Here is a 111,318-nt window from a genome sequence, read left to right on the forward strand (position 1 = left end):
GTCTATGTGATACTCCAGGTTCAGGTTCAGGCCAACCAAGTCCCATCTGGTTGTTTATATAGTCTATGTGATACTCCAGGTTCAGGTTCAGGCCAACCAAGTCCCATCTGGTTGTTTATATAGTCTATGTGATACTCCAGGTTTCAGGTTCAGTTCAGGCCAACCAAGTCCCATCTGGTTGTTTATATAGTCTGTGATACTCCCAGGTTCAGGTTCAGGCCAACCAAGACCCATCTGGTTGTTATATATAGTCTGATGTGATACTCCAGGTTCAGGTTCAGGCCAACCAAGTCCCATCTGGTTGTTCAGACCAACCAAAGACCCAGATATAGTCTGTGATACTCCAGGTTCAGGTTCAGCCAACCCAAGTCCCCATCTGGTTGTTTATATAGTCTGTAATACTCCAGGTTCAGGTTCAGGCCAAACAAGTCCCCCATCTGTTGTTTATATAGTCTGATAATACTCCAGGTTCAGGTTCAGGCCAACCAAGTCCCATCTGGTTTGTTTATAAAGTCTGTGTGATACTCCAGGTTCAGGTTCAGGCCAACCAAGTCCCATCTGGTTGTTTATATAGTCTGTGTGATACTCCAGGCCCTGCCTGGGTTCAGGTTCAGGCCAAGCAAGTTCCATCTGGTTGTTTATATAGTCTGTGTGATACTCCAGGTTCAGGTTCAGGCCAACCAAGTCCATCTGGTTGTTTTTACAAAGATATCCCAGTTCCAGCCACTCAAGGAATTAAAACAAATGTTTTATTATTCAGGTGATCAAAGGGTTCAGGTTCAGGACCAACCAAGTCCCATCTGGTTGTTTATAAGTCTGTGATATCCAGGTTCCAGGTTCAGGCCAACCAAGATCTGGTTGATTAGATCCAGGTCAGTTCAGGCCAGGTCAACCATCTCCCATCTAGGGTGGTTTACAAGTTTGTGATACTACAGATCAGGTAAGTCAGTTAAACAACCAGGTTGGTTTGTTTTCAAGGTGAATTCAAAGGTCCAGGTCAGCCAACCAAGTCCCTGGTCATGGTTGTTTATTAAGTCTATTTTTGTGATCCAGGTTCCCAGGCCAAGTCCAAGTAAGATCCCATCTGGTTGTTTTATATAGCTTCATGTGATAAAGGTTCAGTCCAGATGCCCAAGATCCTGGTTGTTTATATATCCCCAGGTTCAGGTAACTCCAGGCCAACCAAGCCCCCCCCCCCCATTGGTTGTTTAGGAGTCCTGACAACCCCAGTTCAAAGTTCAGGCCAGCCAAGTCCCATCTGGATGAAGTATTCCTCCAGGTTCAGGTTCCAGCCAACCAATCCCATCTGGGATGGAAAGTTTCCATACTTACCCCATCCCCAGCCCAGTAATCCTGGATGGTTGTTCCCCCTGGAATTATCCCCAGTCCCAGATCCTGGATGGTTGTTTACAAAACTATCCCCCAATCTCCAGGTTCAGTCCTGGATCTGGTAATCAAGGTTCCCCCAATTATCCCAGGCATCAAAGTAAGTCAAGGAATTCTGGTTGATGGTTTATCCCCCAGGCCCCCCAAATCCTGGTTGGTTGTTAAGTCAATTATCCCCCCCCCCCAAGCCCCCAGGTAAAAACAATTATCTCAGGCATCCAAAGTAAAGTCAAGGAAATTTGGTTAATCAATCTTCCCGCATCAAAGTAAGTCAATGAATTAAACCAATTAATCTCCAGGCATCAAGGGCATTCAATTGAAGTCAAAGTTTAATCAAGGTCCAGGCATCAAAGTAGATTCAAGGAATTAAACTAATTATCTCATCATCAATGGTAAGTCAAGGAATTAAACAATTAATCTCCAGGCATCAAAGTAAGTCAAGGAATTAAACAATTATCTCCAGGCATCAAAGTAAGTCAAGGAATTTAAACAATTATCTCCAGGCATCAAAGTAAGTCAAGGAATTAAACAATTATCTCCAGGCATCAAAGTAAGTCAAGGAGTTAAACAATTATCTCCAGGCTCTCAATCAAAGTAAGTCAAGGAATTAAACAATTATCTCCAGGCATCAAAGTAAGTCAAGGAATTAAACAATTATCTCCAGGCATCAAAGTAAGTCAAGGAATTAAACAATTATCTCCAGGCATCAAAGTAAGTCAAGGAATTAAACAATTATCTCCAGGCATCAAAGTAAGTCAAGGAATTAAACAATTATCTCCAGGCATCAAAGTAAGTCAAGGAATTAAACAATTATCTCCAGGCATCAAAGTAAGTCAAGGAATTAAACAATTATCTCCAGGCATCAAAGTAAGTCAAGGAATTCATTTAACAATTATCTCCAGGCATCAAAGTAAGTCAAGGAATTAAACAATTATCTCCAGGCATCAAAGTAAGTCAAGGAATTAAACAATTATCTCCAGGCATCAAAGTAAGTCAAGGAATTAAACAATTATCTCCAGGCATCAAAGTAAGTCAAGATTAAACAATTATCTCCAGGCATCAAAGTAAGTCAAGGAATTAAACAATTATCTCCAGGCATCAAAGTAAGTCAAGGAATTAAACAATTATCTCCAGGCATCAAAGTAAGTCAAGGAATTAAACAATTATCTCCAGGCATCAAAGTAAGTCAAGGAATTAAACAATTATCTCCAGGCATCAAAGTAAGTCAAGGAATTAAACAATTATCTCCAGGCATCAAAGTAAGTCAAGGAATTCATTAAACAATTAAACAATTATCTCCAGGCATCAAAGTAAGTCAAGGAGTTAAACAATTATCTCCAGGCATCAAAGTAAGTCAAGGAATTAAACAATTATCTCCAGGCATCAAAGTAAGTCAAGGAATTAAACAATTATCTCCAGGCATCAAAGTAAGTCAAGGAATTCATTTAACAATTATCTCCAGGCATCAAAGTAAGTCAAGGAGTTAAACAATTATCTCCAGGCATCAAAGTAAGTCAAGGAATTAAACAATTATCTCCAGGCATCAAAGTAAGTCAAGGAATTAAACAATTATCTCCAGGCATCAAAGTAAGTCAAGGAGTTAAACAATTATCTCCAGGCATCAAAGTAAGTCAAGGAATTAAACAATTATCTCCAGGCATCAAAGTAAGTCAAGGAATTAAACAATTATCTCCAGGCATCAAAGTAAGTCAAGGAATTAAACAATTATCTCCAGGCATCAAAGTAAGTCAAGGAATTAAACAATTATCTCCAGGCATCAAAGTAAGTCAAGGAATTAAACAATTATCTCCAGGCATCAAAGTAAGTCAAGGAATTCATTAAACAATTATCTCCAGGCATCAAAGTAAGTCAAGGAATTAAACAATTATCTCCAGGCATCAAAGTAAGTCAAGGAATTCATTAATCAATTATCTCCAGGCATCAAAGTAAGTCAAGGAATTAAACAATTATCTCCAGGCATCAAAGTAAGTCAAGGAATTAAACAATTATCTCCAGGCATCAAAGTAAGTCAAGGAATTTTATAAACAATTATCTCCAGGCATCAAAGTAAGTCAAGGAATTAAACAATTATCTCCAGGCATCAAAGTAAGTCAAGGAGTTAAACAATTATCTCCAGGCATCAAAGTAAGTCAAGGAATTCATTAAACAATTATCTCCAGGCATCAAAGTAAGTCAAGGAATTAAACAATTATCTCCAGGCATCAAAGTAAGTCAAGGAGTTAAACAATTATCTCCAGGCATCAAAGTAAGTCAAGGAGTTAAACAATTATCTCCAGGCATCAAAGTAAGTCAAGGATTAAACAATTATCTCCAGGCATCAAAGTAAGTCAAGGAAGTTAAACAATTATCTCCAGGCATCAAAGTAAGTCAAGGAATTAAACAATTATCTCCAGGCATCAAAGTAAGTCAAGGAATTAAACAATTATCTCCAGGCATCAAAGTAAGTCAAGGAATTAAACAATTATCTCCAGGCATCAAAGTAAGTCAAGGAATTTGTTAAACAATTATCTCCAGGCATCAAAGTAAGTCAAGGAATTAAACAATTATCTCCAGGCATCAAAGTAAGTCAAGGAGTTAAACAATTATCTCCAGGCATCAAAGTAAGTCAAGGAATTAAACAATTATCTCCAGGCATCAAAGATAAGTCAAGGAATTAAACAATTATCTCCAGGCATCAAAGTAAGTCAAGGAATTAAACAATTATCTCCAGGCATCAAAGTAAGTCAAGGAATTAAACAATTATCTCCAGGCATCAAAGTAAGTCAAGGAATTCATTAATCAATTATCTCCAGGCATCAAAGTAAGTCAAGGAATTCATTAATCAATTATCTCCAGGCATCAAAGTAAGTCAAGGAATTCATTAATCAATTATCTCCAGGCATCAAAGTAAGTCAAGGAATTCATTAATCAATTATCTCCAGGCATCAAAGTAAGTCAAGGAATTCATTAATCAATTATCTCCAGGCATCAAAGTAAGTCAAGGAATTCATTAATCAATTATCTCCAGGCATCAAAGTAAGTCAAGGAATTAAACAATTATCTCCAGGCATCAAAGTAAGTCAAGGAATTAAACAATTATCTCCAGGCATCAAAGTAAGTCAAGGAGTTAAACAATTATCTCCAGGCATCAAAGTAAGTCAAGGAATTAAACAATTATCTCCAGGCATCAAAGTAAGTCAAGGAATTAAACAATTATCTCCAGGCATCAAAGTAAGTCAAGGAATTAAACAATTATCTCCAGGCATCAAAGTAAGTCAAGGAATTAAACAATTATCTCCAGGCATCAAAGTAAGTCAAGGAATTAAACAATTATCTCCAGGCATCAAAGTAAGTCAAGGAATTAAACAATTATCTCCAGGCATCAAAGTAAGTCAAGGCAACAATTATCTCCAGGCATCAAAGTAAGTCAAGGAATTCATTAAACAATTATCTCCAGGCATCAAAGTAAGTCAAGGAATTCATTAATCAATTATCTCCAGGCATCAAAGTAAGTCAAGGAATTCATTAATCAATTATCTCCAGGCATCAAAGTAAGTCAAGGAATTCATTAATCAATTATCTCCAGGCATCAAAGTAAGTCAAGGAATTCATTAATCAATTATCTCCAGGCATCAAAGTAAGTCAAGGAATTCATTAATCAATTATCTCCAGGCATCAAAGTAAGTCAAGGAATTAAACAATTATCTCCAGGCATCAAAGTAAGTCAAGGAATTAAACAATTATCTCCAGGCATCAAAGTAAGTCAAGGAATTCATTAATCAATTATCTCCAGGCATCAAAGTAAGTCAAGGAATTCATTAATCAATTATCAATTTATCTGTCAATTCTCTATAGAGATAAAGATAAAAGTGAGGTACACATTCTACACATTATGAATGAGTTTTTAACAAGAGTTGGACAGTCTGTCCAACGTGATTTGGGAAATGTTTAAGTTTCGGAAACATTTCTTTGAAAAGTTTCAATTTATTTTGTCTATTATGTTTTCCCACAAATTTTCCATTTTGATCTTAATCATTTAAAAAGTTGAAAAATCTTCTTCCCAACTTTCCACCTAGATAAACGTTGTCATATCTTATAACTTATCGTTCCCTCCTCGGATAGAATTTTGATTGTTTAATGCTTATACATTTCAGGGTTTCAGAAATGCGTGTTGATCTTGATGAGGTAATGAAAGCAAAGTCTCAGTTAGAAAGAGTTGCCTTTCAACTAGCTGATGACCTTCGCACCTTAAAACTTCGAGTGGATTCTCAAGCCTCAGACTTTTCTGCAGTGTCAGGAGATCTAAAGAACAAATCCAAGAAGTTGGAGGATGAAAACAGAGCACAGGTATGGATAGTAGGATGTTATACAGATAAAAAAAAACCATTTATAAACTACTCAGTAAGAGATTGTAATCCAGATAAAAAACTAACCCCATTTATAAACTACTCAGTAAGAGATGTAATATGATGTACATTGTAATCCAGGTAAAAAACTAACCCCATTTATAAACTACTCAGTAAGAGATGTAATATGATGTACATTGTAATCCAGGTAAAAAACTAACCCCATTTATAAACTACTCAGTTAGAGATGTAATATGATGTACATTGTAATCCAGGTAAAAAACTAACCCCATTTATAAACTACTCAGTAAGAGATGTAATATGATGTACTTTGTAATCCAGGTAAAAAACTAACCCCATTTATAAACTACTCAGTAAGAATGTAATCATGATGTAATGTAATCCAGGTAAAAACTAACCCCATTTATAACTACTCAGTAAGAGATGTAATATGATGTACTTTGTAATCCAGGTAAAAACTAACCCCATTTATAAACTACTCAGTAAGAGATGTAATATGATGTACATTGTAATCCAGGTAAAAAACTAACCCCATTTATAAACTACTCAGTAAGAGATGTAATATGATGTACATTGTAATCCAGGTAAAAAACTAACCCATTTATAAACTACTCAGTAAGAGATGTAATATGATGTACATTGTAATCCAGGTAAAAACTAACCCATTTATAAACTACTCAGTAAGAGATGTAATATGATGTACATTGTAATCCAGGTAAAAAACTAACCCCATTTATAAACTACTCAGTAAAAGATGTAATATGATGTACATTGTAATCCAGGTAAAAAACTAACCCCATTTATAAACTACTCAGTAAGAGATGTAATATGATGATCGTACATTGTAATCCAGGTAAAAAACTAACCCCATTTATAAACTACTCAGTAAGAGATGTAATATGATGTACATTGTAATCCAGGTAAAAAACTAACCCCATTTATAAACTACTCAGTAAGAGATGTAATATGATGTACATTGTAATCCAGGTAAAAAAACTAACCCCATTTATAAACTACTCAGTAAGAGATGTAATATGATGTACATTGTAATCCAGGTAAAAAACTAACCCCATTTATAAACTACTCAGTAAGAGATGTAATATGATGTACATTGTAATCCAGGTAAAAAACTAACCCCATTTATAAACTACTCAGTAAGAGATGTAATATGATGTACATTGTAATCCAGGTAAAAAACTAACCCCATTTATAAACTACTCAGTAAGAGATGTAATATGATGTACATTGTAATCCAGGTAAAAAACTAACCCCATTTATAAACTACTCAGTAAGAGATGTAATATGATGTACTTTGTAATCCAGGTAAAAAACTAACCCCATTTATAAACTACTCAGTAAGAGATGTAATATGATGTACATTGTAATCCAGGTAAAAAAACTAACCCCATTTATAAACTACTCAGTAAGAGATGTAATATGATGTACATTGTAATCCAGGTAAAAAACTAACCCCATTTATAAACTACTCAGTAAGAGATGTAATATGATGTACATTGTAATCCAGGTAAAAAACTAACCCCATTTATAAACTACTCAGTAAGAGATGTAATATGATGTACATTGTAATCCAGGTAAAAAACTAACCCCATTTATAAACTACTCAGTTAGAGATGTAATATGATGTACATTGTAATCCAGGTAAAAAAAACTAACCCCATTTATAAACTACTCAGTTAGAGATGTAATATGATGTACATTGTAATCCAGGTAAAACTAACCCCATTTATAAACTACTCAGTTAAGAGATGTAATATGATGTACATTGTAATCCAGGTAAAAAACTAACCCCATTTATATAAACTACTTAGTAAGAGATTAAATATGATGTACATTGTAATCCAGGTAAAAAACTAACCCCATTTATAAACTACTCAGTAAGAGATGTAATATGATGTACATTGTAATCCAGGTAAAAAACTAACCCCATTTATAAACTACTCAGTAAGAGATGTAATATGATGTACATTGTAATCCAGGTAAAAAAACTAACCCCATTTATAAACTACTCAGTTAGAGATGTAATATGATGTACTTTGTAATCCAGGTAAAAAACTAACCCCATTTATAAACTACTCAGTAAGAGATGTAATATGATGTACATTGTAATCCAGGTAAAAAACTAACCCCATTTTATAAACTACTCAGTAAGAGATGTAATATGATGTACATTGTAATCCAGGTAAAAAACTAACCCCATTTATAAACTACTCAGTAAGAGATGTAATATGATGTACATTGTAATCCAGGTAAAAAACTAACCCCATTTATAAACTACTCAGTAAGAGATGTAATATGATGTACATTGTAATCCAGGTAAAAAACTAACCCCATTTATAAACTACTCAGTAAGAGATGTAATATGATGTACATTGTAATCCAGGTAAAAAACTAACCCCATTTATAAACTACTCAGTAAGAGATGTAATATGATGTACATTGTAATCCAGGTAAAAAACTAACCCCATTTATAAACTACTCAGTAAGAGATGTAATATGATGTACATTGTAATCCAGGTAAAAAACTAACCCCATTTATAAACTACTCAGTAAGAGATGTAATATGATGTACATTGTAATCCAGGTAAAAAACTAACCCCATTTATAAACTACTCAGTAAGAGATGTAATATGATGTACATTGTAATCCAGGTAAAAAACTAACCCCATTTATAAACTACTCAGTAAGAGATGTAATATGATGTACATTGTAATCCAGGTAAAAAACTAACCCCATTTATAAACTACTCAGTAAGAGATGTAATATGATGTACATTGTAATCCAGGTAAAAAACTAACCCCATTTATAAACTACTCAGTAAGAGATGTAATATGATGTACATTGTAATCCAGGTAAAAAACTAACCCCATTTATAAACTACTCAGTAAGAGATGTAATATGATGTACTTTGTAATCCAGGTAAAAAACTAACCCCATTTATAAACTACTCAGTAAGAGATGTAATATGATGTACATTGTAATCCAGGTAAAAAACTAACCCCATTTATAAACTATAGAAGTTAGAGATGTAAATATTATGTACATTGTAATCGTTAACCAACTAACCCCATTTATAAACTACTCAGTAAGAGATGTAATATGATGTACTTTGTAATCCAGGTAAAAAACTAACCCCATTTATAAACTACTCAGTAAGAGATGTAATATGATGTACATTGTAATCCAGGTAAAAAACTAACCCCATTTATAAACTACTCAGTAAGAGATGTAATATGATGTACATTGTAATCCAGGTAAAAAACTAACCCCATTTATAAACTACTCAGTAAGAGATGTAATATGATGTACATTGTAATCCAGGTAAAAAACTAACCCCATTTATAAACTACTCAGTAAGAGATGTAATATGATGTACATTGTAATCCAGGTAAAAAACTAACCCCATTTATAAACTACTCAGTAAGAGATGTAATATGATGTACATTGTAATCCAGGTAAAAAACTAACCCCATTTATAAACTACTCAGTAAGAGATGTAATATGATGTACATTGTAATCCAGGTAAAAAACTAACCCCATTTATAAACTACTCAGTAAGAGATGTAATATGATGTACATTGTAATCCAGGTAAAAAACTAACCCCATTTATAAACTACTCAGTAAGAGATGTAATATGATGTACATTGTAATCCAGGTAAAAAACTAACCACATTTATAAACTACTCAGTTAGAGATGTAATATGATGTACATTGTAATCCAGGTAAAAAACTAACCCCATTTATAAACTACTCAGTAAGAGATGTAATATGATGTACATTGTAATCCAGGTAAAAAACTAACCCCATTTATAAACTACTCAGTAAGAGATGTAATATGATGTACATTGTAATCCAGGTAAAAAACTAACCCCATTTATAAACTACTCAGTAAGAGATGTAATATGATGTACATTGTAATCCAGGTAAAAAACAACCCATTTATAAACTACTCAGTAGAGATGTAATATGATGTACTTTGTAATCCAGGTAAAAAAACTAACCCCATTTATAAACTACTCAGTAAGAGATGTAATATGATGTACATTGTAATCCAGGTAAAAAAACTAACCCCATTTATAAACTACTCAGTAAGAGATGTAATATGATGTACATTGTAATCCAGGTAAAAAACTAACCCCATTTATAAACTACTCAGTAAGAGATGTAATATGATATACATTGTAATCCAGGTAAAAAACTAACCCCCATTTATAAACTACTCAGTTAGAGATGTAATATGATGTACATTGTAATCCAGGTAAAAAACTAACCCCATTTATAAACTACTCAGTAAGAGATGTAATATGATGTACATTGTAATCCAGGTAAAAAAACTAACCCCATTTATAAACTACTCAGTTAGAGATGTAATATGATGTACATTGTAATCCAGGTAAAAAACTAACCCCATTTATAAACTACTCAGTAAGAGATGTAATATGATGTACATTGTAATCCAGGTAAAAAACTAACCCCATTTATAAACTACTCAGTTAGAGATGTAATATGATGTACATTGTAATCCAGGTAAAAAACTAACCCCATTTATAAACTACTCAGTTAGAGATGTAATATGATGTACATTGTAATCCAGGTAAAAAACTAACCCCATTTATAAACTACTCAGTAAGAGATGTAATATGATGTACATTGTAATCCAGGTAAAAAACTAACCCCATTTATAAACTACTCAGTAAGAGATGTAATATGATGTACATTGTAATCCAGGTAAAAAACTAACCCCATTTATAAACTACTCAGTAAGAGATGTAATATGATGTACATTGTAATCCAGGTAAAAAACTAACCCCATTTATAAACTACTCAGTAAGAGATGTAATATGATGTACATTGTAATCCAGGTAAAAAACTAACCCCATTTATAAACTACTCAGTTAGAGATGTAATATTATGTACTTTGTAATCCAGGTAAAAAAAACTAACCCCATTTATAAACTACTCAGTTAGAGATGTAATATGATGTACTTTGTAATCCAGGTAAAAAAACTAACCCCATTTATAAACTACTCAGTTAGAGATGTAATATTATGTACTTTGTAATCCAGGTAAAAAAAAACCCCATTTATAAACTACTCAGTAAGAGATGTAATATGATGTACATTGTAATCCAGGTAAAACACTAACCCCATTTATAAACTACTCAGTAAGAGATGTAATATGATGTACATTGTAATCCAGGTAAAAAACTAACCCCATTTATAAACTACTCAGTAAGAGATGTAATATGATGTACATTGTAATCCAGGTAAAAAACTAACCCCATTTATAAACTACTCAGTAAGAGATGTAATATGATGTACTTTGTAATCCAGGTAAAAAACTAACCCCATTTATAAACTACTCATTAAGAGATGTTATATGATGTACATTGTAATCCAGGTATAAAACTAACCCCATTTATAAACTTTGGGTAATTGATTTTAGTGACATTAACAAATCTATTGTTGTCACTTGAACATTATACATTCAACATACATACAGTTTACAGAATTCTCCTGTTACTCACGCGATCCCAATGAATAATACCAATAATGACATATATTACATATTGGTTGATAAAATCACTCTATTTCATTTATATCTTTGTGGTTTAGACTATTATTAATCTTTCAACTTCTATTGCTTAATTTCACTCCAAGTTTAGTACCTATGTGCTTCTAAATTTAAATGAGATTTCTAGAATTGTCATTATTTACCTATAAGCTTGATATAAGATTTTTTGTATTTTTTTCTAGTTAGCCTATTCCAAATAATTGCAGTAAAAAAACGAGAATTTTGTGATTTTAAAGACCATTAAATATTTACATATGACATTGTATTACCTTTTTTTGGTAATAGAAATAATGTACTGCATTAAGATTTTATAATTGACTAAATCCTATATGCACCAATGTGCATTCCCCTACAAACTGCCCTCCTTATCTGATACACTGTCTGTTTGTCAATGCCAACAGGAGGAGCAGGTAACTGTGTGTTGTACTGGTTATATCCCCTACATAGTCCTATATACATACATGTAGTTGTTTGTATTTATACTTTATTCCTATTTCTGAAATAGTCTCCCTGAGTATGTCTATTCTAATTCTTGGTATAATTATGATTTACAGCAGACCAGACAACCATATTATATTCCATTCCTAAATGGTCCTGGTTCCTCACAGTTCCTACACACAAGATATTAAACTCTCTGACATAGTGAGATAGTTAAAATGATTGGTCCATTGTAATTCTCTTTTATTCTTCAGAACCATATAAAACCTGTCTCAGCTCTTTGTTTTTTTCTGTTTTATTCATTTATAGCTTTTTGATTTATAGTTACAAATATATCATAGATAATTCTCTGTGTTGTAAATTGTTTTTCCCTATGTATTGATTACCTCCCCTGGGCATTGATTACCTCCCCTATGTGTTGATTACCTCCTTGTGTATTGATTTTTCCCTTGTGTATTGATTGCTTACCTTGTGTATTGATTACCTCCCCTATGTATTCATAACCTCCCCTGTGTATTGATAACTTCCCTTGTGTATTGATTACCTCCCATGTGTATTGATTGCTTCCCCTGTTTATTGATCACCTTCCCTATGTATTGATTACCTCCCATGTGTATTGATTACCTCCCTTGTTTATTGATCACCTTCCCTATGTATTGATTACCTCCCCTGTATATTGATTACCTCCCCTATGTATTGATTACCTCCCTGTATATTGACTACCTCCCCTATGTATTGATTACCTCCCTTGTGTATTGATTACCTCCTATGTGTATTGATTACCTCCTCTGTGTATTGATTACCTCCCCTATGTATTGATTACCTCCCCTGTGTATTGTTTACCTCCCCTGTGTATTGATTACCTGCCCTATGTATTTATTACCTCCCCTGTGTATTGATTACTTCTCTTGTGCATTGATTACCTCCCTGTATATTGATTACCTCCCCTATGTATTGATTACCTCCCTTGTGTACTGATTACCTCCTGTGTGTATTGATTTCCTCCCCTGGGTATTGGTTGCCTCCTGTGTGTATTGATTACCTCCCCTCCCCTGTGTATTGATTACCTCCCCTGTGTATTGATTACTTCTCTTGTGCATCGATTTCCTCCCCATGTGTTGATTACCTTCCTTGTGAATTGTTATCTCACCTGACAAATGATTTGGTTATATCCCCAATGAATTCATTCTCTCCTTTGTTACTTTGATTTTACTTTTTTGTTGTTTTTAAGCAAAAAAAAAAAAAAAAAAAAAGAAATGATCAAAAAGAAAGCATTAGGTATAGTAACAATTTACCATGTTTCCTAGTAACCAAACAAAAGTTGGACCCACTCAATAAAACAAAAACAAAAAAATGGTGAAAGTACCAGGATGGAATGATGTTTCCCTAAATATCTCTGTATTGTAGCTGGATGCACTGAGGAAGCATACATCACTCCAATCCCAGTCAGAACAGCAAGCCAATCTCCTGCGGGGACAGGTAGAAACTAGGTAGGTAAGACTAGTGTAACACTTGTAAAGGTTTATGGAATGTGAATCCTAACTTACTTACTAAGTTTCTTGTTACTTTTGTTTATTCCTAAGAATGAAATCTAATGAGCTATTTCAACCTATATTAGAAAACACAAAATAAGATTCGTTCATTTTGGTATATATTTGAGTTACATTCAGTCCAGCTAAAATTGCCTTACTTGACATTTCTGCAGATTGACAGAATTACGTGATGTCTTGGTTGATGTACGAACAAAACAGGAAAATGAGGTGGTGGAGAGACGTTCATTGGAACAAAGTTTGCAACAAAAGTAAGTGGCATTCATAGACATCAGCTGGGGTACAGTGTCAGATCAATCATTCAACAGAAATGTCTGATTTTGGAGGGTGCAATTCATCCTAAATGAACGGTTGGTGCTTTGTACAATCATTTTCTGTTTTTTCTTAATGAATTACAATTGAACTCAGGGCAGTTGATTTGTTGATATTTGGTTAAGAACATTAGATAGAAAACTATAATATATAGCTTTAAAATGGGTTAAAAACTGAACATTTATTTGATGCTCTTCATTTCAGAAGTTGAACATGAATGTTTTGATTATTTTACTACAGAGTGAATGAGCTGCAGCAATCACTATCCGAGGCAAATCGTAAACGAGAAGAGACTGTTCACTCAATGGACATGGTGCTACGCGAGCGTGAACATGCCTCACAAGCTGATCGGCTGGCCTTGACAACCAAGGTCGCGGATACTGTGGAGGATCTCAATAAGAAATTGATGGAAAAAGATTTAAAGATTCGGGGGGAGGTACAGGATCGGTACCTCCAGCTGGAACGGGTTAGTGTCCTATAGAGTAAACACCTTCCAACAAAGCAAAAGTTTTCACAAAAAGACAAAGTCAATAGTGACCTATTCTAATCACCTTTTATCTGTCGTCGTCCGTTCTCCGTCATGCGACGATATATAATTTACATTTTCAACTTCTTCTCCAGAACCAGTTAACCAAACTCGTTGAAATTTGCAGAAACCTTCCATGGCCAAAGGTCAAACAAAATTGTGAATTATATGGTCCCAGTGGGGGGGTCAAGTTTACTATAGTTTATATAGGGAAACACATTTTTGAGAAATAATCAATGTTGTCAGAATAATCAGTATGACATAGCAATTGAACCCCAATTGACAAAATGTTCTTGACTGACACCCAGGGCTCTTGACGGACTCCAGTGGTCTGAGGGGTGGGACCAAAAGGGGCCAAATTAGTTTTATATTAACCGTTTAAGCTTCAAAAATCTTCTAAAATTCCAGAAATGGCATAAACATATACTCTTCACAGATTAAAAGATCTTATGATCCTTTACAAAAATTGTCAATAATATGACCCCAGGGTTCAGTGTTGCCCCCTGGGGAGGGGTTGGAGCATATGATTATAGTTTATGTAGGGAAAACATATTTTTGGTAAAATGTGTATTTCTAGTTTTGGTTTTTTTGTTTAACATTGGCAAAGCTAATTGGAATTTTAAGCATTAGGTTAGGTAACATTTTCTTCTTCTAATTTTTACCATTTCATAATACAGTACCTATCAAAAAGAAAACAAAATTCTGATATGAAGGTTCAAATTTAAAGTTTATTTTATTCATAAATGTTTACAGATTTGAACTGACTTTGCAATGCTCTTTCTGTATCAGCTGCACTCAGTTGACGGTCAACTCTCTTGGGCCTCTTGTATATCTATTCAAGCATCCTAATTTGTTAAAGGCATTTACATAAGCTTTAGTTGTTTAAATCAATGCAATAACAATTCATTGTGAGCTATTATGTTTTTGTCAGGTTTTACAACAGGACCAGACGACGAGACGAGAGTATGAGAGGGCCACGCGAGATGAGCTCGAAAAGAGGCTCGCCACGCTAAAGAAAGTCCAGGATGAGCAAGCTGTCGAAATCAAAGAACTCATGAAGGTTGGTGTCAATATTGGGAGAATTGATCATTTTTGAGGAAAAGTGAACACTTGTATCTGTTTCTAAAGACTGCATACTAGATATGCATTCCTTTTCCTGTGAATATTGCCCTAGGGGTCCAGATCTCCTCTTCCAAAGGGATGAAATATTGGTTCCAACGGTAATAGAATACTGCAGATCCTGTTTATGCAGACTTATTGCCCTGAGTATATCATTAGGCAGTTTGAATGTGTTGTATGACACAATATGTAATTCTGTTTGACACACTTTGTTTAATATTGGTAAATTCTTAATCATTATGGACAATAACTTTATTCATAGCCACTCTAAAAGGAAGAGGTCTTTTTACCAAGATATCAGCATAAACAGTATTATTTAGTATGGTTCTCCAAGTGTGACCAGAACAAGTCCTTCTTTTGCTTTCAGACTGAAAAAGGAAAGACGAAAAACACTTTAGGAAAGTTAGATGACTCCATTACCATTCTTGAGAAACAGGTGCTAGAGACGAAAAAATCTTTTGAGAAGGTGATGGCAGCGGAGATAAGTCAAAGGTAAAATATCTGTGGCACTTTATACAATGTGGATTTATACAAATTATAGATAATTAACAAGATGTCTCCTCTCAGAGAATTATGTTTCCTTTCTTAGGAACATTACATGTACAATGAGTAATCATGAGACTTTATTTTCTTTATTTTCTATGATCAGTTCATTGCTGACAAAAAGTTTGATGTTTGATTTATAATGTAGAAATGTACGCTGATATCAGAATGTTTCTTACTCTTACAGAAAAATTCATGAAAGAGATACCGCAGATAAAATAGCCAGTGTCAACGAAAAATTACAGATAGCAACCTCGACACTACAGCAGTCAATAGGGGGAATCAATCAATCGACGAATAACCAACACGAAAAAGTAAGTATATAAGGGAGATAACTAAGTATGTATATAGGGGGGGGGGGGGGGTTACTCTGGAAAACCAACACCAACAAGTATGTATACACAGGGGATAACTCTGGATAACCAACGGGATAAAGTAAATATGTAGGTGGGATAACTCTGTATAACCAACATGATAAAGTATGTATACAAGGGGGATAACTCTGAATAAACAACAAAATAAAGTATGTATACACAGGGGATAACTCTGGATAACCAACAGGGATAAAGTAAATATGTAGGTGGGATAACTCTGTATAACCAACATGATAAAGTATGTATACAAGGGGAATAACTATGGATAACCAAAGTATGTATACAAGGGGGATAACTATGGATAACCAACAGGATAAAGTAAATATGTAGGTGGGATAACTCTGTATAACCAACATGATAAAGTATGTATACAAGGGGGATAACTCTGAATAAACAACAAAATAAAGTATGTATACACAGGGGATAACTCTGGATAACCAACAGGGATAAAGTAAATATGTAAGTGGGATAACTCTGTATAACCAACATGATAAAGCATGTATACAAGGGGGATAACTCTGAATAACCAACATGATAAAGTATGTATACAAGGGGATAACTCTGTATAACCAACATGATAAAGTATGTATACAAGGGGGATAACTCTGAATAACCAACATGATAAAGTATGTATACAAGGGGGATAACTCTGTATAACCAACATGATAAAGTATGTATACAAGGGGGATAACTCTGTATAACCAACATGATAAAGTATGTATACAAGGGGATAACTCTGAATAACCAACATGATTAGGTATGTATACAGGGGAGATAACTCTGATTAACCAACACGATAAAGTAGGTATACAGGGGAGATAACTCTAAATAACACATAAGTATGTACACAAGAACTCTGATTAACCAACACCATAAAGTATGTATACAGGGGGGATAACTCCAATGGTAGTTTTATATCGAGGATGAAATGAGAAAATCAGTTATATGAATTACTTTCAGCTTCGACGGGAAATGAGGACACTTTTAGCAGAACAGAAAGAGGCATCAACCAGAAGTCTGACCGATTTGGATGCTCGAATGAACTTCACAAAAAATCGAATGAATGATTTGGAAGAAAAATTGGAATCCAAAGTGGCTGCTGTAAGTAAAAGCAATACAGAAGATAAAAAAGATGCCAATTTTCATGACTGCATTAGCTTATAATTATAATGTGACAAATTAATAGAATTTCTGTTAATAATTTTTTTCTAGGAAATCATACTATTATCTTTGCATTATAACATCATATTGCGTTATACTCATTCATGCTACTAACACATTTCAATTTTTGTTATTTAGTATATTGTTAAATACAACAATGATGAGATAATATCTGAGTTAAGGTTTCATGTAGATCCTGTTTTAGATATTTGGTAGATATCTACTGTATGACTTCAGGTAGTAGCTAAACTCTACTAAATCATCTGTTAATGACAGACAAAATGTTTTGGTGAAACACAAAATCATTGTCAGAATATCTAATGTACAAATTCAAGGTACATGTTTGTTAAAGTAAATTGACTACAAACACACTCAGTGATTAATACATTTACTTGATCACACTTTGTAATGTTTAAAAGATATTAGATCATGCACTGAATGAGAAAGCAAGAGGAATTGAGAGAAGTGGTTGTTCTTACTTTATGTCCTCTTTCATACTATGTCTCTTTCTTGTTTACACCTCTTAATTTGAAATTCTGAATTTTTAAGATTATTTCTAAACAAACATTTCTGAATTCTTCAATTATATTAAAATCTTCATGGGAAGTGGTGTAGAATATAATGTAAAATATGGTATAATAGTATCGAGGTGAAAGTCAAGATGACTTAAGTCGACCTGTGTTGTCTAGGGACAATGAAGGGTAGTAATGTTGTGTTTTCTTTCATTCTGTCCATTTTGAAAGATTATTTGATAACTTGATTCTGTTTCTGTGTGTAGTATAATTCTATTGAACATTTCTGTCTTTCCTTTACAGGACCCAGAGGTATTTTTTCTGTAGTAAATAATAAGCACAGTGCATTACATCCAATACTCCATTGTGATAGCTGATTATGTAGTGTTTTAGTTGATTACGTAGTGTTTTATCTACTTCTCTAATATACAAATAGCTTTTAGAGTCACAAATCGGTACATTTTATATTTCTTACTTATTGGGAGACGTTATAAAGAAACCACAAATAAAAACAACCAGATATTAAAAAAATAATGATAATAATAATAAGATGACAAAACTTGATTTAATGACTTATGTAAAGGGAGGTAATAAAGGGGAGACAATTCAATAATCCAATAGCTATGAAATAATTTAGAGAGATGATAAAGATGAGACAACTGAAATGTTATATAAATAGCAATTTTGTTTAATAAGTACTTTTTATATTGTTTCAATGCTAATCCAGGAGGCAGAACAGCGAGAGGTACATCTATATTGTAAATGGTTTATTGTTGTGTAGCTTTTATCTATTTTCTGTGTTATATGTATTTTAATGATAATGTTGTTCAAATGACCTAGATTTGCTTTGTCTTGTTAAAAATCAATATTGATAAAAACTATATTTGAAGGCTTTGAAGTTGTTCGCTATGTTAGCATTTTTGTTTGCTATCATGGATTTTTCTCTTCAATGTTTCCATGTTTAAGTTTTCCAATACGCAATAATAATTAAGATTTCTGTCAAAAGACATGGAACTGCTGAAATGAAATTATTGATCAATATACTATTCAAATCCATTAATGATTTTAATGACATGGTGTTCACCACAAAATCCATTCTCTTCAGGCAATGTATTGGTTGGTCCAACATCTCTTATAGGCCAATTACCAATCACATATTATCAAGGTCAGAAGAAACATCTGACAAATATATGAAAAGCATGTTTCCAATGTGATATATATGAAGCTTTCTGCCCTGAGTTCTCTCTGGTGACACCACATAGAACTCTATTTTTGGTTTGCACTTTACTGAAATATTTGCACAAGTTTATTGGGTCTGTCTGTTTTTGTGTGATCTGTTTGCCAGTTGGTGATTGTGGACCTTTTTGGCTCGCCTATTCGAAGAATAGGGGGAGCTGATGTTGTCATCCCGGCGTCGGCGTCAGTGTCCCATTTCACGTTAAAGTTTTTGAGCAAGTTTCTATTTCGTCAGTTGTTTAAGCTTAAGTCATCATAAATGTTAATTATTTTTATTTTCCTAATGTGTATGGATGCTGAACGTGATAATACAACCAATTTGGGGCCCTTTAGGGGTTTTTTGAGTCTGTTAATTTGTCATATTTTCATGTTTAAATAGTAAATACTTGAACATCAACTTCTTCTGAATAGGCGAGCTTTGCTGTTCTCCAACAGCTCTTGTTTTTTTTTTAGATTTCCTGATTGTCTCGCTACTGAATAGGTTTTTGTATGGTCTATATGTTATACCTATTCACTGCTGTGTTGTACCCAGGGTCAATATGGTTACTGTAATACTTTATTTATGTGATAGTCCAGTCATTTGGCAAGGCATTCCGGCTTTCATCCACCTCCTGAAACTGGCATGTCATTAAATGAGCCTTAAATTTGCTGAATATGTAAAACAATAAAGTCTTTGTTGCTTCCCTTCCCTCATTGTTCATCCCTTTCATTATATGTTACATCCCTTCCCTCATTCTATAACAAAAGACAAAATGAATCGATGTACTCCATAAAGATGGAAAGCGGGTCAAGGTGAAAGTTGTCTATAAAAAGCCTATCATGTTGATTGTAACTTGCTTAATGTCGTCTCTAAAATATTTTCTTTCTACCCAAATTTAGACTTTTAGAATTAGCCCTTTTTACTTAAGCTGTTAGAATTGAATGCAACAATAGAATTAATCTTTTATTTTCATTTTTGCAAAATAATTTGTAGTTTGCCTGACATGACTTATAGCCAATTAGTAAAAATTATGTAATACAAAATATTTTTCAAGCTTTGTTTTTGGTAGATATTGTATATGACCAGGTAGATTTCTTATCCTGACATATAACATTTATATAAAGTATTACAGTATAACAGTTGAACTGGCCTTTGTCTAGTCCGATCTCTATGTAATCTGGTGTAATTATATGGCCCTTGTCTAGTCCGATCTCTATGTAATCTGGTGTAATTATATGGCCCTTGTCTGGTCCGATCTCTATGTAATCTGGTGTAATTATATGGCCCTTGTCTAGTGTGATCTCTATATAATCTGGTGTAATTATATGGCCCTTGTCTAGTGCGATCTCTATATAATCTGGTGTAATTGTATGGCCCTTGTCTAGTGCGATCTCTATATAATCTGGTGTAATTGTATGGCCCTTGTCTAGTCCGTATAATCTCTGTATAATCTGGTGTAATTATATGGCCCTTATCTAGTCCGATCTCTATATAATCTGGTGTAATTGTATGGCCCTTGTCTAGTCCCCTCTATATATAATTTGGTGTAATTATATGGCCCTTGTCTAGTCTGATCTCTATATAATCTGGTGTAATTATATGGCCCTTGTCTAGTACCATCTCTATATAATCTGGTGTAATTATATGGCCCTTGTCTAGTCTGATCTCTATATAATCTGGTGTAATTATATGGCCCTTGTCTAGTCCGATCTCTATATAATCTGGTGTAATTATATGGCCCTTGTCTACTCTGATCTCTATATAACCTGGTGTAATTGTATGGCCCTTGTCTAGTTTGATCTCTATGTAATCTGGTGTAATTATATGGCCCGTGTCTAGTCTGATCTCTGTGTAATCTGGTGTAATTATATGGCCCTTGTCTAGTCTGATCTCCATGTAATCCTGTTTAATTGTATGGCCCTTATCTAGTCCGATCTCTATATAATCTGGTGTAATTGTATGGCCCTTATCTAGTCCGATCTCTATGTAATCTGGTGTTATTATATGGCCCTTGTCTAGTCTGAACTCTACGTAATCCAGTGTAATTTTATGTCATTTCAATGTCAACTTAGCAATGATAACTTGCCATAGATTAGAAAAGGTAGTTGACAGCAGGGGACGTGTGTTGCTTACAGCACTTACTGTAATCTTGATAGATATGGAAATATTTTACACATAACACCTGTTTTGTCCATTTTCTTTACAGGCCTCACAGAATCTGGCAGAGAGTCTTAGGGAGAAGGTGGATACTATTTCTGCCTGGCAGGATCAAACTCAACAGACCGTCAAGGAGCTGAGCCTTGGGGTACAGCGTCTACCGGAGGAGGTAAATTATACATATTATGAGAATAAAGTACCATACAATTTTTGTTTAAAAAATCTATGGATGCTTCATGTAATTATAGTATGTTGAAAGAACTTTAGAAAGTCAATACTTTTCTTTGTAGTGTTACAAAATAAATCTTGACTTTTTAATCTGAACATGGACACTATTATCAAAAGGATGTCATACCAAAATGTAAATAGTAACTTAAGTTTAATTGTATATCTATGGATCGTTTCAGATATATAGCATACAGGAAAAACAGACGCTGATGAAGTCCGAAATGAATTCAAGGATGACTGCTGAGGCTGACTCCAGGTAATTACTAAATAGTTCAATGTAGGCATTATCTTATCAATCAAAGTCTAAAAAGCAACCCAATATCTGCAATTTCTGAATTACATATATTTTTGAAAGATAATATAAATTTCATCATCAAGGTATTGGGGTAAAAGATTATTTTAGACATGCATGTCTGAATTTATTTATGACGGTAATTGAAGAATAACTGGTAGTGAAGAATGTCTCTTATTGGGAAAAAAAGATCTTAATATGATAATTTGATTGTTCATTACAGAATCAGAGAAATAGAAAACCTGAAACAGGAGGTACAGATGCTGAAGATGAAGAGGGAGCCTAAGGCGGCCACAATATCCGACATAGAAAATGTAAATATTACACTGGTCATATAGGTGGTTAATGTTGTAACAAGATGATGTATATAATAGTCTTTATGATGGTTATGTGGAAACTGTTTTCTTCTTCTTTATTCATGAATGTCATTTTGTGCAGTACAATCTATTTCAGCTAAAACATGCATGTGTGCATTAATTGTACAGTCTGTTCTGTTCCAAAAGGAAATTATCTAAAAATGAAAATTTTAATTCAAATCTGAATAAGTTTGTTTTGGTCTTTTAAGTGATCTAAATGAATGAACTAATCATTCAAACTAGGGATAAATACTAAAAAAGTAAAAATGATAAAAACAGATAGGAAACAAATTGAAAAGGGAAAGTATCCGAAATGAAAATATAAGGGTGAAAAAAATCTGGTTTTGAGTCGTTTAAGAAGATTTGTTTGCTATAGATCAGTAAAGATTGAATACAATTTGTTTTAAACAATGGTACATTGAGCAATCTGTCTCAAATTTATATATAGTATGTTTGAAATGGTTGAAAAGCAAGGAAAAGATCACTCTTTTCAATGTAAGACATAGATCATCCTTTGGTGGCTACCAAGATCTCTCTGGGATCTCTTGTTGTAAAGTTCCCTGAATTTCTTGTTTTGTCAATGACCATGTACAATAAACAGCTTTGAAATTTGTCTACCATTTATTCACTCTAATGTATTCAGGCTGTTTGTGATATTGTCTCTATGTCTCATCATCATAGCTATGTCCAACATATGATAACGGGTCTATCATAACGTATTAACCGTATGTGCTGTCGGATGTTGTCACCATTTTGTTTTTTATTCACTGTAAAGCCGCCAGATTCAGGAGGACCCAGTAACATTAAGGTTTGTCCAGGTGTGATAGATAGGGCAAATCAGACATGTTCCATTGATGTAGTCCCAAATTTTTAGAAGGTTGTTGGGATCCCAAAACTTCATAAAGTCATGTAGTCCCAAAACTCCACAAAGTCATGTAGTCCCAAAATTCCATCAAGTCATGTAATCCCAAAACTCCATTAAGTCATGTAGTCCCAAAACTCCATAAAGTCATGTAGTCCCAAAACTCCAAAAAGTCATGTAGTCCCAAAACTCTATAAAATCATGTAGTCCCAAAACTCCATAAAGTCATGTAGTCCCAAAACTCCATAAAGTCATGTAGTCCCAAAACTCCATAAAGACATGTAATCCCAAAACGTCACAAAGTCATGTAGTCCCAAAACTCCATAAAGTTATGTAGTCCCAAAACTCCATAAAGTCATGTAATCCCAAAACTTCATAAAGTCATGTAGTCCTAAAACTCCATAAAGTCATGTAGTCCCAAAACTCCAAAAAGTCATGTAGTCCCAAAACTCTATAAAATCATGTAGTCCCAAAACTCCTTAAAGTCATGTAGTCCCAAAACTCCATAAAGTCATGTAGTCCCAAAACTCCATAAAGACATGTAATCCCAAAACGTCACAAAGTCATGTAGTCCCAAAACTCCATAAAGTTATGTAGTCCCAAAACTCCATAAAGTCATGTAATCCCAAAACTTCATAAAGTCATGTAGTCCTAAAACTCCATAAAGTCATGTAGTCCCAAATCTCCATAAAGTCATGTTGTCCAAAACTCCATAAATTCATGTAGTCCCAAAACTCCACAAAGTCAGGTAGACCCAAAACTCCATTAAGCCATGTAATCCCAAAATTCGTTAAAGCCATAATGTCTCAAAACTTCACAAAGTCATGTAGTCCCAAAACTCCATAAAGTCATGTAGTCCTAAAACTCCTAAAACTCCTAAAACTCCATAAGTCATGTAGTCCCAAATCTCCATAAAGTCATGTTGTCCCATAACTCCATGAAGTCATGTAGTCCCAAAACTCCAAGTCATATTGTCTCAAAAATACATAAAGTCACCTAGTCCCGAACTATATTTTTTTTTAAAATAAGACAAAAGAGTCCAAAACTCATTATGTCGCAATAGTCCCAAACTCCATACCGTTATGTTGCAATAGTCTCAAACTCCATATCGTTATGTTGCAGTAGTCCAAGGCTTCGTAATGTTGGTGTGGAAATTTAGAACATTTGCTTTAGAACTGTTGTAATGTATTCCTGATTTTTTGAAACTTTAATTAAATAATAAGAATTCAATCTGATGCCCTGTTATTGTAATTGTTTTCATACATGATTTTTGTCAATGTTGAAGCCATTGTGAGCCTATTATCCCCCCAACATATAAACACAAGTGCAAAACTCTAGGCATGTAGATAGGACCTTATATTTCAGGTAGCGAAACATATCAAGAAATATTTGAAGGCAGACTGATGTGTATGTCGGAGGAACTGTAATCTACAGGATATTGACCGATTTCAATACCAAAACGGACTGATCTTTTACATTAGAGTTTAACAATCCACCCTCAATTTCCCCCAGTTTACAGTTTTGTTAGCTACCAAACATTTCTTGGTGTGACTGTGTGTGATCTGAAGTGACTCTAGATGTTTGTTATAGTACAACAGATGACATCATTACTAGTTACTATCACTGATACAATGTATGTCATTACATGTATCTTTATACTACATAAATGCAGATTCAAAGTGCACATTCGATTACTTAATCAGTGTCAGCAATATTTATCAGTATTTGAAGTAGACCACTAACCTTTATTGCAACTAATCTTTATAAACTTTACACTAATGATACAGGGATTACCTTTGTGTGCTGGGTTTGACAGGTACAGGCCAGTGTTCGTCGTCTAGCAGACTCTATACAGACAGTGAAGACGGTTTTGGGCATGAAGATACAGTCGGAACAAAAGCTGGTAAGTTGTCTCCACTCCTATTCTATTCTAATGTAAAATTGATACGTTTTTAAGTACAACTGTAATTTATTAAAAACAAAACACAAAAATCATCACTTTCTAATGAATCACTGACAAACTCCTTTCAATACCAACATGATTCACTTACTGGAAAGCATTAAAACAAATTGACAAAATGTGACTTGAGTTAATTTTTGCTGTAGAATATAAGACTTTGAACTGGTTTATAAAACACCATTTTAAGTACATGTTTTAACTCAAGGTATAGACCTTTGTATATAGATAATCCAAAAATAGAACTTTAAATGAGAGATTCCTCGTTAAATAAGCTTTGTATTATATATTTGTGCTGAAATAGGAACCATGTAGTTGTCAAACCAGTCTATTCCTTTGTATCAGTTTCGTAGTGTAAAAGTTTATATTTGTATAGCTTTGTGAGCTTTCTCAAGAACTAGGTCCTCATATATACCATATTGATAAAGTTTTATGATGATCACGTTAAATCTAATCAGAGCTGTTTGCTGATATTGGCATGCCTATTTAAATATATAGGGATAATTCTTTTAAAATCAGTAAAGTGTGTCCGGCACATTTTTATGTGAATACTGCTACAGTCACACTGTTGGATATGCTGATATAGTCTGAAACAAAGAAAACAGAAATAAGTGATGTTGGTATAAATACTACTACAGTGACACTGTTGGATACGCTTGTATAGTCTGAACAAAGTGAAACAGTGTACAGAAATAAGTGATGTTAGTATAAATACTACTACAGTGACATGTGGATACGTTGATAGCTGAAACAAAGACAGAAATAAGTGATGTTGTATATACTCTACAGTCACACTGTTGGATACGCTTGTATAGTCTGAAACAAAGAAACAGAAATAAGTGATGTTAGTATAAATACTACTACAGTCACACTGTTGGATACGCTTGTATAGTCTGAAACAAAGTGTACAGAAATAAGTGATGTTAGTATAAATACTACTACTACAGTCACACTGTTGGATACGCTTGTATAGTCTGAAACAAAGAAAACAGAAATAAGTGATGTTAGTATAAATACTACTACAGTCACACTGTTGGATACAGTCTGAAACAAAGTGTACAGAAATAAGTGATGTTGGTATAAATACTACTACAGTCACACTGTTGGATACGCTTGTATAGTCTGAAACAAAGTGTACAGAAATAAGTGATGTTAGTATAAATATACTACTACAGATACTACAGTCTGGATGTGAACAAAGTGTACACTGTTGGTATAAATACTACTACAGTACACTGTTGGATACTTGTATAGTCTGAAACAAAGTGTACAGAAATAAGTGATGTTGTATAAATACTACTACAGTGACACTGTTGGATACGCTTGTATAGTCTGAAACAAAGAAAACAGAAATAAGTGATGTTAGTATAAATACTACTACAGTCACACTGTTGGATACAGTCTGAAACAAAGTGTACAGAAATAAGTGATGTTGGTATAAATACTACTACAGTCACACTGTTGGATACGCTTGTATAGTCTGAAACAAAGTGTACAGAAATAAGTGATGTTGGTATAAATACTACTACAGTCACACTGTTGGATACGCTTGTATAGTCTGAAACAAAGTGTACAGAAATAAGTGATGTTAGTATAAATACTACTACAGTCACACTGTTGGATACGCTTGTATAGTCTGAAACAAAGTGTACAGAAATAAGTGATGTTGGTATAAATACTACTACAGTGACACTGTTGGATACGCTTGTATAGTCTGAAACAAAGAAAACAGAAATAAGTGATGTTAGTATAAATACTACTACAGTCACACTGTTGGATACAGTCTGAAACAAAGTGTACAGAAATAAGTGATGTTGGTATAAATACTACTACAGTCACACTGTTGGATACGCTTGTATAGTCTGAAACAAAGTGTACAGAAATAAGTGATGTTAGTATAAATACTACTACAGTCACACTGTTGGATACGCTTGTATAGTCTGAAACAAAGTGTACAGAAATAAGTGATGTTGGTATAAATACTACTACAGTCACACTGTTGGATACGCTTGTATAGTCTGGTATAAATACTACTACAGTCACACTGTTGGATACGCTTGTATAGTCTGAAACAAAGTGTACAGAAATAAGTGATGTTAGTATAAATACTACTACAGTCACACTGTGGAAAATGTTTTAAGCTCAACTGGCCCGAAGCGCCCATGAGCTTATGTCATGGCGCGGCGTCCGTCCGTCGTCCGTCCGTCAACATTTCCTTTAAATTGCTACTAGTCATAGAGATTTGCATGGATTGTAACCAAATTTGGCCACAAACATGCTTGGGGTAAGGGGAACAGAAGTTGTATAAATTTTGGCTCTGATCCCTCGGGGGCAAGAGGGGTGGGGCCAAATGGGGGAAATAGAGGTAAATCCTATAAATCGCTACTTGTCCTAGAATTCTGGATTGTAACCAAATTTGGCCAGAAACATCCTTAGGGGAAGGAGAACAGAAAATTTTATAAATTTTGGCTCTGACCCCCCGGGGGCAGAAGGGGCGGGGCCCAATAGGGGAAATAGAGGTAAATCCTATAAATCGCTAATAGTCCTATAGTTCTGCTTGGATTTTAACCAAATTTTGCCAAGAAACATCCTTGAGGTTAACAGAATTTGTATAAATTTTGGCTTTGACCCCCTGGAGCAGAAAGAGTGCTGCCCAAAAGAGGTAAATATTCAAATTCCTTCAGAAAAGAAACAATGAACTTGTATTCAGAACATTCCTAGGCATTACAAACCAGGTGAGCGATACAGGCCGTCTAGAAATAAGTGATGTTGGTATAAATATTACTTCAGTCACACTGTTGGATACGCTTGTATAGTCTGAAACAAAGTGTACAGAAATAAGTGATGTTGGTATAAATACTACTACAGTCACACTGTTGGATACGCTTGTATAGTCTGAAACAAAGTGTACAGAAATAAGTGATGTTGGTATAGATATTACTAAAGTCACAATGTGGATATGCTTGTATAGTCTGCACTACATCATTAACATGGCTTCAGCTTCTTGTTTATCATATGTACAGATGATTGCACGTACAGTTAATGTGTTATTCATTACAGGCACAGTTGAACTTCTAAATTGATTTACAAAGTACAAAAATATTTCTATTTCTTGATATTGAAAGATTTTAAAAGAAATGTTGTGTTATAGTATTACTTTCTTCTCTTTATGTTTATTGATTTCCATCCAATATTGAGTAAAATAGCTTTTGAAATATTAGGAAAATACTATTGAAATAACATTGTGCATTTTCTCTAATTTTACACATGATGTTCAGTTTAACATGATATTTAGTATGTTTGCATGACCCGATTACTATGCTGATGATTATGCTAAACCTTACAGAGAATCGATGGTTTGGAAGACCTCCAAACTCAAATACAGCAGATCAAAGTGAACGCAGGAATGCCCAGTTACCGTGGCCACCCTGAATATCTCCAGGGCGACATGGGATACAATTGGGACGATCGGGACAACCAGTACGGATATGGAAACCAAGGAAAAGGTGGTTACCAAGACGACCCAGGCAGTCAGTATGGTTACGCCAGCAGAGGCAAAGGAGGCTACCAACAAGAGGAAGAAACTCACAGATCAGATATGAAAACAAGAGGTGGATCCCGTGACTTTGATACAGGATATGGAACAGCGACAGATGGGGGTTACGGAACAGCGACAGGTTACGGTACAGCGACTGATCCACAGATGGGCATCATTCCAGAGGATAAGGAATCCTACAACAAAAGTCCTGTACCAAGTACAGGCAGTGCAGAACAGAAGAAGGGAGATGTCACGCCAAAACCACCACGAAGTCCTAACCCTCCGTCACAAAGAAACACGCCCACACGCAGCCGCAATAACACTCCAGGAGGAGCCAAGTCCAAAACACCTACACAAAGTCGTACCAACACACCAGGTGGGGCGAGTATCAAGGGTAAAGCTAACAGCAAGTCACGCCGGAACAGTCAGGACTCAGCGGTCACAGAACAAGGACCTGGTCTGGCGGGGGTGTAGAGGAACACAGTTGGTAGGTTAGGGAGTGGGTTATACCTGCCACTGACTTCTAACGCGATCTAACACCTAGATTCCTATACTGCCAACGCTAGGCTTGACAAGATTGCCTGCCTTACTAACCACCTATACCTATAACGCATGTGTGGGGTCTAACAAAAACTTCAACACAGAATGCATGTGTGGATCCTAACACTAACTGAAGCACAGTATGGACAATTTCACAAAGTTTACAGAAATTTAGAAACTTAATCATAAAGTTTGGTTCAAAATAGATAAGAAGAATGAAATACTGTTGTTTGTATATTTTGAGAAATCGTCCATGCTTATATGACTAACTCACTAATCTTTTTCAGCGCTAACATTTGCTAGAATACTTTAGGCTCAACTTTCCAGTTATGCATACTAATTGTTTCATTTTCAGGCTAAACATTGGAATATTTTATTTGTTCAAGACATGTTAAAACCACAAGATGTCATCTTCTAAAACGTCTTGAGGATTTCAAACATAGAAAATTAAAGACAAAAATTATCAAAATATCGAAATCAATATATATATAACATATAATAACCAAATAATGTTTTTTGTGCCAATGAAGCAAGGTCTTGAACAAATATAATTATCATTCTCTTATTTCTGCAGCAAAACTCAAGTGTCAGACATTTGGCCTTGAGCCAGGGTAAGGCCCAGTCGTGTTTTTACCCATTAACATTTGATTTTATTGCCTTTAGCGTACAGACGATGTTCAGAAGTTGCAACAGGAGATTGCAATTTTAAGGACCGCCATTGAACCGCTTGTTAAGAAGCCACTGCCGCGCTCCTTTGTGAAGGACTCGGCTGCTGGTAGTAGAGCTGACAGTACACCGGAAGTTAATAAGTGGAGCGTTCCCAACGCCTACAAGTAAGTCTAGATCACGTGAGCTTAGTCCTGTGTGAACAGTTGTAGTACTCTATACCTGAAGGTGGATTATCCCAATAATACGACTCTCCCCAATTCCAACGTTGAAAGGAAAAACAGACTTAATTTCTTGAAATGCCCAACAACATTCTTGGTTTTTTGCGGAAACCTGTTGAACTGAATCCAATAAATTGTTCGTGTTGGTAAACCTTGTGCCATAATGTCGTAACTGAAAGATGATCTCAATATCATTGCAAACTAGATGCTCTCTTCTTAGTGTGGATTGAACAAGATAACAATGAGTCTCTCGATGTATTGGCCAAAATACCAGTTACACCTTCAGACCGAAGCGACCAGGTACACCTTCAGACCGAATAACATTCTCCAACCGATCCGCACTTCATAATTTGAATGTAAATTATGTATGGAATTATCATGCAGCTGCTGTTATACTTTGTAATATGTTCTTAAATCATCTAAACTCTCAATACAACACTGGTCACGATTGGTCGGTCGCTCCACACATTTGACCTTTCATACAGATATATGTAAATAGTACGGGTAACGGGTATTGTCCTAATATTTTATGGTTTATGCATTTCTTTCTTCTTTTCCTTAAATACTCAACATGCTAGATGTAACTCCTTATTCATAACTTACCTTTATAGCGTTTATCTAGCTGACAAGAACTTTCAATCTTTCCCTATGTACATTTTGTTACCAGCCTGTAAAGGTAAAGAGTATAGTTAAAGTTATTTCGAAGGCTTAATTCATTGGAAACAATTATGACAAAATAGGCACATTTATGACCCAAACCATACGTGGTCATGGCCATGAACCCTCATCACCATCTGTCCTCGAGCTCCACTTTCTCCAAAATATCTAAACGTCCGAACTTTAGCCATATGTCAAATTACAAGCTATTTATAAAAAGACCTTAAAAAATATCGAGAAACGGAACCTATTACAACTGCAGAAATACATGAATGGGGTTATTATCAAATTCTTAAGGTTTTAAATAGGGTTTTCTTATGTAAACGTGTTTTTTTCTTATTAGGTAAAGAAGATTGGAACCATTTCATATTTTACAATTGTGTATAAATATAATTACATTCTCCTAATAAAGTTTGTTTGCAGCGGATGTCTGTTATTATAAGAGTATGTCTGATTTGTCTCCCTTTATTTCTGTTAAAGTGATAGTTAACGAGTTCATACAGGTATGGACCACTAGATGGCGTATTGTATAGTCACTGTTGTCTTATCACTGTCGTAAATTTGTGCATGACTTGTGGTCGATGTCGTAAGATACAAAATGGTGAAACAATAGCAAGAGTTTGAACTAGAGCAATAATACTAAGGCTTATACAGTAGATACATTTCTATGTAGTGAAATGGCGGTAGTCATGAGAATATGATATCACACATTACAGAATATTTTAACGTTTGTTAATCCATATACATTGTCAAGTAAGGATAGCTAATCTAGTATTCCTGACGCTCATGTATATGAAAACGAACGGTAATAGATGTCATACAATGGTAAAGTCGCCTTTTGGTAAAGATGAGTTACAACGGATGGACAGAGATTGTAAATCAAAAAGTTGAAAGAGAGATACGGGTATTGAAGTGTAATTATACAATGACATTCTAGAAAACGGTAAGCGAAGTATGTGGATAGCATAAACAAAATTTTGTAGAAATATGAAATATACACTGAGCGAATAAGCAATGGTTGGCTTGTGGCAATAAGGAAAAACAATGCGCAGCCTAAGAGTAACTTTGATGTATTTGAATCTTACAATGATACATGTTGCCATAAATGTTGTGTTGATGGGAGGGTGATTTTGTTTTTTATTGGAATGCTAGTATTAGATTTCTTCGCTCACTTACTCACTTAATACAATTAGTTTTTAATGTATAATGTAAACAACAAAAAGCAAAACTAAACAGCAATCGTCTTAGCTCTGCAGCTAAGAAGATAATAGTTGCTTGCTTTCGAGATATTTGCGAATGTAAAATAATTGAAAATGTAAACTATGACGAATTATAACCGATAGGATGGTGATAAAGTTTTTAAACAATCAATTGTCATCAGAAGTAATCACAGAATAGGTGTGTATTTCTGAAGATGCGAGTGTATTTTAAACGAAAATGTAATTTTGATGCTATGATTAATTTGATTGAGAGTCTGTCATACTGAAATTTTACTTGCTTTTCTCGTTCGTCCTTATCTGATTTTTGTACTTTCAGATTTTTAATCGTTTTTTTTAAATAGAACATTTTGTTTTGTAGAATTTTATTTTCAGTTGGCTGTACGTTGATAATAGGTTTATGTAAGAATGCTACTGATGACATATCAATGACAAGGGATAGAAACTTTTACCTAGCAAGTTAAAAGTGAAATTATCATTACAATGTATACCAAAGAAACTTTTTGTTGATAATTATAAGTATCAACTCTGAGAAAAATAAACCCTGAAGAATGTTTTCTTACAATACTCTATAAACGTTTATTTGGCAATTGTTTCGTGTAACTTTGTCATTGCTTACGTCATATATCAAGTAATATGTTTGTAAGACTCTCACCAACACGTGTCACCGCCCATTATAAGTTGCAGTAGCCATGTTGTTTTCCGGCTGACAACGGGCGATAACTCTTCTCGATACAGAGACCCTAGCTCTTCAAAAATTGTTAACTGTTGCTAAAGGTTTCGGAAATGTTCGTTTCATCCACGATGGCTTAATTAATTTCTGTATACTACATCGGCTCTATACACAGATACAGAGCTGACATTCGTGTACATGTCCGGTTTCACGTAGAATAACATGGCACTGTAATGCTATAATCATCTTCTCGTCGTGTGAATGTTGCTTCTTTGTGGTCTACAATAATGTTTGATTTCTATTATTTTCACTGAATTCACTTGTATAGTGTCACTATATATATATTTGTTTTATTTAGGCCTTGATTCCTAATGACATTTCCAAATGGAATGTTTGATTTTCATTTAATCATTATCATAGAAATCGTATAATAATTGTTAACGTTATTTAATTTAACAATGGTGTCATATAAACAAAGTCTTATTTACTAATTAGCTAATAATTGAATAAGCTTGAAACAATATTGATCAAATGATATGAAATTTGTTTTGATTTTTAATGATAAAGACTGAAACCATTTGATAAATGTAACATTAGTGCTATTTTGATACTAATTATTTTATAATGGTTTATGGTGAACGATATCGAAAACAGAAGCATTTATAAATGCATATGCTAATATAATTTTATTTATGAATATCTTACACAAAGGTACACAATATGGAAACAATTGTGTTGAAAGTAGAATGTGATATTGAATTAATATCAGACATATATTTGACGAAGGAATATATTCACATGTAATGTAGTATTGGTTCTTTTGTGTGTATTTGTAGATATTTATTTGTAGACATTTCACGTGTGCATTTTACTTGTTTTTGTTGCCAGATGGTCTGTGTGGAAAGCCAAGTGGATGTACCTCTTGTGGCATATTCGTGCTAGGAAAAAGAACTCTAGTCTCGGGGTCTACCGACCTGAGAATTCAAGACCTCCCTCCAACGCGCCAGAGGGGGAGGCAACTCCGTAAAATATCATCAACTTTTCAGAGAAAACTCAGAGAATACTTTAATGTGGAGTTAAAAAAAACAATGGCAATATAGACTGTAACTAATTGCATTAGGTGTTTCTGGTTTAAATCTGGCGAATCATCCCATGACCAGAGCTATTTTGATATAGAAGCCGTATAGAAGTGCTGGAGAAGTACTGCTGACTGTTGGAATTCATATCACTTGATTAACATATCACAATACATAACATTGACATGGAACTATCAGGGATTGATTTGTCTTCAATGGCGATACTGCCTTGTCTATCAGTTGGAAGTTATTGTTAATTATTGTACTTAAATATCCGTAATACTGCTAATTAGTGCTAAAATACTCTGATATCATGCGGCGTATTCATGTCTGTAAGTAGGTTGACCAATATTTTTAACAAACTGTTTTCTCTGAAGAGGATCTCTCTGATTTGTTCGTGTGTATCGATTATTTGTGATGTTGATATTTGTTGGGAATTAGGGGTCAGTAGCGTTATATAATTTCCTAAAGATTCATATCACTGTAGAAATATCATTCAGACACAAATCTTTTAAATCTAGTCCTTAACGGTATCCTTCCATTGTATGAGTTAATGTACAAAGCAAATATATATTTGAATTAATGGATGTATATGATTTATAGTCTGACCATAAAGTTAATTTAACACAATATTAACACATTTTTTAAAGGATATTTTTGGATGTTTGTATTTGTTTTTTGTTGTTGTTTTTTTCGTTTTAATTAAGAGCTTCATCTCTTTATATAAAAGCGATTCTAACGTTGTTATATTGAAATCTTTTAGAAGCATTTTCGCTGGTAATTGAAATATAGCGTTTAATTTGTTCGGAATCAAAAATTTGGTATCTGCCCTAAGTGGGGACGACTGGTTCGCCCGTTGTCAGTATAATGTGACCGGGTGGGGTTTGTTGCTTGGTGTCTTCGGCGGCATGCCTCAGTGATATAGCACTATAAAAAAGGCAACAGTTCCACTATACAAGAAGACACAACACGAACATACCGCAGTCTCCCAGTACACTCACCTCGCACAACATACACGCAACACACCGCATACATGGGAGGCCGTCCTTACATGACCATAGCTGTTAATAGGACGTTAATAAACCAAACAAACAAACTGCCCTAAGTGCCCTGTTTTCCTTATTTCACCTCCGTAATTGTACACATTGCTTTCACCAAAACTTGTGGTCGTGTTTTAAACATTAAATTACTCAGGCACATAATCTGGTAAATAGTATGATTTGTTAGCTGTAGTTGATTGTACTAGAAGGTTTATTTACGTAGAAATACTTTATTATATTAGAATTCACTACCAATCCGTCCGTCGTTCTTTTATTTTGTTTCCATAGGTTAGATTAGTACGAGTTTATGTATAGTTGTAATTATTTAAGCAAGTTTTGTTTCCATTTTTTTCTGATTTTCACCATATCATGATTTTGAATCAAAGCTATAATGTGATAAACCACGAACCCTGTCTGACTTCCAATGTGTACGAATCGGCGCGCAGACCAGGAGAGGCCATAGCGCGTGAGTGGGACACGTGAGGAGGTGCACGTGTGGATGTATGGTGCATGAACAAAATAAGAAGGAGTGTATGTGTGTGTGTGTGTGTGTGTGAGAAAGAAGGTGTGTATATATATGTGTGCAAGAGAAAAATATAATATACACGGAGAAACATAATCTCATCATTAGCATTCATAAATGTTTTGGCATCCAGCAGACGCAAAATGGTCCAAGCCATTTCTTGGTCATTTATTGAATAGAATTATTATAACGTGATTCAGAAACAAACATGTCTGATTTTAGATACTAACATCTTGTATATCATCAAAAATACAAATGTGGTTATTTATTTGATTGCAGTATGTTGAGAAAGCATCAATTGCCATCATCTTATATTATCATTAGTTTAAATTAATGTGTTTCGTGTAAATATTTTGTTTTTGTTAATCAATTATTTATGATATTATGAATTCCAATTAATCAAATAAATACTGATGAAGCAAATAACCTGTCTTACACAACGGCTTGTAGACGAGTCTGTCTGTCATATCCTCTTAGCTATACGAATGTATGGGAAATATTTTGTAATAACCATGAAATGAGATTTAATTGTCCACTACCTTTCCGGAACAAAAAATAAATAAAAGGTTTTTAAACAATAAGAACGTAAGAAAAGTTACATCGATAGTCTAAGAGGATGTTACGTCGGAATACAAATCAAGCAATATTCCCTGCGAATCCATGTTTAACTTAACAGTAAAGATTTATTTCGGTTTTTTTTTTTTTTGGTTTTTTTGCCGGCTGACACCGATATAGTCAACTTATTATGTAAAGCGCGGTAATAAGGTTGACGATGGTAAACAGAAGACGACCCGTGTTATCAGAATTAACATTTAATTTGGTTAAAAAATAAATTGTCCAGAAAGTGATGATAATTGTAATATTACCGGTCAGCTAATAGCTTTTGCGAATTTACAAAATTATTTCATTTTACATCCCCATTTTGAAAATTATATGCCGTTTTGAAAAAGGTAGTAGGCATTTAAATGTTTCATTGACGATATATGAATAGCATACTTCAATTCTGGTATATGTATGCTATTTTCGAAGTAAAACATTTAACAGAACTAATAAGTGGGTTAGATTTATTCAGAGAAATGCTGCATGTCCACGGTAACGATGTATGATGTGTGACAGTCTTCCAAATAAATGCTGATATTATATTATAGTGATGGCCTAGTTCTACCTGCAAATATTGGTAATAAACATGTGATGTCTTACAATATGACGAGACACACTGCAGCTTGGCTATTAAAGTTGTTCGTAAATAACCTTATATTTACACCATCAAATATTTATGGTCAAGAAACCTAGGATTGAGACAAGCTAAGAGTAGTTTTTTAATGTATTTGGATTCGAAGAACTACTGTAATAACACTGTATACGGAGAAGAAATAGAAACCAGTTTAGGTTAGAATGACTGCCTTCAAAATAAACATTCGAAGCTGTCACTGTACATTGGTTACTTTGATCGGTTGTTTGAAAAGTAGATGGTTAGCTTTATAGACCTATTCCGGTGTTGGACGTATTGTATAAGAATTTCGGCTACACCACCTGTCATTCTGGTTCATCTCTGTTATCTTATATATATATTTGTATTTAACAGTAAAGTTTACTGTTTTAATGTTCATTGACATCATTGTACCATCAGTAGGTGGCTTCTGTAGTTACACTGAGATCAATCTCCTATTGTTATTCATTAGGTTGCATTCTATTGATTTATTTCAATAAAACAGATAGATAAAATGTGTGGTCTTCTGATTTATATCCACTCATTAACATTGTCATGGTTATATTTAGTAAGAGTAGCTAAAATCCTTTGATAAGAGAACAAAAATGGGGCGAAATCAAATTACAATTTTGTAGGAAAGAATGCCTGCCTAAAAGATTGACTAAAAATCTATCTAATTATAGAGTAAGCTACCTCAGTCAGTGGAAGTTCGGTACATATTGTGATTGAAAATCCGTGTACTAGTAAGAGAAAAAATGATTTAAAATTATATATAATACTCAGATCAAAATTAAGATTGTTTTTGCTTTTAGGTTTCAGACACTGTTTAAAATAGTAACGTTTTGGTATGCATATATACAGTTCACTTCTTAGGTGTGCAGGTACATAACTACATGTAAGTTGATAAAAAGTAAGTATGCATCAGACCTAACGTTATGTATCATTGTTGAGGCGTAGATTTGCATGATATTGTCAACAAGCTATGTCCCATGCCGTCAATAACATTTTATTATATATGGCAAGTTATTATCATTGCTTAGTTATGCTATCATTCTATGAAGTTTGAACAAATTCTGTGTACTCAAGTGATTGTCCGAAAACAATTTTTTTAAACAATCTATTTTAGTAATACTGACCTTTGTAGTTGACCTTTGGATCCCAAATTCAATCCAAAATTCTATTTTCTTATATGTTACCATTGCATGAAGTTTGAACAAATTCCTTTGATGTTTCCTCAATTTATCTTCAGGAAACTAAAATTTGAGAAATAATCTATTTTTAGTAATAGTGACCTTTGTAGTTGACTTTTTGACCCCAAATTCAATTCCAAACTGTATTTAATCATATGCTACCATTATGTGAAAGACCTTTGATAAAAATCCATGGAAGTTTTCTAAGTTTATCGTCTGGAAACTAATATTTTGGGAAACAATCTATTTTTAGCAGCAGTGACCTTTGTAGTTGACCTTTTGACCCCAAATTCAATCCCAGCTGTGTCACCTCCTATACTATCATTGTATGAAGTTTGCACATATTCTGTTGATTTTTTCTCAAGTTATTGTACGGAAACCAATCTTTTAAACAATCTACTTTTAGTAATATTGACCTTTGCAGTTGACCTTTTGACTCGAAATTCAATCCCAAGCTGTATTTTCCCATATGCTACCCTTGTGTGAATTTTGATCAACATCCATCAATTCGTTCTCAGTTTATCATCTGGAAACGAAATCCGGACGAACAGACATACAGACGGACAGGCAGAGACAGACAGATAGACGGACAGGCAGAGACAGACAGATAGACAGGAACAAGCACGATAGTCCCCTCCTGTGTAACCGGCAGGGGACTGAAAATGACTCGATGTGTATGCGTTTTTTAAGACGAATCCGGTTAAGCGCTCTTTGTACAGGCTATAGCCACTTGTAAACATAGTGACATGTGATGACAGAAATATGTACCAAACCCTTACTAAATTGGTTGTACAATTGTTTAACATATAACGAGTCAACAGTAATATATTACAATAATACAAGGCCCGATGCATAGACACTTTTTATCAACTAAGTTATGTTCAACTATACGTATCAAGTGATATTTAGGCATCAAACAAGGATCTAAAACCTCAATCCCTCCCATTCCCCCTGAATCACTCACAAAACGCCTATCTTAGCCCCAATAATCAAAGCCAGTAATAACATTGTGATGCACCTAGTTCACTTAATGGAGTGGTGGAACCTAGACTATGAACATGTAAATGTTTATCAGACATAAAGGTCTGTGAAGCTAGTGTATAATAACAATCTGGCAATATATGTCCGTAGGGTTTCTACCCAGATGTGGGATTTTACATTACTCCACAAAACCAATGTATGTAATACTTACTTAAATATACATACCTCTGATTTATGTGTACTTACCTGAGATAATAGCGCGTTAATACAGCTTTCACGGTTACACAGTCCAAGGTCTTCGTTATTTCATCTCTGTAAAGTTTCCTTGCTGTAAATCCGTTTTCTCTTGAACACCTGTTTAGAAGTTGATTTGTTGTAAAGTGGTTTTCCACTGAAATGCCACCTTCATGTAATGCTTATATTTACATTGACAGACTTTGATATTTGTTTTCCTTAAACGTCCCTTTCTCTTGTTGCGACACTATTACTAAACAAGTCGATCGTGATGCACCTTTCTTTAAAAAAATGCAGTTTTATAAGAGGTTCCATTGTCATAAGCATTGTTACGATCAAAACTTAACCTTGGAATTTTCCTATATTGAAATAGTCCCGACCAGTATCAGTTTCACAGGAATATTCCTCCTTGAAGTAGTCCCGCCTTCTAGCTGTATAATTTGACGTATGACGTGACGATTTATTTCTGAACTATTCAGGTAACAGAACAGTTGTTTCATGCATATCATTCAACAGTCTAACACCTCAGGAAAATAATTTTGACTGTTAACTGATAAGGCATGAAACAACTGTATACTGTTTTCACACGAAATTGCTTGAAAATTGTTCCAAACATGTAGACCTCAGAAACTATTGACCGAGCAATATTCTTTCAACGAAAGTCTTCTTGCTAGTAGCTGTGATAAGCTTAAGATTGCAGTTTAGGTAATAAAACATTTATTTCCTGTCATATTAGTCAATAGTCAAAACTCTTTCCCCTTCGGTGTTTGGGACCAACCTTATAAACTCTGGCCTCGGGAAACAGTTCATCGAGTTGGTGCCGACACCTAGGGAAAAGAGATTTGACTATTGACTAATATGTCATGAAACGACTGATACGGGATGAAATAACTTTATTATATTGACCAAGATATCAATGCGCCTCAACTCAATTTGCTATATTGTAAAAGTACGAAAAATAATGCCTAATTGCTACCTCACTGAGTTAAACTAGAAGTATTATTCTTAATGTAGTTTGTGTTTGTCATTCGAACATTCTATTCCTTAGACGCGAAGACTCTAAAGCTATTGAGGTCACTAACAGACACCACTATTGTTACATACAATGTACCATTTCTCTACGGGGATACAGTTTACCAGTGGTTAATTAGAAACATTGGTTGACAGTTGATTTGTGTCGTTGGGTGCAGTATTCAGGAAAATTTTATTTATAAGTTTTATGTTATGTTTCGTACAAGAAACGGCTCTCTCACGGCAGATAGCAAGTTCTTTCACACATTTATATAGTAGCAAATTCAATAATTTTGCTTTTATACTTACTTTCAGTAGACGATATTCCAAGGCGAGTGATAAAGCGACTCCCCAGTCGCGTTCCGGAGGTCCCCAATAACATGTCAGTCTTGGTGGTATTGGAGCCCGTTGCCAGGGCCTATTGTTGGTCATGGAATACAACTTGTCATTTGACAACCGTGAACGACTGAAGATTGAACACTACAGATACTGTTCACGTATCTGTAGTGTTGTACGGACGACCTGTACATCCACGAGATTCATGTCTATGCCAGGCTGACGTATGTCATAATACCCACAGTTGGATCAATATATCGATGAACGCAGTCAACTTGTCGAGCGGCAAAAGTTGTTTGTCAAGAAGTATTAAGCAATAGTGTATCGGTACCAGTTTCAATCTCTCGTTTATTACTGGAATTTACGTTGAACACTATACTCAACACCTCTGACGAGTCCTAGACGGACGATGAAACGCCTGAAAAACGTATAATTTGATGGACGCTTGCTGTAATTTATAGTTTAGTGCAGTCATCTATGTTGGTGACATTATTGGCTTTACTACCCGAGAGTCTAACCACGATACTGACCTGTGGATTAGTCATGTGATAAAACATGAGCTTTCATCATCATTGTCCTACATGGATGTTGAGACGATTTTACAGCGACTTTTAGAGACGCTTGCTATAATTTGTAGTTTATTACGGTCCTCCGGTAGTATAGGAACGTAGTGGTTTAATACATGTACCTTCTACCAGTGGAACAACATCTTACTTAACAAAGCATGGACTATCATCATTATTGTTATGCTAGGTTTACACTATGTTCCCAGCGACCACGGTAGCCCCGTTTGCCCGAAACGTGGTGCGCCGTGGAATTTTGGCTATTTTTGCAACTGTATTCAAGTTGAGCTAGGTCTTGTGAAGTTTTGCCACGGTCTTTTACGGATTACGTGGTGGACCGTGGATATAGGGGAAAGTGCTGTTCCCAGAGGTTAAAGGAACACTACGGCTTTAGCATGGTCTATCAAGGAAACCACTACGTTCTCTCTAGGCCTGTTACGATCTGATGAGGTCTGCTACGTTTTACACGTTTTGATCGGACTCCAATATGCTTTTCACGGTCCGCCAAGGCTTACTAGGATGAAAGTCTGATGCCGGGCTTTTTGGAGCAACCGAAACAATATTTATTGCCGAAAATGTCATTTCAAACACGTTTTAATTACAAAATTTGTTAAAAGCATATTTGGTATAAATATATAATTATTATAGCCAAGTGTTTCTACGCAAATATTTTTTTCTGTACTCATTTAATCTGCCTTTTGCAATAATAGCTTTGGTATAATTCGAGGGTTTAAATGTGTTTGATAATGACTATTCCTATTTATTAATACAAATAATTCAATGAAGTAGCAAATATGTACCAGGCCAGGCAATGATACCCTTATCATATTTTGCTTGCAACGTAAGACCGTAATAAGACGTAACAAGCCGTATCACGTCGGACTTTCAACCGCAACAAGCCGTAAGATGCCTTGTCAGAACGCATCAAAACGGTTTTCATCCACCTTGGCTTGCCGTAAAAAACCTTGACAAACCTGGAAAAAACGGCACGAAACGTGGAACCAATCTGCATCAACCGTGATCAAACGTGGAAAAAACGCAACGGAACGTCACAAAACTTGAAATCACCGTGAGATTCTGGGGAACGTGCTTGCTGCCCGTTCACCACGGACCGTCTTGAAGTTCTATTACGGCCTCGTACGCACTGTTACGTTTTGTTACGTCAATCCCGTTTTATTACGTCCTGTGGCGTTCACCATCTGTACCGTGACTGCCGTGGCAAATTTTTTGACAGTTTAAAAATCTGGCACGGCATCCACGGTAATCACGATCGCTCACGTTTATCTATCACGTCCTTCTGCGTTGTCTCACGTTGTCTCGCGGTCACCACGTTTTGTCCATGGTGGCCTGAAACGGGGCTGCCGTGGCCGCCGGGAACATAGTGTAAACCTAGCATAATATGTTAAAATAAAATCTATCATAACTTACGATCTACACGTTATTTCATATTTGTATCGTTATTTTTTTAAACCTTTCACCTTCAAACATACTTATGAAGTCTTTCCAATAATTGGTTTAGATTCGCTGTCATAGTTTAAAGTTCACACAAGTTTCTAAAATGAGCTTCAATTGACTTGATAATCCCACATAAATCCCAGAAATAAACTCCTTCAAATACCTTGTTTATGAAGCTAATGCATTCGTCAAGAGATTTTATGTGTTGCGATTTAGGTATTCTAGGTATGAATATATCGATATAAAGTTTAATTATCCTTCTTTTGAGGTACGGTTCCTTATTAAAACGTTAATTACTCGTGACCTTGTAATAAAACAAACAGAAAAAACAAATTTCTTAATGGTTGCAGGACTGAAGAGAGCTTGACGCCATTTCTCGTTTTGTTGGTATTTCTGACGTTAAGGTGAAGCCGTGCGTACCAATAATCACACACGTGCTTTTGTTATCGCGTAGAAGAGCACACAAACATGTAAGACACGGACTCCAGGTCAATACGCACTTGTAAGTGTTTATCTATCATCCCGCGGGCATTGACGCTCCTCGTTAGCGGAAACAACCGTACAACGAGAATGAAAGTTTGGGCGAAAGGCTATCAACTCGTAAGAGTTTACACATTTTTTTTCTAACAACATTGTTTTAAATGTTCGGGTTTAATTTACTTAATGACAACTGAAAAGATAGCTGATTGGAAAGTATTTTTTCCTTGAAGTAAAGCCGAAACGTAAATAGATGAATATCGCTGCTCTCAAAGACCTGCCAGACGGTTAGGATGGTCCGCCAAAATAAACAAAACGATGGAATGTTTTAGATAAATCTGGCACGGACAAGTATGATGATGCGAGCAGTCTACACGTGTTGTCTACTAGATAATCACAACTATGTTATTAATGTTCGGAAGGACGAACTGATTGCTGCATACAAGGAATCTTTGCTAGAGACACGAGGTAAAGATCCCGGATTTAGTCGCCTTTTCAATCTGATTAAGATAACATTCTTATTATCACTACATTTGATAGAGGATATGGCAATATCCCATTAGCGGTCATGTCTAGGTGACCTTTTGGAAATGACCAATCAAATTGCTACCATCAGAATGTGATTTTCAGGGGACGATATAGTTTTAAACAGTTGTCTGAATCATTTTTGTGAATGTAGTCACCTCGCCCAAAAAGAATAATATAGCTAAGTGTATAAGTGAAATGGGACGAAATGACGTCTTTTATTTATGTAGCAATTGGTAAAAAATGCATGTGATCTGAAGTACAGGTAGTGTGAAGGTCATCCGGCCCTGATTTCTCGAAACAAACTTAAGTCCAAAACTGACTTAAGTCTTAAGTTTTCATATAAGTTACATAAGGAGAAAAACTTAAGTTTTGACTTAAGTCTGCACTTTTGTTTCGAGAAATCGGAGCCAGATCATGACCCCTTATGGGATGTTGTCAGATCCTCTATTTAATAGAGTGTTTATAAGGATCTATATTTTAATCAGATTATCGCCTTTACGCAATGAAGCAGCAGGCGCAATTCGACTAACATCAATATTGCAGTGTAGTGTTGCTTGATATTTTCTCATTAAATAATCTTCAATTACTTAAAGCTATAAAATGTAAAACAAAACAGAATATACCTAGTTTTCAGAAGATACCTAGTCGACAGACGATATGTTTCATCGAATATGACCTAATACATCCCCGTCATCCAGTCTATGTGATCCTAGGAAGTAATCATATCAAATTGATTATGTCAAAATTCACAAGAAGTGCATTACATAAAAACAAATTATCAAATGGTTGAAAAAATTGAAGTATTTTATTTAAAAACACGCATCACAAGATAAAGATCTCAGATTTAGTCGCCTTTTACGATCATGCTATGAGGCTTCAAAGAAACAATTGTAACAAGTTTCCATCAATATAGGTGTTGCTTTAGATTATATCTTTTAACAAATTTAAATGACTTAAAATCCCGCTTTAATATCGAAACACGAGAAGATATTAAGTTGACAATATTCATTGAATATGACCTGATGTATTCCCAACACCTAACCCATGTGACGCTAGGATGTAATCATCTGAACGAAGTCATGTCAAGATCCACATGGAGAACTAAACATCAATGCAAAGCTATCAAAACGTTATAAAACAAAAATCAGCAAAATCATTAAAGTTTTTAATGTTAACTTACTTCATCATTTTCTAATCTGTTTTCTGAACTAAATTTTTAGGCAACACTGAAAAATATATCATTTTTTCTCTAATATTAAATTAACAAAGACTAAAACAATTTTCACCTCTTAACCTATGACCTAAGAAATAACAGTATGAGCCTTAAAAATGGATTTTCAATATATCATAAAATATGCAACTGACCTTAAATTATATTCATGCAAAATATTAACGTATCACTGAGAGTGACCGTATGCTCATGGTTTAAAAATGTTGTTTGATTGTGTTTTCAAAAAAGAAAATATAGTACAATTTCGAAACAGTTTTTCTCCAAAATATTAATTAAAGATGCTACACTTCTGACGTGTTATTTTTTCCTCTATGAAAATACAGGAGCACTTTTGCGCGCATAAAATGTAATTATAACAGTTTAATGTATAGATTTTAAATGTAAAAGATGGTGGTCGAGATAAGATCGTAGTTGTTGATAAGAGATAGTTGTAAAGGAGAGAAGGTGGTTGAGGTGAAACGGTAGATGAAACGAGATAGTGGTAAACGTGAGATATAGGTTGAGACGAGATGAGGGTAGAAGTGAGAGGCTGTTGAGACGAGATGGTGCATGGTAGAAGTGAGATGGCGGTAGAAGTGAGATAGCGGTTGAGACGAGATGGTGGTAGAAGTGATATGGCGGTAGAAGTGAGATAGCGGTGGAGACGAGATGGTGGAGTGATATATGGCGGCTGAGACGGGGTGACTAAAATGAAATGATGAGATGATGGTTGATACATATACGAGATGTTAGTTGGAATGAGAGGAGAGAGATAAGTAGAGAGCATGCTGGGATGTATGTATAAGAATTGTATTGAAAATGAATGTGTAAAATCCATGAGTCAAAACGGAAAATATGATACTTGTTTTATATACGCCTGAGACTATATGAACGAGATTAGATACAGGTGTAAAGAGCCAATATCTGAGCACAAAAAAGAGAGAGAGAAAAAAAAGGATATTCTCAGGTAATCTCATCGCTGGGAACCTTGATGAAAGGCAAGCGAACCACTGCCACACGACAACCCTAACACATATTTATCATCTTCCTTCAATTATTTTGTCATGGTGAAATACCAATATATTTAAAACAATTACCATTTTATGTCTTTATAATATGAAAGCATTTTACAGGACAAGACAACACAAATGTTTTCTGTTATTCAGCATGACTTGTGATTAATTTTAGACATATCCTGTTGGCGTGGTCTCACGTCTCATTGTTTAGTGGTTTATATTGTTGTTCCCTCCTCGTCTGTCATTCCCACGGAGGGCCGTCAAGTACAGCTCTTCTACAAACTCAGCGCACATGTTATAGGCTCAAGTGGTCACTTAGGTCCAGTGTGTGGTCAAGAGGACTTACAGTTAAGAAACAAATACTTTCGTTATAGTAGTATGTTCATGTTGTATATATTAACACATACATACGAATGCAATAACATTTTTATATAACAATACACTTTGCTGTGCTAACACAACGACACCAAATGGACCATAAAACAGTAATAGACATATCAGTGGTTATTTCAGGGATTCTACTATAGGATTCTCAGTATAATCAAGGTTGCATTACAATGTCCGAATGGAAAAGATTAAATATTCCAAAGAACGTTTTGAGCAGAAATGTTGACAGCTGCAAATGTGTAGACTTTTTTGTCCCTTGGGAATGACATGAGCTATGTTCATTCATGTTAACCTTTATTATAGAATCATATGACAGTATATATATACTATTTATCCAATCATCGTTGCGTTCAACTCAAATATACATATTCAAGTATTAAAGTAAAAACAAACGTGTAATAACTTTAACATAGTATGGTATCGATAATGTAAATCATAGCAATTTTTTGTTAAGTCACGAACGATATAACATTACTTAATGTCGGTGTTTATTTGCCTTAGAATTCCTTCGTCCTTTTCCAGATTTGTTTTTACATAATACGAGCTGACGTCAATGCCTGATTATTATTACTTACAAGTACATAGTGCACAATAGACAGGAGACAACACGTTAAAGTACAGATCATTGACAGATTCATTCATGCACATAACATCAAATTATTTCGACTGTTCCGCATTAAAGAATCTCACATATTGAAATGTAATTGTTTTATTAAATGATCTCTTTAGGGTTTGTTTGACCTCATCGCTTCTTGTATTTGTCTTCTTGATTTGTGAAACCAAACAGCATGAATTGACAGTCACAGCTATAGCAATGCTGTCTTATAGAACCAAAGGATTTAAACATTAAACTACACGGTTAAATTGCAGAATTTCCTACTGGCTGAAATTCGGAATGAATTTTCAATTCACAATAAGACGGCCCTATATCGAGCTTTATCAACGACTCCTGGAGGGTAAAAGGAAACACCGCGCGGTATTTGAATATCCAATTAATCGCCCATTAATTCTACATTTTTCCCGATTAAGTATGTTCTTCTAGCTTACAATATGGTGACACTTTGTTAGTCCAGGCTTGACGCCTCCCAGATTCCATGCACTTGGCTCGACCCTTGCTCTAAGTAACAGGATCTCGCTGTCCGGCTCGTTAGCTGCCAAATCATTCACCAACTATTTTCGTCAACTTGACGTTGTCAGGAAAAACATTACAGAAAAAGAAATTTCATCAATATTTCAGGTAATGCCATCAGTATAAAAATCATTGTTGTTATTTGAACGATAAATAGTGATGGGAAATGTCGATATAATGACCGTAATTGAAAGAAAACTAGTTTGTTATCATAAACGATTAGACATATTGCTTTGTTTATTTTCAAAACACACCAGGCTTGGGTTGTTAGCTGATACGGCTGGACAGCCTAAGTTAGGGGCTAGTGTTACTGTGGCTGGTCCATACACCTGTGGTCACTTGTCGTCAGATGTTAGGTCCTCAATGAGGCATGTCGGGCAGTCTCCCCCCCACAACCATTGACCTCCCCACCAGTGACCTCTGACCTGGGTGGTATCGTTATTGCCATTTGGTTGGGCTAGGGTGTAAGATCTGTGTGCTATCCGCCCACATTATCATGTATATACATACGGGGACCAGACGTCACTACCGAACAACGCACTACTAGTATATATAACGGTATATTGGCTGTGTGGAATTCTACCGATCAATATTACAATGGAAATATTTATAATTCTTATTTTCACACTGTTTGCTGTTCGCGTGGATAGTGGTAATTCGTGTATTTCTATCGCCAGTAGTAGTCCTTGTAACAAGTTTTATTATCAATTCAATGAGAAAGGAAGAATATTTAAAAATGAAAGCAATGTTTTTGAAATCACAGCTAAATTAGGGAGTTCAAAACGTGAATATTTAGACGCATTTTTCTGCATGGTTTTTTACCCACCATGTGGTGGCAGTGTTGACTTCCTGCTTCCTAATATAAAAGCACCACATTTGGTGCCATGTCGGGAGTTCTGCATGTCCACATGGAAACTGTGGCGCCGGATGTTTATAAAGAAGAAGATTCCACTGGAATCAGCATGGCCTTGGGGACTCCGATGTGAAAGATTTCCTAGAAAAGATTGCATCAAGCGTTCAGGTAAGTTTAACGTTATGATACACATTTAAAGTTTAATATTATTTTCAGTTTTGAATACATCATTTTGGAATTTGGACCTCACAATGTTTAAATCAATGCAAATATATATTACAACGATGTTCATTGTTGTCATAGAAAAATATTCATTGCATAAATTATGCATTATTCTGGTGACAGTCAAACTGCTACTACGTGATTATAAACGTGCAAATAACTTAAAAATGAATCATGTCATCATGATTTTATTTTACATGAAACTAGAAATATGCTTGAAATGATGCACTGACAAAATTGTTTATATTTAATTGAAAAACGTTTAGTGTTTAAAAGCTATGTGCCAACTTGAAATGACCCAATAGCTATAGTGTCAAACAATGATGCGATTGTTTTGGGATTGTTTGTGTTTTCACTGACGAGGTTACGAGAGAACTACTTATATACACTCTGACCTGTACCTGAACATAAAGCAAAGTCGGTCTATCCCGCGCGCAATGCACGTGAACATATAGATAAGGTTTGAGGAGGACCAGCTGACCGCGCTGATGTGGCCCCGCCTGATAGTCAACAATAACCTGCTGCGCCGATTTGTTAATCCCCATTACATTTACATTATCTTTATTACACGTGTTGTCTCTATCCAAATCCGATCCAGCATGTGTTTCACTTCGTTTGTCGCGTGGTTTCACTATACAACACCCAATGCATCTACCAATCTACAGGATATTGTTGCTTGTGTTTAATAGCATAAAACCAATGATGTATATTTACTATAACGAAAAAAGTAAAATAATTTTCATGGATAGTTTATTTGTTTGCTTATGAAAACATATTTTACATTATTAGATCTAGTATTGTCTCTGCACAATCTTCATGTGTTGAAGACTTTTCCATGACTTTAAGACAGCTTGATGTGACAATTCAATGATGGACTTTTTCTGTATCTACCTTCATTAACAACAATCTAAATGCCAATTGTCTACTATTCCACACTACCTTGACGATATGTTTTCACGACACGCCTATCCTTTGATCTGTAATGAGTGCACCAATGTCAGGTCTTCTATTTTATAAGGTTCAACTCTTTCTTGTCAAAGTTGTATTCAGGAAAAGAAAAACATTTTTCTCGTTTAAAATTTCATACTTATGACGATAAAATAATAGTTCCTCAATTTATCAACTTATAATCATTTAAGATGCACTTCCTTCTGGTCTCTGTGTCGTTGGTCCGTTAATCACAAAGCACTAGGTATGTTAAAGGTCTTTTGTGGTCCCCAAATCCGCTATTTTTCAAAGTCTGTTATTTTAAGATGTAAATCTTGCATTTCAAATATCAACTACATACCTGACATATTTGACAGTGCTATTAGGTAATATAACAGTTCTAGTTGCCATGTCAACCATTTTTATTATACATAAATTATGCAAAATTTGAAAATTTCAACAAAATTGGCCTTTTATGCAGTTTTTCATCTAGTTAACATAAAGCGCATTCTAGAACAAACTTTCTATTTCCAAAAATTATGCATTCTTCGTGTCTGGTAATTCCCTTAAAATACAAAGTTTGTTCTAAGTTGTGCTCTATTGCTTTTCAAAGGAAAATTATAAAAAAAAAATAAGCCAAAATTGACCAAATTTTCAAATTTGCATAATTTATGCAAAGTTACCATGGTTATATAGCAAAAACATACTTTCTGTCAACAAAAATATCATGAAGTTTTTATCATGGGCGTATTCAATATTTCAAACGCAGCAACTTAATTTCTAAATACTTAATTTGAATTTTGGTAGATTTAGGGGCCAAATAGAGCCATTTCCATATCTAGTCTTTTATAATTTGAGATGCTTAGTGTCAAGTTAATGACATATTTGTTTTCGTTTACACGAATCGTATTAAATAGCTCATTGGTTTCATATTTCATTGTCCCGACCAGTGTGTGCATTGATATTCTGCCTGCTGTCTATCCGAGAAGTCGGTCGGAACACCTCTCAGGTTCGATGGAGACAATGTTGTTTCTAAAGTTGATAGTAGTTATAGTTAGATATATCAAGCACGAAGCTGAATAAGAATTCAAAATGAAAAAAAAAGAAAAAAGAAAAATGAAAGCGAGCAATATATTGTAAATAGCGTTTAACAATCTGATATGATGGTACATAAATCAGGACGAGACAGTCAATCGTTTGAATTATTAAACAAATCCTGAAACTATTTAATGATGATTATACAGAACGAAAAGTGAGTTCGAAACTGTCTTTTACTGCATTAAATATGTGAGATCTTAAAAAAGTAGAAAACACCAATATATAAATAATACAGTAATGAAGTAATTGTGTGGGAACCTCTGACGGTCAAACTGTAGTTGTAGTCTAAGGCATTATTTTACAATGACTTCCTTATAGCATTAGTTTGAACATTTAACAGACAGTCAAACTTGTCAAAGTAATTGTGGCGTTCTTTGTTGCAGATTACGGCACTTGGGAGTACCTTCACAAACATTCCAAACTTGACAATGTGATTCCGATTTTGAGGGATGACGATGATGAAATCAAAGACCCTCAACCTAGTTCGACTTCAGATTTAATTCATCCGCGTCGGTATGACGTCATAGACCAAGGCAATGCTGACCTGTTTCGGGGCTGGGCAGACGTCCAGGGAACAGGTGCCGCAAATGATTACTGCAGGTAAATTCCTTCTTTCTGTTGTGCAGGTTTCCGATCCTCATTTCGTTACGGTGTTTATCAAGAAAGAAAAACAATACAGTCTATAGTTTTAGATTGTTCTCTGTACTCTATTTTTTTTCTTTTAAAAAAGTTATTGCCATACTTTATTCTCTTAATAACCATTTCATTTAATGGTAATTCAATCTCATTATAAACAGCGTTTTTCTGGCTAAGTCTATTCCACTACCTCTAGTGGATAATTTTTTATCATTTCTCTGCCAGAGTGATAGGAAAAGGAAAGAAACAGTTCCTGGCTTGTGCCTTGGCAGGAAGTAGTGGACAGGACCACCATTACGTGTCTAAGATGGGACTCAACGCCGGACTACGGAACACGTGGTACATGCGTGACGCCGATAATGACGGACGAGACGATTATTGCAGGTATGACAATGGTCAAATTGTACATGTATGGGAAACTCTTGCAGGTATGGTTAAATCGTACAGGCATAGTTATCCCTAACAAACAGTCTAAAGTGATGTATGACATAATTATCATATTTGGCTTTAGTGCACTCATGCCCTTACAAATAGTCTAAAATATGTATGATATAATTTTCATATTTGGCTTTAGTGCACTCATGCCCTTACAAATAGTCTAAAATATGTATGATATAATTATCATATTTGGCTTTAGTGCACTCATGCCCTTACAAATAGTCTAAAATATGTATGATATAATTATCATATTTGGCTTTAGTGAACTCATGCTCTTACAAATAGTCTGAAGTATGAATGATGGAATTATCATATTTGGCTTTAGTGAACTCATGCCCTTACAAATAGTCTAAAATATGTATGATATAATTATCATATTTGGCTTTAGTGCACTCATGCCCTTACAAATAGTCTAAAATATGTATGATATAATTATCATATTTGGCTTTAGTGAACTCATGCTCTTACAAATAGTCTGAGGTATGTATGATATAATTATCAAATTTGGCTTTAGTGCACTCATGCCCTTACAAATAGTCTAAAATATGTATGATATAATTATCATATTTGGCTTTAGTGAACTCATGCTCTTACAAATAGTCTGAAGTATGAATGATAGAATTATCATATTTGGCTTTAGTGAACTCATGCCCTTACAAGTAGTCTAAAGTATGTATGATATAATTATCATATTTGGCTTAAGGATTGTATTAAACTTTTTTTCTCATATTGATTTTTGGAAATAGGAGTTCACACCATACAAGAAAATGGAAGAAAAAACATGTGTCGGTGTGCTTGTTTTTGAGCTATTGTCACTCAAAGATACCAAGTTGACAAAACCTTAGATTTTTTGGGATTTTTGCCGTTTTGACCATATACACAAGAGTTAAAAGCTATAATTTCTTAATGAGATGTTTGATATGTATGGAAGTTTGAAGAATTTATATTCCTGTAGTCTTCTTTAAAAATATACAAGTTTTGATTAATAAGACTCATATGCTACCCCTACCCCTTAATTTTGAGGTACAAAATACACCATTTTCAGCCATTTTTGCCAATTTTAACCCTTTATAGAAACAGTTGTGGTATTAAACTTTTGTTAATATTTTGCATATCAATAGGGAATGGGTTGTTCTTTCTAAATTAGGCAGAAAAATGGGGGGTCAGTGTGCTTAATGTTTGCCCCATTTGAATATGTGTTATTTTTCAGTATTTTAGAGTAAAATATAACAGTGCTCAAATTACCATTAAATGTAAAAATAAAGTGACAAAAGCGTATCACTTCATGCAATAATGCTCAATATTTTAATAACCACGAACCTAGTAAAGATTAAGATTAACATAAAAATTAGCTCGATAAAGCTAAAAATGCTGGTGCAGTGATGATTTAAGTAAAAACAATTTCAGTAAAAAAAGGTTAAACTATGGCTCTACTCAAAGAGGAAAACGACACAATTTCAAAATGGCCGCCAATTGGCCATTTCTTAAAATCCCTGTATAAAAAAATCTACTGAAAATAGAAATGTAAATTTTTGACAAAATTTGCATCTGGCAACTTGCTACAGATATTGATAAAATATATTTGAAAATCTCATACCTTCTTTGATCTTTAACGGGACTGAAACCTAAGCAGAATACATCCTTAAGTGAACTCATGCCTTTACAAATAGTCTAAAGTATGTGTGATATAATTATCATATTTGGCTTTAGTGAACTCATGCTCTTACAAATAGTCTGAAGTATGTATGATATAATTATCATATTTGGCTTTAGTGATTTCATGCCCTTACAAATAGTCTAAAGTATGTATGATATAATTATCATATTTGGCTTTAGTGAACTCATGCTCTTACAAATAGTGTAAAGTGATGTATGATATAATTATCATATTTGGCTTTAGTGAACTCATGCTCTTACAAATAGTCTAAAGTATGTCTGATATAATTATCATATTTGGCTTTAGTGAACATATGCTCTTACAAATAGTGTAAAGTGATGTATGATATAATTATCATATTTGGCTTCAGTGAACATATGCTCTTACAAATAGTGTTAAGTATGTATGATATAATTATCATATTTGGCTTCAGTGAACTCATGCTCTTACAAATAGTCTAAAATATGTATGATATAATTATCATATTTGGCTTTAGTGAACTCATGCTCTTACAAATAGTGTAAAGTGATGTATGATATAATTATCATATTTGGCTTTAGTGAACTCATGCTCTTACAAATAGTGTAAAGTGATGTATGATATAATTATCATATTTGGCTTCAGTGAACATATGCTCTTACAAATAGTGTAAAGTATGTATGATATAATTATCATATTTGGTTTTAGTGAACTCATGCTCTTACAAATAGTCTAAAGTATGAATGATATAATTATCATATTTGGTTTTAGTGAACTCATGCTCTTACAAATAGTCTAAAGTATGTATGATATAATTATCATATTTGGCTTTAGTGAACTCATGCTCTTACAAATAGTCTAAAGTATGTATGATATAATTATCATATTTGGCTTTAGTGAACTCATGCTCTTACAAATAGTGTAAAGTGATGTATGATATAATTATCATATTTGGCTTCAGTGAACATATGCTCTTACAAATAGTGTAAAGTGATGTATGATATAATTATCATATTTGGCTTCAGTGAACATATGCTCTTACAAATAGTGTTAAGTATGTATGATATAATTATCATATTTGGTTTTAGTGAACTCATGCTCTTACAAATAGTCTAAAGTATGTATGATATAATTATCATATTTAGTTTTAGTTAACTCATGCTCTTACAAATAGTCTAAAGTATGTATGATATAATTATCATATTTGGCTTTAGTGAACTCATGCTCTTACAAATAGTCTAAAGTATGTATGATATAATTACCATATTTGGCTTTAATGAACTCATGCTCTTACAAGTAGTCTAAAATATGTATGATATAATTATCATATTTGGCTTTAGTGAACTCATGCTCTTACAAATACTCTAAAGTATGTATGATATAATTATCATATTTGGCTTTAGTGAACTCATGCTCTTACAAATAGTGTAAAGTGATGTATGATATAATTATCATATTTGTCTTCAGTGAACTCATGCTCTTACAAATAGTCTAAAGTATGTATGATATAATTATCATATTTAGTTTTAGTTAACTCATGCTCTTACAAATAGTGTAAAGTGATGTATGATATAATTATCATATTTGTCTTCAGTGAACTCATGCTCTTACATGCAGTCCACAGATCTAGACTGCTGTCTTCAAAGGCGATATATGGTGGGGTATAACTCAACAACAACAACAACAATAAGATATAAAATAATAAAGTGTAAAGTATAACACTAAAAAGATGAATGGAACAGTGAGTCCATCGGAATGACTTTGAGAACAATATTGATAACATAAAGGTACAAAACTGCCGACCAATGGTATGTTTTATCGATTAAAAACATGAACAGACGATTTAGTATTTTTCTTCAGTATCAATAGTTACTTTACACTATTACCATCATAGAAAAGTTTAAGCTTCGTATTTTATACCAGAATAAAAGTAATTAATAATTAAAATCATTAATGACATCCCAAAATGTCCACGGCACTATGCTTTATATGGAATGAGAAACTGATAGTGTCGGCAATAGAAGCAAAACAAAATGTTTATTTTTGTGTTCATTATGATTAATATCAATTACTATACTAGTGATAAATATCGTTTATACTCTGTCGACGGTGGAGTTCTTTAAAGGAAATATTTCATTTTTACTCACTGCCTACAGTTTTAATTTATTACATCAAAATATCTCACATTTTCACCTAGTTTCGTCTTAATCTTAATATTTTATTGCATCCTTCAAACAAATAGAACAAACATACCTGTGTTTACATCTCTTAGAAACGTGGTGTGGGAGCCCTTCTGTGAAAGGGATAATATTGTTATTTATATGCTTTATATAACAAATGTTAAAAAAGAATTCTGAATACCACACACCCTATGTATGTCAGGCAGTGTGATACGCAATGCTTATTTTGTTCGGTCCGTCAATCAACATGGCCGTTATTTCCTAGCATCTTATTGGTCAAAATTTAGAAAATGTCCGATGTCAGTGAGAATGGTACCACTTTTATGTATTGCCATGTTAACGAAATAAATGCTTCTGATTAGTTAAAATCTGATGAAAATTGCTATACTGGAGTTTTGAGGAACACTGAAGGAATTTAATGGTACAATGTAAACATTGATTTGTCTAACAGGTGTGTCGGTAACAGTACTATGTCCAGGATATCCTGTATGAAGGCAGAAAGCAATGGCTTCCGGAGCAGTCCCTTAGTGGGCGGAAGTCAGTACTCCTTTGATCTGATTGGTTCAGACGGTTGTTTTGGACAGGAAGTGAACCCTTGTACAGGTCAATAACTCGGAATCTTATTGTTAACAGATACATTTATTCTCTTTCATAAACGTTGATTTTATTGACTGTTAAATGATGTATATAATATTATTTGTACATATATTCATATATTATTTATAATGAAAACTTTAGTCTTTCGAATTTATTCGCTTAAATAACTAATGGACTATACGATTATTAAGAATCTATGTTATTTTATTGCAACACAATAAACGTTTCTATTTCTGCTCATTAATATATCAATAAATCACTGACATTTCCAAGAAAGGAGAAACAATTGTAATCATAACTAAAGATTAAGAGTTGATAAACATGTTTTAAAATTCAATTGTAGTGTACTTTTATTAATAAGAAAATATTATTTGTAATTTTGCTTTTAAGAATGTTTTTAGCATTGCCTGCTTGCGACTAAAGGGAAACTACTCGGGTGCATTGTTCTATTAAAATGTCACAAGTTTAAAAAAAATTTTGTTAAGATAAAGGGGAGTAACTCGTCAACTGAATAAAAATATTTCTGTAATGCGTGTATGTTATTCTTTTGTATATATTCCTTACGGAATGTGATATATTTCTTGACACGTGATATTTATCTCAGACACCTAAATGCAGTGGGCAATACTTAGATCACACCAGAACACCGACCTTAGACACATCACACCATAGTACTACCACATATTCTACCTACCGTGATATGAACAGCTCAATCTATAGCCCAAAACCTGTTCATCGTCAGCCAGTATATAGTCCCAAACTTGTTTATCATCAGCTCAGTGTATAGCCCCAACCCTGTTTATCATCAGTCCAGTCTATAGCCCAAAACCTGTTTATCATCCGCCCAGTCTATAGCCCCAAACCTGTTCATCCTCAGCCTAGTCTATAGCCCCAAACCTGTTCATCCTCAGCCTAGTCTATAGCCCCAAACCTGTTCATCCTCAGCCTAGTCTATAGCCCCAAACCTGTTCATCATCCGCCCAGTCTATAGTCCCAAACCTGTTCATTATCAGTCCAGTCTATAGCCCCAAACCTGTTCATCCTCAGCCTAGTCTATCGCCCATACATGTACCTGTTCATCCTCAGTCTAGTCTATAGCCCCAAACCTGTTCATCATCCGCCCAGTCTATAGCCCCAAACCTGTTCCTCATCAGTCCAGTCTATAGCCCCAAACCTGTTCATCCTCAGCCTAGTATATTGCCCATACATGTACCTGTTCATCATTAGCCCAGTCTATAGCCCCAAACCTGTTCATCCTCAGCCTAGTCTATAGCCCCAAACCTGTTCATCCTCAGCCTAGTCTATCGCCCATACATGTACCTGTTCATCCTCAGCCTAGACTATCGCCCATACATGTACCTGTTCATCCTCAGCCTAGTCTATAGCCCCAAACCTGTTCATCCTCAGCCTAGTCTATAGCCCCAAACCTGTTCATCCTCAGCCTAGTCTATCGCCCATACATGTACCTGTTCATCCTCAGCCCAGTCTATAGCCTTTCTGATATGATGGAATGATGTACCCATGTGACTGAGGCGAAGAGGTCCCGACCAACTTTGTACTACAAGGATGACTCTACCTATGTTCGAAATATTTCTCCAGGAGTATCCTTATTGTAAGTAGAAGTTATTTTATTGTAAGAGTGAAAAAATTCTCAAGCACATCGTGGTTGTACATTTTTGTGTAGTATTCAGTAACCTAACACTGAGCAAAAGTAGCAAAAATAATGTTTGCGTTTTCTCGTGATGGCGTCGGGTTATACAATTACTTATATTTAATGAATTTCTTTGTCAGCACGATCAGGTATCGTGATACATTGTCCTGTAGGGTAACAAAATGTCTAGTCACATCAAAACGAGGAAAGTAATATCAGACACGAACTATTATGATGTATCGAATACCTTGGAAATCGCTCATCCACATCAAGGCCAAGTTCTGTATGGGGTGTTTACACGCCATCAAACATTTACCCTAATCCATATCACTATGTGAACACTGGATTTTGATCTTCATAGACTTAGTGTATGATATTGTGTGTTTTAAGGAGAAAGAGTGAGGGGTACATGAACTATTATATTATTGATGCTCGGTTTGTGGATATCTAATATATAGTATCCAGTAGCCTCCATCTAATTGTATTCTCCTTTAATTAAGTGACGATTTACCTGTATGTGGTCTTTATACACAGGACTATGACAGGTCACTATGACAGGTTCGACTGTAGTTAGAAATGTCTTTATTGAGGAGGGACAAGCCCCACTGTTTCTAAAACACAATATTTCCCTCACCAAATGCAGTCTGTATCCTTATTTTCTGAAGTAAATTCCATGAAGATAAAATCTCTTTAATAATTCTAATGATATTACAAACAATAAAACAGAAAAGTGCAGTGCAAAAAGTTAAATCAAGTGAAATATTTGACATTGACATTTACAGGTTCAAGCTACGGTGTTACGTTATGTCGAATTTACTGATTGTTCATATTGTAGTTGTTTCTTTGTTACTGTCACTTATAATGATTTATTAATTTTCTATACATTTTTGGTATCAATTTTGAGATGTATTTTATTATCATTTATCATCTTGTGGTCGTCTGCCAATAATAAGTTTTTTCTTATAAATTTCATTCATCTTCGGTAATACTGACACTGGTAACAGGGGTTAGAGTCCTTTCAGCAAACAGAACCCGGCATTCTATGAGAAAATGGACCTACATTAAATACATCATTCACAATACATCAAAAAAATCCACATCTTGCGGCGTCACCTCTGTGCCGCCGTAGAAAGGCTTTGCAGACTAGCACATATGTGTAGGTTTTCTCTTTGAAAGCCTAAGATCCTTTCTTCTTCGCGGTTTTGCACTATTCGTTTTATAAACTGTTTCCAATTGTTTCCTTTTGAAGGAAGACCTCGTCCGTCTTAAACAATCCAAAGAAAATCTCAATATTGTAATTTTCATAATATTATGCACGTCGGGCATAAATCCCAAGGAATTGTTGTTGTTTGCCGTATATTGTTTGAATCTGGCATCAAATAATCCCATAAAAAGACTTCGCTGTGTACTGTTTGTTCCAGAAGAAAAGTTTAGTCTAGTTTTGCATTTATCTCAAGAAGATCTATCGTTGATATGTTAACTGCGTTCCGAGAGCGGTTGTCGAAACCTTGTATCCTGTATCAATGCCATCCAATGTAGAATTCTCAACAGTTCACGTCCGAAGAGGATTTCTGTACACTAAGGTCTCATTAATTACATTTATTCCTAAATATCCACTTTGTGGTTGTGTACTAGTGTAATAACCAGTAGGATGAAAGGTTTGTATCCGAAGTAACGGACACCATACTAAACACTATTGTGTTTAATAGTGTATTCAGGAATTGGTTTTCATTTTAACTGCGTATACGGTAGTATGAACGCAGTTGAGAACGAATATATCATAAATGAAATATGTTCAATTCAGTTTGAACAAATTATATTTCAAAAATATTTGAAAAAGGATCGAATAACAGGCATAGCCTATATGAGTTTTCTCCCTAAGTAACAACTAGTATATAGCAAAATATATAAGATATGAAGTGTTGTTTATAATACATACAGTATAAACATCTTATAATTATTTGATATAAAATTTGAATGTGGAAGTTTGTAGTTACGGATATTTTTCAAAGATGTTCGTTGTCAATTGTGTCCAAACTACCGTATACACAGTCCTAATGACGACCAATCCTTATATATATCCTGATTCGGTTTTAGACAGAAGAAAACTTTGCCGTGGTTACTAGGCTAAATAAACTGTGTATACGCTAATGTATTCGTAATTTGACTTTTCAAAGCCGAAGAAGAAAAAGATAAAAACATTTGTAGTTGCATGCAATTCTAATGTCATTATACAAAATCATTGTTCCAGTCTCATGATCGACATTAGAGCAATTCGAAGAGAATGTAAATTATTGAAGTACGTCAATTTGTATCTGTACTAGTATATTCCTTCACTCTAACCAATGGAAAGCATCCGGCCGTGACTGTTCATGGCACGATAAAACAATAGTCATAATGAGCAGACATATACTCATATCAATAAGCTTTTAACAAAGCTCTGTGATCATTACATGCAAATTACATACATATTATATTTGAATTGAGGATAAAAAATAAAATTAAAAAACAAAATTTCACATCCAATTTGTTTTGAAGCTTGATGAAATAGATTAGCATTTTGCTCAATCACGCTAGACTTCATACACTTTTAGTATACAGGGCGCATAGTCGACACTATATCGCCCTCGTCACGCAATTTCATTTTAAGATAACAATATACAGTATAACACAATATACTTTTACAGTATAAGACAATATAATTTTACAGTATAAGACAATATACTTTTACAGTATAACACAATATACTTTTACAGTATAACACAATATACTTTTACAGTATAACACAAAATACTTCTACAGTATAGCAAAATATACTTTTACAGTATAACACAATATACTTTTACAGTATAATACTTCTACAGTATAGCAAAATATACTTTTACAGTATAACACAATATACTTTTACAGTATAACACAATATACTTTTACAGTATAACACAATATACTTTTACAGTATAACACAATATACTTTTAAAAACAAGATCGCACTTTCATGGTTGTCTTGCGTGATTTCAAATTCTTAAACAAACTTGGATTCCTTCTCAGATTATTTTATTATAGCGCGTTTTCCCTTCATGGTACCATTACATGTGTAGGGTATAAGGTCGGGTAACTATGAGGGGTATGGTTACACCGTGTGTGGGTGTAGCTTATCGACTTTCTACTCCTCACGGGCACCCGGCACAGTTTGTGGACGAATCAGGAGAGCTCAGTGTGTCCAGTAACAAGGGGCTTATATCACTGGTCTTCATCATACCAGTTGTTTAGGAAACAAGGTACGTACTCATTCTATACATATCAATACTACTTATTTTACAGGGTGTCCAATAATTTGTATTACACTTTTAAAATTTAACATCTTGTTAAATACAAAACATTAAGCTCATGGCCCAGTGGTTCTTCTGCAAAACGTTTAACAGTTTGTACTAATCATAAAACAATTAAACATGCAACGAAACTTTAGGGTGTACTTCTGTATATTCCAAAATGCAAAATAAATGGTGTGTCTTTTAAATTGTAAGATGGGGCGTATTAATATGTTTATTTGTTGTATGTTATTTTATCATTATTATTACCTTATACTCAATGAACAGTAGTGAATACATTGATAAACACGACGTTTGTGGTACGCTTTGTTACTAAAGAATCAGCACCTATTTGATTCAGGAGTACCAGTTGTTTGAATTACTTCTCAATTGTATTTAATTTTCATTTTTTATTATTAATATATTTGATGCACAAAATCGTTTTATTTGTTTTAACCGGTGTTCAAACGTTTTTTAGTAGATAAATGTAGTTAGATATATTAGATAACACCAACTTTGCTGAATCTTTTAAAACTAAAGCTTTTTTTGTCAAGATTTCCTGTAAATATTGAATATAGCTATCTCATTAAATATCAACCTAAAAGTGATTTGGCATTGTATACTTTTTGGAAGGGGATGTCTAAATCGGCCTGGTCTGTGTCGCTCTGAAAGGACCAGCTATTTGGGGTCTACAAATCATCACCCAAAAATATAGACAAACATTCATATGAACCGCTTAATGTTGTGCTAGCATTCGATCTGAATATATTTTTCTTCACGAACCTAGAAATTGACACATGCTAATTTTCTAACAAATGAAAGATTTACTTTTCTTTAAGTGATTCAAGCATGCCTAAATCTTTAGACAGACAAACAAAGGTCCTTATCAACTGTTCTTCTCATTTTCGCTAAACTTCTGTTCTCGATAGATTCATTTACACAATTTATTCAAGGAAATTCCCTTTACAATCGAGAATGTTTTATTTTACTTCTATGTACCTTAAACTTATTTCCCGCCATCCAGTTCACAAATATTTAGAACAATAAATGCGAAAAAGTGCATTACTATGCAGCGAAAATGGTTTCCAAGTTGTGTAGTAAACTCTTCCTGATCCTTCTGTTGTTCACTAAGTTACCATTAAATAGTATGTACGCAAGTGTAACCTCATTACAAAAGTAGTTGATACGATACAAACAAGTATTTATTAGATTTTGTTAAATATCACGCAAACCTTTGGCAGTCGCGGGGAAAATTGGTCTTAAATTACTGTGTAACTGAAATATGTTAAGATCTGCCAATTCTTGAAATGGATGACGCTCTTGTTACACACTGCGTTTATATTTGGATGTAAAATTATTAAATAAGTGGATATGAAAGTCTGCATGTGTATGACCAGACATTCCCTGAATAATAAAACACTATGTTTTAGTTTGGATGAGCTGGTGAAAGTACAACTGACATTAGTCAACTTCTTTTGTACATCCTCCATCTTGTCATGTAGAAAAGTGTGAAATAGCCACTGGAGGGTGACATTTAATATCTACATGGATTTGAACAAAAAGAATCGATCATCAAAAACATCAAAGGACTTAAAAATAACACCAGATTTCGTGGCACAGATAAGGAATGGCTTTAAAAAAAGCCAAAAGAAATGATGGAAGGATGTTGAAGGAGAGCTATAAAAATAATGAAATGGAAGCAGGTGGTTTTATGTATCATGTCCGTGGACCGCCCTGAAGCAGAACGTCTACCAAATAATATGCAGAACTTAATAAGCTGATCGTAAACAATTTTAGTTGTTATAAACAATATTAAGTTAGAAATTAGTTTCATTGGCATATTTAAGATATGGATTTAAAGGCATTTGTTTACCTGCGTCCATTATAACTTATTATCATTTTCATTTTGAAATATATCATAGATTAGCAAATTAAATGTAAAACTGGCATATCATTATACATATCGAATAAAGGATGTAAATATAAAAAAAAGCATGAGTGGGTTTTATGTTATCGGCTTTTTGATCTTGTACTCAGAATTAGCTCGTGCTATTTACATGAAAGTATTTGAAGATGTAAATTGATACTTTTGTAATATTATTTGTTTGGAAACTTTACATAGAATGGGTTTTAATAAATCCAAAAGCTACCCAATACGATTAATGCAATGAAATTAGTATTTGTTAGATTGTACTGCTAATATATATAAAACTGAGCCATGTCATCATTATACATTTTAAAACTTGGTATAAAATATTTTGTTCTTATTTTGATAATGGTTTGATAATACATTTAATTATATTTTCGCTTTAGTTAACAATAACAATTATCATTTATTTTCATTCACCCGCCACTTTTCAGTACACAGACTGGATCATTGTAGCGAGTTCTTTTGAATGGGGTCTGGAACACTAACGACAATTTCCAATTTTTATAGATCTATTCCCCAAGGCAGCAATTATTGTGGTGTGGTATATTTGTTTCAGAATCCTGATGAATCCATCTGTAGTTGTCATAGGCCTAGTGTTACTAGGGCTAGGGGTTCAAGGATACGGAGACCACGGATACGGAGACCAAGGATACGGAGACTACGGAGACCAAGACCAAGGATACGGAGACTATGGTAACTATGGGAACCAAGGTAATGGACCAACACTATGTACTAGTTAGAAAAGAACAGATTCTCTTTTCTGAATTCTCAATTTTCTTTTGATAAGTATAAACGTTTTTATATTTGCAAAAGGAGAAAAACCTACTCATCGTTATTTGTTTTCAAACAAAAAATAAACAAAAAGCGACGAACAATTATTTTCTAAGTCATTACTTGTATTTCATTAATACCACGTAAATGTAACAAGATGATTTTAAGTCAATAAAGAAAGTCATCTGTTGACATGTAAAATAAATTAACGTTTTATTTTGTCAATCTGTTTTGTCCCCAGGAGGAAATCGTGTATGCTATTTCAGTAGCTGGGCTAAGTACCGTAGTGGTCCTCCATTTGTCCCTGAACAGATCAATGCCACACTCTGTACACACCTTGTATACGCCTACGCTAAGATAAAGGATAACGATATCGTTATGTATGAAGATGATGACGGTATGCTAACAATTGGAAATTAATATCTTAATTATTCAGGACGTTAAAATATCTCGAGAGTTTTGAGAGAACTTCCACACACAGAGTGTTGTTTACTTTAATGGAGTTCAGATAAAATCATGGTTTCATTGTTTAATGTAACAAAAAGAAACATGACATTTCAATATCAGCATTTTGTCTTTTTTCGTTTCTGTCGTGGTTGTTGTGTAACTATAAATATCAAAACAACGATTTGTATTGTTTATATAGTATATGATTAAGACAATGGGCCCGACCCAAAATGTTTATGTTTTCCTTTGTGTGTTTTCTGGCATTTTAGACACTCTTCAGAAATTGCGGGATCTACAAAAGAAAAACAAAGATCTTAAACTGATACTGTCTGTCGGCGGTTACGCAAATGGCGTAGACGAATTTGTGAAAACAGCTTCATCTAAAGAGAACATCCTGGAGTTCGCCTTTAACGCGATTCTTCATGTCAATATGCATCAATTTGATGGACTCAGTTTAGACTGGGAGTTTCCTGGGGATCAAGGCATATCGCATAAAGACCATTTCACCGATCTCGTCAAGGTATGATATTATATAGACCATTTCACCGATCTCGTCAAGGTATGATATAATATAGATTATTCACCGATCTCGTCAAGGTATGATATAATGTAGATCATTTCACCGATCTCGTCAAGGTATGACATCATTTAGATCATTTCACCGATATCGTCAAGGTATGACATAATATAGATCATTTCATCGATTTCGTCAAGGTATGACATCATACAGATTATTTCACCGATATCGTCAAGGTTTGATATAATATAGATCATTTTACCGATCTCGTCAAGGTATGATATTATGTAGATCATTTCACCGATCTCGTCAAGGTATGACATCATTTAGATCATTTCACCGATATCGTCAAGGTATGACATAATATAGATCATTTCATCGATTTCGTCAAGGTATGACATCATACAGATTATTTCACCGATATCGTCAAGGTTTGATATAATATAGATCATTTTACCGATCTCGTCAAGGTATGATATTATGTAGATCATTTCACCGATCTCGTCAAGGTATGACATCATATAGATCTTTTTTTCACCGATCTCGTAAAGGTATGTTATCATATAAAGACGATTTCACCGAATTCGTCAAGGTTTTATACGATTTATACTATTTTGTACTTGAACTTGCTCTTCATGCATCTATATGTAAATAAAGTCAAAACCATGCCATAGACATGAAAAAAGGTATTGTAAAATTTAGATTTACACATAAAGAATAATTATTGAGAAAAAAGTTTTAAATAAAAAAAAAAAAAATTACTTAATAAATCAAGTGACATGTTCATCCATTTTAAGTCTTCTTGTGGGGTGGTAATATCTTATGTTGAAGATATTTTTGTCTCTGACACCTTGTAGCAGTTATGTGACTTTAGACCTCATTGTTGTTGCATTTTTCTTTCAGGGAGTAAGGGAGGTATTTCAGATTGAGTCTGACGTAATGAGAATGGACAGGCTTCTTCTGAGCGCTGCTGTGTCTGCTTTCCCTCCCGTAATAGACAGGAGTTACAATGTACCAGAAATCTCAAAGTAAGTTCCACAAAACTATTAATGTACACTGTACAAAATTGAAAAAATAGTTATCAATCAATTTAATATGCTATTTTTCAAAAACATATCTCGACGCCCCCTTGGCGGAATTACAACGGAAATACATAAAGTCTAACCATTTTAACCAATCTTTACATATTCTAACTTTCACATCAGATTAACAATAATGAACAGAATTAACCCGACAGCCTCTGTTCACTATGTATCCAGTTGTATGGCTAAACCTTGCTGGTTACCAGTTGTTTGAATTTTGCTACTTGTCTCTACAATAATGCTTACATTTTGTATAAAGACTTTTGATACACCTATGTGTTGTGTTTTTACAGAAATGTTCCATTATTTGCTGTACCGTAAGATTATTGGCAGGAAATAAATATGGGTATTGGGTTTGCTCCAAATATTTGACATGTTATCGATTTTGTCCCCACTTTTAAATGATTTCAAAAAAATGCCATAGGTACAATCTTATAACAGATAAACAAAACAAATGAAATCCGTGGGAAAATAGCAGCATTCAAAGGTTTCAATGTAGACAGAGATATTTTTTAGGAAATCAATATTTGCCCTAAGTGACTGTAAATTCAAAATTGATCATGTTCCACAATTAGTGATAGAGTTTTGTAAACTAACATATATACTATAATATTAGTGCATTTTCGTTCTTGTATTTCTCTAACAGTACAAAAAGCCTAACAAATAAATGTGGTTTTTTTAAATATCAGAAATCCAATAATGTTTCGAAAGAAATATTATTTTCGTTAGCAACTCAAACTCGAAAGATACAAATTAAGATTATCCTTCCTTCTTCTGTTGATAAAAAAATATTTGAAATGGAATTTAAATTATTAAAGACCGAAACTGAATTACATTTGATTTTCAAATAAAATATGTTAAAACTAATTAGAATACCAACACCACAAAGGCTACAATATCAATTTTGACAAATCAGCTGCCGCCAGTTCGCTACCATGGCAACTGTTAATGTCTTATTCGTCATACCTTATATTACCCCATATGTACCAATTCTCACTTTTATCTAAAGATATCTAAATTTCAACCAATCAGTATCACTCCTTTTGTTACCACTGAAACCAAACATTTCACAAGTGTTCTCATCTTAATCAGCATACTATATTTACCAGTTTTCACTTAAATCTGACAATATCTAAATTTCAACTAATATTTAATTTTGTTACCATGGCAACCATTCTTTTTGAAAATGAAACCATGATATTCAGCATACCTTATAACTCCCTTTGTACCACTTTTCACTCCAATTTGACATTATCTAAATTTCGGCCAATCAAAGGCCTCTATTTTATAACCATGACAACCAATATTTTCGAAAGTGTTTCCTTTATATTTACCAATAAAGGTTTTTATTAAACACTAATATTCACTTAAATCGGAGTTTTAAACTGGAAATATATAGCTAGGTTTATTAATAAAACATAGGTAGTTCTATTGCTACCTGCACTAAATTCAAGTCACCCAATAACTGTTTACACAGATTTAAATTTAGAAACTAATTTACAAATAGATAGAAATTGTCATGGGAGTATTTTCCATGCAGGGTATAATTGTGGCCACACCCTTTAACGGGGTGAAATGAGATGACAAAGAGCAATGTTTCGTTTTACTTTTTTTCCTTAAAGTGTATTGTTTTGTAAAAATAATTGTTTCAATCAAAAGTTTTCGTTAAAAACATACACAGATATAAAGTATACGATCTTCTCAAATAATCTATGAATAAAAATATAGAATATTTATCAAAGATTGATCTATTTTGGCATATTTGTGCAAGTAGTTTTAATTAGTATAAAGATGAAGATTTTAGGCCCTTTAGGACTATAAACTAGAACACCACCTTTGTCATAATTTCGATGGTGTTAGAACAAAAGTTGATACATTGATACATTATAAGGAATACAGACATTGATGTGACCTTGATGTCCTTTTATTGTAATGTTGGTTTTCATTGATGTCTATAGATATCTGGATTTGATCCATGTGATGACGTACGATATGCAAGGCACGAACACCGATGAGACTCGATATCACAGTCCACTGTATGCACGACCATCTGATACCGGGGATAACCTTTATCGTAATCAGGTAATTTCTTCTGTATTTCATTTTGAATCTTATCACTGTCTAAGGATGTTCCATGGGATGTATCGTCTGGTCTAGTCACACATCTAACAACAGGCCGCGCTCGGATGTACCGTCTGGTCTAGTCACACATTTAACAGCAGGCCGGGCTCGTATGTATCGTCTGGTCTAGTCACACATCTAAGGGCAGGCAGCGCTCGGATGAATGGTCTGGTCTAGTCACACATCTAAGAGCAGGCCGCGTTCGGATGTATCGTCTGGTCTAGTCACACGTCTAACAGCAGGCCGCGCTCGGATGTATGGTCTTGTCTAGTCACCTTTCTAACAGCAGGCCGAGCTAGGATTTATTGTCTGGTCTAGTCACACATCTAAGAGCAGGCAGCGCTCGGATGTATGGTCTGGTTTAGTCACACATTTAACAGCAGGCCGCGCTCGTATGTATCGTCTGGTTTAGTCACCTCTCTAAGAGTAGGCTGCGCTCATATGTCTCGTCTGGTTTAGTCACACATCTAACAGCAGTTCGCGCTCGGTTGTATCGTCTGGTTAAGTCAAACATCTAAAAGCAGGCCGCGCTCGTATATATCGTCTGGTTTAGTCACATATCTAACAGCAGGCCGCGCTCGGATGTATCGTCTGGTCTAGTCACGCATCTAAAAGCAGGCCGCGCTCGTATGTATCGTCTGGTCTGGTCACACATATAAAAGCAGGCCACACCCGGATGTATCGTCTGGTCTAGTCACACTTCTAACAGCAGGCCGAGCTCGTATGTATCGTCTGGTCTAGTCACGCATCTAAAAGCAGGCCGCGCTCGTATGTATCGTCTGGTCTAGTCACACATCTAAAAGCAGGCCGAGCTCGTATGTATCGTCTGGGTAAGCCACCTATCTAAGAGCAGGCTGTGTTCGTATGTATCGTCTTGTCTAGTCACACATCTAAAAGCAGGCCGCGCTCGGATGTATCATCTGGTCTAGTCACCCATCTAAGAATAGGCCGAGCTCGGAATTATCGTCTGGTCTAGTCACACTTCTATCAGCAGGCCGAGCTCGTATGTATCGTCTGGTCTAGTCACACTTCTAACAGCAGGCCGCACCCGGATGTATCGTCTGGTCTAGTCACACATTAAACAGCAGGCTGAGCTCGAATGTATCGTCTGGTCTAGTCACCCATCTAAGAATAGGACGCGCTCGTATGTATCGTCGGTCTAGTCACACTTCTATCAGCAGGCCGAGCTTGTATGTATCATCTGGTCAAGTCACACATCTAAGAGCAGGCCGTGCTCGGATGTATCGTCTGGTCTAGTCACACATCTAAGAGCAGGCTGCGCTCGGATGTATCGTCTGGTCTAGTCACATATCTAAGAGCAGGCCGCGGTATCGTCGGTCTAGTCACACATTTAACAGTAGGCCTCGCTCGGATGTATCGTCTGGTATAGTCACCCATCTAAGAGCAGGCTGCGCTCGGATGTATCGGCTGGTCTAGTCACCCAACTAAGAGCAGGAAGCGCTCGGATGTATCTTCTAGTCTAGTCACCCTTCTAACAGCAGGCCGAGCTTGTATGTATCGTCTGGTCTAGTCACACATCTAAGAGCAGGCCACGTTCGGATGTATCGTCTGGTCTAGTCACATATCTCAGAGCAGGCCGCGCTCGTATGTATCGTAGGTCTAGTCACACATTTAACGGTAGGCCTCGCTCGGATGTATCGTCTGGTCTAGTCACACATCTAAGAGCAGGCCGAGCTCGGATGTATCGTCTGGTATAGTCACCCATCTAAGAGCAGGCAGCGCTCGTATGTATCGTCTGGTTTAGTCACCTATCTAAGAGCAGGCTACGCTCGTATGTATCGTCTAGTTTAGTCACACATCTGACAGCAGGCCGTGCTCGGATGTATCGTCTGGTCTAGTCACACATCTAAAAACAGGCCGCGCTCGGATGTATTGTCGGTCTAGTCACACATCTAAAAGCAGGCCGAACTCGGATGTATTGTCTGGTTAAGTCATACATCTAAAAGCAGGCAGCGCTCGTATGTATCGTCTGGTCTAGTCACACATTTAACAGTAGGCCGAGCTCGTATGTATCGTCGGTCTAGTCACACATCTAAAAGCAGGCCGAACTCGGACGTATCGTCTGATTATGTCATACATCTAAAAGCAGGCCACGCCCTTATGTATCGTATGGTTTGTCACACATCTAACAGCAGGCCGAGCTAGTGTGTATCATCTGGTCTAGTCAAACATCTAAAAGCAGGCCGCGTTCGGATGTATCGTCTGGTCTAGTCACACATCTAAAAGCAGGCCGCACCCGGATGTATCGTCTGGTCTATTCACACTTCTAACAGCAGGCCGAGCTCGTATGTATCGTCTGGTTTAGTCACCTATCTCAGAGAAAGCTGCATTCGTGTGTATCGTCTGGTTTAGTCACACTTCTATCAGCAGGCCGCGCTCGTATGTTTCGTCTGGTTTAGTCACACATTTAACAGCAGGCCGGGCTCGGATGTATCGTCTGGTTTAGTCACACATTTAACAGCAGGCCGAGGTCGAATATATCGTCTGGTCTAATCACATATCTAAGAGCAGGCCGCGGTCGAATGTATCGTCGGTCTAGTCATACATTTAACAGTAGGCCTCGCTCGGATGTATCGTCTGGTCTAGTCACACATCTAAGAGCAGGCCGAGCTCGGATGTATGGTCTAATCTAGTCACCAATCTAAGAGCAGGCCTCGCTCGAATGTATCGTTTGGTCTAGTCACACATCTAACACCAGGCCGGGCTCGGATTTGTCGTCTGGTCTAGTCACACATCTAAGAGCAGGCCGCGCTCGGATGTATCTTCTGATCTAGTCAATCTTTTAACAGCAGGCAGCGCTTAGATGTATCGTATGGTTTAGTCACACATCTAACAGCAGGCCGCGCTCGTATATATCGTCTTGTCTAGTCACCCTTCTAAGAGCAGGCCGCACTCGTATGTATCTTTTGGTCTAGTCATCCTTCTAACAGTAGGCCGCGCTCGGATGCATCGGCTGGTCTAGTCACACATCTAACAGCAGGCCGCACTTGGATTTATCGTCTCGACTAGCCACCCATCTAACAGTAGGCCGCGTTCGGACGCATCGGCTGGTCTAGTCACCAATCTAAGAGCAGGCAGCGCTCGGATGTATGGTCTGGTCTAGTCACTCATCTAAGAGGAGGCCGCGCTCGTATGTATCTTCTGGTCTAGTCACCCTTCTAACAGTAGGCCGCGCTCGGATGCATCGTCTGGTCTAGTCACTCGTCTAAGAGCAGGCCGCGCTCGGATGTATCATCTTGTCTTGTTAAACATCCAACAGTAGGCCGCGCTCGGATGCATCGGCTGGCCTAGTCACCCATCTAAGAGCAGGCCGAGCTCGTATGTATCGTTGGTCTAGTCAAACTTCTATCAGCAGGCCGGGCTTGTATGTATCGTCTGATCTAGTCACATATAAGAGCAAACCGCGCTCGGATGTATCGCCTGGTCTAGTCACATATCTAAGAGCAGGCCGCGCTCGTATGTATCGTCGGTCTAGTCACACATTTAACAGTAGGCCTCGCTCGGATGTATCGTCTGGTCTAGTCACCCTTCTAACAGTAGGCCGCGCTCGGATGCATCGTCTGGTCTAGTCACTCATCTGAGAGCAGGCCGATTTCGTATGTATCGTCTGGTCTAGTCACCCTTCTAAGAGCAGGCCGCGCTCGGATGTATCGTCTGGTCAAGTCACACATCAAACCGCAGGCTGCGCTCGTATGTATCTTCTGGTCTAGTCACCCTTCTAAGAGCAGGCCGCGCTCGGATGTATCATCTGGTCTAGTTAAACATCCAACAGTAGGCCGCGCTCGGATGCATCGGCTGGTCTAGTCACCCATCGAAGAGCAGGCCGCGCTCGTATGTATCGTCAGTCTTGTCACACATTTAACAGCAGGCCGCACTCGGATGTATCGGCTAGTCTAGTCACCCATCTAAGAGCAGGCCGCGCTTGGATGTTTCGTCTGGTCTAGTCACACATCTAACAGTAGGCCGCGCTTGGATGTATCGTCTGGTATAGTCACCCATCTAAGAGCAGGCAGCGCTCGGATGTATCTTCTGGTCTAGTCACCCTTCTAAGAGCAGGCCGCGATCGGATGTATCGGCTGGTCTAGTCACTCATCTAAGAGCAGGAAGCGCTCGTATGTATCGTCTGGTCTTGTCACCCTTCTAACAGCAGGCCGCGCTCGTATGTATCGTTTGGTCTAGTCACACATCTAACACCAGGCCGGGCTCGGATGTATCGTCTGGTCAAGTCACCCATCTTAGAGTAGGCCGCGCTCGGGTGTATCGTCTGGTCAAGTCACACATCTAAAAGCAGGCCGCACCCGGATGTATCGGCTGGTCTAGTCACATATCTAAGAGCAGGCCGCGCTCGTATGTATCGTCGGTCTAGTCACACATTTAACAGTAGGCCTCGCTCGGATGTATCGTCTGGTCTAGTCACCCTTCTAACAGTAGGCCGCGCTCGGATGCATCGTCTGGTCTAGTCACTCATCTGAGAGCAGGCCGATTTCGTATGTATCGTCTGGTCTAGTCACCCTTCTAAGAGCAGGCCGCGCTCGGATGTATCGTCTGGTCAAGTCACACATTAAACAGCAGGCTGCGCTCGTATGTATCTTCTGGTCTAGTCACCCTACTAAGAGCAGGCCGCGCTCGGATGTATCATCTGGTCTAGTTAAACATCCAACAGTAGGCCGCGCTCGGATGCATCGGCTGGTCTAGTCACCCATCGAAGAGCAGGCCGCGCTCGTATGTATCGTCAGTCTTGTCACACATTTAACAGCAGGCCGCACTCGGATGTATCGGCTAGTCTAGTCACCCATCTAAGAGCAGGCCGCGCTTGGATGTTTCGTCTGGTCTAGTCACACATCTAACAGTAGGCCGCGCTCGGATGTATCGTCTGGTATAGTCACCCATCTAAGAGCAGGCAGCGCTCGGATGTATCTTCTGGTCTAGTCACCCTTCTAAGAGCAGGCCGCGCTCGGATGTATCGGCTGGTCTAGTCACTCATCTAAGAGCAGGAAGCGCTCGTATGTATCGTCTGGTCTAGTCACCCTTCTAACAGCAGGCCGCGCTCGTATGTATCGTTTGGTCTAGTCACACATCTAACACCAGGCCGGGCTCGGATGTATCGTCTGGTCAAGTCACCCATCTTAGAGTAGGCCGCGCTCGGATGTATCGTCTGGTCTAGTCACACATCTAAAAGCAGGCCGCACCCGGATGTATCGGCTGGTCTAATCACATTTCTAACAGCAGGCCGAACTCGTATGTATCGTCTGGTTTAGTCACCTATCTAAGAGCAGGCTGTGCTCGTATGTATCGTCTGGTTTAGTCACACATCTAACAGCAGGCCGAGCTCTGATGTATCGTCTGGTCTAGTCACACATCTAAAAGCAGGCCCCGCTCGGATGTATCGTCTGGTCTAGTCACCCATCTAAGAACAGGCCGAGCTCGGATGTATCTTCTGGTCTAGTCACACTTCTATTAGCAGGCCGAGCTCGTATGTATCGTCTGGTTCAGTCAAAAGTCTAACAGCAGGCCGGGCTCGGATGTATCATCTGGTCTAGTCACACATTTAACACCAGGCCGAGCTCGAATGTATCGTCTGATCTATTCACACATCTAAGAGCAGGACGCGCTCGTTTGTATCGTCGGTCTAGTCACACTTCTATCAGCAGGCCGAGCTTGTATGTATCTTCTGATCTAGTCACACATCTAAGAGCAGGCCGCGCTCGTATGTTTCGTCGGTCTAGTCACACATTTAACAGTAGGCCTCGCTCGGATGTATCGTCTGGTCTAGTCACCCTTCTAACAGTAGGCCGCGCTCGGATGCATCGTCTGGTCTAGTCACTCATCTGAGAGCAGGCCGATTTCGTATGTATCGTCTGGTCTAGTCACCCTTCTAAGAGCAGGCCGCGCTCGGATGTATCGTCTGGTCAAGTCACACATTAAACAGCAGGCTGCGCTCGTATGTATCTTCTGGTCTAGTCACCCTACTAAGAGCAGGCCGCGCTCGGATGTATCATCTGGTCTAGTTAAACATCCAACAGTAGGCCGCGCTCGGATGCATCGGCTGGTCTAGTCACCCATCGAAGAGCAGGCCGCGCTCGTATGTATCGTCAGTCTTGTCACACATTTAACAGCAGGCCGCACTCGGATGTATCGGCTAGTCTAGTCACCCATCTAAGAGCAGGCCGCGCTTGGATGTTTCGTCTGGTCTAGTCACACATCTAACAGTAGGCCGCGCTCGGATGTATCGTCTGGTATAGTCACCCATCTAAGAGCAGGCAGCGCTCGGATGTATCTTCTGGTCTAGTCACCCTTCTAAGAGCAGGCCGCGCTCGGATGTATCGGCTGGTCTAGTCACTCATCTAAGAGCAGGAAGCGCTCGTATGTATCGTCTGGTCTTGTCACCCTTCTAACAGCAGGCCGCGCTCGTATGTATCGTTTGGTCTAGTCACACCTCTAACACCAGGCCGGGCTCGGATGTATCGTCTGGTCAAGTCACCCATCGTAGAGTAGGCCGCGCTCGGATGTATCGTCTGGTCTAGTCACACATCTAAAAGCAGGCCGCACCCGGATGTATCGGCTGGTCTAATCACATTTCTAACAGCAGGCCGAACTCGTATGTATCGTCTGGTTTAGTCACCTATCTAAGAGCAGGCTGCGCTCGTATGTATCGTCTGGTTTAGTCACACATCTAACAGCAGGCCGAGCTCTGATGTATCCTCTGGTCTAGTCACACATCTAAAAGCAGGCCCCGCTCGGATGTATCGTCTGGTCTAGTCACCCATCTAAGAACAGGCCGAGCTCGGATGTATCTTCTGGTCTAGTCACACTTCTATTAGCAGGCCGAGCTCGTATGTATCGTCTGGTTCAGTCAAAAGTCTAACAGCAGGCCGGGCTCGAATGTTGGCCCTGCAGGTAGGGCGTTAGAATTGTACCTGCTGCCCCTATTGCATGATCGTAAAAGGCGACTAAATTTAGGATCTTATCTTTTCTATTCTTCCTAACTGACTTTATCCTTCCTAATGCCTCCCTTGGCACCGCCTCACTTTTGGCCTTGAGTTGAGCGTTCGCCCCTGTGAGGAAGGCTCTGGGTTCTGTCCCCTGGCCGAGACACACCAAAGTCTGTAAAAGTGGTAGTTTCCGCTCCTGCTTAGCGCTCAGCAAAAAGGGAGTGGGACGACTGGTTCGCCCGTTGTCAGTATAATGTGACCGGGTGTGGTGTGTTGCTTGGTGTCTTCGGCGGCATGCTTCAGTGATATAGCACTATAAAAAGGGCAACAGTTCCACTATACAAGAAGACACAACACGAATATACCGCAGTCTTCCAAAACACGCACCTCGCACAACATACACGCAACACACCGCATACATGGGAGGCCGTCCTTACATGACCATGGCTGTTAATAGGACGTTAATTAATCAAACAAACAAATCGGATGTATCATCTGGTCTAGTCACACATTTAACACCAGGCCGAGCTCGAATGTATCGTCTGATCTATTCACACATCTAAGAGCAGGACGCGCTCGTATGTATCGTCGGTCTAGTCACACATCTATCAGCAGGCCGAGCTTGTATGTATCTTCTGATCTAGTCACACATCTAAGAGCAGGCCGCGCTCGGATGTATCGTCTGGTCTAGTCACACATCTAACAGCAGGCAGCGCTCGGATATATGGTCTAGTCTAGTCACTCATCTAAGAGCAGGTCGCGCTCGTATGTAACTTCTGGTCTAGTCACCCTTCTAACAGTAGGCCGCGTTCGTATGCATCGTCTGGTCTAGTCATCCATCTAAGAGCAGGCCGCGCTCGTATTATCGTCGGTCTTGTCACACATTTAACAGCAGGCCGCGCTCGGATTCATTTCAAAACTTAAATATAATATTTATTATTGATGTAAGTTTAAACTATTACTTTTGCCACCACGGAGAAAATTTATATAGGCTTTGCCTGTTATTTAATCCATTTGACTTGAAACATCTTTGTCAATAACATTTGTTGAAATGAACTCATCCGCACAGCCACAAAAGCTAATGGACTAAAAATACAATTTTATCAAACTTGTTCTGTAAATACGACAGCAATATGGTTTTGTGACTTTTCTGTGTGATTTCGCGCTTCTAATGTTTATGTTTAACACGTTTTCAGTTCTTAGAAATATACTTTTATTTGCAGGATTTCGCCATAACGCACTGGATTGATGCAGGTGCCCCGCCCATTAAACTTGTGATGGGTCTGGCCACGTACGGGAGGACATTTACTCTAGCTGATGATAACGTGTACTCCGATGGGTCTCCTGCTAGTGGCATTGGCAGTCCGGGGCCGTACACAAGAAAACCGGGACTTCTTGGCTTTTATGAGGTATTTTTCAATATGGAGAAGTATTTTCTAGATGATCTGAATTGATTGGTTTTAGAAATATTGTGTCGGGAATGTTTTTACTATTTCGAAGCAATCAAATTATTCTATTTCAAGGGATTTTTAATTTGATGACGTAATCGCTCTTCCTGCTATTGATTAAGGCGCCCAAAACACTCGTGACGGCACATATATTCTATGACACAGATTCTTTACAATATTCACGCTATGGTCGCTCGTCACATCCACACAATTCGACCCTAATATTTTAGTTAATTTTAAAAATCCAGCGACATATCGCTATATACAACTAATTTTCTGGTTTGAAGATCTGCACCAATCTGCAAAATGGTTGGGGCACAGCCTTTGATACGATACAGATAGCGAGTATGGCATGGTACGGCGATCAATGGGTTGGCTATGACGACATGACCACATTCATAATGAAGGTAGGCAAGAGACATTAGTATAGGACAGCAAGGAACGAAGCCAAATCATCAGCGTTACTGTAAAATTAAAATAAATTAAACCCATTAACAGTTTAAAAGTAATGTACATTTCCGAAACCAATGTTGAAAAATATAATAAGTTAAAGTATATCTTTTAACTAAAACTATTTATATTAATAAGCTGAAATAAAAATACAGCAACAAACAATGCTTAGTTTCCTGTTTGAATCAATGTAGATTCGTTTTGCTGATTTGCTGCCACTAGTAATTGTGGTGTGTTAATATGCAATTAGCTCCTTGATAAGGACGTAAATAGGACATGTAGTACCGTTATTTGTGACTATTTCAGGCTACCTACATTAGTGACAAGAGACTTGGGGGAGCAATGTTTTGGCTAGATTATGACGATTTCTCTGACGTTTGTAACCTGGGGATGTTCCCACTTATCAACGCGGTTAAAGACGTCTTCGGAACAGCTCCTCCTTCGACACAAGCGCCAACCACCGCCAGGCTAACTACAACCACTTCTACTCCCAGGACAACCACGACCACCACCACTACTACTCCACGTCCAACTACTACAACATCCACACCACGCCCGACGACGACGACCACAACGACGACACCCACCCCAACCACAACACAGCCAGCTAATACCGGCGGCGGATGTACAGGTCATACAGTAGTCATATAAACCTATTGTTATATTGGAAAATATATCATGAGGTTGACAAGTTAAATGTTCCAATGTTTTATGAGTTGTGAGCATCTGATAGAGTAAGAACAAAACATACACTGTTTGACCGAATATCTAAATTAGTCCAATTGTAAGGAAATGCAATATACATGTAAACGTCGTCTGAATGCAGTATATTATTTTGTTTTTCCGTCAGAGTGTAGTATGTATATCATTAAGTTTTTCCGTCAGACTAAAGTATATTATTTTGTTTTTCCGTCTGACTGCAGTATATTATTTTATTTTTTCCGCCTGACTGAAGTATATTATTTGTTTTTTCCGTCTGACTGAAGTATATTATTTTGTTTTTCCGCCTGACTGCAGTATATTATTTTATTTTTCCGTCTGACTGCAGTATATTATTTTATTTTTCCGTCTGACTGCAGTATAATATTTTATTTTCCGTCTGACTGCAGTATATTATTTCATTTTTCCGTCTGACTGAAGTATATTATTTTATTTTTCTGTCTGACTAGTATATTACTTTGTTTTCCGTCTGACTGTAGTATATTGTTTTGTTTTTCCGTCTGACTGTAGTATATTATTTTGTTTTTCTGTCTGACTGTAGTATATTGTGTTGTTTTTCCGTCTGACTGTAGTATATTATTTTATTTTTCAGTCTGACTGTAGTATATTATTTATACGTCACAGATACCGGTTACTCTTTTGGGTTTGCATGTGGATTATGGTCTCCATTATATTCTGTTACAGCCCCTACCACGTGCAGTGGTACATTTATGGCGGACCCCTGTAACCCAAACAAATTTTACCAATGTGCACATGGCCAATTGTATCACATGTCTTGTAATGTGAACCTTGTCTGGAAAGGTAGTTACTGTGGTTGGCCGGCGAATCGACGGGAGGTTAACGGTTACAATAAGGATACAGAAGCGGAAAAGAAAGCACCTATTTATGTGATCCGGAGAAAGAAACTTAGAAACAATGCAATATCGCCGTATCGTGGAGATGTACACGGCGTAAGCAGTGCAAGATCAAATAGCATTGCGGTATTGGATGAGGAAGTGAAAATGAAAGAATCGCTTTTGGATAAGGAAGACAGGTTGATGACCGAATTACGTCATCTCCTGTAAGTATAATTCATTGCTCTGTATTTATCTAATGGTCGATGACTGAATTACGTCATCTCCTGTAAGTATAATTCATTGCTCTGTATTTATCTAATGGTCGATGACTGAATTACGTCACCTCCTGAAAGTATAATTCATTACTCTGTATTTATCTAATGGTCGATGACTGAATTACATCACCTCCTGTTAGTATAATACATTACTCTGTGTTTATTCAATGGTTGATGACCGAATTACATCACCTCCTGTAAGTATAATACATTACGCTGTATTCATTCAATGGTTGATGACTGAATTACGTCACCTACTCTAAGTATAAACATTACTATGTGTTTATTCAATGATAGATGACCGAATTGCGTCACCTACTCTAAGTATAAAACATTACTCTGTGTTTATTCAATGATAGATGACTGAATAAGTCACCTATTCTAAGTATAAAACATTACTCTGTATTTATTCAATGGTTGATGACTGAACTGCGTCACCTACTGTAAGTATAATGCATAACTATGGGTTTATACAATGATTGATGACTGAATAAGTCACCTACTGTAAGTTTAATGCATTACTCTGTGTTTATTCAATGGTTGATGACAGAATAAATCACCTACTGTAAGTATAATACATTTTTCTGTGTTTATTCAATGGTTGATGACCGAATTACATCACCTCCTGTAAGTATAATACATTACTCTGTGTTTATTCAATGGTTGATGACTGAATTACGTCACCTGCTGTAAGTATAAAACATTACTCTGTGTTTATTCAATAATAGATGACTGAATTACGTCACCTACTCTAAGTATAAAACATTACTATGTGTTTATTCAGTGATTCATGACTGAATTACGTCACATCCTGTAAGTATAATGCATTACTCTGTGTTTATTCAATGGTTGATGAATGAATTACTACACCTACTGTAAATATAATGCATTACTCTGTGTTTATTCAATGGTTGATGACTGAATTACGTCACCTCCTGTAAGTATAATACATTACTTTGTATCTATTCAATGGTTAATGACTGAATTACGTCACCTTCTCTAAGTATAATACCTTACTCTGTGTTAATCTAATGGTTGATGACTGAATTACGTCACCTACTGTAAGTATAATACATTACTCTGTATTTATTCAATGGTTGATGACTGAATTACGTCACCTGCTGTAAGTATAATACATTACTCTGTGTTTATCTAATGGTTGATGACTGAATTACGTCACCTACTGTAAGTGTAATGCATTACTCTGTATATATTCAATGGTTGAAGACTGAATTACGTCAACAACTCTAAGTTTAAAACATCACTCTGTGTTTATTCAATGATAGATGACCGAATTACGTCACCTACTCTAAGTATAAAACATTACTATGTGTTTATTCAATGATTGATGACTGAATAACGTCACCTACTCTAAGTATAAAACATTACTCTGTGTTTATTCAATGGTTGATGACTGAATTACGTCACCTACTTTAAGTATAATGCATAACTATGTGTTTATCAATGATTGATGACTGAATAAGTCACCTACTCTAAGTATAAAACATTACTCTGTGTTTATTCAATGGTTGATGACTGAATCACGTCACCTCCTGTAAGTATAATACATTAATCTGTGTTTATTCAATGATTGATGACTGAATTACGTCACCTCCTGTAAGTATAATACATTAATCTGTGTTTATTCAATGATTGATGACTGAATTACGTCACCTCCTGTAAGTATAATACATTAATCTGTGTTTATTCAATGGTTGATGACTAAATTATGTCACCTCCTGTAAGTATAATACATTACTCTTTATTTATTCAATGGTTGATGACCGAATTACATCACCTCCTGTAAGTATTATACATTACTCTGTGTTTATTCAATGGTTGATGACTGAATTACGTCACCTCCTGTAAGTATAATACATTACTCTTTATTTATTCAATGGTTGATGACTGAATTACGTCACCTCCTGTAAGTATTATACATTACTCTGTGTTTATTCAATGGTTGATGACTGAATTGCGTCACCTCCTGTAAGTATTATACATTACTCTGTGTTTATTCAATGGTTGATGACTGAATTACGTCACCTCCTGTAAGTATTATACATTACTCTTTATTTATTCAATGGTTGATGACTGAATCACGTCACCTACTCTAAGTATAATATATTACTCTGTGTTTATTCAATGGTCCATGACTGAATTACGTCACCTCCTGTAAGTATAATACATTACTTTAAATTTATTCAATGGTTGATGACTGAATTATGTCACCTACTCTAAGTATAATACATTACGCTGTATTTATTCAATGGTTGATGACTGAATCACGTCACCTACTCTAAGTATAATATATTACTCAGTGTTTATTCAATGGTTGTTGACTGAATAACGTCACCTACTCTATTCAATGGTTGTTGACTGAATAACGTCACCTACTCTAACTATAATACATAACTCTTTGTTTATTCAATGGGGTGATGACTGAATTACGTCACCTCCTGTAAGTATAATACATTACTTTGTATTTATTCAATGGTTGATGACTAAATCACTTCACCTACTCTAAGTATAATACATTACTCTGTGTGTATTCAATGTATGTTGACTGAATTACGTCACCTACTCTAAGTATAAAACATTACTCTGACTTTATTTTAATACAGTCATCGTTTTACCAAATTTCATGTATTGTACTTTCAATGGAGTAATCCGTTCAATTCTTCTCTGACTGATTGTCATTTCTACTCGTCTACGTTCAGTGAAGACTTAATAAAATGGTTTGGGTGAAATTAAAGGGATGTAGATCAAATATGTTTAAAAATCGAAGAAGCAATACATATATATTCTATTTCATTTTTTATTATTTGATGTTAAAGACAATCAGAATTGGGCAACAGGCAACATGCCTATACACGCCCTCTCCTTACATATTAACAGTACGTACAAATCAATATATATATTTATATATAAAAATGTTAATTGTTATTTTATCTAATGATGATAATATCCTAAAACATCAAGCTAGACATTTATGAATATCATATACAAAATATCTCCTAGTTTATATCTTTACAAAAAAAATAATATATAAATATATATAGATTTTTTAAGATATTTAACGAAATTCAACGAAATCTATTGGTTACTGTGACAAAGCACTAAAGTTTATCCAATATAACTTTATTAATATTAATATCGTGTCTTTCAGAGCCATGTTAAACTGTTTGTGTTGTCAGTTGTATATCAATATCAAGTTCTAAAATAGAATTAAAATATATATTCTATGCATGGTATTCCAAAGGACCATGAATAGCATAAATCACTCTTTTTCAAGCATATACACATTATATTCAGTTGAATTGGAGAAGATATATGTTTGGTCAGCATCGTTGTAGTAGGTAAAATTGTGGAGAAGTTTTGATTAATCTTATCATATATTCTGTTACCAATTTACCTGTGTCACTCGTTGACTTGTAGCACTTATATATTATCCAATGTCCACCCAAGCTATTCATTGAAGTAACTCAATACAGGATAAACTAAAATTAGGAATTTGATACCCATTTTATTCATCTTCAATAATACCTTTATTCATCTTCAATAATACCAAGTATTACGTGTACATTTGGGTTTCACTAAGGAGGGACATGTAATATTATGTTCCGGCAGCTTCAGGTCTAAATCCGGCTGTATTTGGATGTCCTCCCCGTCCCTAACGCTGTGTCAGGTACACACCACAGCGATAAGGTGTAGGGGCCAGCTTCAGATTCCGGCTATAGAAGCTGAGAAGGCCATTAATTACATCTACTGTATTTATTAGCAACATGATTGGTTAGTTTACTATGTGGATATACTACAAATAGGGCAGTATATATTTTGTGAATTTGTATCCTGTTATAACCTGGGATAGATGGGTAGATCTTTTTTAAAGGAAATCGTTGTGACCCCCTGGAAACTCGAGGACGAGTTGTTTCCTGGAGGGGGAGTATGTTATCGCTCTGCTAAAGAGAACTTTCGGCTAAAGAGAACTTCTCTTTAGCTCGATCGGTTGAGCGTCAGACTAGTAATCCAGAGGTCCCGAGTGCGATCCCTGGCAGAGGCAGGTATTAAAATTTATTGTAAATCCTTCACTCTGTTACATTTATTTTCAATATACCTGAAGTTATAAACATAAACAACATTAAGGGTTAGGCTGGTGTAGAGTATATTGTTTATGATACTACTATGGTAACATAATGTATTCATACTCGCCACACATGTTTGTTCCTCGATTCTGAAGTTAATTTCATCGTTGTGATAACTATTTATAAAATTAATAAATGAATTATAGGTGCAAAGGCATGCTATAAACCATTTCATATCTGAATAACGCAGGGATAAGGTGTAGGGGCCAGCTGCAGATATCAGAGAAGCTGAGAAACCATTATAAACTCTATTGTATTTATTAGCAACATGGCTTGGTCAGGTTGCTACAATTTACATATGGATATTCTACATAAAGGACAGTATATGTTTTGTGAGTTTGAATGCTTAATCCTGTTACAATGTATAACTAGGTAAAGATCCCATTTATATTTATGTACAATATACCTGAAATTATATCAACAGTTAAGTCTCTGTCATTTATTTCCTGTATAAAGCGGACAATTCGGGCCTAACAGAAAGTTGACCCTCCTAACCTAGAAACAATGGAATGTATTCATACTTGTCACACATGTTTCTGACCAATTAATTTCAATATTGTGGTTAATATTCTATCACAATGTATGCGTACAAAGGCACGTAATAAACCATTTCATACCTCCTTTGTATTTTGACATATCACGCCCGGTAATTGTTTTAGTGTAGAAACACTCAGGACTACAATCCGTCAAGCATGTACACATGAGTGCACAGGAATTTCGGGACAGAAAGTAAATGCGATTTCAGAGGTGGAGACATAGAGGTGGAGACAATCTCCACCAACACATGTCCAAATCACAATGTATAGGGGTTTGAGTTGACCAATGAGAGGCGCTGTATGTGTTTAAACACTGGGGATAATGAAGTGTTATGGGATTTATTACACGACTTTTCATTGTAAAACAAACATACATGAAGTTGTGGGATACTTAAATTTTAAACGTATAATGAAGTTCTTTTTATTGACAGGAACAAGGTGAAGTCGGAGACTGGGAGGAAACAATGATGACAACTAACATTATACCAGTCAACCCTACGGCAGTCAGATTTTGTAGTTTTTAATGTAACATAACCTTCAAAAACATACCTGAAATAAATGTATGTATATTCTGATGTAATAAAAACATTTTTTTTTTTAAATCGTCGATTGTTTCGTTTACAAAGCTAGGATATATCTATGTTTTAAATGTTAAATCAATATGGATTATTTACAACTGATATTATATACAGATTAAAACATCTTAGCGAGACCAGCTCCAGTCACAGTTAACTATGCGCTCATTCCATACAGTCGGCGCCGGGCAGCATGAGTGATGTGCCAAGTCGTTTTCTGCGCATGAATAATAGCACCTCTGGTCACATGGATCTGCGATCAGAAGACCCGCAGGACAGGATGTAGGCTCTACAATAGAAATAACAAGTAGTAGCTTCCCAAAAAGCTAAGTGGGCTACGCGGAAGCTTAACCCTTTGATTTGACAGAATATGGAAATTAAACAATGATATGACGATATTTTTTAGCAATTTTAATTGTTCTGTTGAAAGCCATTTTATAATTTGTGAGCTTGTAATAAAAAAAATAAAAAGGGTTTTATGCAGGGCTTGCTAAGGTCAAAGAAAAGGCACAGAAAATATTGAACTTTATCTCATATGTTTCTGTGTTTTTTCTATGTTCCGTTTTCATTCCGCTTTTAGTATGTACTGTCCTTTGTTTCGTTAATTAACATCTACTCATTGTCTGGTTATTATTGTTACACGATGGTGATCTAAATTAAATAAGAAATATAAAAGTAATGTCTACTAGATATATTTGTTCCCTCTGTAAATGGAACCAGATTTCATTTAAAGATGCTCCACCGCCGACAAACGGTATTTTTTCACTATCAAAAACAGGAGAAGACGATTAAGTATTTTCCTTCAGTTACAAAAGTTATCTACTTTACACCATTACAAACATTGAAAAGTTTGAGCTTCTAATTTTGCTTCAAGTTAAAAATATGAAAAATAATTAATTGCATCCCGAAAAAATTCTGTTGCACTACATGTACATCCTATGTAGAATGAAGTACTGATTGCGCATGTACCAACGGCAAAATAAATTATTTTATATTATTTTTTGTGTTAATTAGACATATATATATATACACGATAATACACCAATTATTGTTCAAATAATGAATATCATTTATGCTATGTCGGCGGTGGAGCATCTTTAAAATGCCCAATTAATTTCTAGAAAATACTTATTCAGAATACTTTTACCACGAATGCTTGATCTACACTGAAATCTGAACGGATGCAAGCGCTGTGCGACCATGCTTTATAAGAAATTAAAGATGGCGTCCAAATAAAAAAAAAATCTGATCTATCATGGACGGTAATATGTTGATAAGACAATTTTATCGGTTGTTCAGCTAAAAAGATATATTTAAAAAGTGAATGACTATAAAATGACTGTGTTTACAATGTAAATCAAATGATGCCTTCCACGTATCACCTACTGAAAAGCAACTTGTTAGAAGTATGATTGTCTAGATAACAAATACTTACCACAAAACTGACTTTGCATTTGAAAATAACAAAACTTGCATGTTAGACCAGAAATAATGAACTTTGTTTCAAATTTGAATCATGGAGTGTACTCACTGCAGTCGTTGTTTGTGGTGGCCTGCCTTCCAGGCTGATGGGCTGTTGGTGTAGGTATACCACGTGGTTTATCATCTTGGTCATTCGACTGTTGTCCTGGTTGGGCTGTGTCCAACATCGCCTCCGGTATGAATACGGTTGTACGAAATGTCGGCAGGATATCCTCATCCTTGTGAACACGTGGTTTAGTTACTATGGTCGTCTTTGGTGTTGGGGTAGTTGTGTCGCTCCTTGGTATGAAAACTGTTGTTCGAAAGGTAGGTATCACATTGATACCCTTTTTATGTTCAGTTGTCGATATGACTTGAGTTTTGACTTTCAGTGTCACTAAATGATCTGCTCTATGCCAGTCACATGCTTGACTCACAGTATTCCACACCAGCCCTAAAGGACAGACACGGGTGAGGGCTATCCGGAAGTTACATTGGTAGTACACAGATGCGTTACACACATCTGGTATATATCTCCCATGTGGACACACGGACGGCGGACCTACACAGATAAAAATCATTCCATTTTTTCTCTGCATGAGTTACACATTTTCTGACAAACGTACTATTGAATAAATATAAAACTCTATGTGTTTAATCAAAAGGTTGCGGAAGATAAGAGAAATTGAAAGGTCGTAGACGATCAAGATATTTAGTGTTATATAATAAATTTGCAACTGAAATCCTTATCCGAGGAATGCATGTTAAACATTGCTAAATTCTTGGTATTTATATTGGTTGTTAATTGTCTTGTATACTTTGTTAATTGTGTTGCATAATTTCGATATTCATATTGCATATTAATTCATATTGTTTATCTTATTATTCATATTGTAAATTTGACATTAAAATGTCTCTTTGTTATTCATATTGTAAAAATAACCTATCAAATATATTCGTCATTGCGTAATCTTTTTAGACTAGATTATATCCTAGATTCAATATGAACGACAATGAAACATTGGGAACTGCGATACTGTCATGGGATATATAATCTGAATATCGAAAGGTACCATATGAAAAAACAAAGATAAAAGGCAAATATCCAATAAAATATAGACCCTAAACATGAAAATCAATATAACATAGAAAACATACTTTTCAACCCAAATAACAAATTAAACGATATAAACAATATAAATACAATAAGAATTAAAAAAATATAAAATACAAGTAACAAGTTATGAATTGTAAACAACAAATTAAACAATTTAAATAACAAATTTTTAAATATAAATAAAAAAAATTAAATACAAATTACAAAATTAAAAAATATAAATAACAAATTATATAAATAAAACATTTTGAAAAATAAATTACAAATTATGAAATATAAATAACAAATTTTAAAATATAATTAACAAATTATGAAATATAAATAACAAATTTCTAAATATATGAAATAACATATATAAAATATAAATAACAAATAATAAAATATAGATAAACCATTTTAAAATATTAATAATAGATTATACAATAAAAATAACAAAAATGCAATGAGATCAGTAAATTATATAATATCTATAGCAAATGGTATAAATAGCAATAAAATAATAAAACAATTATAATATAAATAAGAAGATATCGGGGTTCAATTAGAACATACCACATGTAGCTCCATAGAGCCTTTCCTCTGTCTGTCCTTCCCTAGTTTGGGATAGAGGTGGAGAGGCGGTAGTGGGTAATGTTGATGTGGAGGAGGTGGAAAGGGAGCTAAATCTTGGTGTCGAAGTTGTATCTGGACGTTGGTTTGGGAGTTGAGGAATGTATGGGGAAGTGAGAACCTCTTTTAGTTTGTTCATAAGTGGGTACGGTCCGTCCCCACACACGTTACTGTAGTCATCCATATCCACTGTCCATACCATGGCTCCTCCCAATCCCTTAGATCGGATGTAGTTGGCCTAGACAGTGTTAATGGATTCATTAATCAACAGTACAATAGAAAGTAGTGATTTTCATTAAAAAAAGACAAAGCAATAGCGTAGCTTACAAGAGACTCTAGAAGGATTGTGGCGCCACCCAAAGAATGATTTATATCTGACATTGGAAAGAGGGATCGTTTCTCTGCTTTCAAACTTCAACTACAAATATATGAAATTTGAGAAAGATCCATTCAGTACTTTCTGAGAAATAGCGGTAAGTTACTTCAATTATCAAAATCCAAGATGGCGGTTTCTGGGCCATATTGTCGACCGATCGGTTTCACAAATACAGTATGCATATCTAGGACTCAAGGGGTAGATACGTTTGGAGTTTGAACAAGATCTCTTCTGACCAGAAGTTTCTGAGAAATGTCGGTTACAAGAATTGTTAACGGAAAAATGGACGGACGGTCCACAGACTACGGACAAAAAGCGATTTGAATAGCCACCATATGAGATATTGCTTTAACTGACATACAATGATTAGCATCTAATTATTTATAAAAAACATAATAAAAAATAAGTAAAAACAACATAAGAAAAGGCTAAAAAAATTGAACAATTAGAAGAACATGCAGCTATGATATTAGTCAGATTTTTAATATTGCAAAACAAAAAAGGAGAAATTTTAGCATAAATGCAGGGTGAAATAATAAATAACAAATATAATATACAATGTAAGTAATGATGTGATACACTTATTAGTCTAGATATTCACCGTCCTCGATACCGCAGGGTTTACTATCACTGACGTTATATCCACCCCTGGACTATCTAATAGTAAAACTGAAGGCTGTTCTTGAGAAGAAATCTGAACCAATCACAGGCCCGCAAATATATCCAGTCATTTATAGTAACCCCTTGAGTATCGAGGATGGATATTCATAGGAATCGCTTTGAATACGTTGTATAATATCGTTTAAGGCAGCAATTAATACATTCTTTTATTTGTTGGATTTTTAACTGTTACCAAATAGAAATTATGTAATTGTTATGAATGCAGTTGAGATGCCAGGTAAATAAATGACGAATTCCTTACGATGAAAGAGTTATCTCCCCTGACCCAGGGATTTAACTCTCGGATGTTACACTTTTTTGTTCTGATTGCTTATTATGTACAATGACTTACTATACTGCTAGAAACCATTTTTTGTATTAGAATCATAGCCTTGCTGAATAACTGGCAATGGGATTATAACAAGAAAAACAATATTTAGCATAGAATATGCGACTGCGGCTAAAAAAATTTCTCAACGTCATTGTCCATTGTCAAGCGGAAAATTCCGAAGCTAATGGTCACGTAAAACGGCTTTTAAGTTAAGATTCATGATAAAATGTAAATATTAAGTTCAGTTGAAAATTCAATTGGAAGGTTTATCTTTCACAGATGTTTTAATTTTCATTTTTTTTCCAAAGTATATTCTAATCACGCGAGAGTGTGACTTTGTAATCACGCGAGAGTTTGACTTTGTAATCACGCGAGAGTGTGACTTTGCATACTGTTTTGCGCAATGCTTGATCTTGTGTTTTCGTTTCCTGTTTACGAGAAAGTTTTCCAACTCTACATAAATGGATGAATTACATAGAATAACGTTATCGAGACATCTATATCACAAGTTCCTTCGGCGCGTTCGAGCTGCACTCTCTATTAAAGTGAATAGTCGGGCAAAGGAAACCAGTCTAAATGCGTTCTTTGGCCTTCCAAAAGTCATTGTATACCATAATGGTGGTCAAGTTCTGCTTACGGTGTCCAGTTTTGACCATTGAAATTTTGGGGAAGCCCCGTGTAAATTTAGCACAGTTCTAAATATAAATTCGCCAAACTCTTTGAAAACGAGGCTGCGTGGAAATGTCAACATGGACATGTGTTTCTCAGTCGTGTCGGTTTCGTTTCGTGTGATAAACCACTAATGCGGTATGCAAATTGTTGTTTTGAGATGATACATTTGATGCAAATGAAGTATTCTTACATTAATGACAATGCTTTGTAATCATTTTTTCGATAAAAGCATCTTGTACATGGAAATCGACACAAATATTCGGCCGATGCAGAGATGGGGCCCCGGCAAGGGGCAATTTATTGCAGCATCGCATTCGTCGTAAATTTTACATCAACCGAATCATGAAGGTTAAATACAAATAATCGTAACATAATTTCCCATTTAAAACCACACGAAAACGTTCCATAGAACGTCCATACATGTAGCTGCTATAGAATTACAACATAGGAAATTCTCTCAAACATTGATAATATTTAATTCTTTACATTCATGTAGGCCTATGCTGTGAGAATTAACACATCATATATATTTCCAGAAAATCATATAGGCCTACATGTATGTTACTTTCCTTTTCTGTTGTTTCCTGTTCTTTTTTGTGCTCTGGAGAAAAAGATGATTGAGTTGAAGAAAAGTAATTAATCAAGAGAAATGTGTACCACAGTACTTTGTCTGTAGCCGAGGGGTTCTATACTGTTTTAATAGTCCAGTAATTAATAATTAAATTGAAAATTTCAAAATTAAGATGAAATTGTAAATTCCATTTTTGAATGAAGTGGTTCCCCTCCTTTGAGAGTACACAGTGTGTATACCCTTTTTGATTTTTAGGAATAATACCTGAATAGGAACCTGAAATAACATGACAATCAATCAGGTATGTGTGTGTTGGGGGGTGGGGGGCTAAAAGACAGAAGAATCATGAGGTTGGGAAGTTGTAACTTGAGTGGGGGGTTGAAATATAGAATAGCTACAGATAACTGGAAGTGGAAGGGTGCTTTATCATTGATCTGGTCATTGCATATTTGGGGGTTTACATGGCTTTTTTTTTGGTTATTTAGTCTCATTGATTTTGGAGCAACTTTGAATCCATATGGTACTGTATATCATTCTTTTTTCCATGTGTAGCTATTTCTTCTGTATATTTACCCTTCGCCCAAGTCACAACTTCCCAATAGGTACCACTTTTTTGTTTAGAACTCAAATCAAAGACAGATGTACATAGTACTACATACTACATTTTAGTCTATGTGTTTGTAATCACTGTTACTACAGTATTAATACATAAATGGTCTATGTACAAGTTACACATAGACAATAAATGTGAAATTTGGTTCAGACAAAAAGATTTTTAACATTTCAGATAACTTGCTAGTTTTATGGTTTTATTTATATGTTGAGTCTACTCTCTTGTAAAGTAGAATTTAGAAATCCTAAGACAATGGTATCTATATTGCTATATGTAAAAAAATCCTTATATTTTAAAAGTAATTGAAAAGCTATCTCACAAGCCCTGACAAACAAATGGGCAGGCATATGGATGAAAAAATTATAATCACTGGATCTAGAGGACTAATATAAACAAATATTTCTACAAAGTTAAACAATGAAAAAGTATTGCATCATAATTTTATTTAATGATTACAGTTGAAAGGAACATTTAATAAATACTGTTTAAATGTTCTGTTCATGATCTTCTAGGTCCATATTGGAAAAGTTTTTCACTTTCAAGAGCCCACTAATCCAACATTTCTTTCTTCAGTCTTCCATATGAGGCTAATTGTATGTATATGTATTACATAGCGACTTTTGTATAACAGGTCCTAAGGGATAAACTTTATTTGTTTCATTGGACACTATTCATGCATGGTGCCCTGGAAAAAAAGACCTAACAATTTTTTATTTCTGTTGAATGGTGACAAATATTGAAAGTGATCAAATTTCAAATATATATAACTGAAATATATGTAGGGTATCATGTCTACAGGGTTTTTTTATTTAGAGAAAACATTTATATAAGTTGATGAATGTATCACTGTTGGCATTAGATGAGAATCAAATATTGTTTTTCAAAAAAGATAACAAAAATACATTAGCTATAGTTTTCCAAAACAAAATTCCCGAATAATTAATAAATGATACATGGCTGCAGTACATTTCAACTCTGTAAAGTTTGTCATATACACATGTACAAACACTATTTATTATTATGACCAGAAATAATACTGTATGTGTCCTCCAAATATATCTAAAGAACAAGCTAAAACCTACATGTACATATGTATATGTGTATATCAGAACTTATACAATACAATTTTACCAATTAACCTACAATGTAAATCCTATATACAATGTATGTGTATAACACTACCAGAACATGTACAGAACAAAAATTTACAAATTAAAAATCTATAAATATATACATCAGAACTGTATGAATTGACCGGTAGCATAATATTATAGATTAATTGAAACAAATCTTAGCTTGATAATGCACTAGCGGTTACATTCTAACTGTACATGCATTACAACGGTACATTTTTATAAATATACAGGGCATTCATTACCCCTAAAGAGGCCCCCACTAAAGAACCGCTATTTACCCCAGGGTTACGTTTTTACGCGATTGGGGAACAGGTATGAAACCAATGTGACCATATGTGACCACTCATTTATGAAAAAATACTGCCAGGGACTATTTACATAATGATCAAAATACGAAGACTCACTCACTATCAGCTGAGCAGGGAGTACCGGTAGTAGGTACGTACAGTAGCGGTCCGGAGCCGCGTGCTCGTTTGAACTGTTCTCTTCACTATAACAAGTTGTATTAACACTGTCCATGCGTTGTAATGTTTACCGAGTCAGTTGTTGGGATTGTCGCTGCTCCATTGCCTTTTCCTTTCGCATTTTAGGTGAGTCAGTTGGTTGTTTTTGCGGAAACATTTTGGTTCAAAACTACGGTAGCCAATGATTTTTTGTTTACTACGGAGAGTGGTGGGTGTTGCGCATGCGTTAAGGTTGAAAACTGCACTCATAGCCGTCCGGTGAGGACTTTTAGGATTCCCATAGATATTATTATTTTCTTCGGCATTTACAGCGATTTTGACGGAAAGTTTTATACTTTTTCTAAATTCATGAGAAATTATACCGGATATATTAATTACCATTTTTACCGATTTTACAGTCACTTGCCCGACTTTTCGCTAGAACTGGCTGAAATACTAGTTAATAGATACCTTGACGGAAATACTCTCCATGTCATCGTAACTGACCCACTGTGTTCCGGAGAAGGCATATGGGGCACGACCCTCGGGACTCCACTCACGTTTCCAGCCACCTTCCACAAGGGTACACACCTGCGACACATAAACAATAAAAAATCATACGAATTGGGATTCATTGCATTTTTGTTTTTTATTAAAATAAAATCTGCCCGAATTTAGTAGATTCGATTGACATCCTCCACATCAGAACTTACAACACGACGAACACATGTTATATTGCTACAAATAACGTAACTGAACATTAAAAAAATGAAATTATAAAAAATTATAAAAATCCTATACCTACAGTAAAAACGTGTTTGTGAAATATTATATACAATAAATATTAACATCAGCGGTTTCGTAAATTAGTGTAACACAATGTCTACCATAATACGTCTTGTTATTCCACTGTTGGGTGTTGGATAGATATATTGATATTCCACAAGTGGAGTATCACCTTCCAGTCTTTTAATTAGTTGATATTTTAAACTTTGACCCGAAAAACTTTTTTTCATTATCACGTCACAAATTGTAAATGCCATCGATTATCGAATGACGTCATGTTGCTTCACTCCGGTCCACAATTTTACCATTTTTTACTAAAATAGTTTTTACTTAAATCACCATTGCGTCAGTATTTTAGCTGTATCGAGCTAATTTTTGCTGTAAATCTTTACTGGGTACGTAGTAATTAAAATATTGAGCATTAATGTGTGAAATGATACACTTTTGTCACTTTATTTTTTTTACATTTAATGGTAATTTGAGCACTTTTATATTTTACTCTAAATTACTGGAAAATAACAAATATTCAAATGAGGCAAAAAATAAGAACACGCACTTCCCATTTTTCTGCCTGATTTATAAAGAACAACATTTTCCCTGTTGATATGCAAAATATTAACAAAAGTTTAATAACAGAACTTTTTCTATAAAGGGTTAAATTTGGCAAAAATGGCTGAAAATAGTGCATTTTGTAGGTCAAAATGAAGGGGTAGGGGTTGCATATGTCGTTATTATGAGAAAAATATTAATCTTATTAATCAAAACTGGTATATTTCTAAAGAAGACAACTGGAAAATAAATTCTACAAATATCCATACATATCAAACACCTCATTAGGAAATTATGGCTTTAATATCTTGTGTATATGGCCAATATTTTGTCAACTAGGTATCTTTGAGAGACAATTGCTCAAAACGAGCACACGGACATATGTGTTTTTTTTTCCATTTTCTTTTATAGTGTGAACTCCTATTTCCAAAAATCTATATGAGAAATAAAGTTTAATGCAAGAAAATTTTGCATTTTCAATAGCGAATACGTGACGACGTCGGAATCTTGCATCATTTCCTACTCGTAGTATAAAATATCGACTCAAAATTCATAATGGTCTTTTGTTAAGTGGTACATTTTGCTGTACGCGGACCCTGGAAGTAATTTCGGCAGAACGCACCTAGGCCGGATTTTAATTTGATTACAATATTTGATGATTTATGCGGGAATTAATCGTAGAAATGCATCGAAATGTTGTTCATAATAAAAATGTTTTCAATTAATACATTATTTTTTTATTTTAAATGTGTCTAGTTGCTTATGATGATATTACAATTCACTATACCTTATTTGTTTATATCGGCAAATAACTTTTATTTTGGCCTTCCTGTAGATGACTTCATTGTGGTAAAAACATGTCACACAACCTGGGGTTATTGGATATTGAATTTATTTCACACTTGTAAGTTATTTACCAAAATTACAAGCTAAAACTAAAAAATAAAAACAAAAGCAAAACTTACTCGTATGAAAGAAATTCCATATCCAACAATCATTCGTTGTGTAACCTATATATGCCTTAACGTACACATTTTTGTAAAATAGAACACGTGATTTTAAACTGGTTAGCGCAAACGCCATAATCAATGTATAAACGTCACTCAGGAAATATAATTAGCGTCACAATATTTTAGCACAACATTCTGACGTGAAAAGCGCTAAACTAATATTCTCTTTAAAAGAGGTACGTTAGCAGTGTACTGTTGATAAACAATAAATGTAACTACAGATTCATATCATGGTTAGATTAACGGAATTTTACTGTTTTATTAATGCATGGTAGTATTGGTTTAAAACAGGGGATCTCAATAGATTTACATCACTTTAAGCTTGACTCACCTCAAAGTAGGCCATGAGACCGTCTGTTTTGGTTTGAGGCTGGGCTAGTCCCGGACCAATTGATAAAGCCCCTAGGGAGTTGTCTGTAGGGGACTGGAGAGTGAACGACCTCCCGTAAAACCCCATTCCCATCATTATTTTCTCCCTAGGAATCCCTTGTCCTATCCAATATCTCACCGCAGAGTCCTGTAAAATACAAACACTTAATATATGTATAAACATTCTTCATCTCATTACCGTCGTTCGCAGTATTAATGTACAACGAAAAGGTTTGCTTTCAATAAGTTATCAAAATTGTCAACAACAACTTCTAAAATACTGTGAATTAAACATGACAAACATCCAACACTATGTACTACATGTAGTTTGTATTGGATAATATCTACTATTGTACAATATTGCACCATATTATACAAGTCAGTTATCAGTGACACTGCCTTTTGATTCGGTTGTACCATGTACTCAAATATTTTCAAGGATATATTTCTTATGGCTGTTATGGCCCGTGACTGACCTGTTGTTAAGGTCATGACTATATAATGAACTGTTATGGTCCGTGACTGACCTGTTGTTAAGGTCATGACTATATAATGGACTGTTATGGCCCGTGACTGACCTGTTGTTAAGGTTATGACTATATAATGGACTGTTATGGCCCGTGACTGACCTGTTGTTAAGGTTATGACTATATAATGAACTGTTATGGTCCGTGACTGACCTGTTGTTAAGGTCATGACTATATAATGAACTGTTATGGTCCGTGACTGACCTGACTGTTAAGGTTATTACAATATAATGGACTGTTATGGCCCTTGACTGACCTGACTGTTAAGGTTATGACTATATAATGGACTGTTATGGTCCGTGACTGACCTGACTGTTAAGGTTATGACTATATAATGGACTGTTATGGCCCGTGACTGACCTGTTGTTAAGGTCATGACTATATAATGGACTGTTATGGCCTGTGACTGACCTGACTGTTACGACAATGACAATATCATGGACTGTTATGGCCTGTGACTGACCTGATTGTTAAGGTTATGGCTATATAATGGACTGTTATGGCCCGTGACTGACCTGACTGTTAAGGTTATGACTATATAATGGACTGTTATGGCCTGTGACTGACCTGACTGTTAAGGTCATGACTATATAATGGACTGTTATGGCCTGTGACTGACCTGATTGTTAAGGTTATGACTATATAATGGACTGTTATGGTCCGTGACTGACCTGGGGACTGTTAAGGTCTTTATGACTATATAATGGACTTTTATGGCCTGTGACTGACCTGACTGTTAAGGTAATGACTACATAATGGACTGTTATGGCCCAGTAACTGACCTGACTGTTAAGGTAATGACTACATGGAATGGACTGTTATGGCCGTGACTGACCTGTCTGTTAAGGTAATGACCTACATATGGACTGTTATGGCCTGTGGACTGACCTGACTGTTAATGTCATGACTATAAATATAATAGGACTGTTATGGTCCGTGACTGACCTTGACTGTTAAGTCATGACTATATAATGGACTGTTATGGCCTGTGACTGACCTGTTGTTAAGGTTATGACTATATAATGGACTGTTATGGCCCGTGACTGACCAGATTGTATAGGTTATGACAATATAATGGACTGTTATAGCCTGTGACTGACCTGATTGTTAAGGTTATGACTACATAAAGGACTGGTATGGCCTGTGACTGACCTGACTGTTAAGGTCATGACTATAAAATGGACTGTTATGGCCTGTGACTGACCTGACTGTTAAGGTCATGACTATATAATGGACTGTTATGGCCTGTGACTGACCTGACTGTTAAGGTCATGACTATATAATGGACTGTTATGGCCTGTGACTGACCTGACTGTTAAGGTCATGACTATATAATGGACTGTTATGGCCTGTGACTGACCTGACTGTTTAAGGTCCATGACTATATAATGGACTTTGTTATGGCCCGTGACTGACCTGACTGTTAAGGTCATGACTATATATAATGGACTGTTATGGCTGGTGTGACTGACCTGACTGTTGTTAACTGTTATGGCCTGGTCACTGTTAAGGTTATGACTATATAATGGACTGTTATGGCCCGTGACTGACCTGACTGTTAAGGTTATGACTATATAATGGACTGTTATGGCCTGTGTACTGACCTGACTGTTAAGGTCATGACTATATAAATGGACTGTTATGGTCCCGTGACTGACCTGACTGTTAAGGAATATGACTATTATAAATGGGACTGTTATGGCCCGTGTGACTGACCTGATTGTTAAGGTCATGACTATATAATGGACTGTTATGGCCTGTGACTGACCTGACTGTTAAGGTTCATGACTATATAAATGGACTGTTATGGCTGTGACAGACCTGACTGTATAAGGTCATCACTATATAAAGGACTGTTGGACCCGTGACTGACCTGATTGTTAAAGGTTATGACTATATAATGGACTGTTATGGCCCTGTGACTGACCTGACATGTTAAGGTCACTGACTATGATAATGGACTGTATATTATGGGCCCGTGACTGACCTGACTGTTAAGGTCTATGACTATATAATGGACTGTTATGGCCTGTGACTGACCTGACTGTTTAAGGTTATGACTATGATAAACTGACTGTTATTGGCCTGTGACTGACCCTGATTGATTTAAGGTCATGACTATATAATGGACTGTTATGGCCTGTGACTGAACCTGACTGTTAAGGTTATGACTATATAATGGACTGTTATGGCCCGTGACTGACCTGACTGTTAAGGTTATGACTATATAATGGACTGTTATGGTCCGTGACTGACCTGACTGTTAAGGTTAATGACTATATAATGGACTGTTATGGCTGCCTGTGACTGACCTGACTGTTAAGGTTATGACTATATATAATGGACTGTTATGGCCCAGTTGACTGACCTGATTATGTTAAGGTCATGACTATATAATGGACTGTTATGGCCCGTGACTGACCTGACTGTTAAGGTCCATGACTATATAATGGACTGTTATGGCCTGTGAACTGACCTGACTGTTAAGGTTATGACTATATAATGGGACTGTTATGGTCCGTGACTGACCTGACTGTTAAGGTCAATGACTATATAATGGACTGTTATGGCCTGTGACTGACCTGACTGTTAAGGTAATGACTATATAATGGACTGTTATGGCCCGTGACTGACCTGACTGTTAAGGTAATGACTATATAATGGACTGTTATGGTCTGTGACTGACCTGACTGTTAAGGTCATGACTATATAATGGACTGTTATGGTCCGTGACTGACCTGACTGTTTAAATTATGACTATTATAATGGACTGTTATGGTCCGTGACTGACCTGACTGTTAAGGTCATGACTATATAATGGACTGTGTTATGGCCTGTGACTGACCTGACTGTAATAAGGTATGACTATATAATGGACTGTTATGGTCCGTGACTGACCTGACTGTTAAGGTCATGACTAATATAATGGACTGTTATGGTGCTGTGACTGACCTGACTGTATAAGTCATGACTATGAATATAATGGACTGTTATGGCCTGTGACTGACTGACATGATTGTTTTTATGGTCCATGACTATATAAATGGACTGACATTATGGCCCTGTTATGGACTTGACCTGACTGTTTAAGGTCATGACTATATAATGGAACTGTTATGGTCTGTGACTGAACCTGAACTGTTAAGGTCATGACTATATAATGGACTGTTATGGCCCTTGACTGACCTGACTGTATAAGTACATAGACTATATAATGGACTGTTATGGCCCGTGGACTGACCTGACTGTTAAAGTTATGACTATATAATGGACTGTTATGGCCCGTGACTGACCTGACTGTTAAGGTCTGACCTATGACTATATAAATGGACTGTTATGGCCTGTGACTGACCTGACTGTTAAGGTTATGACTATATAATGGGACTGTTATGGCCTGTGACTGACCTGACTGTTATAGTTATGTATATAAATGGACTGTTAATGGCCCGTGACTGACCTGATTTGTTAAGGTTATGACTATATAATGGACTGTTTATGGACCGTGACTGATGACTGACTGTTAAGACATGACTATATAATGGACTGTTATGGGCCCGTGGACTGACCTGACTGTTAAGGTTATGACTATATAATGGACTGTTATGGCCTGTGACTGACCTGACTGTTAATGGTCATCACTATATAATGGACTGTTATGGACTGTTACTGGGACCTGACTGTTAGTCAAAATGTATAATGGACCTATGGTCTGTGACTGACCTGACTGTATATGTCATCACTATATAATGGACTGTTATGGTCCGTGACTGACCTGACTGTTAATGTCATGACTATATAATGGACTGTTATGGTCTGTGACTGACCTGACTGTTAAGGTCATGACTATATAATGGACTGTTATGGTCCGTGACTGACCTGACTGTTAAGGTCATGACTATATAATGGACTGTTATGGTCCGTGACTGACCTGACTGTTAATGTCGACATGACTGTTAAATAATAATGGACTGTTATGGGTCTGTGAACTGACTGACCTGACTGTTTAGGTCATCATGACTATATAATGGACTGTTATGGTCCTGTGACTGACCTGACTGTTAAGGTCATGACAATATAATGGACTGTTATGGCCTGTGACTGACCTGACTGTTAAGGGTCATGACTATATAACGGACTATATAATTGGACTGTTATGGTCTGTGACTGAACTGTGACTGTGTTAAGGTTATGGATATGACTATAATGGACTGTTATGGCCCCGTGACTGGACCTGACTGTTAAGGTTATGACTAATATAATGGGACTGTTTATGGCCTGTGACTGACCTGACTGTGTTAAGGTTATGACTATATAATGGACTGTTATGGCCCCGTGACTGACCTGACTGTTTAAGGTTAATGACTATATAATGGACTGTTAATGGCCCGTGACTGACCTGACTGTTAAGGGTTATGACTATATAATGGACTGTTATGGTCCGTGACTGACCGACTTGATGTCATCACTATTAATGGACTGTTATGACTGTGACTGAACCTGACTGTAATGGACTTATATAACTGACTGTTATGGCCTGTGACTGACCTGACTGTATATGTCATGACTATATAATCGGGACTGTTATGGCCCGTGATGACCTGATTGTTAAGGTTATGACTATATAATGGACTGTTATAGGCACTAGTGACTGACCTGACTGTTAAGGTCATGACTATATAATGGACTGTTATGGCCGTGACTGAACCTGACTGTTAAGGTTATGACTATATAATGGACTGTTATGGCCCGTGACTGACCTGACTGTTAAGGTTATGACTATATAATGGACTGTTATGGCCTGTGACTGACCTGACTGTATAGGTCATGACTATATAATGGACTGTTATGGCCCGTGACTGACCTGACTGTTAAGGTCATGACTATATAATGGACTGTTATGGCCTGTGACTGACCTGATTGTTAAGGTTATGACTATATAATGGACTGTTATGGCCCGTGACTGACCTGACTGTTTAAGGTCATGACTATATAATGGACTGTTATGGCCTGTGACTGAACATGACTGTTAAGGTCATATGACTATATAATGGACTGTTATGGCCCTGTGACTGACTGACTGTTAAGGTTATGACTATATAATGGACTGTTTATGGCCCGTGACTGACCTGACTGTATAAGGTCATGACTATATAATGGACTGCCCGTTATGGACCTGTGACTGACAATGACTGTTTAGGGTCATGACTATATAATGTGGGACTGTTATGGGTCCGTGACTGACCTGACTGTTAAGGTTATGACTATATAATGGACTGTTATGGCCTGTGACTGACCTGACTGTTAAGGTTTATGACTACATAATGGACTGTTATGGCCTGTGACTGACCTGACTGTTAAGGTCATGACTATATAATGGACTGTTATGGTCCTGTGACTGTGACTGTTAAGGTAATGACTGGACTGTTATGGCCCGTGACTGACCTGACTGTTAAGGTTATGACTATATAATGGACTGTTATGGCCCGTGACTGACCTGACTGTTTAAGGTCAAATGACTATATAATGGACTGTTATGGGCTGTGACCGACCTGACTGTCTAAGATTCATGACTATATATTGGACTGTTATGGCTGTGACTGACCTGACTGTTATAAGTGTAATGACTATATAATGGACTGTTATGGTCCTGTGACTGACCTGACTGTTAAAGGTCATGACTATATAATGGACTGTTATGGCCCGTGACTGACCTGATTGTTAAAGTCATGACTATATAATGGACTGTTATGGCCCGTGACAAACATGACTGTTTAGGTCATGACTATATAATGGACTGTTATGGCCCGTGACTGACCTGACTGTTAAGGTTATGACTATATAATGGACTGTTATGGCCTGTGACTGACTTGGACTGACCTGACTGTTAAGGTTATGGGACTGATATAATGGACTGTTATGGCCTGTGACTGCCCGTGACTGACCTGACTGTTTAGGTTATGACTATATAATGGATATAATGTGACTGTTAAGGTGGACAAACAAATAATGGACTGATGGCCTCTGTGACTGACCTGACTGTTAAAATCCCGTGACGTGACTGTTAATGTCATGACTATATAATCGGACTGTTATGGCCCTGTGACTGACCTGACTGTTAAGGTTATGACTATATAATGGACTGTTATTGGCTGCCGTGACTGACCTGACTGTTAAGGTCATGACTATATAATGGACTGTTATGGCCTGTGACTGACCTGACTGTTAAGGTCATGACTATATAATGGACTGTTATGGCCTGTGACTGACCTGATTGTTAAGGTCATGACTATATAATGGACTGTTATGGCCCGTGACTGACCTGACTGTTAAGGTTATGACTATATAATGGACTGTTATGGCCTGTGACTGACCTGATTGTTAAGGTTATGACTATATAATGGACTGTTATGGCCCGTGACTGACATGACACTGTTAAGGTTATGACTATATAATGGACTGTTATGGGCCGTGTGACTGTGTGCTGACATGACTGTTAAGTTATGACTATATAAGGGACTGTTATGGCCTGTGACTGACCTGACTTATAAGGTTATGACTATATAATGGACTGTTATGGCCTGTGACTGAAATGACTGTTACATGACTATATAATTGGACTGTTTATGGTCCTGTGACATGACCTGACTGTTAAAGTCATGACTATATAATGGACTGTTATGGCCCGTGACTGACCTGACTGTTAAGGTTATGACTATATAATGGACTGTTATGGCCCGTGACTGACCTGACTGTTAAGGTCATGACTATATAATGGACTGTTATGGCCCGTGACTGACCTGACTGTTAACGACAATGACAATATCATGGACTGTTATGGTCTGTGACTGACCTGACTGTTAAGGTCATGACTATATAATGGACTGTTATGGTCCGTAACTGACCTGACTGTTACGACAATGACTATATAATGGACTGTTATGGTCTGTGACTGACCTGATTGTTACGGTTATGACTATATAATGGACTGTTATGGCCTGTGACTGACCTGACTGTTAAGGTTATGACTATATAATGGACTGTTATGGCCCGTGACTGACCTGACTGTTAAGGTTATGACTATATAATGGACTGTTATGGCCTGTGACTGACCTGACTGTTAAGGTTATGACTATATAATGGACTGTTATGGTCCGTGACTGACCTGACTGTTAAGGTCATGACTATATAATGGACTGTTATGGCCCGTGACTGACCTGACTGTTAAGGTTATGACTATATAATGGACTGTTATGGCCTGTGACTGACCTGACTGTTAAGGTTATGACTATATATAATGGACTGTTATGGCCCCTGTGACTGACCTGATTGTTTAAGGTCAATGACTATATAATGGACTGTTATGGTCCTGTGACTGACCTGACTGTTAAGGTCATGACTATATAATGGACTGTTATGGTCCGTGACTGACCTGACTGTTAAGGTCATGACTATATAATGGACTGTTATGGCCTGTGACTGACCTGACTGTTAAGACAATGACTATATAATGGACTGTTATGGCCCGTGACTGACTGACCTGACTGTTAAGGTTATGACTATATAATGGACTGTTATGGCCTGTGACTGACCTGACTGTTAAGGTCATGACTATATAATGGACTGTTATGGTCCGTGACTGACCTGACTGTTAAGTTCATGACTATATAATGGACTGTTATGGTCTGTGACTGACCTGACTGTATAGGTCATGACTATATAATGGACTGTTATGGTCCGTGACTGACCTGACTGTTAAGGTCATGACTATATAATGGACTGTTATGGCCTGTGACTGACCTGACTGTTAAGGTCATGACTATATAATGGACTGTTATGGCCCGTGACTGACCTGACTGTTAAGGTCATGACTATATAATGGACTGTTATGGCCCGTGACAAACCTGACTGTTTAGGTTATGACTATATAATGGACTGTTATGGCCTGTGACTGACCTGACTGTTTAGGTCATGACTATATAATGGACTGTTATGACTGACCTGACTAAAGGTTATGACTATATAATGGACTGTTATGGTCCGTGACTGACCTGACTGTTAAGGTCATGACTATATAATGGACTGTTATGGCCTGTGACTGACCTGACTGTTAAGGTCATGACTATATAATGGACTGTTATGGCCTGTGACTGACCTGACTGTTAAGGTTATGACTATATAATGGACTGTTATGGCCTGTGACTGACCTGACTGTTAAGGTTATGACTATATAATGGACTGTTATGGCCCGTGACTGACCTGATTGTTAAAGTCATGACTATATAATGGACTGCTATGGCCCGTGACAAACATGACTGTTTAGGTTATGACTATATAATGGACTGTTATGGCCCGTGACTGAAATGACTGTATAGGTCATGACTATATAATGGACTGTTATGGCCCGTGACTGACCTGACTGTTAAGGTTATGACTATATAATGGACTGTTATGGCCCGTGACTGAAATGACTGTTAAGGTCATGACTATATAATGGACTGTTATGGCCCGTGACTGACCTGACTGTTAAGGTTATGACTATATAATGGACTGTTATGGCCTGTGACTGACCTGGCTGTTAAGACAATGACTATATATAATGGACTATTATTGCCCGTGACTGACCTGATTGTTAAGGTTATGACTATATAATGGACTGTTATGGCCTGTGACTGACCTGATTGTTAAGGTCATGACTATATAATGGACTGTTATGGCCTGTGACTGACCTGATTGTTAAGGTTATGACTATATAATGGACTGTTATGGCCCGTGACTGACCTGACTGTTAAGGTCATGACTATATAATGGACTGTTATGGCCTGTGACTGACCTGACTGTATAACCATGACTATATATAATGGATGGATGTTATGTGGCTGTGGACTGAAGGCCCGTGACTGACCCTGACTGTATATGGCATGACTATATAATGGACTGTTATGGTCCGTGACTGACCTGACTGTTAAGGTCATGACTATATAATGGACTGTTATGGTCCGTGACTGACCTGACTGTTAAGGTCATGACTATATAATGGACTGTTATGGCCTGTGACTGACCTGACTGTTAATATGTCATGACTATATAATGGACTGTTATGGTCTGTGACTGACCTGACTGTATATGGCATCACTATATAATGGACTGTTATGGTCCGTGCCTGACCTGACTGTTAAGGTCATGACTATATAATGGACTGTTATGGTCCGTAACTGACCTGACTGTTACGACAATGACAATATCATGGACTGTTATGGCCTGTGACTGACCTGACTGTTAAGACAATGACTATATAATGGACTGTTATGGTCTGTGCCTGACCTGACTGTTAAGGTCATGACTATATAATGGACTGTTATGGTCCGTAACTGACCTGACTGTTACGACAATGACAATATCATGGACTGTTATGGTCTGTGACTGACCTGACTGTTATGGCATGACTATATAATGGACTGTTATGGTCCGTGACTGACCTGACTGTTACGACAATGACAATATCATGGACTGTTATGGTCTGTGACTGACCTGACTGTTAAGGTCATGACTATATAATGGACTGTTATGGTCCGTGACTGACCTGATTGTATATGTCATCAATATATAATGGACTGTTATGGCCTGTGACTGACCTGACTGTTAAGGTCATGACTATATAATGGACTGTTATGGTCCGTGACAGACCTGATTGTATATGTCATCACTATATAATGGACTGTTATGGTCCGTAACTGACCTGACTGTTACGACAATGAAAATATCATGGACTGTTATGGTCTGTGACTGACCTGACTGTTAAGGTAATGACTATATAATGGACTGTTATGGCCCGTGACTGACCTGACTGTTAAGGTAATGACTATATAATGGACTGTTATGGTCTGTGACTGACCTGACTGTTAAGGTCATGACTATATAATGGACTGTTATGGCCTGTGACTGACCTGACTGTTAAGGTCATGACTATATAATGGACTGTTATGGCCCGTGACTGACCTGACTGTTAAGGTCATGACTATATAATGGACTGTTATGGTCCGTGACTGACCTGACTGTTAAGGTCATGACTATATAATGGACTGTTATGGTCCGTGACTGACCTGACTGTTAAGGTCATGACTATATAATGGACTGTTATGGTCCTGTGACTGACCTGAACCAGATGTTATGTTTTGGTTATGACTATATAATGGACTGTTATGGTCCGTGACTGACCTGACTGGACCTGACTATATGGTTTGGATGACTATATAATGACTGTTATGGTCCGTGACTGACCTGACTGTTAAGGTTATGACTATATAATGGACTGTTATGGCCTGTGACTGACCTGACTGTTAAGGTTATGACTATATAATGGACTGTTATGGCCCGTGACTGACCTGATTGTTAAGGTTATGACTATATAATGGACTGTTATGGCCCGTGACTGACCTGACTGTTAAGGTCATGACTATATAATGGACTGTTATGGCCTGTGACTGACCTGACTGTTAAGGTCATGACTATATAATGGACTGTTATGGCCCGTGACTGACCTGACTGTTTAGGTTATGACTATATAATGGACTGTTATGGCCCGTGACTGACCTGACTGTTAAGGTTATGACTATATAATGGACTGTTATGGCTGTGACTGAAATGACTGTATAAGTCATCACTATATAACGGACTGTTATGGCCTGTGACTGACCTGACTGTTAAGGTTATGACTATATAATGGACTGTTATGGCCCGTGACTGACCTGACTGTATATGTCATGACTATATAATGGACTGTTATGGTCCGTGACTGACCTGACTGTTTAAGGTTCAATGACTATATAATGGACTGTTATGGGCCCGTGATGACCTGACTGTTATAATGACTATATAATGGACTGTTATGGTCCGTGACTGACCTGACTGTTTAGGTCATGACTATATAATGGACTGTTATGGTCTGTGGACTGACCTGATTGTTATGGTTATGACTATATAATGGACTGTTATGGCCCGTGACTGACCTGATTGTTAAGGTTATGACTATATAATGGACTGTTATGGCCCGTGACTGACCTGACTGTTAAGGTTATGACTATATAATGGACTGTTATGGCCCGTGACTGACCTGATTGTTAAGGTTATGACTATATAATGGACTGTTATGGTCCGTGACTGACCTGACTGTTAAGACAGTGACTATATAATGGACTGTTATGGCCTGTGACTGACCTGGCTGTTAAGACAATGACTATATATAATGGACTATTATTGCCCGTGACTGACCTGATTGTTAAGGTTATGACTATATAATGGACTGTTATGGCCTGTGACTGACCTGATTGTTAAGGTTATGACTATATAATGGACTGTTATGGTCCGTGACTGACCTGATTGTTAAGGTTATGACTATATAATGGACTGTTATGGGCCCGTGACTGACCTGACTGTTTAAGGTCATGACTATATAATGGACTGTTATGGTCTGTGACTGACCTGACTGTATAAGACTGAATGACTGTTTAGGTAAATATAATGGACTGTTATTGGCCTGTGACAGACATGACTGTTAAGGTCATGACTATATAATGGACTGTATATGGACTGTGACTGACCTGACTGACACTAATGGACTGTTAAGGTTGATGACTGACTATATAAACGGACTGTTATGGACAATCTCCTGACTGTGTGGCACCACTATATAATGGACTGTTTGAGTCCTGTGATGACTATATAATGGACTGATGGACTGTTATGACCCGTGACTGAACTGACTGTTCATGACTATATAATGGACTGTTATGGTCCTGTGACTGACCTGACCTGTTAAGTGTCATGACTATATAATGGACTGTTATGGCCCTGTGAACTGACCTGACTGTTAAGGTTATGACAATATAATGGACTGTTATGGCCCGTGACTGACCTGATTGTTTAAGTCATGACTAATTAATGGACTGTTATGGCCGTGACTGACCTGACTGTTAAGGGTCTATATGACTATATAATGGGATGACTATTTATGGCCCGTGACTGACCTGACTGTTAAGGTCATGACTATATAATGGACTGTTATGGCCTGTGACTGACCTGACTGTTAAGGTTATGACTATATAATGGACTGTTATGGCCTGTGACTGACCTGACTGTTAAGGTCATGACTATATAATGGACTGTTATGGCCTGTGACTGACCTGACTGTTAAGGTCATGACTATATAATGGACTGTTATGGCCCGTGACTGACCTGACTGTTAAGGTTATGACTATATAATGGACTGTTATGGCTGTGACTGAAATGACTGTATAAGTCATCACTATATAACGGACTGTTATGGCCTGTGACTGACCTGCCTGTTAAGGTAATGACTATATAATGGACTGTTATGGCCCATGACTGACCTGACTGTTAAGGTAATGACTATATAATGGACTGTTATGGTCTGTGACTGACCTGACTGTTATAGGTCATGACTATATAATGGACTGTTATGGCCCGTGACTGACCTGACTGTTTAATGGTCATGACTATATAATGGACATGTGTTATGGCCCGTGACTGACCTGATTGTTAAGGTCAAATGACTATATATAATGGACTGTTATGGCCTGTGACTGACCTGAATGTTAAGTGTTATGACTATATAATGGACTGTTATGGTGTGATACTGACCTGATTGTGACTGTTAAGGTCATCACTTTATAACGGACTGTTATGGCCTGTGACAGACCTGATTGTCAAAGTTATGACTATATAATGGACTGTTATGGCCCGTGACTGACCTGATTGTTAAAGTCATGACTATATAATGGACTGCTATGGCCCGTGACAAACATGACTGTTTAGGTTATGACTATATAATGGACTGTTTAATGCCCTGTGACATGACCTGATTGTTTAAGGTTAATGACTATATAATGGACTGTTTATGGCCCGTGACTGACCTGGACTGTTATAAGGTACTATGACTATATAATGGACTGTTATGGCCTGTGACTGACTGACTGTTAAGGTACATGACTGTATAATGGACTGTTATCTGTTGACTGACCTGACCTCTCAAGGTCATGACTATATAATGGACTGTTATTTCCGTGACTGACCTGACTGTTATGTCATGGACTATTATAATGGACTGTTATGGCCCGTGACTGACCTAAATCGACTGTTAAGGTCTTGACTATATAATGGACTGTTATGGCCCGTGACTGACCTGACTGTATATGTCATTACTATATAATGGACTGTTATGGTCCGTGACTGACCTGATCTGTTAAGGTCCTGACTATATAATGGACTGTTATGGTCTGTGACCTGCCCTGTACTGACTAAGGTGTATGACACAGAAATTTTCAAATATAATGGATGTTTATGGCCTGTGACTGACCTGATTGTATATGGTCATGACTATTATAATGGACTGTTATGGTCCGTGACTGACCTGACTGTTAAGGTCGATGACTATATAATGGGACTGTTATGGTCCTGACTGCCCTGACTGAGGTTTATGTAATAATTGAGGACTGTATGGGCCTGTGACTGAACTGACTGTATATGTCATTACTATATATATTGGACTGTTATGGCCTGTGACTGACCTGACTGTTAAGGTCCGCCTACAATACCTGGACTGTAATTATGGTCAGTGTAACACTATATAATGGACTGTTATGGTCTGTGACTATATGACTGTTAAGGTCCATGGACTAAAAATGACTGTTATGACTCGTGACTGACCTGACTGTATAAGTCATCACTATATAATGGACTGTTATGGCCTGTGACTGACCTGACTGTTAAGGTCATGACTATATAATGGACTGTTATAGCCTGTGACTGACCTGATTGTTAAGGTCATGCCTATATAATGGACTGTTATGGTCAGTGACAAACATGGCTGTTAAGGTCATGACTATATAATGGACTGCTATGCCCGTGACAAACATGACTGTTTAGGTTATGACTATATAATGGACTGTTATGGCCCGTGACTGACCTGACTGTTAAGGTTATGACTATATAATGGACTGTTATGGCCCGTGACTGACCTGACTGTTAAGGTTATGACTATATAATGGACTGTTTATGGTCCGTCGGACTGACCTGACTGATTGTTAATGTCATGACTATATAATGGACTGTTATGGCCTGTGACTGAACTGATTGTTAAGGTTCATGACTATATAATGGGAATGTTATGGCCCGTGACTGACCTGACTGTTTAAGGTTTATGACTATATAATGGACTGTTATGGCTCCGTGACTGACCTGACTGTTAAGGTTATGACTATATAATGGACTGTTATGGCCCGTGACTGACTGATTGTTAAGTTATGACTATATAATGGACTGTTATGGCCGTGACTGACCTGAACCTGTTGACAATGACAAGGTATATGGACTGTTTATGGCCTGTGACTAGACCTGACTGTATAAGACATATGCCCTACTATTATAATGGACTGTTATGGCCCGTGACTGACCTGATGTGTTAAGGTTATGACTATATAAATGGACTGTTATGGTCGTGACTGACCTGACTGTTTAAGGTTATGACTATATAATTGGACTGTTATGGTCCGTGACTGACCTGACTGTTAAGATGTCATGACTATATAATGGACTGTTAATGGCCTGTGACTGACCTGACTGTTAAAGGTCATGACTATATAATGGACTGTTATGACGGCCCGTGATGACTGACCTGACTGTTATATGTCATGACTATATAATGGACTGTTATGCCCGTGACTGACCTGGCTGTTAAGGTCATGACTATATAATGGACTGTTATGGCCCGTGACTGACCTGACTGTTTAGGTCATGACTATATAATGGACTGTTATGGCCCGTGACTTGACCTGACTGTTAAGGTCATGACTATATAATGGACTGTTAATGGTCCCTGACCTGATTGTTACTGTGACTTATAATTGACTGTTAATGGAGTCATGACTAATATAATGGACTGTTATGGCCCGTGACTGACCTGACTGTTAAGGTCATGAACTATATAATGGACTGTTATGGTCTTTCTGTTGACTGACCTGACTGTGTTAGGTTATGGACTATATAATGGACTGTTATGGCCTGTGACTGACCTGACTGTTAAGGTCATGACTATAATAATGGGACTGTTATGGGTCCGTGACATGACCTGACTGTTATATGTCATCACTATATATAATGGACTGTTTATGGTCCGTGACATCTGTAATGGTCCTGCCCTGTACTGGTAAGGTAGCATGACTATATAATGGACTTGTTATGGCCTGTGACTGACCATGACTGTATATGTTAATGGAATGGACTAAATGGACTGTTATGGTCCGTTGACTGACCTGACTGATACTGTTACTGGCATGACTATATACATGGGACTGTTATGGTGCCGAGGACTGAACCTGACTGTTAAGGTTCATGACTATAAAATGGACCTGTTTATGCCTGTGAACTGACCTGACTGTTAAGGTCATGACTATATAATGGACTGTTATGGTCAGTGACTGACCTGATTGTAAGGTCATGACTATATAATGGACTGTTATGGCCTGTGACAAACATGACTGTTAAGGTCATGACTATATTAATGGACTGTTTATGGCCTGTGACTGACTGATTGTACTGTATATGGTCATGACTATATAATGGACTGTTATGGCCGTGATGACCTGACTGTTAAGGTCATGACTATATAATGGACTGTTATGGCCTGTGACTGACCTGATTGTTAAGGTCATGACTATATAATGTGACTGTTATGGCCTGTGACTGACCTGACTGTTAAGGTTATGACTATATAATGGACTGTTATGGTCATTGGTGACTGACCTGACCTGTTAATGGTTGAAGATGACTACTATAAAATGGACTGTTATGGTCCGATGACTGACCTGACTGTTAAGGTTATGACTATATAATGGACTGTTATGGCCCGTGACTGACCTGACTGTTAAGGTTATGACTATATAACGGACTGTTATGGCCTGTGACAGACCTGATTGTATATGTCATCACTATATAATGGACTGTTATGGTCCGTAACTGACCTGACTGTTACGACAATGACAATATCATGGACTGTTATGGTCTGTGACTGACCTGACTGTTACGACAATGACAATATCATGGACTGTTATGGTCTGTGACTGACCTGACTGTTAAGGTCATGACTATATAATGGACTGTTATGGCCCGTGACTGACCTGACTGTTAAGGTTATGACTATATAATGGACTGTTATGGTCCGTGACTGACCTGACTGTTAATGTCATGACTATATAATGGGCTGTTATGGTCTGTGACTGACCTGATTGTTATGGTTATGACTATATAATGGACTGTTATGGTCCGTGACTGACCTGACTGTTATGGTCATGACTATATAATGGACTGTTATGGCCTGTGACTGACCTGACTGTTAAGGTCATGACTAATATAAATGGACTGTTATGGCCCGTGACTGACCTGACTGTGTTAAGGTCATGACTATATAATGGACTGTTATGGTCCCTGTGACTGACCTGACTGTATAGGTTCATTGACTATATAATGGACTGTTATGGCCTAGTGACTGACCTGACTGTTATAGGTCATGACTATATAATTGGATGGTTATTGGCCTCAGTGACTGACATGACTGTATAAGGTCATGACTGTTAAGGTTCGCTATATAATGGACTGTTATGGTCCGTGACTGACCTGACTGTTAAGGTCATGACTATATAATGGACAGTAAAGGGCACCAGTTTATGGCCCGTGAGTTTGACCTGATTGTTAAGGTCATGACTATATAATGGACTGTTATGGCCGTGACACTGACCTGACTGTTAAGGTCATGACTATATAAATGGACTGTTATGGTCCGTGACTGACCCTGATTGTTTAGGTCATGACTATATAATGGACTGTTATGGTCTGTGAC

At 36.3% G+C, this 111,318-nt stretch overlaps 4 protein-coding genes across 4 annotated transcripts; 3 read left to right on the forward strand and 1 right to left on the reverse strand.

The window, feature by feature from the left end:
- The first annotated feature begins 1,357 nt into the window (after positions 1–1,357).
- On the forward strand, positions 1,358–33,488 carry LOC138324189 (coiled-coil domain-containing protein 154-like). The gene is made up of 17 exons (XM_069269270.1): positions 1,358–1,486; positions 5,137–5,144; positions 5,541–5,733; positions 13,192–13,274; positions 13,490–13,585; positions 13,887–14,112; positions 15,104–15,232; positions 15,659–15,783; positions 16,022–16,148; positions 17,169–17,309; positions 18,609–18,626; positions 21,304–21,423; positions 21,662–21,738; positions 21,998–22,088; positions 24,809–24,895; positions 28,296–28,974; positions 33,350–33,488. The coding sequence occupies exons 1-16, from the start codon at positions 1,358–1,360 to the stop codon at positions 28,959–28,961; spliced, it is 2,316 nt and encodes a 771-aa protein (XP_069125371.1). The 3' UTR covers positions 28,962–28,974; positions 33,350–33,488.
- A 13,650-nt stretch (positions 33,489–47,138) lies between these two features.
- LOC138322613 (uncharacterized) lies at positions 47,139–55,943 on the forward strand. Its single transcript, XM_069266588.1, has 4 exons — positions 47,139–47,848; positions 50,311–50,527; positions 50,789–50,947; positions 55,269–55,943. The coding sequence occupies exons 1-4, from the start codon at positions 47,425–47,427 to the stop codon at positions 55,426–55,428; spliced, it is 960 nt and encodes a 319-aa protein (XP_069122689.1). The 5' UTR covers positions 47,139–47,424; the 3' UTR covers positions 55,429–55,943.
- A 4,247-nt stretch (positions 55,944–60,190) lies between these two features.
- Positions 60,191–83,177, forward strand: LOC138322619 (chitinase-3-like protein 1). The gene is made up of 11 exons (XM_069266600.1): positions 60,191–60,343; positions 62,860–63,014; positions 63,316–63,471; positions 63,791–64,041; positions 64,942–65,066; positions 67,079–67,202; positions 75,418–75,603; positions 75,930–76,049; positions 76,399–76,723; positions 77,497–77,872; positions 83,036–83,177. The coding sequence occupies exons 2-11, from the start codon at positions 62,867–62,869 to the stop codon at positions 83,070–83,072; spliced, it is 1,848 nt and encodes a 615-aa protein (XP_069122701.1). The 5' UTR covers positions 60,191–60,343; positions 62,860–62,866; the 3' UTR covers positions 83,073–83,177.
- LOC138322622 (chitotriosidase-1-like) lies at positions 81,424–94,027 on the reverse strand. The gene is made up of 5 exons (XM_069266607.1): positions 93,845–94,027; positions 91,640–91,759; positions 86,310–86,604; positions 84,711–85,202; positions 81,424–83,468 (listed from the first exon to the last, which is right to left on the reverse strand). The coding sequence occupies exons 1-5, from the start codon at positions 93,977–93,979 to the stop codon at positions 83,308–83,310; spliced, it is 1,203 nt and encodes a 400-aa protein (XP_069122708.1). The 5' UTR covers positions 93,980–94,027; the 3' UTR covers positions 81,424–83,307.
- Between the last annotated feature and the right edge of the window lie 17,291 nt (positions 94,028–111,318).

This window comes from Argopecten irradians, chromosome 5 (assembly GCF_041381155.1).
Source record: "Argopecten irradians isolate NY chromosome 5, Ai_NY, whole genome shotgun sequence".
Classification (NCBI taxonomy): domain Eukaryota; kingdom Metazoa; phylum Mollusca; class Bivalvia; order Pectinida; family Pectinidae; genus Argopecten; species Argopecten irradians.

What these genes read in the sequence shown, in the direction of transcription:
- LOC138324189 (XM_069269270.1), top strand. Translation starts at nt 1,358, where the DNA reads ATGGTTGTTCCCCCTGGAATTATCCCCAGTCCCAGATCCTGGATGGTT. An exon ending in AGGATGAAAACAGAGCACAG is followed by an intron (nt 5,734 to 13,191) that starts GTATGGATAGTA and finishes TCTGTATTGTAG; the next exon opens with CTGGATGCACTGAGGAAGCA. An exon ending in CGGGGACAGGTAGAAACTAG is followed by an intron (nt 13,275 to 13,489) that starts GTAGGTAAGACT and finishes ACATTTCTGCAG; the next exon opens with ATTGACAGAATTACGTGATG.
- LOC138322613 (XM_069266588.1), top strand. Translation starts at nt 47,425, where the DNA reads ATGGAAATATTTATAATTCTTATTTTCACACTGTTTGCTGTTCGCGTG. An exon ending in GCCGCAAATGATTACTGCAG is followed by an intron (nt 50,528 to 50,788) that starts GTAAATTCCTTC and finishes TTTCTCTGCCAG; the next exon opens with AGTGATAGGAAAAGGAAAGA. An exon ending in GGACGAGACGATTATTGCAG is followed by an intron (nt 50,948 to 55,268) that starts GTATGACAATGG and finishes TTTGTCTAACAG; the next exon opens with GTGTGTCGGTAACAGTACTA.
- LOC138322619 (XM_069266600.1), top strand. Translation starts at nt 62,867, where the DNA reads ATGAATCCATCTGTAGTTGTCATAGGCCTAGTGTTACTAGGGCTAGGG. An exon ending in ATTTCACCGATCTCGTCAAG is followed by an intron (nt 64,042 to 64,941) that starts GTATGATATTAT and finishes TTTTTCTTTCAG; the next exon opens with GGAGTAAGGGAGGTATTTCA. An exon ending in TGACCACATTCATAATGAAG is followed by an intron (nt 76,050 to 76,398) that starts GTAGGCAAGAGA and finishes TGACTATTTCAG; the next exon opens with GCTACCTACATTAGTGACAA.
- LOC138322622 (XM_069266607.1), bottom strand. Translation starts at nt 93,979, where the DNA reads ATGATGGGAATGGGGTTTTACGGGAGGTCGTTCACTCTCCAGTCCCCT. An exon ending in GCTCTATGGAGCTACATGTG is followed by an intron (nt 85,203 to 86,309) that starts GTATGTTCTAAT and finishes TTATCTGTGTAG; the next exon opens with GTCCGCCGTCCGTGTGTCCA. An exon ending in CACCACAAACAACGACTGCA is followed by an intron (nt 83,469 to 84,710) that starts GTGAGTACACTC and finishes TTTCTATTGTAG; the next exon opens with AGCCTACATCCTGTCCTGCG.